This window comes from Coffea eugenioides, chromosome 10 (assembly GCF_003713205.1).
Source record: "Coffea eugenioides isolate CCC68of chromosome 10, Ceug_1.0, whole genome shotgun sequence".
NCBI classification, from domain to species: domain Eukaryota; kingdom Viridiplantae; phylum Streptophyta; class Magnoliopsida; order Gentianales; family Rubiaceae; genus Coffea; species Coffea eugenioides.
This window is the reverse complement of record NC_040044.1, coordinates 5,911,193-6,051,445: the sequence shown is the minus strand read 5'-3', so window position 1 is coordinate 6,051,445 and position 140,253 is coordinate 5,911,193. Positions and strand designations below refer to the sequence as shown.

Here is a 140,253-nt window from a genome sequence, read left to right as displayed (position 1 = left end):
GTCTTCGATCTTCTGACTTTGGTGGCAGATTGATGAACATGTGCAGCGGGAGATTATGAACCATAGATCATTGAAGCATCCCAATATAATCCGCTTCAAAGAGGTTCTTTTTTTTTTCTCTTTTGTTTGTAGGCAATATTTTCTAGTTCTGTTAGTTTGCAAAGGAATCTTTAATCAAGTTTCTTTAAATGGTCACTTCATTGGTTGTACCGTGTTTGTAGTTAGAGGTAGTGGTAGAATGAATTCAGATTGATTTTTTGATGACTTGAAGGATGGCAATCAAATTTAAGTGGAGCTTTTGTTCTTTACTCCTGGACTCTTTAGCGTGCAATGAATGGCAAAATCTGGCCATTCAGTTGTGAACTTGAGCTCATTACCTAGTGAATAAGCAGTTCTCCGGTAAATCATCTGAGATTTGAATAGTCAGCCTTTATGGTAGTCCCTCATGATATACAATTTGCAACAGATCAACAATATTTGATAAGTTAAAAGATCATAAATGAAAGCTGTTAAATGAGTCCTGAAGTTCATTAAGCAGTCTGATCAATGGGATTGCCAACTATTATATTGAAATTATATCAGTTTTTTGTTTGTTTCGATGTCACTAGTAGCTTTCATTTCCAATTCATTTCCCTGATTTATGTCCTTCGATTTGATTGTGAAATTGGTCCTACAATCTTGCAGGTCTTGCTGACTCCTACCCATCTAGCTATAGTAATGGAGTATGCGGCAGGAGGAGAACTCTTTGCGAGGATATGCAATGCTGGAAGGTTCAATGAAGATGAGGTAACCACACATATTGGTGGAAATATCTATATATATTTTGTGCACAACTATCAGAGGAGTTTGTGTTGGCCTTCTAATTAGTAATTACTAATGGTTGTGCATTTGGGTGTTTTCGTTTGTATGAAGTAGTGAAAATGGGAGACAAAATGTCGCCTTGAACTTTAGCATGGCAACCGGAGTAGGCATATCTGCTGAAGTTGGTTCAGTATTAGCATCCCTTCATGAGGGGTCCTCACAAATTTTAGATGTGCTATGTTGGATTATGTAGTGGTGTTAGTGCACAGACTGGTTGGAGTGGTAATGTGGTACTGGAATCTTTAATTTGTTCTTATGCATAGATCTTGTGAATAAAACTAGCTCACTGAATTTCTCACTGTTTCCATCCTTGCGAATTTGCTGGAAAATTAAAAGATGTTACCGATTATCATAAATCTTGTGTTTTGTGGCCCTTTCCTGTAGGTTGTCCTTAAACAACAAATTAATATACAGTGAGTAGTGAGTACCAGTCTCTCTCAGACTTTCTTTCAAGATTGTTTTCCTGACAACTTGTGCGTTAGAGCAGTTGAAGCTCTACTACAGAGGGTTCTCCAATTACATGTGATATAGAAATATGTTGCATGATTTCTCAGTTCTGGGTGTAACCTTTATGAATTTGACCTTGGAGGATAGAAGAGGGATGGAAATCATATAATCTGCAGCTTTGTTGCTGAAGCCTGCTTGACCTCCAGGCATTCTTGTGATGTTCCATGCTTGATTGTTAAAGATAGCCTGCCTGGTTTTAGGGAATTTGAGTTTCACCACAACTTCCTGCATTATGTCTTTTAGGAGATGAGATGCGTATCTAGAACATTTTGTTGTTTTTCTTGCCACAGTCAAGGTTTATTGCCAATAAGTTGCATGTAACAGAGTGTCTGTCATGGTCTTATAGGCACAGTTAGGTTCCCACTTGGTAACCACTCCTTTTAATTTAAACTACCTTTCCTAGTTTGGCAAATCTACTTATTGTTTTCTTGGTGTCTCCTATTGCTTTTGTAAATGCCCTTATTCATGGTAGACAGGGAACTTGCTCTTCAGAGCCCTAATTTAGTGATACTTGGTTCATAGGATCTTTATCACATGGACTAAAATAGTGGATCAAAGTTGATCTTATTTTGGCATGGGCTGAAGCATAATTTGTCAATCTGTTTGACACAGCTTTACAAATGTGGTGAATCTAAAGTTTGCATCAGTCTCCAAGATTCTTTTCTGAAAGTGTCTCTGTGTTTCCATACGATCAATTTCTGTTATTTTTGTGGTCATTTCATGAAAATTGCAAAAAATGCTCTTTGTGAGAAGTGAAACTCTAAAGCAAATCTGTATGTGATAGAGTAGCCATCACTTGCCTTAAAAAAAAAATAAATAAACAAATAATAAAAAGTAGTCACCACCAGTATTTGGTCTAGTAGTGTTCCTTATCCAACAGTAAAGCCAAAAAGTTTATCAAAATTGTTTGCGGTCTGAAGCCTATCTATCATAGCATTACTATGACAAAGCAATTATGCCCAAACACTCTGGCTACGACTATCAGAATTTTTAGCTTCCATCTGAGACAACTAGTGGAGTGGAAGTTATAAATTTTACTGGAAAAGTTTTAACTTCTACATTGTGAATATCCTTTTCTGATGCATCTTAATGTCTAATGGTACCGAGTGCCCAGTTTCATTGTTGCACATCCTCTAACTGAATCACTGATTCTTTGGTTGTTTCTTTCATTTATTCCAGGCAAGGTTTTTCTTTCAACAACTGATATCAGGTGTTAGCTACTGTCATTCAATGGTATCAACTACTGTCGTTTCTTGTTTGTTGTACTGCAACCAGAACTGTGTGACTCTCTAATATGAGAAAATCTTGTGCTTGTCTTGAAGCAAATATGTCATAGAGATCTTAAGCTGGAAAATACACTACTTGATGGAAGTTTAGCCCCACGGGTGAAGATATGTGACTTTGGGTACTCCAAGGTAAGTAAGAATCTATGGAATTGATAAGTTTTTTCCAATGGAAAGTATTGATGTATTTTTGTTTCTATTTCATTGGCTTGTTTGCAGTCAGCAGTGTTTCATTCTCAGCCAAAGTCAACTGTAGGAACACCAGCTTACATTGCACCTGAGGTGCTCTCTAAAAAAGAATATGATGGGAAGGTGCTATGCTAAATCACTTTTTGTCTCCATTACCATTGCATTATTTTGTTGTTTTGCTTTATGCTCTCCTCCTTCAGCTAATTAAGGGGCACTGTAGCTCGCAGATGTTTGGTCATGTGGAGTCACGTTATATGTGATGCTTGTTGGAGCTTATCCTTTTGAAGATCCCACTGATCCAAAAAATTTTAGGAAGACTATAATGGTGAGTAACTGCATTAAATCAGCCCTTCCCTGAGAGAAAATTAATCCAGTTATGTATACAATTGCACATTAGTTTCAGTATTCTGATGGATTCGTGATTTGCGAGCAGAGGATACTCACTGTCCATTACTCAATTCCTGACTATGTCCGTATTTCTGTTGAGTGTCGACATCTTTTATCTCGGATTTTTGTGGCAAACCCTGAAAAGGTAACATACCTTCCTTTTATCAAAATAACGACTCATTGATGATAAATGCTTTAAAATTTTGATAACCAACTGAAGAACAAGGCATCTAAGGATGCTGACAACGTTAAGTATTGGGTCTCCTGTCCACTAAGTATTGTCCTGTGGTGCAAAATTGAGTGACGAGACAGGGTCCATGATTGGACATAGATATTTCTATCTGATAATAGTTTCCTTTGAAAAGTTATGTCAGGAATAAGTGACAACTATAGATGGATCATGCAATTAATGTTTCTTCTAGAGGATATTCTTGGATTTATTTTCCTTTTCATTGTCTTGGTTCAGTATGATTCTGGATAGTCTATAACAAAACTCTTAAATGTAAATTCATGCATCTGTTGCAGAGAATAAACATTGCAGAAATAAAGAGACACCCTTGGTTCTTGCAAAACTTGCCTGTAGAAGTAATGGAAGCTGGAAGCTTGCAAAGCAATGATATAAATACCCCAGCGCAAAGCATTGAAGAAGTGTTGGCAATAACACAAGAGGCAAGAACACTTGAGGTAGCCAAGGCTGGCCTGCTATCTCTTGGCAGCATGGACCTTGATGACTTGGATGATGCTGACCTTGAAGAAGACACAGAAGCAAGCGGTGACTTTGTCTGCTCAATCTGAGGCGGTGTGAAAAAGCATGTTCTGTAATTAGATGTAAAATCCTCCTGTTGTTACTCTGTGTTTGTTGGGCATTGTATCCAAAGAAATGCAACGAGACTGCTCCGCTATGCTTTACTGAAGCTGTGATCGTTTTATCTGTGCTTTAAAGGCTGGAACCAGATTGAACAAAGTGTTATAAGCTTTTGGTTGGAACATATATAAGGGTCATTATTAACTGGTCACGAAATCAAGTTGTTGCAGTTGACTAATTTACAGGCCCCAATATCCTTCTCTTGTTATCCATTACAAGTATCAGCCATCTTAGATTGAATTTTTTTTTTCTTTTCTCATAACCATCTTAGTCAGACAAGAGCATGAGTAATGCTTTCATTTCCCTCAACTCTTGTCCGAAAAATATCATCCAGTAAACGGGACTCGCTTGAATATTTGTCACACATACAGTATTCCTCCTATAGTAGTATTAGTTTTTCCCGAAATCGGAGGACTAGGATAAGCTCCAAAAGTAAAGTGCATTAATCTCAAAATTTTCTATTGGGATGGAGTAGGGTTTGGCAGCTGGAGCTGCTTAGCCCTTAAAAATGTAGTGCTGGATGAATAGAAGCTTTTTGTGGACAATGGCAGAGATGGTGTGAAACCATACAAGCAAAATCAAGCAGGGCTTGAGAGAACTTTTGGAAAATATTGCAACACTTTGTTACATAAACTGTGGAACCCGATTAGCATTTTGCTTGGTTTTCAGTTGCCATGAAATGATGAGTTTACATGCAGAACCTGTCGTCGTACCTGTTTGGTGGGGATCCGCTTTACCTATTGTTGCATGTCTTGTTTCATCTCTGACATACCTGCCTTGAGTGATTTTCTGGCGTAGCTCTCACTAATGAAAGTATATTGTACGACATACCAATTCATATATAACCTTTTCGACCTGTAATGAATCCGTGGGAAACATCAACAGCCAAATGCACTGCTGAAGGCGTTGGTAACTCCGGAAACCACGCATTAACTTCTCACTCAGAAAGGATGCTATTATATGTATATATATAGACACACACACACACACTCAATAAGTCCAGATTGCTCCTTTAAGACTGGGAGAACATGAAAGCGTGGATGATACATATATATATATATATATATTGGGAGGGAGGGGTTAAATAACACTACTACTCTTGCCGGAAAGAGTCGGATGGTTGTCAAATACAATCATTCAAATGATTTATGGTCAGTATTTAGCCAACAGTGTAAATTTTCAAAATGTATAATATAAAACACGCCATTAAAGTAATTAACGTGCACAGATACACTATTTTAAAATAACATATGGTTTTTACAAAGTTATACAAATAGTATGTGAAGAATTATAATTTGTTTTAAAAAAATATTATGCTCTGAATGAATGGCTGTGTTGGGCAACCGTTTGTGCCCCTCTACTTTTTAAAAACGAAGAGAAGCAAACTTGTATTATTTGCATTTTGGCAGTCTTAGTAGAATTGGCAGCTGATGAAATTCAATTAAAATCGTATAGTTAATGCGGCCAATCAAATCAAGGCTGCTCCTCGATTCAAGTGTCAGACCAAATTTCTAGTTCAATAAACAACAGCTGAAGAGGATAAGAAGATTTCTGGACTCAAAATCAGCAGAAATGGACCTAGACTAACTCACTTATTTTTTGCAGATGACTCATTAATTTTCTGTAAAGCAGACACCAACCAAGCTGAGGAGCTGAAGAGGATACTGGTGACATATGAAACGAGCTCTGGACAGTCGATCAATATGGAGAAGTCCTCTATTTTCTTCAGCAAAAATATGGAGCAGGACAAAAAGCTGGAAATATGCTGCAAGCTGGGGAATATCCAGATGGTCAGCCAAGGCAAATACCTGGGGCTGCCTATGGTGATAACGAGGACTAAGGACCAAATCTTTGGATTCATCCGAGATAACATTCAAAAGAAGTTTGGAAGCTGGAAACAGAAATTGCTGAATCAAGCAGGGAAGGAGATCTTGTTAAAAGCAGTGACTCTAGCAATGCCAACCTATGCTATGTCATGCTTTAAACTACCTCTGAAACTGTGTAAAGAGATCAGTGCACTAATGGCAATTTTTTAACCGCAGTCAAGAACCTCGCCAACACGCTTGCTTGTCGTTTCTTGTGTACTTCAGTTTAACTGGAGTACAAAGCAACTCAAGAGTCTTGTCCGACTAATGAAAAGATATTCTCAAAAATTTCATCACCTCAGATCCTGAAACCTGCCCGCTTTTTGTTAGTGAAGTCAGGAGGTTGATAGGGGTACTATTGCATTGAGAGAAAAGTAAAAGTGGGTTCTTGGGATTTTGTGGAATTATGGAAAAGTATGAGATTGTTAAGGACATTGGATCGGGTAACTTTGGTGTAGCTAAGCTTGTGAGAGAGAGGTGGACTAAAGAACTCTTTGCTGTTAAGTTTATTGAAAGAGGCCAAAAGGTTTGTGCTTTGGGTGAATTCTGCTGGTTCTTTTTTCACTTGGGATTTTTCTTGGTTCGGTTCGACAAAAAAAATGAGTCTTCGATCTTCTGACTTTGGTGGCAGATTGATGAACATGTGCAGCGGGAGATTATGAACCATAGATCATTGAAGCATCCCAATATAATCCGCTTCAAAGAGGTTCTTTTTTTTTTCTCTTTTGTTTGTAGGCAATATTTTCTAGTTCTGTTAGTTTGCAAAGGAATCTTTAATCAAGTTTCTTTAAATGGTCACTTCATTGGTTGTACCGTGTTTGTAGTTAGAGGTAGTGGTAGAATGAATTCAGATTGATTTTTTGATGACTTGAAGGATGGCAATCAAATTTAAGTGGAGCTTTTGTTCTTTACTCCTGGACTCTTTAGCGTGCAATGAATGGCAAAATCTGGCCATTCAGTTGTGAACTTGAGCTCATTACCTAGTGAATAAGCAGTTCTCCGGTAAATCATCTGAGATTTGAATAGTCAGCCTTTATGGTAGTCCCTCATGATATACAATTTGCAACAGATCAACAATATTTGATAAGTTAAAAGATCATAAATGAAAGCTGTTAAATGAGTCCTGAAGTTCATTAAGCAGTCTGATCAATGGGATTGCCAACTATTATATTGAAATTATATCAGTTTTTTGTTTGTTTCGATGTCACTAGTAGCTTTCATTTCCAATTCATTTCCCTGATTTATGTCCTTCGATTTGATTGTGAAATTGGTCCTACAATCTTGCAGGTCTTGCTGACTCCTACCCATCTAGCTATAGTAATGGAGTATGCGGCAGGAGGAGAACTCTTTGCGAGGATATGCAATGCTGGAAGGTTCAATGAAGATGAGGTAACCACACATATTGGTGGAAATATCTATATATATTTTGTGCACAACTATCAGAGGAGTTTGTGTTGGCCTTCTAATTAGTAATTACTAATGGTTGTGCATTTGGGTGTTTTCGTTTGTATGAAGTAGTGAAAATGGGAGACAAAATGTCGCCTTGAACTTTAGCATGGCAACCGGAGTAGGCATATCTGCTGAAGTTGGTTCAGTATTAGCATCCCTTCATGAGGGGTCCTCACAAATTTTAGATGTGCTATGTTGGATTATGTAGTGGTGTTAGTGCACAGACTGGTTGGAGTGGTAATGTGGTACTGGAATCTTTAATTTGTTCTTATGCATAGATCTTGTGAATAAAACTAGCTCACTGAATTTCTCACTGTTTCCATCCTTGCGAATTTGCTGGAAAATTAAAAGATGTTACCGATTATCATAAATCTTGTGTTTTGTGGCCCTTTCCTGTAGGTTGTCCTTAAACAACAAATTAATATACAGTGAGTAGTGAGTACCAGTCTCTCTCAGACTTTCTTTCAAGATTGTTTTCCTGACAACTTGTGCGTTAGAGCAGTTGAAGCTCTACTACAGAGGGTTCTCCAATTACATGTGATATAGAAATATGTTGCATGATTTCTCAGTTCTGGGTGTAACCTTTATGAATTTGACCTTGGAGGATAGAAGAGGGATGGAAATCATATAATCTGCAGCTTTGTTGCTGAAGCCTGCTTGACCTCCAGGCATTCTTGTGATGTTCCATGCTTGATTGTTAAAGATAGCCTGCCTGGTTTTAGGGAATTTGAGTTTCACCACAACTTCCTGCATTATGTCTTTTAGGAGATGAGATGCGTATCTAGAACATTTTGTTGTTTTTCTTGCCACAGTCAAGGTTTATTGCCAATAAGTTGCATGTAACAGAGTGTCTGTCATGGTCTTATAGGCACAGTTAGGTTCCCACTTGGTAACCACTCCTTTTAATTTAAACTACCTTTCCTAGTTTGGCAAATCTACTTATTGTTTTCTTGGTGTCTCCTATTGCTTTTGTAAATGCCCTTATTCATGGTAGACAGGGAACTTGCTCTTCAGAGCCCTAATTTAGTGATACTTGGTTCATAGGATCTTTATCACATGGACTAAAATAGTGGATCAAAGTTGATCTTATTTTGGCATGGGCTGAAGCATAATTTGTCAATCTGTTTGACACAGCTTTACAAATGTGGTGAATCTAAAGTTTGCATCAGTCTCCAAGATTCTTTTCTGAAAGTGTCTCTGTGTTTCCATACGATCAATTTCTGTTATTTTTGTGGTCATTTCATGAAAATTGCAAAAAATGCTCTTTGTGAGAAGTGAAACTCTAAAGCAAATCTGTATGTGATAGAGTAGCCATCACTTGCCTTAAAAAAAAAATAAATAAACAAATAATAAAAAGTAGTCACCACCAGTATTTGGTCTAGTAGTGTTCCTTATCCAACAGTAAAGCCAAAAAGTTTATCAAAATTGTTTGCGGTCTGAAGCCTATCTATCATAGCATTACTATGACAAAGCAATTATGCCCAAACACTCTGGCTACGACTATCAGAATTTTTAGCTTCCATCTGAGACAACTAGTGGAGTGGAAGTTATAAATTTTACTGGAAAAGTTTTAACTTCTACATTGTGAATATCCTTTTCTGATGCATCTTAATGTCTAATGGTACCGAGTGCCCAGTTTCATTGTTGCACATCCTCTAACTGAATCACTGATTCTTTGGTTGTTTCTTTCATTTATTCCAGGCAAGGTTTTTCTTTCAACAACTGATATCAGGTGTTAGCTACTGTCATTCAATGGTATCAACTACTGTCGTTTCTTGTTTGTTGTACTGCAACCAGAACTGTGTGACTCTCTAATATGAGAAAATCTTGTGCTTGTCTTGAAGCAAATATGTCATAGAGATCTTAAGCTGGAAAATACACTACTTGATGGAAGTTTAGCCCCACGGGTGAAGATATGTGACTTTGGGTACTCCAAGGTAAGTAAGAATCTATGGAATTGATAAGTTTTTTCCAATGGAAAGTATTGATGTATTTTTGTTTCTATTTCATTGGCTTGTTTGCAGTCAGCAGTGTTTCATTCTCAGCCAAAGTCAACTGTAGGAACACCAGCTTACATTGCACCTGAGGTGCTCTCTAAAAAAGAATATGATGGGAAGGTGCTATGCTAAATCACTTTTTGTCTCCATTACCATTGCATTATTTTGTTGTTTTGCTTTATGCTCTCCTCCTTCAGCTAATTAAGGGGCACTGTAGCTCGCAGATGTTTGGTCATGTGGAGTCACGTTATATGTGATGCTTGTTGGAGCTTATCCTTTTGAAGATCCCACTGATCCAAAAAATTTTAGGAAGACTATAATGGTGAGTAACTGCATTAAATCAGCCCTTCCCTGAGAGAAAATTAATCCAGTTATGTATACAATTGCACATTAGTTTCAGTATTCTGATGGATTCGTGATTTGCGAGCAGAGGATACTCACTGTCCATTACTCAATTCCTGACTATGTCCGTATTTCTGTTGAGTGTCGACATCTTTTATCTCGGATTTTTGTGGCAAACCCTGAAAAGGTAACATACCTTCCTTTTATCAAAATAACGACTCATTGATGATAAATGCTTTAAAATTTTGATAACCAACTGAAGAACAAGGCATCTAAGGATGCTGACAACGTTAAGTATTGGGTCTCCTGTCCACTAAGTATTGTCCTGTGGTGCAAAATTGAGTGACGAGACAGGGTCCATGATTGGACATAGATATTTCTATCTGATAATAGTTTCCTTTGAAAAGTTATGTCAGGAATAAGTGACAACTATAGATGGATCATGCAATTAATGTTTCTTCTAGAGGATATTCTTGGATTTATTTTCCTTTTCATTGTCTTGGTTCAGTATGATTCTGGATAGTCTATAACAAAACTCTTAAATGTAAATTCATGCATCTGTTGCAGAGAATAAACATTGCAGAAATAAAGAGACACCCTTGGTTCTTGCAAAACTTGCCTGTAGAAGTAATGGAAGCTGGAAGCTTGCAAAGCAATGATATAAATACCCCAGCGCAAAGCATTGAAGAAGTGTTGGCAATAACACAAGAGGCAAGAACACTTGAGGTAGCCAAGGCTGGCCTGCTATCTCTTGGCAGCATGGACCTTGATGACTTGGATGATGCTGACCTTGAAGAAGACACAGAAGCAAGCGGTGACTTTGTCTGCTCAATCTGAGGCGGTGTGAAAAAGCATGTTCTGTAATTAGATGTAAAATCCTCCTGTTGTTACTCTGTGTTTGTTGGGCATTGTATCCAAAGAAATGCAACGAGACTGCTCCGCTATGCTTTACTGAAGCTGTGATCGTTTTATCTGTGCTTTAAAGGCTGGAACCAGATTGAACAAAGTGTTATAAGCTTTTGGTTGGAACATATATAAGGGTCATTATTAACTGGTCACGAAATCAAGTTGTTGCAGTTGACTAATTTACAGGCCCCAATATCCTTCTCTTGTTATCCATTACAAGTATCAGCCATCTTAGATTGAATTTTTTTTTTCTTTTCTCATAACCATCTTAGTCAGACAAGAGCATGAGTAATGCTTTCATTTCCCTCAACTCTTGTCCGAAAAATATCATCCAGTAAACGGGACTCGCTTGAATATTTGTCACACATACAGTATTCCTCCTATAGTAGTATTAGTTTTTCCCGAAATCGGAGGACTAGGATAAGCTCCAAAAGTAAAGTGCATTAATCTCAAAATTTTCTATTGGGATGGAGTAGGGTTTGGCAGCTGGAGCTGCTTAGCCCTTAAAAATGTAGTGCTGGATGAATAGAAGCTTTTTGTGGACAATGGCAGAGATGGTGTGAAACCATACAAGCAAAATCAAGCAGGGCTTGAGAGAACTTTTGGAAAATATTGCAACACTTTGTTACATAAACTGTGGAACCCGATTAGCATTTTGCTTGGTTTTCAGTTGCCATGAAATGATGAGTTTACATGCAGAACCTGTCGTCGTACCTGTTTGGTGGGGATCCGCTTTACCTATTGTTGCATGTCTTGTTTCATCTCTGACATACCTGCCTTGAGTGATTTTCTGGCGTAGCTCTCACTAATGAAAGTATATTGTACGACATACCAATTCATATATAACCTTTTCGACCTGTAATGAATCCGTGGGAAACATCAACAGCCAAATGCACTGCTGAAGGCGTTGGTAACTCCGGAAACCACGCATTAACTTCTCACTCAGAAAGGATGCTATTATATGTATATATATAGACACACACACACACACTCAATAAGTCCAGATTGCTCCTTTAAGACTGGGAGAACATGAAAGCGTGGATGATACATATATATATATATATATATTGGGAGGGAGGGGTTAAATAACACTACTACTCTTGCCGGAAAGAGTCGGATGGTTGTCAAATACAATCATTCAAATGATTTATGGTCAGTATTTAGCCAACAGTGTAAATTTTCAAAATGTATAATATAAAACACGCCATTAAAGTAATTAACGTGCACAGATACACTATTTTAAAATAACATATGGTTTTTACAAAGTTATACAAATAGTATGTGAAGAATTATAATTTGTTTTAAAAAAATATTATGCTCTGAATGAATGGCTGTGTTGGGCAACCGTTTGTGCCCCTCTACTTTTTAAAAACGAAGAGAAGCAAACTTGTATTATTTGCATTTTGGCAGTCTTAGTAGAATTGGCAGCTGATGAAATTCAATTAAAATCGTATAGTTAATGCGGCCAATCAAATCAAGGCTGCTCCTCGATTCAAGTGTCAGACCAAATTTCTAGTTCAATAAACAACAGCTGAAGAGGATAAGAAGATTTCTGGACTCAAAATCAGCAGAAATGGACCTAGACTAACTCACTTATTTTTTGCAGATGACTCATTAATTTTCTGTAAAGCAGACACCAACCAAGCTGAGGAGCTGAAGAGGATACTGGTGACATATGAAACGAGCTCTGGACAGTCGATCAATATGGAGAAGTCCTCTATTTTCTTCAGCAAAAATATGGAGCAGGACAAAAAGCTGGAAATATGCTGCAAGCTGGGGAATATCCAGATGGTCAGCCAAGGCAAATACCTGGGGCTGCCTATGGTGATAACGAGGACTAAGGACCAAATCTTTGGATTCATCCGAGATAACATTCAAAAGAAGTTTGGAAGCTGGAAACAGAAATTGCTGAATCAAGCAGGGAAGGAGATCTTGTTAAAAGCAGTGACTCTAGCAATGCCAACCTATGCTATGTCATGCTTTAAACTACCTCTGAAACTGTGTAAAGAGATCAGTGCACTAATGGCAAGCTACTGGTGGGGAGATTCTGATGGAAGGATAAGATGCATCTTTGCTCCTGGAAGAGAATGTCCCAAAACAAGAACCAGGGAGGACTTGGGTTCAAAGACCTGGTCAATTTTAACAGAGCATTACTTGGTAAGCAGATTTGGAGGTTGCTTGTAAATCCAAACTTGCTTATCTGAAAGGTTATGAAAGCAAAATACTACCCTACAGGATCCATCTTCAATTGCAAGTGCCCACAGAATGCTTCATGGATCTGGCAGAGCCTAATGGGAGCTAAACAGTTGGTGGAGGAGGGCACCTGGAGGAAAGTTGGAAATGGTTGCAGTACAGATATCTGGGAGGACAAGTGGATTGTTGGGAGCAAGAAAGGAAGGCCCTCAACACCCAAACCTCCAGAATGCAAAGTGCAGAGAGTTCAAGACTTAATCATTCAAAAGAGGTGGAATAGAGTGGAAGTGTTCAGAACTTTTAATAGTGAGGATGCTGAAAGAATCCTAAATATTCCTATAAGCTTAGCAGGAAAGGAGGACCGTAATTTCTGGATGCACTCTCCTACGGGACAGTACACAGTGAGCACAGGTTACAAGGTACTAATGAAAGAGAAGGTGACACAAGAAAGGATCGGATATAAGGGTGTGGGTTCTAGTACACAGAATGCAGCAAAACAGATGTGGTCCTGCCTATGGAAACTTAACATCAAACAGAAACTAAAGACCTTCATGTGGAAATGCATCAATAATGCACTCCCAGTCAAGGAAGTAATCTTTAGTAGGTCGAAGAAAGGAGATCCCATCTGTAAAGCATGTGGTGAAGGGGAAGAGACGGTGGAACATGTGCTGCTGAACTGCAGACAGGCTAAGCAGGTTTGGCAGATTGCTCCAATACAATGGGGGGGTGCGAAAGACAAACAAGGCTGTTTTAAGGCCTGGTGGACTGAAATTACAGGAGCTAAATCGAGACGGGATGGTGAAGAACACCTTGCTCTAACAGTTAACATCTTGTGGCAAGTATGGAAAAGCAGAAATGAATGGGAATTCAACAACAAACAAAGGCATGCAATGGCAACTATTCAGAAAGCTCAAGAGGAATGGATGGAGTTCAGCGAAGCCTACAAACAGCAGGAGCAAGAGAGCACAGCAGAAACAGCTACTTACCAAATGCAAAGGATAGAAGCAGAGAATGCAGAGGTGATCCAAGTCAAGGTTGCGGCACTGAGCGAATTAAACAGCAAAAAGGTTGGCATAGGTGTGACTGCTATGACTGAAGGAAATGTTATTGTTGCAGCTTGGGCGATTCATGAAAGAAGCTACAATTGTCCACAATTGGACGAGGCCGAGGCTATCAAGATAGCTATGTGTAAATTGGCTGTCAAAGGCTGGAGGAAAGTCAACATCCAGAGCTGCAACAAACACCTACATCAGCAAATTAGTGCAGGGAGTGCATCAAATATCAAGTTGCATACTCTAGTTGAGGATATTCTTAGTTTGAGGGTTTTGTTTCAAATGTGCTCCTTTGGTATCTTATCTAAAAATGATAATCATGTTAGTACTACAGTTGGGGAGTATGCCTTAGGCATCTTACATGATGAGGAATGGATCAATCCTCTGTGCTATTGAGCACTTTTGTATAGAATTAGGGGCCTTTGCTCCAAGTGTAAAGATTAATTGAAGTTTAATATATGATTAATATCGTTTCGGAAAAAAAAAAAAAAAAAAACAACAGCTGAAGTTCTACGTCTGCCCAAAAGAAAATCACAAAAGTTGTAAACTTGGACTGATAGGCAATTCAGCCTTAAGTTTACACTGATACTAGAAGATTCTCATATATATATGGCTTTCTATACAAGTACTTCAAGAAGATTAAACTACAAACTGAAAGACCTAACAAGTTACCAAATTTTGAAGCTCAGGATAAAGGTTATTTGTTCCAACAAAAATTTCCTTGAGTTCTGACATGCAATTTTTGCAGCTAAAGGCTTGAAGCCTCAAACTTTCTGTGATTTGAAGATGGGTGATGAGGGAGGACTGATGACTAAAATTGAACTTAATGCTGGGACAGGGAGGGAAGAAAAAGGGATAAAGGCATGACCCACTGAAGAACCACGCCTTCAGTTTTCTTGAACTTAATATTCTAGTCCTTGATAAATTTTGAGTTCTCTGCTTCCTGAAATCATCATTGTCAAATTATGCAATGTGGAAGGAAATTTCATAGGAATAGTTTCAAGACTAACTGGTTTTTGGATTTTTATTAATTTCACCTGGTTTGCCAATCATGTGATGGTCTGCTCCATTAACCCAAAAGCTATTTGTGTGTAAAACCCAAGTATATTCCATAGCAGATAAGGCTTGCTGAAGATTTGATGTGATAGTCTGCTCCAGTATCCCAAAAACTGATAGTTAAACTTGGTGGAAACCAATAACATGTATGTGAGAAAATCATCATGTTCCACCAAGAACATATATGTGAGAAAATCATGCACCAAAGACCATTCAGATAGCACTATGTTGTGTGCGCCCATTTTGTTATAAGAGCTTTTACCGTGAGATTCTTGGCAAACCAATGATATAATCCTTAGCCTGTTGATGAACTAAGCTATTGGATATTTGGGTCGCACTACTTCTGAGTTCTAAAGATAGAAACAATGGATCACACATGCAGAATAATTCCATCTCTTTACATTCATTACATGATTCAATTCTATTTGACTTTAGAGTTGAGTGGTTTCTGAGCAAACGATACGAAGGTGCTGCATATGACAAATAAAGTTTTCACATGTAATTTGCTAATCACGCCTAATTTGCATGTGGTGCACTCTGAAAGTGCAGGTCTTCAATATATAGTTTTTAGGAATTTCTCCGGTGTATTCTTACGAATCTGCGGCAAAAGAAAGTATTACTCCCAAATTGAGTTGACATATTGTTAGCTTTTGCATTGACGGTTGGCTCCATCGAGGCATCGACCTAAAATTTGATATAGTCTTTCGTGAAGACAACATGTCAAGAATCCTTCTTCGAGGGGGAGGGAAGCCGGATGAGATGCTTATGCAGAGTTGCAGACAAGACACGAAATGGTACTTGCATATCTTAAGAGAGCATTCGTTGGAGATTCTTGAGAATAGAAGATGGTGCCTATTGGCTAAACCAAGCCATTTGGTTGTACCACAATCAAATAAAAAAAATTTCCACTTCAGTTTGTCGTAATGGTGGCACTAATACTTCTAAATTCTAAAGATAGGTACAAAATTCAAGTGGCAGAACCTTTGCATCTATCCACATTGGCTGCCGATTCTAGTCTGAGAAACTTGAGTTTCTTCTGTTTTTTAATTATCTTTTGAGCCAAAAAAGTTTCATGAAGAATTCAAACTTCCTCATGCTCTGGCTCATGTTTAACGTCTGGCTGCTTCTGGTTTACTTTGTATTCTCCATAAAAGTAAGAGGCAAAACCCCAAAGGCACATCGCCAAGGCCATCCCTTTTTCGCCACTGAAGCTTTCCGCTAAGCAAAAAATAGCAAATATCTGTTGGACTGGTACTAAAAGAGAAGTCACAATTCCCCCAAAGAGGGATGAAGAGCTGAAAATAACCCCAGTGCTCCCTATCATCATACACTGCAATGCAATCCCAGCCATTACCAGTATCATGTAGTACTTCATTGGTCCAAGTTCAAATTCTGCAGCCTCTTGTGGAATTGCCTGCATCATCAGTAGAATGAGATCAGTTTAAGATGCTGAAAGAGTTAATTATAGCCAGTCAAATCACTCAAAAAAGAAACGTATTAATTTTTCTGTCTGAGTAGTACCTGAAAATCCTTGTTGATTATCATGGGGATGGTACAGAACAGGGTGGCAAACATCGACACAAGGAACTGAACTTGCAAGAAGAGGTCGAACGTGACGGTAACTTCAGCCTTCTTCTGTGCGTATTCGAATGCTGGCATTATAAATCCATGAAGAGCAGCAGCACCAAGGGTCATGAAAAATCCCAGCGTGTAATTGGCATGTGATTCGCCACTGGGACGATCCCCGTTCATGTGCAGTCCCAAAATAGCCGATCCAAAGGTCATTAGAACCACAGCATTGATTGAATAGTGAGTGAATTTGTGCTTAACTACAAAGTAGGCGAAAATTGCCGTGAAGGCAAGTTGGCTCGAGCCCAGAAGGGAAGAAACCGAAACGGGGAGGTAAGACATGCCAAAGGTGTACAAGTAGCTATCTATGCCCAGAAGAAATCCCAAGAAGGCACTAGCGGCGACAAGTCTAGGAGGGACCAAAAACTTTGGAGACGAAGCGTTGGATCGATTTTTAAAATATGAGATGCTAATTGGGAGGATAAGTAAGGGAAAACCAGCAGTGAGTAACCAAGCAGTGAGCCATTTTCTTTTCCCTCCATGCAAGAAGTAAATTCTCACAAGCAATGGACCACCAACTTGGCCAATGGTCAATAAGATGCAGTTGAAGAGAACCATCAGAGTCTTCATGGATATGCAAATCTTGAACTTATTAAGCATGTTGTGCTTTCCACCTTGAATTGCAGCCTCCATGTCCATGCTTCTGATAAATTTGTCTGGCCACAGCCCAGTAGTGAGCAAGTAGCAAACTAGCAGTATCTACAAATTAAATGCAAGAGTTCTCTGTTTGTTGGTTTCTTTGTAGCACGATATTATCAAAATGTCACAAAAAAAAAAAAGAAAAAGAAGAGGATAAAGCAAGATTTGGGAGTTTAGGCTAACTTTATACAAAGAAGGAACTGGCAAATAATATTGCAGATTGATGCTCGAAGCACCTAAGCAAAAGAATTGTTGAATATTGAATAATGGAAGTCCTACTAGGCTGGGCTTGTATGACTGATCTCGTGGTCTGCAATCTGACTCAAAGCCGCTGCATTTGGTCTCTATTTATAGTATGCTGGCTGCTTTCGAAATGAAAGGGGCGCACATTTGATGCGGCAGCAGCATGACGTTGTCGTTTGACTCGATTGCATGGCACGACACTCGTATCCGAAAACGTTAAACATGAGTCGCTCATAAATAGCACATTCTTTTTAGCCTCTTTCCGGGTAGTTCCTCTTCTCAAAATAAATACGCTATTTTCTGATAAGATTGCAAGAAACCAACCATAGGGTAGGGAAAATAATACATAAATACCTTGCACTGAGCAAACTAACTTACAGATGATGGAAACAGCAACTCAATCGCACTACAAATTGATGAGCAAGAAGAAACTGACATATAGTGAGATTTGAATCTCAGTTTCACCACAAAACAAATATTTTAAATTTGTTTTCTGGTCTGTGTTAAACGTTTTAACTATCCTGGAGTATTATTTGAAATAATTACTGTAGTATTTTTTATGATGCGATGTATGTGAGATAAAAATATGGGTTCGAAAATGTATTTATGATACAAGCAAAATATTATTTAAAAAAATGAGATATCCAAACGCACCCATATTATATAGTGACTTAACCATATGTTTGACACTTATTTATTAAACGAGTAAGTTTTTTTTTATACATTATTAGTGTATAATTTTTTTTATATTAACAGATTTAGATTATATCACATAATATAAATTTAAATTTGAAATTTAAATCATACATATTTGACATACATCTATAGCTGTTAGTGTAAATAAAAATACTACACTTTTCCTGTCAGTGCATAAAAGGTTAATTCTTATTAAATAGATCTGGGTTTTAAACTCTGCTAAATTAATCTCGTACCTTAGTGTCAAGTTATAATCTGTGATTGGGACCAAAAAGCGAGTTTATTTTATCTTCAAGGATACTTCCTAAATTCAACGTTGTACTTGTATTAATTACGTATGTACCGCGTGGACTAAATTTGGAATGTTCAAACAACTGCACACCACACACTAAACTGCACATGTTCATCGTTTTTTTAAATGAGAAAGTGTGTTTGTATTGTAAATTTATCTCAAATAATATTTCACTTGTATCATAAACACATTTTTCAATTCATCTTTTTATATTTTCAACTATTTTTTATCTCACACATATCACATCACAAAAAGTGCTACAGTAATTATTTCAAATAATACACTCTATCCAAACACACTCTTCTCAAGTAAACTGATAAGATACCATTTGAAATGTACTTTTTTTCCGAAACTTTTATAGAAAATGAACTATGACAATGTGAAGTATATGAAATAAAAAAATGTAATTAGAAAATATGTTACAAAAATATTCTATAAATTTTTCTACGAAAACTTACAACCCAAACTCAACTGCTAATTTCATAATGTTTTAAATTAACTAAGCTATGTGTTTAATCTCTCGATTCTAACCATTTTCTCCTTTCATCCTCCCTAGGGTTTAGTCTATGCACTCTCTTATTGTTTAGACACTTATCCAATCATTTAAAATCTCATGCATGAAATGATAAGATGAATTTATATAGTTGCATATAACTTTTGACATGTCAGAGTTGAATCTAAAATCTCAGAGGTAAAAAGAGTTGATTGGGCTTCGATTCTCCAAAATTATAATGGATAATTACGAGTACTTTATATTTATCCACTGCAATTGTTACTTATTAATTCTTGAAGTTCAGAAACTTGAGTTCATTTTATTTCAAATATCTGCCCATAAATTAACCAAAAAAACTCGTAAGAGGCTAATAATGCATATAAAAGGCGAAGATCTCTCTATATGATTTAGATGATCGGAGTACAACGTGCAATTAAAAAAAAAAAGTTCAGATAGATCTGCCAATTTCTTAATTTAAAAAATAAAGGTTTCTTCTTCTTCTTTTTTTTTTAAATGGTACCAAAAAATAGATGTGTGAAAAGTTCACAAATTAGAAAATGCCCAACAACCATTATCATTAAACAATGATGGGACTTGTTTTAGCTAAGGACAAATTAAACGAAAAACAACGTGGGAACAAGGCAGACCAATTTCAATTCTTTGGAAGAACAAATTTGACCATCATGTTAGCCTAAAAAACCAAAAAATAAAATAAAAAATGACCGCGTTCTATTATCATCCTAGAGCGTGATGGAAACTGCTTCTTCCTTTGCTTTGCACTCCCTCCGTCCCAATTTATTTGTCGTATTTCGGAAATTCAACTTTTTTTAAATAGTGATTTGATTGTAATATTTGTGTTTATCTTTCCATACTTACCTTCACAAATTCAAATTTTGATTTGAATAAAAATATATGTGTGATTAAATGAAAGGATTATATTGAAAAAAGAGATTAAAAGAAGTTCTGACTTTCATAAATATTTTGAGACATTCCAAAATAAAAAACGCGACCCTTTTGATGAGATTTTTTTGGCAAGCCACATGAATGGTCCCAGCCTCAATTTCCTTCCCCTTTCTTGCCAGGAGGCAGGATGTTATGCCGCCAAGATAGTCGACCCCAAGTTGCACTTCGGTAGACTTAACAACCCAAGTTTAATGTAAATTCGTTGGATTTAAGTACTGTGTCCACACTTTTCAAAAAAAAAAAAAAATGGATTTCTTGAATGAATACAGTTTCAAATAGACCTGTCAAGGAGGAGAAAAAAAAAAAAGACCTGTCAAGAAGTCGAGAGGATAGATGTGCAATTCCAATTTCCACCACAAGCTTGCTTGATAGGGAAGTGCATCCGCACCCAACCAAATAAAAAGGTCAAGTATTTTGGTACTAGGAAAAAAAAAAAAATTTTCTGCAACGCTACATCCCTGCGCATTATTGTTTCAATGACATAAACATCAATAATTTACATTTTTCTAACAATTTAATTTAACTATCAAAATTGCCTCAAGGCATAGTTAATGGGCATTTGGCATCATTCTATGGAAACATCTAAACTATTGAATATAAAGTCTAAATTTTTTTAAATAAAAAGCCCTTCAATATTGTTTAAAGATGTTAAACTCCATCCAAAGAATAGCGAACAAGCCCAAAAAACAATAGAGACAATTCTAAACAACAAAAGTAAGTACTTTACAAATGAAGGACAATTAAACAGCCCATACTCGTATGAGATTCATAAATTCACCACTATTTAAAAATTTACTCCACTATTAGTGGCTAGTACTAACAATTTAAGACTGATTAAAGAGTACGAAAAACTGAGCGAATTAAAGAGAGAAAGTATGAAAAAAAAAAAGTTACGGGTGGATACTTTTTTTTTTTTGTCAATTCAGGAAGTATCAGAGCTTTGCCAAACTAATCTCCCTGGACCTAGAGTATCCCGTCCCCCAAGAGCACCCAGGCGATATGTGAAGCCAGACTCGAACCGCGCCCCACGAGGAATACTCCCGAGGATTCACTGGCTGAGCTGACCCCGAGGGGCTAGTTACCGATGGATACATGGAGGGGTAATTTCAAAGATGTTTGGTCTGCACAAATCACGGATGCATGTTACAAATTTTTGATGGCCATTTTATGAATTTCGACGAGAATTTTGGTAGAATTTGTTTTATCTGTTTCGTGAGAAGTTAGACACGATGCCTTTTTGCTACTATGTGCTACGTAACTGTGTATGAGAGAGTCTTTCCCTTTTTTTTTTTTCTTTTTTCTTTTTTGAAACATAATAATAATGTATGAGAAAGTCTTTCAAGATGAGGGATTCAGATTCAGTAGTACTTTCTATGCTAGCTGACTGGATCAATTATTTTACTTTCCCATAGAAAGGAAAAAGCAAACAACAATTATGCCTTGTTTTGGTTAAAGAGTACCTTGACCTGCTTGATATCAAAAGTTAGGGAATTGGACGCGTCACAAAACCGGCAAAATCAAAGATGAGGCCCTTTTGCCTTTTAGCCCTTGTGTTTTATGAATCTTCATTTTACGTGTATAAGATTTGAATTGACATATCCATCATCCCTTCAACTTTTATAGACAAGCGTAGCGTAATATACTGTTAAAAGCTTCCTATGATCTTTCCTCATTTGTAATGAACATACATTTTGAACTATTTCTGCCGCTTTAACAAAAAAATAAATAAAAAATAGAAGAATAATCTCTGAAAAAACCTTAACATATGCTTATACCAAACATCCATCGAAGAGGCTTGTTTTTTCCTACTCACCACCACACACACACACACACACACACAGATGATGGCAATCGCAACATGGTATAGCATGGATCAGTTTTTTTTTTTTTTTTTGGGGTAGAAAGTGAAATTCATAAATGAATAAAGTAGCTGCCCAAGAAGCAGAGAGAGTATCTCCTAATTATTACGATCCAAAATAACGGTCCGAGGAAGGCAAATCCTCTGTTATCCTCATCAAATCAAAAGCAAAAGATTCCTTATATGGTGCAATAGCTTTCATTATTAAAGTTAAAGCAAGTTTCGATCCTAGAAGTAAAGTGGTGGACATAAAAGCTCCTGTATGTGCCTTGCAAAAAGCAATAATGTTAACTCTACCGATACCCAAAATATTGGCAAAATAAACATCACTTATAGGACTCTGTATATAGAGCTGAATGTTGCTTTGCGTAGCGCCCTAAAACTGGTATTCTATTTGTCTTCTACAGCATCACCAACAAGAGGTAACAGTCACTGCACTTTTCTCTTTTGAGTCACTAAACAACGTTGCTTTGTGAGACAAATTTTAAAGCAGCTATATTCACAGTACCTTACGTAAAGTAATGTTACAGATAATGGAAAGTTTGTTGAAGAATTATCTCTTTGTACTAAATAAGGTAGACCAGTGAATTATTGATGATATAAGAGGACCTTCAAATCTTTCTGGGACAACAGCAACGTGGATAAATCTCCTACGGTGCTACACCCATCAAACCCAAATTATTGACGTTGAAAACACTAATTCTCATCCATGGTCCATGCTTAACTACGGTCCAGTGCATTAAACATGGATAGGCTAGAAAGCTGTGAAAGATGAAAAAAAAAGCATCCACTAGCAAGGAGATCAAGAAACTAAAGCTCAAAGAAGGCATCCTGATATACGACTTGTGGTTTCTATTAATACAATAATTAATGTTTACAGCAGTTGCAAAGAAAGTAATGTTCTGCAGCCGACAGATACCATAATGGCGTTTATAATCATGAAAGAATTGATCAAATGAACAGGATACGTGAAATAAGCAGAAGTCTGTCAATGGCTTACTTTGAAGTTAGAGAAGTGCCGCTAAAGAGTTTATACAGGTTCTCCAAACCTGAGGATCAAAGAAGCATTAATCATCAAAGCCCGTGTAATTATTCAAATCTCCCCACACTTTCTCCTCAACTTCCTCCCAAGATTTTGCCTGCCTGAGTTCTTTCCATAAACTGAAAATAGCACCTACAACATTCTCATCATGCAGAATGCAGAGACACCTGTTTACAAGTCAAAAACATCCAATTATGCCTCAAGAGTAGTGATCAAATTGTGTTGTTTTTCTTTTTTTCAGACATTAAAGCAAATATGGAGAAATTAATTGTATTAACAATAAGCTGAATAAGAAGGATCCACAAGATTCTGTAAATGAAAATTCTTACCTACGATCAAAATGAAAAAGCAAATAAGTTGCATATCCAATGAAGCAAATTTTTTTAAAAAAAAAAAAAGAACAAAAGATGGTGAAAAAAAACTGTTTAGAAAGAAAACTGTGGAAAAAAAAAAGCATGTGAGCAGATATTAACTCACATTGTCAAATATGATGCCCGCCCAAACCTACTATTCTCTGCTGATTTTCTCCCAACTATTGGAAGTTTATAGCTTTCAAGGAATTGCTTCAAGAGACGGGAATCTCCTCTAAAGACATCTACATGTACTGGTATCAGATCACAAATTGGATGTCCTACAAAGAAAACAGAGTTAGTTTGAATACTTATAATGCACAGACTTACAGTCCGCAATCTTTCCGCTAAAAAGCTAAGCTTGCAATGACCAATTTTCTAATTTCATTGTCATCTTGTACAAGAACTCATTGCTTGTTGGTTAGACCAATGATTAAATACATTTCTACAGAAGGCGGCTTGAATCCTTTTTACAAATTTCATATATTTGCAATAGGCGCTTCTATTACTTGAATTTAGATATCTTAAGTGACCCACATCTTACATTATATTGATAAACATGAAAGCCTAGGAGCCAAGGAAGCAATACACGAAATATTACTCAATGTGACAATATGTCTACACAATAGAAAAAAAAAAGAAAAAGAAAGCAGAGCATAATTTGGCAGTTGAAATTGAGGAAGAGTCGCAGACACCCAAATCAGAGCACAATGCCCCCTACACGTTACTGAATGAGAAGATAATGATTGGAAGTTCGTTAAAGTGGACTTCATAAAATTTTCTTTGACCAAACCCAAGTGATTGTATACCATCCCTCCCCCTCCTTATCTGGGAGGGGGAGGGATGGTAAACCTTAAAGGAAAATCGGGCTGCAACCTCTGCGGTCTATTAAATCACCTAGAAAATAGTTGGTAGAGTTTTTGCAACATTCTTTTACTTCAACAGCAAGATTGTGAGAAATCTTTAGAGAGAGAGAGAGAGAGAGAGAGATGCTAACGGAGGGAAAGGGGAAACTATGCCAAGTACTTCAAAAACATGTACATGTACTCACCTAAAGAAAGATCACTGAAATCAATAATGTGGCAAGGACGCCAAGAATTGCTCTTGGTACTGCCATTATGGTCGTTCGCACATCCATTATTTACTGGACTAGGATCATGAGTACTTTCTCCCAAGCAAGAGGTCAAGTTACATGGTTTCATTTGGATATTGTCATCCATGACATCCGAGTGTATCCAGGTGTAAGGTTTAGCAACACTCTTGTCATCCTAGGAAAGCAAAAGTACAAAACAACCGAAGTAATTAATAACTAAATTAAAAAAAGGAACACAACAACAACAGAGAAGAAGATGAGTGACAGAATGAAAATATGCATTATCTCTCAGAGGAAATAGAAGGATATAATTGATCAACCTCAAACATATTGAAAAACTTTTCAAAGTCTTCCGGAATGTATTCACCAACTTTGTCAATCAGTGTTACAGGAATTGGGTCACCCCTGCATATCGAATAAAAATGAGTTTACTCATGAAACATTACATAGAATTATGTAAATGCAATGTATGGGGTCAAACTATCAAGAAAAAAGTAAAAAGTACAAGCGTGCCTTTGTCTATCAGTGAAGACAACAATAAGAAACTGCAAAGAGCAAAAGCATGCAACCAAAAAAAGTTTTATTGGAATTAAACCATGCATGGAGATGAAAGCAACTCCTTTCTCAATCATTTAAGAAATTTTGTCTCTCCAGAGATGAAAGTATGAGCTTCGCAGATATCTATCCAGAAGATCTTTTCTAGTCTCTATCTTCTTATATTATGATAATCGTGAAAGATACCCAAAAGAAGAAAAAGAACCCCAAAAGATGTAGACTTTGAAAGTGATTACAAGTACAAAATATGCCAAGCCATACATCAAAGTCCTTGGATGATGGAATCCTCAATTAACACTTCCAAAAGAATAAGTGTAACAAGGCCATTCATCTTTGTATTGATTCTGTGGTCACTGAATTACCTGAATCTAAGGACAATAAAAGGCATCATTCAACTACAAGACCATTTGGTAATGGCACTTATTGCACATGTTAAAGACCTGACTTTTAAATCAGAAAAAGCTCATTGCATGAAAATACATAAAGCAACATGCATATGCATTATAACTTATAAGCGGATGATGATCAACTTATGGCCACCCAAATAAATGATACTTGGATTAGTAATACTTAGAAAGCCTGTTAATGAATAAGATGGTGTACCACTTAGTCAAACGGCTAGATATATCCTCTTTCTTCTTGTTTAAAGTCTTTATATATGTACTCAGTTCTGGAGAAAAGCTAGTTTTTTCTGCAGTATCATCCAGAAAGCCATTGCCCAGAGGAAGCTCTGTTCTCTGTTCACTAACTAGCAAATTTGAAACATTAAAAGATGGATAAGGTAGAGTATGAAGGTTGCGCAGCTGTTCCCCCAGAAAGGTAGCCAAGTTTAGCATGTCATTCCATGAGAGGCTCTCTCTTCTGCAAGGAAAAGCCAAAATGATTCAGAACTAGAAACCAGACATTTCCATGACCGATACACCAAGCCACCCTCTGACTAACATTAATTTTAACTGGATAAACAATGTTAATTACTCACAGGTCGGCAAATATCTTCCCTCTGCATCTTTTTAACACTATAAAGGGCCACACAGTTGAGCATCCTTCAGGATTTCCTGATTCAAGCGATGACAGCCTGACTTTGTGATATTCAAATTGCTTTTTGTTCCAGATTCCAAAAGGATAATCAACTTCATTATGGTTTTCAGGAACCATATTAAAGTTTTCATTCAACTCAGGGACCCCTTTGCCATCCCAAGGGATAACTTGCCACGACCCATCTTTGAGAAAAAGAATCCCGCTAGCCAGAACAACAGGAATGTGATCCTTCAAGGGAGAGTTAACTTGATCTAGTAGATTATAAAACTGAAGCTGTTGAAAGCAAGAGAGAGAGTAAGAACGTAACCCCCCCCAAAAAAAAAGACAGAGTTTCTTGGCAAACAAAATCAAGGACACTAACATAATACCTCGGTGCCTAAAGCATAAAGAGAAGCTTCAAGCCCTCGTTCAACAAGTATTTTTATCACATTTTCAGCAACCAGATAAACCTATAAAAAAATAATAATGAGTTCCATATAATTGATGAAGTCATCGCATTTTCAAATGAACGGAGTCAATCACTTTTAAGGATAAAAAATATGGATTCATGTTTTTACACGCCTCTTTAACTCGAATATTTGAAGAAGCTATAATATACTGATCTACTTCTTTTCACGTGTCTGTGTGCTTACACATGCTTAATTAATAGCCAATACCAAATACTTCAAGTTGGATTTCAGAAAAGGAAAAGATAATAACATCAATTTCTGTGGACAAAAGTTATTTCTTTGCAATCAAATTGGGTACCCTTAAGTTTTAAAATTTCCAAACCTTCCCAATAAACCAATCTAGGTGGTTTAAAGATAACAAGGTCCTGTCAATGTAATGCGCAGAATCAAAGCACATAAAGAGATAATCTGTTGTAAGGATAACATGAAAAGAGTCATACATGATAATGAAACCTTCAGTTATTAACTGTACATTCCTTTGATCAAAAGAAATAAAATATTAATGAAAACAGCCTTTCGAATTAGATCATAGCAAACTTTCTTTTACTTACAGGATTGCTACCCGTCCCAACAGGAAGCTTCTCTTCATCTGTAGGTAAAGGAAAGTCATTAAAGGCACATATTTCCCTCAAGCGATCATGCCATCTGCCAGCATTTAATGCAAGACAGGCTCCCTAGACAATTTAAAAGAGAAGAAGGTTATTTAGCTCTCAAAATACAAATAAAAATTCAGAACACTTGATCTGACCATCTATCCAACCCATGTCATGCACAAATTTTGAAATTTATAGAGTCAGGCACTCAGATAAATAATCAAATGTCAATTTAATGGCCTGGAAACAAAGTTATTGTAAGCAGGTCACTTTAGTAGGACTATCAATGGTACTTTGGGCTATCTTTTATGATGGTAGCTTTCAATTTTCGGGCTAGGTCAGATATACTTGAGCCACAATGAACTCAAAAAGCATCTCCAGAAAATGTTCATTTAAGCAGTATAAGTTATTGAGTTTGCTTCATGCAATCAAACAAACAAAATTGTTCAGTCCCTAGACCTCTTCTAATCATGAAGAAGTTAACAACAAACCAATACCTTCCATATCAGGCCTCTAAGTTCTGGTCTCTTGACCCAAAGCTTCTGCAGCCATCCTCTCATGTTCCGTTGTCCAATGACGTTGCTTGAGCTCCATTCGGAGTTATAGTGGTCCCTCTCTTGATCCAAAAACCTCGATAAGAATTTAATGTCATAAACAAATTCCACATTTTCTAGGTTATCACTCTCTGGTGGCTGGTGCGTTTTCATTCTCTTTTCTTTCCTTATGAAGTCTGAGCACCTCACATGATTTTCCTCACATGAAGAGTCATTTTTAACATCCACTAAACTGCCTTCATCAAGAGCAAGAATTCCAGCACGACAGAGACCTTTATGTCTGTAACCAGGAGCCATATCTAGACATACAAACTCAAAGTTTTTGGAATTCACAAAATTCTGCGTGACAGCAACACTGGCTTCCAAGTTAAGCACACAATGCCACCATCCACTTGGGACAAATATTGTCTCACCAGGAAGCTGAGTGCACTCAATTGGCTTGTCTTCATCAGATAGAAGAGGATAAAAATCCAACCACCACTGAATAAAGTGAAAAAGAAAATGAAAAATGGTTATTTGAAACAGCATGGAAAAAGTAAACAATTTAGGGAAAGAAAGGGAAAAACACAGGCTTAGTTCATGAAGATTTTTATGTTTCTGCCTCAATTACCTGTAAGGATGATGGAGTATCTATGTTCACATCACCATCATCTTCGTTTACATGTACTGTCACTCCTAGAGGTACTTTTCCTGGAGGATACAAGGCCCACCTATTAAAAAAATGTAAGACATAAGCTTCTAAGAGCAAAACAATATTAATATAACGTGGCAGTAGTAACACAACCAGGACCAAAGTAACTGCATATCTTGGGGAGGAGACAGTTATGCAACACCACAAAGAATAAGCTGCTTTGTGGCTGAGAAAAACATCTTCCAGAACTTTCCATTTAAAATCTGGGCCAAATTTTGATGGACTAGGAGTTTATCTATTTTTCCAGAAAAGAGAAAAGAAGAAAAAATAAAAGATTTAAACGTCTTCAACCATAGGAATCTTGAGCTAGCTAGAGCCCAATTTGGTTAGGAACTTCAACCTTACCTAGCATGCATCTTGACTTTGAATGAGAGAGACAAATAAACCAACCCAAAGTATTCCAAAAGACATTTTATGTAAATATCATAGCGCCGCTGCTCCTAAGTACATCAATGTTAACTTGATTGATTTTCTTAATCTTGTTTCTACATTTTGGGAACTATGGGTCCACAAGCTAGCATTGCTCACAGAGATCATCTTTGTGAAGATTTTAAGCATAAACCTCAAGCTACTAGGAGCTTGATTGAGGTAAGAGAAAGGACATGATACTGCTCTTCATCACATTGAGGAAATAAAGACTCCTGAATCTTCAAGCTTTGACTCTTTAGTCCACTGACCATCCAATTTCCCCCTGCCTTCTTTGTTTTGGCATGGAAACGACTAAACTTTCCAAACTAGTAATTAATCCAAGTGCAGGCTATTATATCATTAAACAAAGATGAGCCAGAAAGGGCCATTCGTGATGAAAGAAATGCGTCTCATCTTATTGACTTCTTTCCTGACATAGTAATATAGGGCGGTCAGTCTTGAATTACCTTTTACGTCCGCATAGGAGAGTATTCCAAGCACTGGTAAGAGCTGGATCAACATGCCATGAGGCACCAGACCGCTCCGGCCCAATAATGAGCCATCTAAAGGGTGGTCGTTCATCTCTACCTAATACATCAAAGAAGTCTTCTTGGAACAGGTGCGGGACACTATAGTCCTTCAGCAACTTAGGTGCAACTTCTCCAAACTGCACGAACAGTAATCAGAGGTGACCAACAAAACCAAAAAGCATCTGCAATAAAACACATATATTGTAGGAACCTTGTCATCAAAAATGTAGAGAGGGTCCTCATCATGCTGAATCTGCGTGTATGACACATAATCCTTGAAGGTCATCATAACCTTCCGAGAACTCCTCTGAGATAATCGAAATGCTAGGTCTCCATAGTTCTGTAGTAGCTGTTCAAACGTCCAAGAATTTCTTGCTGGCCAAGTATCAGCCAAACCACTAATTAGCACCTGTGACAAAAGTATAAGATAGCAAGAGTGAACAGGTAACGAAGCCAAAATCTGGTCCCTTTTCTTCCTCTTTTAGCCCCAGTGTTGGAAGTTTGTCAACTTGATTCCCACAAACAGGGAGACAAACATAAAATACTCATTATTCATTTCTAGATACGTATGGTGAAATATCAACAAGTAATTCCTCATAAAACTTTTACAAATAACTCCATTCAGTGAACCATTTTGAAAAGTCAAATCCTTCGTGCATTAATGTCTCTACCCAACTATTTTCTGTCCCCCACAAGACCAAGATTCACTCTACAGAATCATAAAGGCCTTACCACTGAAACATAAAGACCAATTGTAGTTCAGGTAGATGCTCAAAGTAAGAGAATCATCACTCAGAAACACAGCTAACTATTTAAAAACCAAGGGAACAAAATACTAACTGACCAAGTGATGACTTACTGGTTTTTGCCCATCATAATCATCATAGAACTCTTGTAAAGAAAGGTCCTTTTTTCTATCCACATTTCCATTGTCGAAAGAGAATCCATCCAATGTGGTGTAGCACCGATATAACCTCCGATAAAGAAACAGAGAGTAAAACCCTAGAGGATAGGAAGAAACATCATGAGCAAATGCAGAACCATATCACTAATCAAAGAACAAACATCTATCAGGATCATTACCATTGAAATGCAGCTGCTTTGCTGGGGTTTTTTCATATTCAGTCAAAAGATCCATTCTGCCGAAAATAAGAGAACACATGGAAATTGTCAGATTCGTGCAACAACAGAAACAAGGTGAAACAAAATATACAAGTTCAACGGGAATAAACTCTGAAATCATACTGATGAAGAGTGGTTCTCTTCCAGGAGCCTTTATACTCAAGCTGACGATTCACATTTTTAAGGCAAAGAGTCATCCATAATGGCTCCTCATTGCAAAAAATATACATCACACTGCACATGAAAAATAATAATAATTCAGGCAAGTGCGATTAAAAAAAAAAAATGCAAGCCAACTGCACAGCAAAGAGCCAGCTGACCTTGGATTCAGAAAAGAGCAATAAAAACTGAACATGAGCATAACAAGATATAATCTCCTTATTTTTCGTGCATTTCCCTATTCAATCTATAGTGTTTACAAATACGAGTTTTTTTTTTTTTTTTTAAATTCAGCTGAACATCGAGGGAAAATAGTCAATTTTGAATAGGCGGGCAGCAAAACCAAACCGTTTGAGATGCATAATCAACATTTAACTGCTGCATATTAGCACTTTCATTTTGTCTAAAATGTTTAAACCAATCTTCCTCAGGAATTGTGGCCAAACAATTTCATTTCCACCTACGGTTTCAAATTACATTCAAACTCAACTTTTCATTTATTCAAAGAAGATAACATAATTACAAACGAATATAGCTCCAAGCTCGGAATACTTTAGGGAAAGCCAAAAACCACAATCCGATTGCAATGAAATGAAATATGACCCAACCCATTACACTTCCAGACAGAATCTAACGAATAAGCAACAATAATTGATGAAAAGGCGGACAACTTATGGAGAATTGAATAAACCTGCTGACACAGGAGAGGCGGCCGATGTCGTGAGGAGAAAGATAAGTTAAAATCGCGCAGAGAGTTTCGTCGGGAAGGAAACGGAGGTCTCCCAGCGCCTGAAACCTCCGATCCTCGGGCACCGCCGCCGCTGGAACTGAAGCTGCTGGTTGAAATTGCGACTCGCGAGCTTCGTCCATGTCCATCGGATTCATAGCCAGATAAGAAAAATTCCAACCGAATTGAAATGGTAGCAGAATTCAAATTACAAATGCCTCTGTGGAGTTTGGGAATCCTTCGGTCTGCGTAAATATGCAGAAAGTATTGCAACTGTTGTGGCGCGTTAAAAGTTAGTTGATGCCAATATAATTTATTTAATCGGATTTTTAAAATTTTTTTTTTCTAGAATTACATTTTACTACTGTAATATTTCAGGCTATATACTGTTCTTTATTTTTTTTAATAAAAAAAATTTGGGTTTCATCTTTAGTTCTTATTCGATATATGATCGCGTTGCATATTCGTTTCCGGAATCTTAAGCGAGTTGATAACGCGTGCATACGCGGAGGTAAATTGGGAAGTTGCATATCTGGTACATTGGAAATGTGACGCGTGGATTATTAAGATTTTGTTTTCACAACATTTTTATCATATTGGACATAAAAATAAAGTGCAGTTGAATTGCGCTCGGTTCTATTTGACTATGTAAATCTTACGAGGTTTGGTTACACTCACGTGCAATTTGTAATTCTGAAATTAATTTATGTATATAAACTTATGGAAAATACACTCCACACGGATTCAAGACTCTAAATGCAACTGTTGTAGTATAACAGTAAGGATTAGCTGTTTTTGGGAGTATTTTTTAAAAACTTTGTTGTAGCAGAGTTTTTAGAATGTATTTTGGAATATTTTTAGAAAATATTTTGGGATATTTAAGAGTAGAAGAGTTTCTAAAATATATTTTGAGATATTTTTTAAAATTTTAGAAAAATTTAAACTAATTTTTAGATTATCTTTTAAAATACTTTTTAAAAATTTTTATATTTGAAAAACTAGTTTTTGAAAAACACCCTAAAAATAAGGGATCCAAACAGAGCAGTATTACACGTTAGATAACTGTACATATAAATAACGAGTACGATAGTACTGTTAATGCTTTTCAAAATTATTAATACTTTTAGAGATAATGATAATGTTGAAACATGATACAATCATGATAAGATACTTCTTGTTAAATTAAGTGAAGCGAAGTTCATTTGCTCACACATGCCAAGTTTTAACATTCTTTATTTGTTTTCAACCAACACTTAAGGGGCAATAAAAAGAAAGAAAGAAAATATAAGAGAATTTCGAGGGGTGCAAATGTGGAACTAAATTATCATCATTTTTTGGAACTTTAATGCCAATTTTGCGAATTCTCCAAAGTTTTGGGGAGGAGGGCATTTGCTTGTACCTCAATCCCTACTCATATATAAGAGTGTCAATGAGTTTGGACAAGCCAAATATCTTTATTTTTATGTTTATTTGATTATTTTGACAAGTTTAAAATTTTGTTCAAATTTAATTTGTTTACTTCTTAAGCCGAACCCAAGTCAATATTAAATAATTTGAATTTTCTACAAGTAAAATTTAACTTTTATACTAATCGAACCGATCTTAAATCGAACTTGATAGTTTATCATATATAATGTATTGTTTAAGTTTGATTTGATTAGTTGATGAACGAAATTTGAACACGCTCTTAACGAGACAAATTCGATTCAAGTATCGAGTATCAAGTATCTTGATTTGTCTTTCAATCTGCTCATGCACTAAAATCTTGTTCAATTGAACATGCCAAGATTCCGGCTCTGGAAGAAAAAAAAAATTCTGCTACGCGTTCCTTGCTAGGTTCCAAACTCAAATTTAATTGTTAGCTTATTTGCTCCCACCTTTTGTAATTTGTAACATATATAGCTAAATGTGTGAATGCCATTCCCTCAAATTGAACTCAATTGCTGATGTGGCGCTCTCCCATTGGTCAATTGGTGGTAGTCCTCCAATTGATTCCAATTTGATGAGTTGTCGTCCTCTGATTCGTCGATTGGTGGTAGTCCTCCCAATTGCACATGAAAATGGTGATGTGGCGAGTTTTGATTGGATGGGAGGTGGTAGTTTTCTAATCTAATTGCATGCAGGATTGTGCTAAAATTTAGCGTTTTTTTCCCTTTCCCAACAATAAATTGTGTTAACAAAAAATTGGTATCCCAATTATTCACAATTATCAACGTTTTTTTTGGTTGCCAAATAAATCATTATTATTAATTATTATTTTTTATTTATTGTAATAATTGCTTATGTTATGCTCTAATTGTATTAATTATTATTATGTTATCTTTTTTTGTAATTGCCTTTGTTATGCTCCAATCGTGAAAAATTTACTCTTTATTTGATTTTTTTCCAACGAGAACCTAGCTAATCTCATTGAAAAAAATTGGTGCTCTTTATTTATTTATTTTTTTGGAATGAGAGGGGAAGACATTCAACTATTATTATCAAATTTCCACGATAATCTTTATTTAGTATTAATTCTACGTAAACAATCAACAATGTGGTGCCCTTCCATTAGTGTCATTTATTATTTGGTCACGCCACACACAGTGTTTAATTATAGATTCCCCACTATTATTTGTTATAATTATTTATTTATTTACTTTTTATTTGGGTTCCATTTTTCGGTTACCCAATAAATCACATTTAATTATCAAAATTTTACAATTCATTGTTAATAACTAATTAATAGTGTTATTTTTTTACCTAACAAATCACATTTAATTAATAACATTTTTGCAATTATTAACAAAAATTTTGGCTTCTTTTTTGTGTTTGCCCCAAAAAACACATTTAATTACAATTTTTTTTCAAATTTTATAAAAAATGTCCTCTTTATTTTGGGTTGCCCAACAAATCAAGTTTAATTATCAATTTTTTGAAATTAATTTTTAATTAATTAAGTAATAATTTCGCAATTTTATTGCCTGCCAAATCACATTTAATTATCAGCCTTTTATAATTATTAATATTGTTTTGGTTACCCAACAAATCACATTTAATTATCAATTATGTGTAGTTATTAGCCAAAATTTAGCCTTTTTTTTTGTTGCCAATCAAATCACATTTGGTTGTCCTTTTTAACAATTAATTGATAATTAATTAATTAATATTGTTACTTTTTTGTTGCCTAACAAATCACAATTAATTACCAATTTGTTGCAATTAATTGTTAGTTAATTAATCTACCTTGCTCCACCTTGACAAAAACGCTTCCCATTAGTCTCATTGTCCCATTTTTTTTTTTCACTTTTCTGAATAAACATGTGGTGGGTAGACTTCCTCTCTCTGTAACAGCTTTTTCTGGTGGGATTTGACGGGGGGTTGGGCTCAATGCATCAAAAGTCTCATCTTTCCCTCTTTGTTCATCGACCGTCACTCTCTAAACCTCTTAGAACAACTCTCTCTCTTCTTCTTCATCTTCCCGCCTCTCTCTGAGAACAACAACGAGCAAGATGGTTTTCTTCATCTTCCCGCCTCTCTCATCTTCTTAGAGAGGCTCTTTGTTTTAAAGTTCTTCCCTCCCTGCCAAAACTTATTTAGCCCTTTATTTTTTTAAATTTTTTATTTGTCTAATATACATAAATTTCTGATCTTGCAGGTGAAATATTACAAATTTCCTCCAACACTTTTATTAGATTTTGTAAGTTTTTGTTGATCCCTTATTAAAAACAGGTTCTATATGGTTAAATGTGCTTTGCTGCATCCTTCATTTTCTATTACTGACTTATTCTTGTTTTTCTTGCCATATGCATATCTCGATTTTTCCCATGGCTATGAAGCATCAAAACACATGTAAGAAATTTGAGAAATTTTTTCCCTAATGCCTTCTAATGTTATGGGTCGAAATAATAGAACTATGTCTGCAGTTTGTCTTGCCTATGCCTTATTCACATATCTTGCTCCAAGAAGATTGTCACCCTGCTTCATTGCTATTCTATAAATGGTTATATGTAGGTAAATCGCTACTCTATTTAAGATTGGAGAGGTCTTCTATTTAAGATTTTTTCCCATGAGTGCAAATGTGTAATCTTTGTCATGGTGCAGGGTTTTTACCATAATATTTTGATTGGTTTATTTGTTTAGACAAAAGAAAAAGTGTGAGGTTGAATATTATATAGGTGCAGTCTTCCGATGAGTTTTTCCCTTCAACCTTCTGTTTTATCAAAATACCAGATTTTGAACAAATGTCATGAATCAGAAATGTCTATGCTCAATTATAGACTGATATGTGAAAGTCGGCTCTAATAATTTGAAATTCACTCCTTTAATTCATTAGTGAACAGTTTGATAATAGTAGCCTTCCTACCGTTTATCATGCAACTTATTTTAGACGGGTTTTCCTTCTGGGTTTATATTGTGTATGGCATTTTTAGCAATTAAAGGATTATTATATGACTAATTAAGATGTTAACAGGTTAGACAAAATAAGTTAGAGCGAGACTAATTGGCAGTGGAGTGAGAGGAGTCTTAACATGGGAAAGAACAAGTATAGAAGACATGTTAAAGATTTGTCAATTGACAGAGCAACTTTGTATGAACTTCAACTAGATGCTGCCTAAGGTATATGTAATTTGGTGATAAAACACTGCATTCTGCTGAATTATTTTGGTGGTTCTTGATTCTCATTTTGCAGAATTTAACTAGTGAACTCTACCACAAATCCTTGGAAGATGCTGCTAAGATATAATTGCTCATTATCTTTCATTTGCTAATCACTGGATAACATTTTGTTCCATGTGTGTTTCTTGTATTAGGAACAAAAAGAGGTTTACTTGAAATATCACACCTAGATAATCAGTTATTACAAAAATGCCTGGTCTGTGTGTCTATCTGTTTTTTGCATATGATGTTTTGACTTGGACAAAAGATTGAAATGTTTAGTCCAGATTATTATAGACCAATGGTGAAGTATGTATATGTGTGTGTATAAAAGACTATTACATGTGGTGAGTTTATTCCTAGCATGTGTTTAGAGACCATTAACAGGTATAAGATTAGGAAATTATGGCTGCATATTTGCTCAATCCAGCAGTTTTGCTAGAGAAGTTTTGCTCAGTTATACTTGGCTTAGTGTCTTTAGATCTCGACATATTACTGTTGCTTGGGAAAATATTTTTGCTTTAGGAATCAGGGTTTTTTTATTGCCTTGAAGACTGCAAGGTGTAAAAAACATTTACTCATGTTGATATATTCACCAAGATTTATTATGGCTATAGCACAACGTATGGTAGCACAGGCGTGATGTGGATATGATTTGCTTCAAACAAGCAAATTTTTGTTTGGGAAAAAATCATATGATTTGCTTTAGTATTTCTATTTAACATGTATTTGCATTATATATGTTGACTTTTTTTTTGAGATTTTAATATTTTAGGTTCCAATCTTGGTCCTTTATGTTTTGCATTGCTGGTTAAGCAGAACCACCCAAAAGAAAGAAGAGGTTTGGCTGGTTGAAATTCATCATATGTGGAATTTGATAGTTTTCTTTGATGAAAAAATCTGGATTTGTTTTTTCTTTTCCTTTTTCCGGTTTTTTTAGTTGGCTTTTTCTTTAATTTTGGTTTCTTAATCAATTTGGATGTGAAACTTTGGAAATGCATTCAGATGTTTAGTGCTTAATGCCTATTTATGGTTTGGCAAACACAAGTTCTTTGCTTCCTGCTAATCCTCAGGCTTTTGTTGCTATTGTTTTGTTTCGTATTGTAGTTTCACACACCCTATGCTAGATTTGGTGGTCTAACATATTAATTATAATTATCTTTTATGCTCTAATATGTTCCAAATGTTTATTACAAGATATTAAGATATGCAACAAAGGATTGGAGAAATTCTTTTCTCAAAGTGCACATTATTTAGACTCTCTGTTTTTTCCCCTGGAAAAAAGTTAATCTAATTTGATTTTGTCTTTTCTTTTTCCTAATTAATTTGATTTTTTCTGCATTTGTTTGTTCTATATTATTTCTAGATAAAGGAACAAGGAAAAAGGAGGCTACTTTTCTCCATTCAACCATGAAGGTGTGTTTTAATGTTTTTGTGTTCTCTTCATTCCCCCCCTCTTCCTCCTTAGTAGTTTATTGTAATTTTTTTCTCGCTTTGCCCTATTTATTGGTCTTGAAAAAAGTGGAGGATGATTGTTTGGGAAGGTTATCCTATTTCCTCTAGATTTAAAGTTAGTAGATTACCTATTTCATTTTTTTTTTATGTTTTTCTCTCTCTCGTATTTTTTGCATCATATTGAAGCATTCCTTGAAACTGCAAAATGGATTGTAGGAATTAAAAGATTAACCTCCAAGTGAAACTTCATATATAGGGGAATATCTTACTATTTTGCTAGCAATACAGAATAAAAAACAATTGGTTGCGACCAGATTATCTTTGCATTTTATCCCTTGGTGAGTGTTTATTTGTAAAACAAGACATATTGTACTGATGTTGGAATCTTATTGATTTTGTGTAAGTATGACTAAATATAATGTATATTGATGATATCTTGGCGATGAATACTCTTTCTCAGCTCTTTTTGATGAATCTCCTCTTGTTCCCATCATGATTCTGTTGTTTGGTGATTTCTCAAATCATTTTCTTGGTTTTGTTCTTGCTCTAGCTTTTATTTGTTTAAGCTATCATGGGACATCCTTTTTGGTTTTAACCCTTTTGATCATTTTTTCCTCATGGTAGATGGCTACCAAAGCACATAGAAATAAGGTAATTTTTTCCTGACAAAGAAGAAAATGGTTATGACTTAAGATATGCATATTAATAATTGTACTTCTTGCTGCAATTTAATTTGTTTTATTGAAGCGTATATAAGGTTCCTAAGCAAGACACAGAGAGCATCATCCAGAAAGCTAATTCTTTTGACTTTTGAATCTTTGAATACCTGTGCATCATGGCTATGGTAAAAACTTGGTTCTAAATTTCTTTTTTGCTTTTCAAAATAGAAGTAAGAAAATTGTGCCCAAGATAAAGGTGCAACGGTTTATGTATACGCGGTCTACTATGAGAGATAGGTAGCCAGCTATTTCACACTTTTGGATAGCATTTTATAACTCAAGTAAGTGAAATTAAATTCTTGGCTTCTTGTTTTCTTAGTTTTGTATCAATAAGTTTGATTATGCCTACATAAGTTTGATTATGCCCACAATGTGCTGCTTGCTTTAGTAAGATGTTTGGTGTGCTATGTAAATAAGTTTCTTAATCATTGACTTTAAAAATTTGGCTACTAAGATAAGCACAAAAATTAGGACAAGAAAATTCCTATGGTAGATTTAATATAAATTGGGAACTTAAGTGGCGTGCCACTTTTGCTGTTTCATTGGAGCACAAGGACTTGACAATTTAGGAAGTTGTTTAACTAATTAAATGGCTGAAATGGTTTAAAAAATGTCTTTTTCAAAAAGGTGAAACATATTTAAATTGTAGCACTAAAGAAGTTGTCATTTTCTTTTTATTGATTTTTTTATACAGTATGTATTATACAAAATTTTTTTTTGTCTTTCTTCTTTTCTCGAATTCGATTAAGAACTTACATACAACTCATAAGTAATGACAAAAAGATGCAGAATATTGGCCGACTAATATCTTGTCCTTATTTGAGGGCACAAGTGGGAATGCAAAATTTGGTTTAAATCCATTTGACAAGTGTGCAGTTTCAAACCTTTAAACATGAGATGCACAATTTGTATACTTAGTCTAACTCAGCCAAATAAATAGTTGTGTATCTTCTTGGTGACTTTTAAGTGTAGAGATGTTTTATTACATTTGATGAAACAAGAGTATGAAGCCTTCTTGGTGAGTTCTTACTTTATGTTAGTTAAATAGTCAAAATTAGTTCAAAAAATATTATTGCAAGTTTTCTATTCTACAAGTTCCTACATTCTTTTCTTGATGTCTCTACCTTGTATGAATTCCAAAGAAATCGAACTTGTTTCGTCTTTTGGTGATTTTAATTCCAAAATTCAAAAACAGTTCTGAATAAGTTTCAATTGTTGTAGGAAAACAAGATTAAAGTGATAAAATTTGTTGGGTCGGTGGATGAATATTTTGGCCTCAAATGCCATTTTGAAAGGTATTAATACCTTTCTTTGCTGTTATCATGCGCCCAAAAATATTTCCATTATATATCTATTTCATTTGCTTTATCATATCTCATTTGCTATGTCAATAAGGTTCTAAACTTGAGATAATGACTTGTTTATCTTATCACAGACTGGAAGCATATGCAGCTCTCCACTCCCAATTGTGTTTGAGTCTTGTATCTCTTACTATTTACATTAAAAAAAGGAGTCTTCATGGGTGTTAGTAGTTGAGAGAAAAAGGGCATTTCATAGCTTTTTTGTATTTTTATAATTTATACCTTTTGGAACATTAAGAATATTGTACTGATACTGCTTTCTAATGGAAAAATCTGGTGGAGAAAGAAATCCAACAAGTCCTGTAACTTACAATTATACTATTCGTTTTCTTTCTAGATGAGAGTCATTTTCTTAAGTCTGCTAACATGGATGCACTTCACGGTTACAGTATCATCGGAAATTACTTTTGCTAATTGCTTTAGAAACTTTTGAATGGATAAATACGATACAGCTTTATTTAATTTTGAATGGATGAATACAATATTTATGATTTAGCTTAATATAATTTGCAACCATTATGTACTTTGTATAACTGGAAAAACCAAAATAATTGGGTAAACTTGAAATTTAATTATGTATGATGCATAACTGGGCAAACATGAAAATTTTCACCGCGCATCGCGCGGTGTTCTCCTCCTAGTCATATATAATGTATTGTTTAAGTTTGATTTGATTAGTTGATGAACGAAATTTGAACACGCTCTTAACGAGACAAATTCGATTCAAGTATCGAGTATCAAGTATCTTGATTTGTCTTTCAATCTGCTCATGCACTAAAATCTTGTTCAATTGAACATGCCAAGATTCCGGCTCTGGAAGAAAAAAAAAATTCTGCTACGCGTTCCTTGCTAGGTTCCAAACTCAAATTTAATTGTTAGCTTATTTGCTCCCACCTTTTGTAATTTGTAAGAGAAAAATCCCAAGCCAAAGTAGGAGCAAACGTATTACTTTATATAGATTCACCTCGCATTTTCACAATCCAATATGTAAAACACTCCCAATAGTTTGAAAAAAAAAAAAAAAAACGGTGAGCTCACTAAACAATTCTCAAATTTATATCCATGTGGCTACTAAACAATTCTGAAATTTTACGATTGTTTATTTTATTGCAGCCTTGATCATGCGGATCTTGCATGTCGTTTACTGTTTTGCAGTGAAATCTTCATCTTTTATTAACAAACAAAAAGAGAAAAAAGGGACAAAAAACTTCAATTTTGCCTATCCCAGGCCTTTCAACTCCTCCTTCAGTTGCTAAAAAGTTCAAAAAAGGCTATAAAGGTTTATAGCACATTTGCAAACAAAATTTTCAATCTGCAAATATGTCCATTTCTGTAGCTACTGAACCACACTCGTAGCTTTCAGAATGAAGTACATTGAGACAAAACATTTGTACATTTGAACACAAAAGGGTTTTGCCGAACTTTTTTCCCAAGTTCAGAAAATGGAATTGCACGGCCTGAAATCCAATTCTTCTCTAACCTAAATAACAGAAGCATTATCACCTCTCTAACACATCTCACCTCGTTATCAGTGCGAGATTTTGTAAAAGACACATGCAGCTTTGCACATCAAGGGAACATGTTAAAATCAAGAAATTATTGAGCACAGAATAAATTTTAGATAGTATTTATCCGTTTTATCAGATTGCAGTCTGGTGATTCTTGACTACTTGTGTTGCAGAATGACAGGAGAAAATGTCACAAGAGCAGATCTGCACTAATTTGTACCAGTGTATGAACGTACTGTCCATGGGGTCAGGCATGCATGTTCAAGCTGCAGGCCCTGTCCTCCTTGGGCAAAGTGGGCAAATACTATACGAAGACATGCATTCATACTATGATTGGCTATCCATCAAAGACTCAACTCAAGATAGACTACTTAGTTGGAGAATTATTTCAAATGAGAGTTGCACGTTCTCTAGAATTCACATGGAAGGCTATAGTCATCTGTTTTTTAATTGCTCTATGATTAATAGTAGTATTTGGAGTTTTTTCAAATCCATATGTGATGTTCAATGGCCTCAAACCAATTGAAGCAATTTGATTGATTGATTTGGAGTTAATTTGAAAGGCAAATATCTTGCTAAAATTAGGACTGCAAATGAATCGAACTCGCGAGCAGCTCGAGTCGAGTTCGAGTTGACTCGAGTTCGAACTCGAGTTAAAATTATTAAGCTCGTTAACTCGCGAGCTCGAGTATATATATATATATTTTAAGTATATATATATTTTTTTATTTTAAGTATATATATATTTTATTTTAAGTATATATATATTTTTAATTTTAATAGTAAAATTACATAAATATCCTTAATATTTTATTATTTATTAAGAAAAAAATATTATTTTATTTATTGTTTAAAAAATAAAATAATTATTTTTTATTTTTTTCGAGCTCGAGGTTGAAATTGTCAGCTCGTCGAGCTCGAGCTCGAGTTCGAGTTCAATAAAATTATGTCAAAGCTAGGCTCGATTATGCCAAAAGTCGACTCGACTCGACTCGTTTGCAGCCCTAGCTAAAACTCAAGGAATACTTTTGTTGGCAGCTGCTGTCTGCTGCATTTGGAAAGAAAGGAATGCAAGGCAATTCACGAATGAATGAAGGGATACAAAAGTTATTCAGCAAGAGATCTTAGAGGTTGTCATTGTTCTCCTTCAAGAAAGTCAGGAAGACGTATATTAATAGATGGGCTGCGAAGGATTTAATTGTTACCAGAGAGCATTTATTTGAATTGAAAATTCACAGTAGTGTTAGTTGCCACTAATTATTTCATTCATATTTGGTGTACAGAGTATCTCAAATTGGTGTGGGATTAGCATAATGTGTAATTTGTATAAGTTAGGGTTGTCAACTTGAGACCTATCTTGTATGTTGTTTTTGTTGTTAAATACTAATAAATTCTTACTTATCTAAAAAGAAAGACAAAAAAAAAATGCTTTCATAGACATTGAGGACAGGATCATGGGAGATGGGCATAAATTAGTTAGGCCGATGCCATCATGGGATTACCGGAACCATTTTTCCCACCAGATAGCCAAACCCAAACCAACACTTCCACCAAGCACTTGTTCCACCAGAAGTTGCAAGAAATGAGTTGTCTGATTAGTCCAATTAGGTACAAACAATACAGCATGGGTGGTAGGTTGAGTCAAATGTCATCTTCATCAACTATACCTTTCCCAGCTTCCTTTCATTTCCCTGTATGTATGTATGTACAACCTAGGTTGAGACGAATCAAGAAAAGGGAAACAAGCGATCCCTTTGGTAGTTTTATGGGGGACAAAAGAAAAAGAAGTGAAGGAATGTGATGGAGATGTTGAAACATCGTCTCATCTTTGGCATAAGAGTCGATCAAAGAATTCCACTTTATCTTTTCCTGTTCCAAAATTTCAAACCAAAACAAAAAGAAACGATGAAAAAAGTAAATGCTTATGGTACTTGATCAAGAAGAACACAAGTCAAGCTTTAACAAAATGAATTTTGTCGGCAGTATATTCCTGCGAGATACTTCAGTGTCGGTTCTGAATTTCTTTTACATGTTTCATTGAGCTTTCCAAAATCTTTTCCTTCAATATCTACCGTCAGTTTCTCTGCCATGTTTTATATTGCATCCGGGATCCGGCGTATTAGAGATAAAATGTTTCTGCATTGATCTCTAGGCTGGCAGATGATATCTAGAGACAACTGATTAAAATGGCAAGAAAAACAAGGAGAGAATCTACACCGCTTCGAGGAGTACCATGCTAAAGTCTCAACTCAGAATTCAGAGGTTGAATTCATTTATATTTTCCAAGATATGTACACTGATGTTAGCATTTATAGGCGAAAATAGTTTGGAATTAGTTAGGAATTACCACCAAGAAGAGGGGAGAAAAGTTTTTGCTTTATTTGTTGTCTCATCAAAATCTCAAACCATCAGTTTCTACCAGTATTGACAGAGTAATACATGATAATATAGTTATAAATACAGAAACAAACATGTTGAATAAATTGATACAGAGAAACATGTGATGCAGAACGGTGCAGACAGAATTGACGCCCTCAAAATCATTCTAGAACACCTAAAATGCTACCGACTTTTGGGATCCAAGCCGCCTCTTTCTCAGTCGCTCAGCGATGATAAATGCAAGTTCAAGTGATTGAGAAGCATTGAGCCTAGGATCACAGTGTGTGTGGTAGCGCGAGCTTAGATCATCAAAGGTCACAGTACGCGATCCACCAATGCATTCTGTCACATTTTGGCCAGTCATCTCCAGATGGACTCCTCCAGGGTGGCTGCCTTCTTGCTCATGCACATCAAAGAATGCTCTTACTTCCGCCTGTTGCAGACAAATAGAAGAATTTGGCTATCAACAACTTGTCAAATTCATGAAGCAGACAACACAAGTGTTTTACATTCAGATACAATGAACCAGATGATACTGTAGCATATCTAACTACTTCAAGTTTCCATCCAGATCATATGGTAAATTTAAATTATACTCTGAATTTTCTTCTCTTCTTCTGGTAGCATAGCACAAGTCATGAGAAAGGACATCACCTACCAACCAAAAATGGTCCCCAGGCCCCATACCTACTTTTTGACTAAGACACTTGCCACCCTACCTAACAAAAATTTCTACACCAAATCATGAGATCCATGATATACAAGAATTATTCTAACCTTTTCAACCAAAGATCAATTGCGGGTTAGTCTCACAAATGAATATACAAGCTGCCCACCTAAATAGACATTTACTGTCATACAGGCTGGCTGAACTGGCGGACACCAAAAAGATTTGTCAACACTCGATCATGAAGTTGAACATTACAGATTCAAGAAAAAGAACTGGTTTCTAGCCTAAGATTGACTCTTTTATATAGATAGAATGTTCCACTAAGAAAAGATTGGATCCATGACATAATTTACTGAAAACTGCTGAGTGACAGCATGAACAACATAATTGATAGTGGTTGTATTATCTCGTTTTTTCTCACATTTGTCTTCTTTATCAATGTTCCTAGCATAAGAAAGGTGGGGCAAAACCAGCAACTTACCCTGATAGAATCAAAAGGCCGAGTCTTTAGACCACAAGGAGCTTTGATGGTGTTTCCATGCATAGGATCACTAACCCAAGTTACAATTTGCCCTGCCCTTCGGACAGCTCTAATCAGATGAGGAAGCTTCACTCTCATGTTCTCTGCCCCCATTCTGGTGATGATGGTGATCCTTCCTGGCTTGTTCTGAGGATTCAAAATCTCAATGAGCTTGACTAGCTCATTTGGATCCATCTTGTCACTTACCTGTGATGAAAAAAATTACTTATTAGCCATCAAAGCTTATGATCCCCATCCATATTTAACACATAAAAATTAGACGAAAAAAGTCACTAGAGAGTCTGATATAAATGGCTGAAATAAAAAACCAATACCAAATCTCACCTTAATCCCAAGTGGATTAGCAACTCCTCTCAGGAACTCAACATGAGCACCATCCAACTGCCGGGTTCGCTCACCAGCCCAAAGGAAATGGGCTGAACAGTCATAGTACAAGCCAGATGTGGAATCCAATCTAGTAAGAGACTGTTCATATGGTAGGAGCAAGCACTCATGCGATGTCCAAAACTCAGTGGTCGTCATGATTGGATGGTCAATTGTAAGTCCAGCAGCAGCCATAAATCCAAGAGCCTCGTCTACACGGTGAGCTAGTTCACGGTATCTGCAGCCCACAGTAGTAAATAAATTTACAAATATGTATATATATATATATATATATTTATATGAAAGGCAATTCATATGCTTTAGGGAAAGTAACAATTGAAAAATCAGTGAATGGACTTTCAGAATGTCCAAAAAAGGCTACTGTGAGAGTAAATTTACAAAAAAAGATCCAAGAATGATCATGCAATTCAAAAGTAGCAATAAACCTACCACTCAAATTTTTTACAAGCAGAGCATATAAATGACATAGATGAAAGAGACATAATCCAACATTTCTACCTCCTTTATCCTAGAATAAGTATGTGATGAAGCCAAAACTAGATGGTATTGCAAGACAACCCCTATTTACTTGCTAACGTACCTATCACCTTGTTCGCTGTGCTCTGTGAAATCCAGGTTCCACTGTGTAACCCTCTGCATAGCTGCATATCCTCCAGTTGCAAACGCCCTCAACAGATTCAGAGTAGCTGCAGCTTGGCAATAAGCCCTGATCATCCTCTGAGGATCAGGAGCCCTCGACTTTGCATCGAAAGTATCTCCATTCACATTATCCCCCCTGTAACTTGGCAACTTTACACCATTCTTCTCCTCAAATGGCTCTGACCTGGGCTTTGCAAACTGACCAGCCATTCTTCCTACCTATATAGCCATTACCCAATTTCCAAATTCAGTTATCTAGCATAACTATCCAGGTTAAATTTTAAAATTATAACCAATGAGACTTAAAAAAAAAAAAGAAAATAGCGATTACTGAGAATTTTCATTTTGTGCATGTGACCAGAATCAAAATTATCATTCATTATGCATGCTGAACAAGAAATTGCAACAAAGGATCATATCCATTTTCCACAAAAACAGAAGCCAAGATTAACAAGATTTTAAAAAGACCCACTTTAAAGTTTAAAACATCATTACGCCTAATCCATTACAGATCCTGAAACCACTTCATTGTTTACGGGAGTGACAAGTAAATAATATTAAAAGTGCAAAATTTTATCAACATTTCAAAACGGAAAACTATAAAAACGAAAAATAAAACCCAAAAAAATGGAAAAAGGACAAAAATCTGACCTTTATAACAGGCAGTTGGCCGCCAAACATCAACACAGCACCCATTTGAAGAAGAATCCTGAAAGTGTCTCTAATATTGTTAGCATTGAATTCTTTGAAGCTCTCAGCACAATCTCCACCTTGGAGCAAAAATGCATTGCCCAGTGCAGCCTCACCAAGTTTTTCCTCAAGGCTCCGGGCCTCGCCGGCAAAGACAATCGGGGGGAAAGCGTCCAGAGTCCTGAGAACCGATTCTAGCTCCACTTGATCCGGGTATTCCGGGAGCTGAAGAGCTTTCTTGGTTTTCCAGCTTTCCGGGTTCCATTTTGTCGGAGAAGTTTCTTTCACTGCTGGCGTTGCAGCCGGAGCAGCGGTGGAGGATACAGTGGCTGACGGTGGGGTTGTCTTCGGGGACTTGTCGGCTGATTGGACGGCTGAGATGGGTTGGATGGATCTGATAGTGGGCTTGGATGATGGTTTGGTGATAAAAATGGGAGCTTTAGGTGAAGGCTGAGGATGGTGGACTAAGGCCTTGTTTGGCAGAAGGGAACTATGGGTGCTAGTCAGAGCCATTTTAGGAATGATGAAAAACAGAGAAAGTGCGTTTGGTGTGTGTAATGTGTGTTGTGTGTGTGTGTGTTTTCTTTAGGCGGTACCTTTGTTGCAGGGGAATGAATGGGTGGTACCTGAAGAGACTGGGGAGAGGTGAGAGGAGGTTTTATAAGGAGGTTTAGATGGGAGTTTGGGAGTTGGTTTTTGGGGGGCGGGGGGGCGTGTGTGGGGGTGCCGGAGGACTGGGTGGGGACAGACGGTGGACCTGGTGGTGGTAGTTGTGCTATGCCAAAAGAGGGGGGAAAAGTGAAAAATGATTAATTAAATTTAAAAAGAGTGGTTGTTGGGAGGGATACTTTTGTAAATTCACTTACGAATATTAGAATTAGTCAATTGTGTTTTAGACCCTCTTACCTACTCTGTTGGCAAATGGCAGTTCATTAGTTAGGTGCTGCTAATTGTGAGTTGTGACCCTTACGTGACAAAGGCAAACGCAAATAAGGACCCCTTATTAGGCTGAACTAGCATTGCTCTCCTCCCCGCACCTTGGTTTTCTTCTTCTGTTTTGGCTGGTTCAAGACTTTTAAGTACTGCTGGTATACAATATCGTATGTTTCTCAACCTTTTTGGAGGGTGTGGTAGTTCATTTGCAGCTAAAAGAACCACATCAAATTATGAAATAGGCATTATTTTGAAGTTATCCATTGGTATCTTGGAAAAGTTTGGTGAAGCGTGCATGGAATAGTATTCTAGTTGGGTCTATCTGAATTGGTTTCGAATAACATGAAGATTATGGAGTTTGAATAGTATATTATTTGAAATATTATTTGAAAATATAAAATAAAAAGGCATATTTTCCCCCTTGCACCGGAGATTGGTAAAATCAAGAATGTCTTTTTTATTCTGTAAGAAAAATGTTTGAGTGGATTCGACTTAGATTACTATTGTAGGTCAGTACATGCTCTCGAAATTATAAATTTTTATAAATCGCCCAATCCACTAACACAACTGTCACATCGATAACGAAATTTAAACACATGACTTTTACGATGAAATAATCCGTTCTTACATACGGAACCAATTTATGTTTTCAAAATCAAGAATATTCTCAAGCTATGGAAGTTTATTCTATCAAGAACATTCACAAAGCTATGTAAGCCTGTTTTATTTTCTTTCTTGTGGAAAAAGAAGAAAGTCCAGGCTTCAAAACCTAACAACGTTCCCACGTACCTAACACTAGCCAATACGTGAGATTGACGGTCGTCCTCCAGTTCATTCATGCATGTAGATTTCTTTGTAATTGTGAGTTGAAGTGCTGTATAATTCAGTAATGGGTATATATGTCAATATGTGTTTGCCTTGACCAAAGTTGGGAATAAAAATTGATTCCAGTTTCCAGTTCCACGTATCCTTCTTAAAGTCATCCCACCTGGCCTATGCTGTGCGCGAGCACAATGTCATTGCTTGTAGAATTAATTAATTAATTAATTGTTGCTGTCTCGTCCAGTTTTAATTCTAAGTGAAGGTGACCAGTTTTAGTTCTCCAGTACAAAATTTTTTTACCGCTTCATAAGAATATTCTAATAATCCTACAACTCATCTAAGAACTCTTCCGCACCCCATCAAGCATAATATATACTATCAACTTAGGAATAGCAGTAGTTTTTCACTCTAAAAAAGTTACCACTACATATTCACGAGGAAGACTGATTCCCAGTTTCGGGCTTGCAAGTTGCTGCTCTTTGTACAAGTATAAGAAGAAAGATAATCAATCCCCCGCTTAGATTTGTTTTTGGTGCTAAGTTTTTTAAAGATTTAGGCTAATTTTTCTATATATTGGTAAAAAAAAAAGTCGGACAATTATACAGTAAAATGATTTTTTTTTCAATATAACAACTGGCTACCAGCCTTATGGTAAAAAAAAAAAAATTTTAAATAAAAGGCTGCCATGCTGACTAGGGCTGCAAACGAGCCGAATCGAGTTTTGGTCTAATCGAGCCGAGTCTCGACATAATTTCATTGAACTCGAACTCTCGAGCTCGACGAGCTGACAATTTCAAGCTCGAACTCGAGCTTGACTTGATTCGAGCCGAGCTCGAAAAAAATAAAAAATAATTATTTTATTTTTTAAAAAATAAATAAAATAATATTTTTTCTTAATAAATAATAAAATATTAAGGATATATATGTAATTTTACTATTAAAATTAAAAAAATATAAAATATATATATACTTAAAATAAAAAAATAAAAAATATATATATATACTTAAAATAAAAAATATATATATATATACTCGAGCTCGCGAGCCAGCCCCGAGCTAACAAGCTTAATATTTTGAACTCGAGTTCGAGCTCGATTTCAACTCGAGCCAGCTCGAACTCGACTCCAGCTCGATATTGATCAAGCTCGAGTCGAGCTTGACTCGAGCGGCTCGATTCATTTGCAGCCCTAGTGCTGACCATGATATGTATACAGAAGTGGAGAGAAAGTGTAATGGATTAAGACTCCTAGTACTAGACTAGTGTTTTATTATTTGGACGAATTTATTTGGTAATGACACACTTATTTCCAACTATCCCGTTTGGCAAGTAAAATTTTTGAGTGTTTATTTAAAACTTTACTGTAGAAGTTGTAGAAAAAAAATTTTGATGTGTGTAAATTTTTTGATATTTTAAAATACATAGTTTAAAATTTTTGAAATTTTTTTTGAGATTATTGTAGTTAAAGTTGTTAAAAAATTGTAATAGATAAACTTGACCAAAAACTTGCTTGCCAAACAATACCTGTATACACAAACTCTGGAGCACTCCATTGTATTTTATCCACCTTTTATTCTTTGTCAAACACCAATTATAGACTTATGCAATTACAAATGTGGTTGCAGAGATCAATTGACGGTCTCGAGTCAATTGGACCATTTTTAAATTATTTTAAAAAATAAACTGTTTTTTTTTTTCTCTCAAAGAATTGATTGTCTAAATTTGGATTACATCATCTCAGATCAATATGAGCTGTCAATGTATGCCCATTGCCAAGTCCGATTAGGGGGCACCCATTGTCAGAAGGCTAGAAATGGAAAATATATCAAAACTAAGATCATTTGCCGAGTTGATACTAACTCATGTAAGGAGACATTAGAGCATCTCCAACCCAAGTGTAATGTCTGACATTACACCGGGGGTATTACACGGCCACCCATTACTGCATCATCCCATTACATGCATCATGCTGATGATGCGTATAATGGGTGGCCTCCACTACAAAATTTAAGAGCCGGACTCTAATTTTGGCCAGCAACATTTATTTTTCATTTGGCCAGGAAAGTTTATTTTGTTATTATTTGTATTTTATTTGATTTAAATTATGTAATATTATGTTATGGAGTTCAACTAATTATATTTCAAATTATTAATTAAGTATGGATTATTATGATATCTTCGCATTTGAGGTATCAAGTATTTTTTTTAATTTTCTGCATAATTATTTTTGAAAAAATAACAATATATTATTTTTGAGAGATAGAAAAAGATATATTATTCAAACTAAAAAATAAATAATATCATTTTTAGAAAATAAAAAATTCAAAAGGTAAAAAATTTAATGAAAGTTAGTACTTTATTTTTTAAAAATAACAAAATTATTCTTAAAAATTACTTTATTTATTTATGGGATATGCGTTATGCATTATTAAAATAAATATTTGATTTAATTGTGGACCCATACTATTACACCCTGTAAAGTGTAATCCATTGTGAGTGAAAGTGTAATAAAAGAGGAGAAAGTGGAACGTTGACGTAGCATATGGATTACACTTTTTAAAGTAAATAGTGTAAACAATTGTGGATGCCATTCTAATGATGAAGGACCGGCTACCTGAGTTGAGCACGTACCCAACCCCCTCCATTTCTTGAGGATCATTTATGCTTTTCACCTAAAATTTTAGCAGGCAATAAATGAAATGCAAATTCCTGTGGCTTCAGTCTGAACACGTGTTTAATTATTATTATGCAATAATGGTGGCATCACATCTATATATTACCTTGAATTCAAACATGGCATCGTGGTATATTCTCACTTTTCTCGTGCAAAATGGAGCAGGAGACGTCTCGCTCTCACTTGAGTTTGGTAATCTGGTAGCCGACTCGATGCAGAGAAAAGACTAACAAATAAGATATTCATCGGAAAATGAAATATGATAACTAAAGCTCAACTTCTTATAATGAAACTTTGGGATATTTTGAGCTTTGCCTCATAGGACGGTTGTTTTTACTTGCATGCAATTTGGATTGAAAACGAGAAATAGAGGAGTTGTTGTTAATAGACCAACACCCATATTTATTAAATTCGGCTCGAAACTCAACTTAAAGAGGTAATCGGATCACTGGATTATCGGTTTAATTGTGGATTGAACGGTTCAATCGCGAAATGCACAATAGTTATATTACATAATATAATAATATATTTTAAATTATAAAAATAGTAACATTTTTAAGTTAATGATTCAACCAACGATTCAATTTTTTAGATTCATTGATTGAACTGTCAAATCGTTGATTTTTTTTTGTCAAATGGTCAAATCATTGATTGGTCAACAAATTTGTTGTTTAACTGGTTTAATTAGTAACCCAACTCTGTCCTATAGTCGATGCACTGAGTTGATCAATTCGGTTGCTGGTTGGGCCGAGTTTTATAACTATGCCAACACCTCTTTGCAGACCTTCTTTTTTTTTTTTTTTTGTGAACTCATCAATTTCAATTTGGGAGTCTTGTTGCATGGTTTTGCCCTGTTGTCCAACTCTAGTGGACTTTTGCTAAGGCCTGGCTGAGAGAGGAAGTTTGAATTTCCTCTCCTCTCTTTGTGTTCCTCATTCCAGTTGGTCACCTTGTAAACAAATATTTTGCGTAGTTTAGGCTGGCATCATAGTGAAGTGTTTGCCGTTTGAGAAGATCAAAAGAAAAAAAGGATTGCATCACATTGTGTGGCGTCTAAGCAATTACAAGCATTGAGTTTATTATTATTATTTTTTATAGTTTTTACACGTTACGAAATGAACTTAAATGAGTTTCTGAAGTAATCAATGAACTACCAACCGATCAACCAAGATCGAGGATAAGATGATTAATATTGCAACACAAACACAAACGTGCAAAATTTACATCCATACACGTAAATATTGCTATGAAATGGATGTGTTTGGGGGATGAGATCCTCTCCATTATTTTTCTCTCCATTTATCTATTCATTTTTTAATTTAAATAACTAAAATTTTTCACAGTAATCTATTTGTGCCAATAATTTTAGATCCACAAGTAGATTGACATATTCAAAAATTAAGCTCATTTATGAATGTTTGGTCATTCAATTTGCACAAAACATTTTGACGTTGCAAATTAGGTCAGAGTTATGATCAAAGTTGTAGAGTTTGATCCAACGGTAAAACTTTAATGATTTAATTTTAATTTTTGTATATACTTTAAACAATTGAAGAAATATGATATGGATAGCTTTAATTTTCAAAAATAATATTATAATTATGTTTATTTAGGCGTAATGGCAAGAAGATCCTCTCCAACAACTAATGGAGAAGAGCCTAATCCATATTTGCGCACCGATATTTTTTAAAATATCATTTTACTTACATTATAAACACGTTTACTAATCAATCATCTTTTTATATCATATACATTACATCACATTATAAAAATGTTTCGTAATAATGATTTCAAATAACCTCCTATCCAAACACGAACAAACTCATACATGCATACATGCAAGCTTCTGGCCCATATGCAGTGTTGTATACAATAGTGTACACACATTTTTTTTTTTTTGGGGTAAGAAAAGGATTTAAAAAACGAGGGGTACAACAAGAAGTTTTTTCAGAGGTACTTATCTCGATTAGACTATATACTTTACCTAAGAATCGCAGTCTAATATGTACTGGAACTGTTGAATTGCTCAGTATTAGCCTATTGGACCACCACAAGATCCATCACCAAATTTTGGCACTTGGGGTCATGGTCCACATTGGATCGCATATTAACGATACTTTGGACATCCAACCTGGGGAAACACTGGAAATGAGCCTAGTCGCTATGCCTATGAAACTAGAGGACAAAGATACCGGGTCTGTATTCCTAATTCCCTAGACTTAACCTTCATGCTCTACATCACAGAGCAGAGCAATTAATGGTCTGTGCAGCAGCAATTCGTTAACCACCGCCAAAGAGGACAAGGGCTTTTTTTTTTTCCTTTTCGTTTTGAGAAGAGGACAAGAATTAATTATGTCGATCTAAATAAAACGAACATGACTGGGTTTTATAAAAGAAATATGTATTGTGTTTAAAATAAAAAAAATTATTGAAAAATGCGTTCCACAAGAAACGTACAAATTTTTTTTCGAAAAACTTCCATTATTCATTGGGCATATCCGCTTTTATGGAGAGATCATCTTACTATCATCGAACTGCACTCTTGATTAACTAGAAAGGAGAAGTGCGAAAACAAGGAAATCCATGCAATGGTTGAGAGGCACTCACCAAAATGGTGCTAATTGATTCTCTCCTCGTCTCCCTCTTCTGAAATAATTATTGGGGTTAAAAATAAAAAAGCCCCTTGTAGTATACCTAATACACAAAATTTTTTTTCGTGATTTCAAAACATACAAAATGACATCTCATGTTTTAAACTAAATTATAAACTAACAGAATTCGTTAAACTTAACGAAATTCGATAAATTTAACGGTAAATTTAACGAAATCCGATAAGTTTAACAACCAAAACCATCATTTTCGTTAAATTTAACGAATTCTGTTAATTTACAATTTAATTTCAAAACAATTTACAATTTAATTTCAAAACATGAGGTATCTTGTGTGTTTTGAAACCACGAGAGCTTTTCAGTGTATTAGATATACCAGCGCGGCTTTTTTGTTATTAACCCTAATTATTGCAATGATCAAGAATTAGAAGAGCGCATAAGCAGTACTGGACTTACTAGGAATGTATAGTTCACAAGACAAATATACCATCATACATCCAACAAGCAGACATCTTTATATTCCAACACATACTTTGAAGGGCAGATAACCAGCAAGCTAGTTTTTCTGTATGAGAGCTCAAGGAGATGGAGGCCATCCATAAACAGAGGCTTCATCATATCCTCCATAAAACCGCAGTTCTAGGCTTTCATCATCATCCCACATCCCATCTGAACTCTCATAATCATCATATAATGAATCTGAGTAGTCTGAGCAATCTTCCCAAGCATTTTTCTCATACTGGTCCACCACATGAGGCCCCAAAACGTTCAGCTTCGGGAACTTGTCTTTGAGATACTTCTCATCAAATTTCACATCCCAACATCCTCTCAAGTCCAGAAATTCGAGCTCGCGGCAGCTAGTGATTATCTCTAGAACACCTATCGTATCGACAACATGATATGCTATTTCAAGATGCTTGAGCTTTGGCATAGTGGTTGCAATGGCATAAGCCTCATTGTTCTGCAAAAGCTTACCCTCGACATCCAGTGGATGCATGTTTCGGCGCAGTCTTTCGAGAAATTTGCAGTTCTTTCCAATAGCCTCCAAAGCTCGCGGACCAATTTTACTGCAGTAGCTCACATCCAAGAAAGTTAGAATAGAAAGTCTCCCAGCAATCTTTTCCATTGTTGAATCACACATTTCGCTTCTGGGAAGTCTTAAGGTCTGCAGAGAACGAGCGCTAGCAAAACCAAAAATACATTGTCTGAATCAAATCTCTGCAAGGATAACATGTCAGTCTACTTAAGATGTTCGTAATCTTACACAAGGGCAAGTCGGTTAAGTCAATCAATGATATTTTAGATCAAAATACCCTTGCTATAGAGAGGAACAATCTAAAGGGTTTCTATCTGAAAACAAAAAAAAAAAATTAGTCAAAAATTGGAATAGAGAGGAACAATCACTTATCAAGTATGAAGTCATCTAATCCCTCTTTAGATGATCCATGTCCCGAGACAACCTAAAACGCATGCTAGTTCCTAATAACAACATAATCCATATTGAACAGACAATTCCACAGAAAATCTGCTTATGCACACATGATATTGGCGATGATAGAAAATTTAATGAAGTGCTGCAGTTCTTACTGTTCAGCAATGAAATCAAAGATATTCTCGTTCTGTAGTCCAGAAACACACAGCTTTCGCAGAGAACCGGAGCTCCTTGTAATCAACATTCGTAGCATTCGATCAACATCACCCGACTCAGATCGATTGCTCCACTCCTCAATGTCTATCTCTTGCCAGCAGTAAGGGCCCATCACTGCTTTGCTCCATGGTTTACATACTCTAGGTATCACAGTTAATTTCTCCTGGAGAGAGAGGTTGTGGAAGATTAGGCCAAGTGCATCTGGTAGAAGATCTTCCCAGTGCCGAGAATCAGTTCCTTCCATCGGAGTACTCTTCACAAAACAAATAGATTTCTTAATTACAGGTTTAACTCTTCTACATCACCACCGTGAATTTCAGAAATTCTGCTCAAGAACCTGAAGAGAAGATCTTATTTCCATATGCATGTTGGCACAGTAAATTGAAAAGAATGTGACATGCAATAGAATCTAGATTAAGTACAAGATCTCAACCGCTGTGAATAGTTCTTTGAGAAGATAAAAGACATTTTGGCATTCATAAGCCGTCACATAGTAGGAAAGAATTATTCAACAGGAAACAGGGCTTCAAGCAGAGGTTTATTTAAATTTTTATTTTTAATCCCCAAATAAGAAACCAAGAACACTACTGTTTTCAAATTAACATTCCCTTAAATTCCCTTTGTTGAGCATAAACCTACACTAAAGGAGAAAAAAAAAAGGCAAGAACAGGTCTTTTTTCACTTCAAAGTAGCAATCTTGATTCTCAGAAATGCCAGTAACAGAATCAGTTTCTTCTTCAATTCCACATGCGAGAGTAAGAGAGAAATTTGTGAAGAAACATTAATCAAATTCAAAGACATAAGACCCCCAAAATACTAAGTGAAAGATAATCAACTACAATGGGGTTCCCCCCACAACAACGTCACCTTCTCATTTATACAGTCGTTTATTTTGAAAGGGAAATGGACACATTTTGGCAGCCAGTTATATGGACTCCAAATGCTACCAACACTCAAATGCTAAGCATTCAGACGTAATCTTATAAGGGTTCCTAGCAATATACATAAAAATGTCATTTGAGTTACCAGAATCCAAAAGAAGCACCAAACCTCTGCAAAAACCTCAGACAGAAAAATCCCACAAAAGAGGCACCGATTTATCCGGCAGGAAAAAAGGGGGTAAAGGAAAAAGTAGGCATCAGAGGTTAAGAAGAAAAGAAAAGAATGCACCAATAAAAAAGAGAAAGCAAGAAATAACTAGGCCTACCTACCAGCTCAGAGAGGTAATGCACCCACCATCTGCAACGAAAAAGATAGAAAAGAAAGCAAAGATTCAAGAATAACAAGTAAAGACAAGACTAAAAGCCACAAATCTACTCTACTACAGTCCACAATGTGTGATTATTTGTATTGTATATTGCATCTCTTCTGTATACTATGATGTACTAGTGCAGTAGGAACATGTGTCTGGCAGTGAAAATAACTTTAAGCAAGATGACAATAGTAGTACATGTGGACGGTGGTTTCATTGTAATTAGGAAAAGTTTGGCTTACCAAGAGAGCCAGCAGTTATTGATGGTCAAATCACAAAAGTTTAGTTCTTTTTTCTTGAAAAGCATTTAACCGCATTGATTTCACTATTTTGATGAGGTTCAGGTGAAGATATTTTACTTGTATACCTAGTTTATAAATTATTCGTCTCGAAAAAACGTACAAATTGTGGCAGTAGTACAATTATCTTTTCTTTCTGGCGTCATTCTTGCCGGTGGTGATGGATGTCAAATTACCAAAATTAAAATTCTTACTCTAAAAACTTAAATGCTTGTGTAGCGGTGAGTAAGATTGTCTCCGTAAAAATTGAATAATTTATTTCCTTTCAAGCAAGAATTAAGTGGGAGTTTTGAAAAATTAAAATAAATAATCAACATAAATAAAAACAGTCAAACGGAAGAGAATTAAAATTAAATCAATAATAAGCAAACTTTAGCCAAGGAGGAAATTTTAAAAGTGGTTCACACAACTGTTCATTGGTTCAATAATTATTTCATCTATTCATTAACAAACAAATTATAATTGTCAAACAAACAATGAAAATCAATTTTTACTTACTATATCCATGTGTATCCATAGTTAAAATGCACCCGTTAATTACTTCTCTAACCAAGAAATAATTCTAAGTATGTTCATAGAATTTAATTTTTTGATTGCGTTAAAAAACTAGAGAAATTATGTTCTAATCGATAAGCACACTACCAGAGTTTATTTAAATTATATTATATATTTTCCTAACATGAATCCAATTACACTAACCGCTGCTAATATCAACTATCAAACAATTACGAATTTAATTGATTCCTTTTGCAACAAAAAAAAAATGAACCCAATCACGCTAATCGCCACTAATATCAACTAATCAAATAATTAGGGACTTAATTGATTAATATGGCAGTAGATTATTATATTAATTCCAATATCAGGTCCGTAATAATAAAATAACAAAATAATCATAAGAAGTTAAATCAGAAAACATATGAATATTAACGAATAACAAAATAATCATAACAAATTCAAATATTGGGTCCATGATATTGAAATAAAAAATAATCATAAAAAATTAAATCAGAAAATATACGAATATTAACGAATAAAAAACAAATAAAAATAATTCGATCTCACAGTTACTCATCATTAGAATAAGAAATTAGTTGCTCATCATTGAGTTATCCCTTAATTAGAATAAAAAATTAGTTGTTATCGTTGAGAATAACTTAGACAATTTCGTTGATGAAAGTCGCAAGAAAGTCCGATGACAAGAAAGAAAAGAAAAGGCGAAGAGAAAAGCTCGTCATTTTTTTGTTGGAGACCAATCAATCCATCTCCACAAACAAAGACGGATTCTTAAAGCCAACAACAAAAGCCCCTTTTTCCCACATCTCTTACTTTCCTAACCTACTAGCGCTTCCTAATTTACCTAAATAAAGGAGATTTCCTCCGATGCCAACAGATAATCTAGAGTTTGTTTCTTATTACAAATTGAAAACAAGGAAAATCAGAAGTCATCTTAGGTAAGGAAACAAGCTTCTAAGGTAGGGTTGGATTTAGGTGCGACCACGGCAAATTGATTCAGAGTCTTTTGAAAAATTATCTCTTTTAATCACTTTTTGCTTCACTTTTCTATAATTAATATACGTAATTAAATATGAGTAAAATCTATTAATTAATACAATATTTGACCAAAATTATAAGATAATATTCGCAAATTTGTTAACTAATATGCACCCAATCCTATCAGTGGGATAAGATTAAAATGTTCCCGTTACATTTGATTTTATCTATCGCAAATGACTTCAGCTGCTTGCACAATTGGGAATTGGCTTATTGACGGTGAAAAATGAAGGGTCACCTGTTTAGAAAAAAAAAAGATATATATATATATGCATAATTATATATGTGCATAATTATATATATGTGAAAAATGAAGGGCCACCTGTTTAGAAAAAAAAAAGATATATATATATATATATATATGTGCATAATTATATATATAATGATAATTATTAATTATACTACTAGTTATACATGTCTATTAATAAAAATTATTAATTATTTATACTAAATTTATTAATATATTTATATTAAATTCCTAACTACACTTAATATAATAACACTTTTTTCTAAAAAAATACAATAATAATTTAGTGATTGTATTTGTATCAAAAGTAAAAACTTGATTATTTTAATTATATTTGTTTTATAATATTATATTATATTCAAATAACTTTTGTTTAATTATTTTTATAAATTTTAATTGTGAAATTACAATGAATAATAATTTGGTGATATATTTTAATACTTGATTATTTGTTCAAATTTAATTATAATAAAATTATATAATAAAATTTTTTTAATCCCACAAGAAAAACGGGACGGAGCGGGGCAAGCGGGAGGCGGGGACGGGCTGGGGCTGGGGATGGGGGGATCCCCGCCCCACCGCTACAACTAGTTGCTGTTCTTGGGAATCATCAATTGCATTGACTGTAATGACTTTCTGTCGTCTAGGTGCAAATATTTTTTACAGACATCTTAATTTTAGTCCTCTCCAAAAGTAATTCGGCGACCTTCCGTTTCTGGCTGTCTTGTTGGAGACGATCAAATAGTACCAGAGTTGGTTTAAACTCTGGAACATGTGCAGAGGGTAATTAATTACACGCCTTTTCTTTTCCCCCTTTTTGTTTCGAGGGATTTGATGATTATTCTTGCTTCAGCTTGCGGCTAAACTGGGATTAAAGCTGTAAACTCATGTTTAGGAGAAACAGTTACAAAATCTTGTGTTTGTTTTTTTGGAGTTGCAGGCAATTTTGTGCTTATTGGAGCCTTGATTAGCCCTGTTGAACCATCATTTGGGGCCTCGACAAATTCTGGCAGGACTAAAAATAACCTGGTGAAGCTAAAAACAATAATGATAAGGGCAAATTATCCAATTGGCCCTTTAACTCTTTGTCTAGGTAAAATTAAGCCCCTCATCTATTTTTTGCTGACTTTAAGCCCTCGAACTTGTAAAATGGGAAATCCGTGGCCCTTTTAGCCAGTTTCTCCGATTTTGCAACCGGATGACCAATTCACACGAACGCCATGTGCTTCTTTCAAGGGCATTTTTGTCCTCATATTCTAAGCAAAAAGGGCACACATAATCCACCGAAGGAAGCTGGAAAAGTGCTCATTTTTAGTCAAAAGAGAGAGAAAATAAAAGGGGAAATTGCTGATCACCTACCCCCTTGCCCCATGCCGTAGAATATCAAACAAAAGAAAACGCAAAAAGATGGGAATTTTTAGATAAAAAATAATTTTCGAAAAAAAGGTGTTTCCTTTCTCACTTTTATTCCTCCTACTCTCCCCACCCCGCTGAAACAGAATGGCTGAGACGACGTTGCTTCAACTACTCAAACTCCACCAGGACGATGACGGCCTAGACGACGTCATTGAAGAAGTAGATTTTTCTCATCATCAAACCCATCCCCACCGCCATCATCTCGATCCCTACTGGTCTTCCGATTTCGATGCTATTGGTTGATCCCCCCAGCGACATCGTGTCGGAGCCCGAATCGGTTGTCACCAGCGCTGATCTTTTCGACCGCGAGAATCAGGTGAATTTCGTTATGGACCTCCTACACCAACGAGTTGAGCAGTCCCAATTGTCCTCCACAACCTGTGTGGTGATTGACTCGGAGATTTCCGATGCTGACCCGAATTTCGGGATTCATGAAGGAAACGACGGAATGGACCCATTTGGATCTTGATCTGAATCTAGGGTTTCTCGAAGAGCCCACTTCGGCAAATGTGGAAAATTCAGGGTTCGTAGCTGAAAATTTTGAGGGTGGGGACCATTTTGTAACCGGGTTGCGAGTCGTGGATATCGGGTCGAAATCGGATTCTGATATAAACCATGATGTTGAGATTGATTTTAGTGCTGACGATGATGATATAAGTGAGGGTGATGATGATCCAAGCCTTAGGCTCTGTTGGGATTCTTTTCAGATTGAGGATCATAGAGAAGTTAATGAGGATTTTGAGTGGGAGGAAGTGGATGAAGGAGTTGATGAGAGAAAGGTTCTGAGCATGTTTCTGGATGATGATGACATGCCGGTGATGGCCCGGGAGGAGAGTGCAGATGTATCTAGGAATTTGGACTGGGAGGTTTTGTTAGATGTGCAGAATTTGGAAGCAATCCCCGAGAATGTGACAGAGACGGCCATGGGATTGCGTGGGGGTTGCGCAGGGAAGAGTAAGGGAGGTGAGGGAAATCAAATAGAAAGGTGGACTATGTGTGCCCTTTTTGCTTAGAATATGAGGACAAAAATGTCCTCGAAAGAAGCACATGGCGTTCGTGTGAATTGGTCATCCGGTTGCAAAACCGGAGAAACTGGCTAAAAGGGCCATGGATTTCCCATTTTACAAGTTCGAGGGCTTAAAGTCAGCAAAAAATAGATGAGGGGCTTAATTTTACCTAGACAAAGAGTTAAAGGGCCAATTGGATAATTTGCCCTAATGAAAATGGTCACGGTTTTCCTTTCTTCCGTAACATCCTAGTATGAATAGGCGTGTACTATTGTCAACAATTTGGGCAACAAAGGACAGGCCAGTGACAAGGAAAGTATGAGGTCATTGAGAAAAAGGTGAGATCAATAATTCTACGACAGCCTCTAAAGTCAAGATATTTGGCCTTGTAGCATATCAATTTGTGGGTCCATTTTTGAAATTCTCCACCACCAGCAACAACTAGGTTAAACTTTAAAGATGATCAGGTGATATCTGAATTTTAATACAATTATTCAGTAGTATTTTACTTTATAGGTAATATACAGTAGTATATTTTTATATAATTTTATTATGCTTATGAATGTTTATTTATGCATTTGTAAACATATATGAATTTAACCTGTCCCAATTTTTCGTTTGGCAAGTGAGTTTTTTGAGTGTTTATCTAAAATTTTACTGTAGTTTACTGTAGAAGTTTTAAAAAAAAGTTTTGAAGTGTGTAAATTTTTGAATATTTTGAAATGCATAGTTTAAAAACTTTGAGAAATTTTTTGAAGTTACTGTAGTTAAAGTTTTTAAAAACTTGTAGCAGACAAACTTGACAAAAAAACTTACCTGCCAAACAAGGCCCAGCTTAATGTTGGTCTCTACTTGTATGTCTAATTGTCCATCCAGCCCTGTATTCCTTTGTCTATCAACGGGCTTTCATCCATTTCTTTTCAACTCGCCAGTGAAAACATTTCTTTATCACTTCTCCATTTTTTAGGCCATTTTGTTGTTAGTTTATTATTATTATTACGGTTTATCTAACTGGTGGCACTCGTTAAAATGTATTTCAGGTGATATATTTTTAAAAATAAAAAATAATTAAAATAAATAAATAAATACAACGGAAGGTAAGCAAGATTAAATAGAAAAAGTACATAAATACAAGAGAGAATAATAATTGTTAGTATATATGTATATATATATATATATATATATATATGAGGTAGGTTAGGTGAATACTAAATATATTAATGAGCTCATTGCAAAAATCTTTATTATTATCATACTACTGTAAGTAGGTATGTAATCAAGCTGAGTCGAACTCGAGTATTGCTATACTCGAGCTCGACTCGACCTATAAATAACTTGGCTCGAACTCGATAGAGTCGAAAAATCTTAAACTCGAGCTTGATTTGAGAAAATTTTTAAAAGCTCGAGACTCGACTCAATAAGGCTCGACCTTTAGTCAAGCTTTATCGAGTCAGTAATCAAGCTTTTTGACTCGATACCTTACTTGTAAATTCAGTATAAATTTTGCCCATAACGGTCATTTTATAATTATAATACATATATATTATTTAAATTCTGACTCGAACTCGACTCGAATGTGTACTCGAGTAGCTCAAAACTCGGCTCGAATTCGGTTTGACCGACCAAGCCATTAACCATGCTACTCGTGAGTAGCTCAGCTCGCTTACATCCTAACTGTAAGGTCGCAGACCATCTAAAAGTTTCATCCGACCGATTAAACTTCTAAAAATGCTGATACAAATTTCATGTGACGTGCTTTCCTATTTTGCAAGCAGATTTACATCTTTTCCCATAAAAACCCCTCTCACCAGTTGATTAACTCTTCCTTCAACCTAAATATGAAACGAGATTATTTGTCCCCAAGGTTTTCACAAGGTTCAGAGAAATTTACGTATTTTACCAGAGTTTCTTCATCGATTATATTTGGGAAGAAGTTAGTGATTATATTCGGAGAGAAGCCTTAGGAAACTCCAGAAACTTTGGAAGCAAATAATCCCACTTTGATGGAAGAGATAAATGATTTGTGTGAGAGGTTTTAGACAAAATGGCCCGGTTAAACCATTTTTAGAAATTCAGTGAGTTGGACAACACAGAGAAAAATATAGTGGCCTAGTTGGAACATTTTTAAAGTTCAGCACAGATTTTCTTCTTCCATTAGCCATAAATACACAGCTTTCTTTTGGAAATGCATATAGGTCTAAACTAGCATCTGTTACTTCTTCATTCTCAAATTTGATGCTACTTTCTCAGTTGGTTGCTTCCTAATTTTGAGGACTTGTCTTTTGCTTCAAAGTGAAAGCATCCTCTTCCGGCTGGTTCTTCTTCTATCTTTAGCCGGTGCTTTTGGCAACCTAATATTACATACGTGAGTTTATTCATAAAAATGGAGATATCTGTTGGTAGGAGGTAATAAGAAGTTATCGTATTCAATTTTAAGGAAAGAAGAAGATAATAAGGGAGAAATGGAATATTTGAAACTTAGATGAAAAAGGCAAGAACAAAATAACGAATAGGAGTTGCAATCCTCTGGTACGTGCAAGGTGCAAAACAGAGAATTTTCGCAACTGCAAAAAAGAGTTCGGTTTTGGCTACTTCCATGACGTCGTGGACGGGTCTAAATAAATGGCTTTCCATTTTGCATATTTTTTTTGGGGCCCAATTAAAACACTCCAATTTTGCACAAAAAAAAAAATAATAATACTACAGTAAAATCTCTATAAATTAATAATTGTAGAATCATACAAATTCTATTAAGTTAAGAAGGTATTAATTAATCGATAAATTAATAATTTATTAATTTATCGAATATACTTACAATTTAAAAAAATGCTCATTTAATCAACTAAAATTTCATTTTATTTTTTATATAAAAAATGTGAATTATTTTATTAATAAAACGAGGCTAAAAGTTTAAAGAATATAAACTAATCCATATGCACTTGATTTGCAATAACTCTTCATAAGTTCCTATTACAAGATGAGAATTCAAGTCCAAAATTTTTAGATGCGATAAGAAAAATTAGAGAGGCAGATTTAAATTTTAAGAGAAAAAGAATAGACTCATATATTTTTGGTATGTAATTTTAGTGAATAATTAATTTGTGACATGAATTGGATCAAAGGATTACATAAGATTTTCAAAAAAATTATTATCTTATTATTTTATCAAAATTATTTTTACCTTGTTAGCTCAAGTCAGGATAAAAAAAAAATTATTATTCAATAGATGCTATTGATTTATCGAGTATTAATTTATAGAAATTTTACTACATCTTGATGACCTATGGAATTAAAAAAGAAGAAGAAGAAAGAACATGAACAACTTTTTTAAAATTGTATCTTCTTTTTTTTTTCTTTTTTTTTAAAGAACAACTTGTAATGCTTGAAAGTTACAAGTGAAATTTTACAACATTGGACAGGATCAAAATACACAATGCACTGTCTGAGATCTAGTCAGATAAACGAAAATGAAAATCAACGGAAACATAAATTAATCAAACAGGTCTTCACGACTTCTGCAAAGAGTTTTACAAAGTACAAATTCTCTCAATTATAATCATTAATTTAAGTATTTCTTCCTTTTTAAATAACCCTATAGGAACACATTCAACTCAAAAATCAACAGCAGCAGGAAAATTATAAAAATTGAAATTGCTTGAGGTCAGTATATAATATATATATTATAGTATTTTATTTTGCTCAGGAGGTTTCGTCTCACGCGAGTGGCTTGCACGTCGACGTTTTGGGATCCCACATGGCTGGCAGCAGATATTCACGGCCATTCGCCCCGCGAGCATTGTAGCTCGCCCCGGTGGTCTTATCAACCAAAACCGTACCCGGAAATCCCGGATAGGCGCCCGATCCAAATATTCCAGTACAAGCAGAAACGGCCTCTAACGGCGCGGTGGGAGGGCCCTGAAAGTAACCCCCATCAAACGGATTCGTAACAGCCCCAGCCAAAACCGTTGCCAGATTAATCACCAATCCGTCAATCCCAACGTCTCCGTTAGGTGCCACTAACGGCGGCGTTTGCGGCCCGACGATTGGCCGGTGGAAAGGCCAAGCACACTCGCCGGGGCACTGACTGACGGCGTTACCCACCCAGGCATAGGCATACTTTTGCGCCTTCCTCCCCCGGGTCCACCCGTGGGTCCCACACGAGTTCATGCAGAAGTCTTCAACTGCCACGTCGGACGCCGTCAGGACCAGGTTAACGGTATTGACGTGACTAAATTTGGAGGTCAAGGCTTGAATTTGCGAATCGTTCAGCGCCTTTCCAAGAGGGTAATTCAATGAAACCTGTTTCCCGACGGCGATGGTGGATGGACTTCCAAGGTATTTCTGGGTGGTACTCCACCATGAAGCCACCGTCTGTGGCGGGGGGCCGCGGCGGCCTGTGGGGCTGAGGGATTTTAGAAAATCGACAACTATAGCACGTTGGCTAGGGGTGAACTTGCCGTACCACAAGAGATTCACTGTTGTATTGCCTTTCAAGAGCTCACCTTTGTGGTACTTGAGCACAATTGGTTCTGGCTTAACCAAAGCCAGTTTTCTTGGAATCGCCGAGAAGGAACCTGGCAATATTGCTAAGAGCACAAACAAAGAAAAAGTAATGGTAACGAAACGAACGTTAGCAACCATTTTTGGTTGTCTGAAATTTGAACACCGAAAGTTCTCAAGAAAGGTTGGTTTTTTGTTTTTTTATTTCCTTTCTACTGTACAATGTTTGATAGAACTTAAGGAATTTGCAGGCTGCAAATCGTAGGATGTTGGTTTGGTTGGAAAATGTACATGCACGTATATATAGGCCATTTTTTTGGGGGTGTTGTGAACTTGTTAAAAGTTAGTGATTGCCATGTCCCATAGAGTTGGAAAGGAATACGCGTTAGGAGTTAAGGTTTTGGAGTTGACTTCATAAGGCCATTAAAAGCGTTGTTGGTGGTTTTGGAATGGTTAGGAAGGTTATGTAATGGGATTACATAATTGTATAGCTAGAGGGAGGTCTTTTTCAGGGAACGTATCGAATAAGTTGTTTTACTTGCTTTTATTTTTTCTGCCAATTGGGGAGCTATTCTAATGATTCCTAATCTTGATAAGATTGTGGTTAGCATCATAGTAATCATTGTTGTTAGATTTAATACATTTCTTTCGTTTTCGCAATGTGAACCTTGATGCTTTATTGGTTGCATGCAGTCGCAATTTGCTAGAGAGGGAAGCAGCTAAGAGACAGCAGGGGCTGCGAAAGCTCTTGCAGCGGATAAGAATTGATGCGATTATGATATCCACCCAAATTACTCTGATTGTTTTAGGTTATTTAAAAAGCATTTGAAATATATTTTAAACACCTTGTTATAATAATTTGTGATTCATAAAATTCAAATACCTCTTAAATAATCTAAACAATAAGAAGAGTTCGAGAGAATTTCAAATCTTTTGTCAAATCGTTCAATCCAAACGCAACCTGTGATATAGTTCATTAACTTCCACGAAACACTGGATTAGTTTAAGAATGCTGTGTGGTCCTGCTCTCTAATTAATGTCGCATTACATCTTAACTTTATGTTTCTGATGTGAAGGAATTTATTGGACTTTTAACAAGTCAGTTATGCTTACATTTCTTTCTTCGTTTATCAGCAATCAAAGGAAGAAAGCCAAGCGTAAGAAGTTTAAGGTTATTACTAATAGTTAACAATCAAATAATCAAGAAAATAAGCAGTAATCCTTTTGGTGACATAAAATGAAAATTCACCATGACGAGCAAAAGCATATTTTATATCAAAGCTCAATTCTTCTCTTTTCTGGTAATTAAGGTTTCATTAGGGTTCGGTTGGATCAGCGTTTCTGGAAATCTGGAAGTCCACAATTGGAGAACAGTTTGCAGTTTGTACTACATTTTACTATCAAGTTTGCTTGAACATTTTGGTGCGTCAATCACGAGCTTGATTTACTCAACACTATTTCCGAGAATTTTTTCACTTCTGACCTTTCTAAGGGGGACCCTTTTTATGGTTATTCCAGTCTGAAACTGACATTTCTTGATAGAACTTCTCAATATCATTCAACTAAAATATCAGACTCCTTAAGGACGCTACTGGACGGGATCTACAAAACAATACAGCTATCTCTTGGGTGTACCATTGATTTTTTTTTTTTTTTTTTATTCTTCTGGAATTCCAAAATCAAAATGTGCATTATTTTAAATATCTTTTTTGGCAAGTAAAAATTGGTAAACTGTCCTTAGTGCCTGAGAAGTCATCACATCTTCTTCATACCATATCAGATTATGAGGTTTCTCAATTTTTCTGACGTTCTTGATGCCATAATGGGAATGGAACCCCCTTCTCTTTTCCGCGCGCCATTCTTGTATGCGTGTAGCCAAACCCAGCCTTTCTACACTAACAGCACTAGAAGAAAAGAAAGAAGAAATTCAAATAGAAAGGCATTGAAAAACATGCAAATTCACACAGCAAAAGTATATAGTATTTGTTTTCAGATCCGTTTGTCCTGGCTTCAATTGGCAATCAATCACAATAACCCCACATTTCCAAGATTGGACTAAAAGCTTTTAGTTGGCAAAATTTAAGTTGAACAGATGCAAGAAAAGCCGTAGTTGAGATCCACATGGTTGTATTGATGAACCACGATTATGATATTGTTGAGTGAGCCAATTCACTCACGTATATCAATCCAGTGTTAAATGCCTTTCCGTTGGTTTATTGTGTTAATGCAATATATTGTCTTGCCAACAAATTAAGCCCCATATTAGATTTGTCCTTTTGGCAAACACCAAGTCAATGAACGTTGGTTGTTACTTCCATTGAAATTAAGATAAAATTAGTGAAAGTGGAGCAACATGTTGGCAAGCATACAACACATTGCTACTTTGACGGTTTACTTGCTTATTTATTTCGCATTTGCCTTTTGTTGATGCAGTTGAAGATTTAATCTAATAACATGAAAACGATAATTGGTTTTGAAGGTAGGTACAAGCTAAATTAAAATCTTTATAGTAGGCATTTCCAAAAAAAGAAAAGATAAGAAAGTTGTTTAGTATATTTATTACAGTATAAATTGTTACATTATACTGGTTTAAAGTATATCTCACGATCTTGTGGCACCAAACTTAGAGATTCCAAGTTCAAGTCTTAGTGTTTCACTAGAGGTGAGTTTCTTCTTCTCATCATTATGAGTTTCTTGTAATTTCATCAAAAAAAGTATGTCTTAGGGCATTTCATTAGTATCTGATTATTGTTCAGCCCCAGTCGGAATTCAAACTCACATTTAATGATTGATTTTCTTTGATTCGGAGGAAATGCTTGATTTTCTCGTCCGGTTACATCCGCTTGCAAACATAAGAAGCCGTCTGAAGAAGCACGGAACTTCCCCGGACCGAGCTGACCTGATGAGCTCGGCTTGATGGCGGAAAGAGCGCGTCCTAAGCCTGAAAGAAAGACAAGAAGGTGAACTGGCAGGGGCCCTGAGGTTGTCCTCGAGGGCACTCCGACGGTCAAGTTAGTTTTCCGGTGAGTAAGGTTCACGGGAAGTAAACAGTCGAGAGTGGTTGTCCAGTAAACTAGTGAGCGTCCCGTGCACAGCCGTTGTGTGTTACTGTTTATACCTGCTGAGGAGTCCGACCTCCGTACGTTTCGGGACTTACCCTGGATAGCTCCCCATCCCGCGCTGAGGGGGATTCTCCCCGCCCTCTGCGGGGTAGCTCTTGGGAGCCCCCGCGCAGCCCTAGCCGTCGTGCGACCTGGGCTGGTCCCCCATGGGCCCGGAGTCCAAGCCCAACTCAGATCGCCCTGGGCTGCCACGTGTCCAGGTCAAAGACGGGGCCTCTGCACTAGCCCCCTAGATTAGGTCAGGCTCCCAGGCAGACTTGATCTACTCCCTTGCCACGTGGAAGCCCATCATCACACTGCTCTGCCGCGGTCACCTCCGGTGCAGTGCTGACATTGGGAAGTGGCGTCCGCGTCCTTTCAGTTGTCGCGTCCTCTCGGTCTCCGTACCGCTATTAAATGTGTTCACATGGGACGGTTCAAATTCAAGCAACCGTTTTCCCCCCATTTGGCCCCCTATAAATAGGCATTCCCAGACTTTCTCTAACTCTATTTGCTATTTTTCGCTCCCCTCGTGCATTTTCCAATTTCAGGCAACAAGACTCCCGGCTTTCGGCTTCCAGCGCCCAGATTCCGGCGACTTCTCCATCCCTTTCTTCACTCCGATCACCAGTAAGTCCTTTCCCCTCTTCCTTCACATCTCCTTTCTTCCTTTCGCCACCCCCTGCATTTTATATCGGGTCACTCCGACGTCACTTCCACCGCATCCCAGACTCCGGTCCGTCGTATAGCCACCAGAATCTTCATTTCCTCCTCGTCCTCGTCTTCATCTTCATCTTCATCTTCACCATCTCCCCCTCCTTCTCCTTCTTCATTCTCTGCTTCCAACCCCAACTTTCCCATTCCTGACTTGCTTGAACCCATTGACATCATGAGCTCTCCGTCTGCCCATTCTCCTTCTGCCCGACTCCTGGAGGAGGCGGCCGAGCTCGATGCCTTCATCGAGCACCAAGCCACTTCTGTCCCCTCCCCCAAGTCCCCACATAACTCCCCTGGCGGAGCCCAGGAGGGAGCGGGGGAGGACAGGGACTCCTCCGAGGGGACCCCTGCTGCCGAGCAGGGGGATGATCCTGAGTTCAACTACGGTCACCCCGACCGGGAGGAGACCACCATCTCGCCCGGGGCAGTGGCCGAGCTAGCCGCGTCATTCTCTATTCCTCCGGCATTCGAGCCGCGAGCTGCCGGGCCCACCGACCGGGCTTGCCGATCTCCCCCAGGCTTTGTAGCCGTCTACAAAGAGCAACTGGTCGCGGGGCTCCGACTCCCCATTCCTCCGGCCGTGGCCGAGATCCTGAGCTACTGGGGGCTCAGGATTACCCAAGTCCACCCTAACTCGATCAGGATCATCATCGGATTCCTGATCTACTGCCAGATCTGCTCCATCCCCTATTCTCTCTCTCTCTTCCGTACTACCTTCGCCCTCAAGGCTTCTCTCCCTGGGTGGTACTACTTCTGCCGCCGCTCCGCCAACAACCGCGGCGGGAAGAGCGCCCAGGATCTTCTCTACGGGGTCCCCTCTTCCGTGAAGAACTGGAAGGGGGACTTCTTTTTCGTTAAAACCACCCACTTTCCCCCCAACGCGTGGAAGGTTGGGGGGTCGGGGACGACCCCTATCCAGAGGACCTGGACCCTGAGGCCTTCGGCCAGCTGCTGGGCTCTGCGACGAAGCTGTACGCAGCCAAGTTCTCCACTGAGCAGATTTCCGCAGCCGGGCTGTTGGGGAAGCTGTCCGGGTCCCCCGGTGGGGTGCAGTTCTCCCCCGCCGACCGAGATACCTGTAATACTGCTCCTGTTCCCTTGTTATCTGCTGCCTTTTCCCCTATGTTTCTCTGACTTGTAGCACTAATCCGGTGGTGTTCTCTGCAGTGAAGAGGCTCTCCAGGCTGCTGGGCGCGTCAACCGAGGAGGTCGCCTCCACCACACAGCCGGAGGCGGCGAAGAAGGCCCCTGAGGCCTCGGCGACTCCTGGGGGCAGCTCGGCCCCCCAGAAGGAGGCCTCTCAAGCTCAGTCCCCCTCCAAGCAGGCCCCCAGCAAAAAGAAGTCCACGGGGCAGAAGAGCCTTCCCAGCCTGGGAAGAAACCTGCGCAGGGCCCAGCACAGTGCCCTCTCCAGCTGACGTCTGGGGGCCCTGTCCACCTGGCGGTAGGCTCCGCGGAGGAGCACGCCCAGGAGAGCGCCCCCCGAGCTTGTGGCACTTCCGCCACGTGGCCCCCACGAAACCGGGGCAGGCCCCCACAATGCACGATCCTCGGCGCTTCTGCCCGTCCTGGGAGCTCTCCATCAATGACCGAACCCAGTTCCCCGAGGTGGCTCGCGAGCTGGTCACGGGCTCAGTCCTTCCACGCGACAAGAAGGGGATGGAGCTGGCCAGCCCGTCCGAGCTCCAGGACATGTACTACACCGCCCAGGCCCAAGTAAGCCCTCTCCCTTTTAGGCCCCTTGGGCCCCTGCTCTTTCTCTGAATGGGGTTAGTAGTGTGCTAACTCTTACTTTCATTTCTTCAGGCCAACGCCGCTTCTCCGAGTTGTCTCCCGACTTGGAGAAGATGCGAAAGAAGAATCGGGAGGCAGAGCAGAAGCTGGCCAAGGCCCTTAAGGAGGTAGACTCCCTTAAGGCCAAGCTGGGCCAGGCTGAAAAGGGGCTGGAGGACTCCCAGGTCCAGCTCGCCTCCACCCGGTCCGAGCTGGACTAAGAGAAGAAGGGCGTGGCGAAGCTGAAGGAGGAGCACGCCATTGAGCTCTCCGGCACCGTCAGCCAGGAGGGCAAGAAGGCTGTCCGGGACTTCATCTCCTCCGATCAGTTCGTCGAGGACGTGGCCTGTCTCAACCAGCCCATCTTCCAGATCGGAGCCACGCGGACCCTGGACAAGGTGAAGGGCCTCAACCCACCCGGCTTCAACTTGGCGGATTTCAAGGATTACAATCCTGCGGCCGAGGAGAAGCTGGATTGGCTCTTCGATGGGTACCGCAAGGGGCATGCCCTGAAGGATCTGGTGGGAAGGAGCGATGTGGGGGCCGAGCTGGCGGAACTCCCCCTGGAGGAGGAGGAGACTCCTGGACGGGCTTCCGAGAAGGAGCCTGTGGCCTAAGGCAGCGGCCACTCCAGAAACCCTTTCCGTCCCCTTATAAGGATGTGACCATGCTCCAGTTGAAAATACTCTTGAAGGTCCGTCTGAAACGGAAAGGCCCCCCAGATCCTTTTTAACTGCCTTCTCAACCCGGCGCACCTTCAGCTCCTACCTCTCTACATGCTTAAGGTGTACCTTCAACTCCCACCTCCAAGCAGGTCGCCAGCAAGAAGAAGGCGTAGCTAGGTCCCCCTTTCCTTGTGTAGCTCGGTAGGCTTTGTAATAGATAGGCTGGAAGTTTTCTAATAGATAGGCTTTGAATGCATATACGAAATTCGAAGGAGATTTCTTTGCAATTTCTTCCTGCACCCCCCTGCAACAACCAAAACCAGGTGCCGACCTCCTGGGTCGAGCACCCAACGCATATCCCCGTTAATCTAACGACTAAATCATTAGAAGGAACCAGGTTGTCGAAACCCTGTGCCGACCTCCCGGGTCGAGCACCATGCCGTCCTACCAGGGCAACGTGCCAGCCTCTTGGGGCTGAGCACCAAATCTTTAAGGGTTTTTCCCGCCGACCTCCTGGGTCGAGCGTCGAACCTCCTGGGGTTCGTGCCGACCTCTTGGGTCGAGCGTCGAACCTTGAATCCCATCAGACCAAAAATAGTCCGCTCCATACCGACCTCTCATGGTCGAGCGTCGTGCTCTCAAACTCCCCAGCTTTAACCCTTGCCGACCTCTTGGGGTCGAGCATTCACCTGAAAGTTTTAATCAGTGCCGACCTCTCGGGGTCGAGCGTTGAATTTTCAGAATCCTTTAAAGCTTTTCAGTCGTGCCGACCCCCTGGGGTCGAACGCTCCCGCATCCATTTTCGCGAGTTTGCAGTACCCAGCTTGGCTTGCCTCTAAGACCTTGTACGGCCCTTCCCAATTTGGATCAAGCTTGTTGGAGCCATGTGCCCGACTGACCGAGTTCTTCCTTAGGACAAGGTCCCCTGGCTGGTACTGTATGGTCCTCACTTTGGCGTTATGATAGCGGGCGAGCTGACTTTTGTACTTAGCCATTCGTACCGCCGCTTCCTCACGCTTAGCCTCCAGCGTGTCCAAGTTGTACCTCAGCTCTTCCTCGTTGGTTGTCGCAACGAAATTCTGTGTCCGGGGAGAGAGGAGACCAATCTCCGCGGGTACCACCGCCTCTACTCCGTAAGTCAGAGAGAACGGGGTCTCGTGGGTTACCGTCCTGGGCGTAGTGCGGTAAGCCCAGAGGACACTAGGAAGTTCATCCAGCCAGTTAGACTGGGCTAGCTCCAGTCTAGTCTTTAGCCCCAGCAGGATGGTTCGGTTAACATTTTTCACCTGACCGTTGGCCTGGGGGTGTCCAACCGAGGTGAAGTGCTGGTTAATCCCTAGCTCGGCGCACCAGCTTTTGAAGGGATTTTCAGCAAACTGTCGCCCGTTGTCGGATATCAAGACATGCGGGATTCCAAAGGGGCAGGCTATGTTTTTCCAGAAGAACTTCTGTATTACTTTCCCGGAGATAGTGGCCAGGGGTTCAGCCTCCATCCACCTCGTGAAATAGTCGATGACTACCACGATGTGTTCGTACCTGCCCGGAGCTCGGGGGAAGGGACCCAGGAGGTCTATCCCCCACTGGGCGAAAGGCCAAGGACTGTGGATGGGGACCATCTCCCGGGTGGACTGGTGGCGCAGCGGGACGTGCACCTGGCAAGCTCGACATTTCTGAACCAGTTCTGCGGCATCTCGGAAGACGGAGGACCAATAGTAGCCCAAGAGAAGGCACTTTTTGGCCAATACCCGGGACCCCACATGTGCCGCACATATCCCTTCGTGGATTTCGCGAAGGACGTAATCACCCTCCTCGGGAGTCACGCACTTTAGCCAGGGAGATAAGTATGATCTCCTGTAGAGGGTTCCCCCGGCGTAGGCGTACTTGGCAGCTCTGAGCTGGATCCGGCTGGCCTCGATTTTGTTCTCGCGGAGGGCACCCGAGCTGAGGAAGTTTCCGAGAGGGGTCATCCAGGTGGCCGAGCTGTCTATAGCCAGGACCTGGACCTGGTCTATACTTTTCTGCTTTACAACCTCCACCAGAACTTCCTTGTTCAGGTGCGCAAACGAGGAGGATGCCAGCTTTGACAGGGCGTCTGCACGCTTGTTTTGCGATCTCGGCACCCGCTCGATTTCAAATGTATCAAACAGGGCTGTCGCCTCCTGCACCTTGGCCAGATACTTCTTCATGACCTCCTCCTTGTCCTCGTATTCCCCGCGAACTTGGAGGACAACGAGCTGAGAGTCGCTCCGGACTTTGATCGCAGTAATACCCATCTGGTGGGCTATCCGCAACCCTGTCAAGAGGGCCTCATACTCAGCCTCATTGTTAGACGCGCGGAAGTCAAACCGGAGAGCATAAGTCAGCTCTTCCCCTGTTGGCGAGATGAGCAGCAGACCTGCCCCGCTTCCCTCCTTGCTCGAAGCCCCGTCCACGAATAGTACCCAAGACTCTTCTGGCTCGGCCTCCTCGGGCAGAGAGCTAGGCTCAGTTGTGGACAGGCTGGCTCCTTCAGCGAGGAAGTCCGCCAGGGCCTGAGCCTTGATAGTTGTTCGAGGCTGGTAGCCGATGTCATGCTCGGCCAGCTCGACGGCCCACTTGGTCATCCTGCCCGAGACTTCGGGTTTGGTGAGTATCTGCCGTAGGGGCTGGCCGGTCATGACGACGATGCTGTGGGTTTGGAAATAAGGTCGGAGTTTTCGGGTAGCATGCACCAGGGTGAGGACCAGTTTCTCGGCCGGCGTGTACCGCGTTTCTGGAACTTGCAAAGCGCGGCTAACGTAATATATTGGCCTCTGAGCCCCCCTGTTTTCCCGCACCAAAATCGCGCTAACGGCCTCATTGCAGACGAACAAGTACAGGAACAAGGTTTCTCCCTGTTCCTGGGCGGTCAGGGTGGGTAGCTCGGCCAAATACGCCTTTAGGTCGGTAAAGGCTTTCTCGCATTCCTCGGTCCACTGGAAGTCCTTAGGCGCCTTCAGGACTCGGAAGAAGGGGAGCCCCCTCACCGCGGACCGTGAGAGGAACCTATTCAGGGCGGCCATCCTTCCCGTGAGTCGCTGGACCTCCTTCACATTCCGTGGAGGGGCCATGTCCATGATGGTTTGGAGTTTTTCGGGGTTGGCCCGGATCCCTTCTCGGGAGACCAAGAAACCGAGGAACCGGCCCGACCTAACTCCGAATGTGCACTTCTTCGGGTTCAACCGCATCCGGCTTTCCCAGAGGATGTTCAAGATCTCCCTCAGGTCGGGGACGAGTTGCGGTCCTGCTCGACTCTTGACGATCATGTCGTCCACGTAAACCTCCATGTTCCTGCCGATCTGGTTCTGGAACAATTTATTGACCAAACGCTGGTAAGTAGCTCCAGCGTTCTTCAGCCCGAACGGCATCGTCCGGTAGCAGTAGGTCCCTTCCTCGGTGATGAACGAGGTTTTCTCCCGATTCTGCTCAGCCATCTCTATCTGGTGGTATCTCTTGAAAGCATCCAGGAAACACAAAACGTCAAAACCAACAGTAGCATCTACTAACCTGTCGATCCTTGGTAGGGGGAAGCAGTCCTTCGGGCAGGCTTTATTGAGATCTGTAAAGTCCACGGACATCCTCCAGGACTGGTCCTCCTTCTTTACCAGGACGGGGTTGGCTAGCCAGGTCGGGTAGTAGACTTCCATGATGATTTTGGACTCCAGCAGCTTACCGACCTCATTCCTGATCACCTCATTTCTCTCTGGGGCGAAATTCCTCTTCTTCTGCTTCACCGGGTTAAAGCGGGGGTCTATGTTGAGGTGGTGGACGGCCAGGTCAGTTGGAATCCCGGGTATGTCCTCTACTGTCCAACCGAAAATTTGGGCGTACTCCCTTAGGAGGGCTTTCAAGTCATCCTTCTCTCTGGGCGGTAGCGACGCACCGATGCGGATTATCCGGTCAGGCCTGTCCTCTCTCAATGGGAACTCCTCGATCTCGTTTTGAGTGCCCAGCTGCCGATCCTCCTCCCCTGGGATATACGGCTCCAAACTGGTCGCCTGAGCGATCACCTTCTCGTGTCCCCGGAGCATGGCGAGGTAACAAGCTCGGGCCACCTCCGGATCTCCATGTACCTCGGCCACTCCCCCCGGGGTGGGGAATTTGACGCTGAGGTGGAGCGTTGAGGGAATCGCCCGGAGGGCATTCAAAGCGGGCCGACCTAGAAATATGTTGTAAGGGGATGGTTGTTTGACCACCACGAAATTGACAGGGATGGTCCGGCATCTGGGTGCCTGGCCTACCGTGACCATCAGGGTAATCATCCCCTCCGGATTGATGGGCGGTGCGGTAAAGCCGACCAGAGGTGTCCGAACAGGGGTTAGCTGTCCGTCCTCCAGGCCGAGCTCCTTGAACACCCTGTAGAACATGATGTCCACTGCACTTCCCTGATCGACGTACACTTTCATCACCCGGTAATTATTGGTGACGACGTCTATTACGATAGCCTCATGATTCCCGGCTGCCAGGGGAACCGCATCCCTCGGTCTGAAGGTGATCTCCTCGTCCATGCGCAGACGCTTCAGCGAGTCATCTCCGTCTGGGGGGGGTCGCCTGTTCTTCCGTGCTGTATGGCTGTCTCCTCCCGTGGGACCCCCGGCTATAGTGTTTATAACCCCTGCCAGGTTCTGGGTGCCCTGGTCGGGGGAGTCATCTCGAGCCGCGTAACGCTTCTCAGGTTGGTCGCGGCGGTAGCCTTCACCCCTCTCTCCGCGGTAGGTACGTCCGGTCTCCTGGCCCGGCCGTCCTGATTGCACAAACCGCCCCAAGAAATCGCGCTGGATCAGGTCTTCAATCTTCTTCCGCAGGGCCCAGCATCCCTCCGTATCATGCCCTACATCACGGTGGAAGGCACAGTACTGGTCCTGGTTCCTTTTATTCCGGGGCGTCCCTATCTTGGGCGGCCGTCCTCCGAGACCCTCCGCCTCCATCACAGCCAGGATCTGTGTCCTTGGCCGAGTCAGGGGGGTATACACTTTTTCCGGGAGCGGCGGTTGAGCGGGGGCTTTATTCTTAGAGAGGCGATCGAAGACGTTTTTCCTGGCTTGGCCGTCCTTGGTTTCAGGGGGGTTTCCCCGTCCTCTCCGGTCTCCAAGTTCCCGATCTGACTCTCGTTTCAGGCGGCCGGCCTCCTCCGCGTTGGCGGCGGCGTGAGCCCGGGTCAATAGCTCTCCCAGATTCTTGGGGGGCTGTTCGACAAGCTTGTAGTAGAGCTCCTCTACCCTTAGCCCGTTCATGAAGGCAGCCATGACCACCTTTTCATCCTTGTCCCTGATCTGCAGGCTTTCTGTGTTGAAGCGCGTCATGAAATTCTTCAGGGACTCGTCCGGCTTCTGCTTGATGGCCATCAGGTGAGTCACGTTTTTCGAGTAAGTCTTAGAGGAGAGGAACTGGACGGCGAACTGTCTGGCCAGCTCGGTGAAACTCCGGATAGACCCCGGTGCTAGGCCCTGGAACCAGAGCCGGGCCTTACCCTTCAGAAACATGGGGAAGGTCTTGCAGCGAAGTGCATCCGCGGCGGTTTGTAGGCGCATGTGCGTCAGGAAGACCGAGAGGTGGTCTTCCGGGTCAGTCGAACCATCGTACAGCTCGATGTTCGGGATTTTGAACCTCCGAGGTAACGGGTAGTCCTCCACCTCTCGGGTGAAGGGCGAGGCTGCGTAATTGTCCTCGTACAGTTGTGGTCGCAGGATCTGCTCGAGCTCGTCCCGGACGGGCTGCCATTGGGGAGGGTCCCGCGGCCGACTCTTGATAGACCGGGCGGGGGAGCGCTCCGGCTCGTTCCGCGCAAGCTTCCACGATGAGGGATTCCTCAGTCGGCCCCCAGCGGACCGGTCGCGAGAATATCTCTCACTGTCCCCGACCACTGAGGCCCGCGGCCTGGGAGGAGTCCGCGGTCGCTTCCTCCTAGGGGGCTGGTCCCGGGACTCGTCCTCCGAGGGAATAGGGAGCGACTCCCTCTCCTTCCCCTTCGCCTTGGAGGTCTGCGCACCCCCGGCCTCACCCCCCTCCTTCGCCTGCCGGATTATGTCTTTCAGCATGGGGAGGTTCTCGGTTACAAACTGGTAGATTTGTTGTCTTCGTTCCCCCGAAAGGGCCGAGCCCCCGGCGCCTCGGGCCGCCTCGGTCTCCAACCGCCGGGACCCCTCACCGACTCCGGGATCAGTGTTATCCACGGTTCGCTTGGAACGCGTCTTCGCCATCAACGCAAATACTCGTACCCTCGTTCCCACAGACGGCGCCAACTGAAGAAGCACAGAACTTCCCCGGACCGAGCTGACCTGATGAGCTCGGCTTGATGGCGGAAAGAGCGCATCCTAAGCCTGAAAGAAAGACAAGAAGGTGAACTGGCAGGGGCCCTGAGGTTGTCCTCGAGGGCACTCCGACGGTCAAGTTAGTTTTCCGGTGAGTAAGGTTCACGGGAAGTAAACAGTCGAGAGTGGTTGTCCAGTAAACTAGTGAGCGTCCCGTGCACAGCCGTTGTGTGTTACTGTTTATACCTGCTGAGGAGTCCGACCTCCGTACGTTTCGGGACTTACCCTGGATAGCTCCCCATCCCGCGCTGAGGGGGATTCTCCCCGCCCTCTGCGGGGTAGCTCTTGGGAGCCCCCGCGGAGCCCTAGCCGTCGTGCGACCTGGGCTGGTCCCCCATGGGCCCGGAGTCCAAGCCCAACTCAGATCGCCCTGGGCTGCCACGTGTCCAGGCCCAGGACGGGGCCTCTGCACCGTCCTGCCCAAAAAAGGGACCAGCAGATGGCGAATGTTTTGATCTTTCGCTTGAAGACTAGAAAACTTCTACGCTGGACTTAAAGACCCTTCAAAAGAAGGTTTCTTTATTCTCCTTGAGGATAAATGGACCCCTTCCCCAACACTCTTCTTTTCCCGTTCTACAAGGATGTTCGCAAAACAATTGCAATTTGCAAAATAGATGTGTAAATGTCATATCGCCAGTTCAATATTTTATAAGTTGGGATCTGTCATTCATTTGAGGCAGATAATATAAAATATTGAACTGGCTAAACATTGGCATTTGGTTAATGCATTTCAAGGTTTATTCTTGAAATTTTACAAAACGAGTAAGTACGCTAAATATTTTTTTTTCCTGTTAATCAATTGATTGATTTTACCAACCAAATGGTACACTTTGCTAATGCTCAGGTGATAGAATTTGTTTTTCTTTTTTTTTTTGGATAAAAAAGAGAATAATATTATTATTAGTAAACTAGATGGAAACCGTCCAACATTATTTACTTGACAAAAAACGTAGCACTAATGGCAAAAAATATATAGAACATGTCACGAATATATCTGATACGAAAAATCATCATTAGATTTAATAGAATTATAATAAGATAAGAAAGATTACACTGCAAATCACAATCTATTAGATCTAACCAATTGCACGAGTTGCTCTATAAATATTTGTGCATGTTTGTTCTGTTAGATTTGTTACCAAATTGGTTCAAGTTTAAAATTAATGTTGAGATCCGATGAGAAGACCCCAAAAAAATTCCAAATCTAACATATAAATCTGAAAAAATTCTTAAATCTAAGAAAAATAATAAAAAAAAATTAAACAAAACTCTTACTAGAATAGCCTAAAAGAGAAGAAAACTTTTACTAGTAAACATTAGGAGAGAGAAAAGAAGGGAGACCTTGGTTTGAAACTAAAATCTCCCTCCTATGAAGGAAGAACAGTGAAGAGAAGGTTGTTCGGATTGGTTGATTTGGGAAGGATGAATGATAGAATTCGTCAACAAGGCTTACATTTTGCGAATAAGCTTATAACTCTTCATATTAAATTTGTAAAGATATTCACCTTTTTTTTTTTAAAAAAAAAAAGCGTCTTTATTAAAAAAATGTACAACTTTATTATCAAAATGTACTGATTTATACTACTAGTTAGTCTAATCGATAATATTAGAAGAATAATGCATCATAGTATACCACTTTATTTTGAAACAAATGCACTACTTTATTAAAAAAATGTACCACTTTATGGTACAAAAGGTTTGTCGTTTCATCATAAAAACAAAAAAAAAATTATTGAAAAAACCTACCTCCTTATTCTGAAAATGTCCCACTATAGAGTTACCACTTGAAAAACTCACCACTTATTACTACACTTTTAGCAACAGAATCTGTCCATTTATTAGAAACATTTAACAATTCCTTTTTTTTTTTAAATTTATAATTTTCTATGAGTGGTAAATTCTCGGTGGCAAGCTGGTATATTTGCTTAACCTGGTTGTAAACTTCGCTAATTAAGTGGGACAATCCCTGATAAAATAATATGTTTATTTCTAATCAAGAAATATATTTATGTGCTATAGTTATTTTTCTCATTTCAAACTTGAATTACCTAGTAACATTACTCACGGCACCATGAATTAATCTACTCGTTCATATTTGAAGAATTTCTACGCACTAGTGCATGAAATTACTTTCCTTCTTAGTTGATCTTGATCCTCGGGAATGGTTCCAAAGAAGCCTGCGTTAGCAACAATATCTTGCACTACTTTATTATTAGAAAAATGTACCACTCATATTATTTGTTTCTTTTTTTTTGGTACTAATTATTTGTTCCAATAAACATTTCTTAGGATTGAACATAGCCAATTAGTAAAGCACCTTCGTTCCTCATTTTAAGCGACGATCTCGTTTTGCCTGTATCCTTCTTCCAGCCTTCTCTCTCCTTCTAAGAGAAACTACCAGCAAAGAAAAACGCTACTTTTTTTTTTGACAGACAAGGAGGACACCTTTTCAGTTGATACTAGTGAATCACTTTTTTTTTTCACAAAAAATCATATACTCAAATTTTGCTATCAATCTTAAAATTGTGGCCCTCACAGGGTGATCCAGCGGTAAGCGGCTCTTAAGATTTTGGGTTCGAATCTTACCTGGATTTAAACCCACGTGACTCGTCCGGACTCGCTGCATGAGACCGTAGTTTCAAGTTACCAAAAAAAAAATCTAAAAGTTATGTTGACGAGTGATTTGTAAGAATTGGTGTTCTATAATCCCGAAAACATGCCCAGTGACACTAGTTACAAAAACCGCACCCATCATTGTTGTAAAATAAATATAAGCAAGTTAGAGAGCGTGTCAGGAATGATAAAGAAGTCGCTTGATCTGTAAACCAAATTAGTACGATATATAATACAAGGAAATAGAGGGTATAAAAATATAAATTGTGTTTTAATATTCGATCTCAAAAAAGAATCAAAGAATTTGTGACATGACTACATCTCCATCTCCTAGACTTGTGTACGATTACATTTAGTGTTTCAGACCAATGTAGAACATGAGGATGTTGAAGGATCAACGAAGGCTGGAAGAAGGTATTTCTTGCCATTTGTACCATGTGCATTATAGCTTGCACCAGTTGTAGGGTCGACCAAGAGCTTCCCAGGATATCCTGGGTAAGCCCCACGCCCATAAACCCCAGTACAAGCCGAGGCAGCCTCAAGTGGTGCATTTGCAGGTCCTTGGAAGTAGCCATTTCCGAAGGGGTTGGTCACTGTCCCAGCCAAAAGGGTAGCAACATTGATGACCATTCCGTCCAAACCCACATTGTTGTTGGGTGCAACCAGTGGTGGAGTCTGAGGTCCGTACATGGGTTGGTAGAATGGCCACGCACATTGACCAGGGCATTGGGTCGCTGAGTTTCCAACCCAGATGTAAGCAAACTTGTAAATCTTTCCCTTAGCAGAGGCAATCTTGGAACTTAACAGTGAACCATGGGTCCCGCAGGTGCTTGAGCAGAACCCATCAACTGCAACATCTGAAGCTGTTAGTACAACGTTGATGGCATTCTTTTGTTCACCCTTGGCTGCCAGTTCTTCAATTTGATTCCTAGTAAGAGATTTACCCAAAGAACAGCTCTCGTCGATAACTTGGGTACCCAGTGAGAGGATCAGGGGAGAGGCTTTCTTGGATTTGAGCAAATGGTAGTATTTCTCAGTGGCCTTCCACCACGTGGCGACAGATGGTTCGTTGGTTGTGGGGTTTGAAGAGGAGGTGGACAATGAGGTAACGAAATCTGCAATTATAGCTCTTTCTGAAGGGTTGAATTTGCCATACCAGATTAAGTTAATTGAGATTTTGCCACTAAGAAGAGGGCCATTGTGGTATTGAAAGACCATCGTGTTTTGGTCATCTTGGGTGGTGGGCTTGGGGACTTGCCTGCCAGCCATTGTGAAATGGACTAATGAAACGATTATGGCGAGTTGGAAAAATAGATGGCTGTGAAAGAAAGCCATTTTGATGAGTAGTTCTTGAAATTTTCGAAGAAGAGGAATGAAAGGACAATTGGGTTTTGGTTATTGGCTTGAGTTCTAGAGGAACGTGAAGCAGTCTTGGAGTGAAGAAGAAGTCGTCGTTGGTTTGATATATATAGTGCTGAAAAGTTGCTTGGAATGACGAATCTCCACCAGGGAGAAGGCAGGGGGAAGGTGCACGAAAGCAAAGTAAGATACAGCTGCATGATAACGTGTTGTGTTGGGACACGGGAACTTGGGAGCTGGGGTAGGCTCCCCCTTGCCAAAGAATCTACACTCGGATCACAGCGTTATTACAGCTAATGCCGTAGGGCACTTGCGGGACAGAAATGTGCCAGCGTACTAGAAAAGCAAAGGATTTAGGGGATGTTTTATTCGGTCAGTCAAGACTTGAGGGAGGATTCTAAATGGTGACAAAAGTCCATTCTTCAGTGCAAGGTAGACATGAACTCATTTTCATAATTGAAGTTCTTGTCCTTGTTCTCTTTTTCTCTCTTTCTTCAGTGCTAGCTAGACATGAACTGATTTTTCTAAAACGAAGAAGTTCTGGCTCTTGTTCTCTTTCTTCTCTCCTTCTTATATTTTATGTTTAGTTTTTTTTTTTTTTTAGCTTTTTAAAATGGGTCATGCCAGGGCATATTGCTTAGGATACTTTAATCCAGTTGAATGGCTCACATGGCTGCAGTCAAGAACATCGTGCTTCCTTTGCCTAAAGATCTGAGTCACTTTCTTTATTTTAATTGTTCTGGTTAATTCTTTATATTCGCTTCACAAATTCATCCCCTCTAACCTAAACAAAGGGCAAAAAGAGAATCATTCCTTCCGAATTTCTAGGACTTTGAGTAAATAGCACAAATCTTACACCAGACCTTTCCAGGTAATTGGACGTATAAGGTGCATCTATGAGCAAAAATAAAAATGGTTTTGTTGCTCTCCACTACAATTGCTGTTTCGATGAGTACCTGATCAATCATAAAGCCCATTGAAGAAAATAAAAACTTGTATTTCAGCAATATGTAATTTTTTTTTTGGTATATGGAAGGTCTCAAATCCGAAAGATCTCGTTTACGTTTTCATCCCTCGTAACACTCAATTCATCTCTCCCCCGATAATTTATAGGTTACTAGATAGTTTCTGAATTTTTTTATTACTTTTCTAAGGCATAATGGTAGAAAATGCATTCAATGTGTGAGGCAAGGCAATCTCATTTTGTTGACCTATTGAATCTAAAACAAGAATTTTCTACCATTAAACCTTAGTTTTGGTAAGGCAAAGATGACAAAATAAAGACAAAGTACAAAGAAAAACGTGAAAATTTGATTTTATATCATTTTAGTTACTATCACTGTGAAGTGTTCAAAAGTGTGATTGAAACTTTTTCAATTTGTATGATAGTTAAAAGATATATTTTTTGTTTTCTTTGTCTTTAATTTCCCATGTAAAATGTATAATGTTACCTTAGTTGCTACTTTAAAGTTATAGTAATAAAAAAAACTAAGAGTTGGTTTGTTATAAGAAATTTAATTAAAAGAAAATTAATGTTTTTATACTATTTGTTATTTAAGTACTACTAATTATATGATAATGTAGACACTAATAGTATGCTCTATAAGAAAACTAATTGTAAGTTAGGTACAGGACACTTTATCAGAAGAAATTAAACAAAATAACAAAAAGAACTATCGATAACTATTATTGCAAGCTCTCTTCTTTTCGTTCCATGCCCCTTTTCTTTCGTTCTATCCTTCCCTTCTTTGTTTCCCTTTCTAAACCCACCTCACAACTGTGTCCCTCCACAATTTCTTCAATTATATTAGCTTTCCTAGAAAGAATTGCCAGTTGATTGATTGATTGCAGTTTTTCCTCAGGTGAGTCTCTCAATACTTGGCCTCTCAATTGTGGTTTTGGTGCTTCTGTTAAGGTCTATTGCTTTTCAGGAAATTTGGGAATTGGGTTTCTTTTCTTGAATTTTTGTATTGATCTGGGTTGAAATGTTTAATTAGCATTGGTCTGGCGTAATTAGTGTTGTTATTGTGTTGTAATGTGTTTGCTTTGTAAATGATCTTCTTTGTGTCTTTGTGTTTCTGATGATTTTGATTTGATTTAAATGGTTTGCATGCTGAAATTTAATCGTTTTAATTTGTTACGAGTCTTGTTTGATCTGTGGATTTTGTAATGGGGATATGAAAAAAGAGAGGGTCTTTGTATTCTGAGCCCAAGCTTTATCCTTTTTTCTGATCAAATTCGTGGGTATCTGAAGGTGGGTTCTCGAGGTTTATCAATTTCTTGGAGGTTTTTATTCTAATCTGTTGAAGTTGGGTGCTTTGATCAGTGTTCCACGATACTCTCGTTAGGAAATGATTCCGATCTTAGTTGATTGGTTAATTGAAGTGGTGGAAGTCAATAAGGAAAATAGGAGAAGAAGGTGATTCGTGGGAGTAGTTCTTGTTAAAGCTGAAAGGTATCTTCAGAGGAAGACTGCCATTCAAGCTGCTGAGGTACAAGTTTTACACTTATTCTTCTTCTGTTCTTTAGATGATGCAAACTCTTACTCCTTTCTCGCACTTTCAGGAGTTTGTCGTTAGCCAAAATAGACCGAAGTCAGCCAGTATAACACGGCTAATTCAAGGTTATGAGACGCATTCATTTAAGTCCAACTTTGATTCTTGGCCATCAGGATCAGCACCTGTTGCCGAGGAGGGAAGAGGAAAAGTAGCAGGTAAGTTGGTTTCATTTGAAAAAAACAAACTTGACCTTTGGTTGGGTGCGTTTCTTTAATTCTGGAACTCTCTCATACTTGACAGCTTTGCTGAAACAATGAAGTGGAGTTCTAGCTAGCTATATGCAGTAGACACTTGTTTAGAATTTTCGTAATTGAAGTATCACTAAGGTGAAGGATCTTTCTCTGACAGTTAAAATGAAGCATATTCTGAAGATTCTGGCATTGCTAGTGGGTATTTCTGCCTTTTGGATTGGCCTTTTACAAGCGTCAGTAATTCCAGAGAGCTATACGTGGTTGGTGAGCTTCTTCTTCTTATCTTGGTTATTTCTTCACATATCTTCATTCTCTTTCTCATATTATGGGATTTAGCTGACAAATTGTCTTTGGTACCCAAGTTGCCGCTCTATTTCATTGTCTCTCTAGGATGCTATGGAGTCTTAATGGTTGGAGTTGGCCTGATGCAATTTCCAACTTGTCCTCAAGAGGCACTTCTCTTACATCAGGTATTTTTACATTATTGTTTATGTTCACTAGACAAGTTGCGGATCATGCTGCTCTTGTGTGGATTATAATTGGCAACTGGTGGAAATCGCCAGTCTATCTCCCCAGCATGCCTCTTTCCATTCAGGAAACCTAAATGAGAAATAAAATATTACACATCTGCTTGTTTTCTTTTGGTTGAAGAAGCGTGGTTCTGGGGGGCGACAAAACAAGCAAATTTAGAGTCAGATGTGTAAATCAATGAAATCGTCTTTTCTTTTTCTTTTCAGATTTATGTTATACAATTTTTCCTCGTGTAGGATATCCTTGAAGCCAGGGACTTCCTGAAGAACAAAGGGGTAGATGTTGGTTCCAATTGATTATCATGCTGGAGTTTTAATGTCAGATAATTATGAGAAGTTTTAACTCAAAGGAGTAAGCAGAGGCATATCAATTGAAGAAAGGAGCAGAGATTTTCGAGTTTCGCTGAATCAAGATCTAATATTTGACTTGTCCTAAATGCATAGGTCTATGATAGATCTTGGCAGCGCATTATTTGGTTGAGCATTTTGTATGATCCGCCTGATCATTTTCAGATGCCCATATGGATCATTTGGCTCCCCTGCCTCTTACTTGAAGCTTTTCTTGCTACTTCTCTATGTTAGACTTTTTTTTTTTTTTTTTTTTAAAGTAACAATGATTTTTGCTCTGTATTGTATGCTAATTTCAGTTGATCATGAACTATCCTTCTCATAAAATGCTTACTCCTTGCCGATGTTTTGTTTGGCAGAGTACTGTGTATTATGAATGCCAATAACAGAAACAATTGACTCAAAATTTTTATACTTATCAAGCCAGTACCAGAGCTAATTGTATGGTACTTCATCTGCTAATAATTGAAAAGCTCATAATAGCTCATGGTTTCATCAAAATTCAATAGGAAATTGTGCATGTCCTTGTGATATAGGTTGACTTGTAAACTGTTAACACAAAATATGAAAATTGTGAGTGTAGCCTTTTTTTTTTTTTTTTTTTTGCAACCATGATGGTTCACTTTCAAACTGATAATTTGGGTCAAGTTCTAAGCTACAAACATAATCACATTACACAACAAAATAGAATTCATGCATATGTGTGTGCATAAATACTAATACACATATCAGTTGAATTTCAAAAGAAGAGTATTTCTACTTCATATGTGCTTATATGTATATTAATCAAACTTTAAAAGAACTATTCTATTTCTCTAATTTTGAAGTTGGGTCAAATTTTATACCCCTGAAACATTACATCAATGAAACCAAAACATTCTTTGGAATCACATATTCTAAAAAATCTTATTGTAAAATTCATTTTATTATAATTATCATCAACTAATTCCCTAACTTGATTTATTAAAATTTTCCAAAAAGTCAATGTATTACAACAAGAAGTATAATAATGTTCTTTCAAACACAACTATTCTTTGTTTGTGGTAAATTCTTGGATGGACCCAGTCTTTCACCTGGATATAGACCAAGTGGAATTAAACAGCTACGCTGCTCCTAATTTTATTTCATTTTATTTGTTTATTTTGATTTTGGAGATCTTTACAGGTGCATCTATCTTACACCAAATCTTACACCAGACCTAGGCCTGTCAACGGGTCGGGTCTAGACCCGGATCCGGACCGGATCCGTGAAATTTTTGCGGGTATGGGTAGAGATTTAATTCCGTTTCCCGGATCCGGATCCGGATCCGTTTTGTCAAACAAAAACGGGTCGGATACGGAATATAGTATTCCGATCCGTTTTAGACCCGGATCCGGATATAAATGAATTAATAATTTAAAAAATATATATTTATCAATATAATTTGATTAGGGTGATGTATTTTAATAAAGTTAATTTGATTTCTTTTCTTATTTGATTTTTTCTTTGCATTAGTTAGAAATTAGTTTACAAATATATTTTTTTCTCATTTTTATTAGAAATTATAAATTTTGGTAAATTTGTTCGGGTAGACCCGGATCCGGATCCGGAACATAGAATAAAAGACCCGTCGGGTAAACGGGTCAGATCCGGATCCGGCATAGTAATTCGGGTCCGGGTCCGGAATAATGAATTCCGGCCCGGACCCGGCCCGTTGACAGCCCTAACCAGACCTTTCCAGGTAATTGGACGTATAAGGTGCATCTATGAGCAAAATAAAAATGGTTTTGTTGCTCTCCACTACAATTGCTGTTTCGATGAGTACCTGATCAATTATAAAGCCCATTGAAGAAAATAAAAACTTGTATTCCAGCAATTTGTAGTTTTTTTTTTGGTATATGGAAGGTCTCAAATCCGGAAACTCTCGTTTACGTTTTCATCCCTCGTAATACTCAATTCATCTCTCCCCAGTAATTTGTAGGTTACTAGATAGTTTCTGAATTTTTTATTACTTGTTTGAGGCATAATGGTAGAAAATGCATTCAATGTGTGAGGCAAGGCAATCTCATTGTTGCCCTTTTGAATCTTAAACACCTAATTATGGTTTGGTAGGAAATTAAATTAGCAGGATCAGGTAATAAATTTTTAGGGGACAAAATCAAGAATTAAACCTTATTTTTGGTAAGGCAAAGATGACAAAATAAAGACAAAGTACAACGAAAAATGTGAAAATTTGATTTTATATCATTTTATTTGCTATCACTGTGAGGTGTTCAAAAGTGTGATTGAAACTTTTTCGATTTGTATGATAGTTAAAAGATAATATTTTTTGTTTTCTTTGTCTTTAATTTCCTATGTAAAATGTACAATGTTACCTTAGTTGCTATCTTAAAGTTATAGTAATAAAAAAAAAACTAAGAAATACATTTGTTTTTATACTATTTGTTATTTAAAAATAGTACTAATCATATGATAATGTAGACACTATTAGTATACTTTACAAGAAAACTAATTGTTAGTTAGGTAAAGGACACTTTATCAGAATAAATTAAACAAAATAACAGAAAGAATTATTGATAACTATATTTCAAAAGACAAAAACATTTTCACTTAAAAGACAATTAATGAATTCTGTACCTTCACTATTAGATTACAATAGATTGCAGTTGACCCCTTGTATTTTCTTTCAAGCCGAAACCAGTAATAAATAAATTTTATGAAAATTCAAGCCATTTCCTTCCTTACTTGTCAATTTTATCCATTAAAAGTGAAGTTACAAAAAATTTTGAAAATTTGATTCCCTTCTGTTCCCAATTTTCGTATCCATTTCTCACTTATCATCCAAATTGTATACTCAATCCATTATTCAATGGTGGAATTGCAAGAAGCAAAGCGTCAAGCTTTTAAATGCTTTTAAAGTTCAAGGCTTTCACCAAACTAACGAACAACATTATTGAATGTAACAACGCGGACGGTAATACATCAAAGATGGTGCTAAATTGTAAAATCTGGAACCATTTGACTTGAAAAAAATATAACTGAAGTTGTATTAACTGCATAACCAAATCAACGAATGAATTAATATATTCTTTAACCTATGAACTACAAGTGATTTTTTTTTGGCCATCCTCACATATCATAATTTCTATGTACAAGCCACACCTATAATTAAGAAGTTCAAACCAAAGTGGAACACGAATTTGAGGTGGGATCAAAAAGAGCAGGAAGCAAGTACTTCCTTCCGTTGACGCCATTGCAGTTGTAGCTAGCACCAGTTGCAGAGTCCACAAGCAAGTTCCCGGCATAGCCCGGATAAGCCCCTTTAGCATAAATTCCGGGACATGCCGATGCAGCCTCAAGTGGTGCAGTTGCTGGTCCCTGATAGTAGCCATTCCCAAAAGGGTTGGTGACAGTCCCGGCCAAAAGGCTAGCCAGATTGATCACCATTCCATCCATACCCACATCATTGTTTGGTGCAACCAACGGTGGGCTCTGTGGTCCGTAGAGGGGCTGGTGGAATGGCCAGGCACATTGACCCGGGCACTGAGTTTCTGAATTTCCAACCCAAATATAAGTAAACTTTTGAGCATTACTTTTGTTCTTCTGAACGATTGTAGTTTGTTTGGAAGGGAGAGAACCATGAGTCCCGCATTTGCTAGAGCAGAACCCTTCAACAGCTACGTCGGACGAAGTCAGGACTACATTGATGGCATTGACTTGGCCATTCTTGGCAGCCAGCTGTTCAATTTGCTGCATTTTCAGGGGTTTGCCTAAAGAATATTTCTCGTCCAGAATTTGGGTGCCAAGTGCGAGCTCGACTGGATTCTTGGACTTGATCAGGCTGTAGTATTTATCAGTGGACTTGATCCAAGCTGCAACTGAGGGCTGGACTTGCGATTGGGGCGATGAGAGGGAGGTAATGAAATCAGATATAACAGCTCTTTGGGATGGCTTGAATTGTCCATACCAAATGAGATTAATTGAGACTTTCCCTGTAAGGAGAGGGCCCTTGTGGTATTGAAAAAGCATATTTTCTTGGAGGAGGACTCTTCCAGCGAAAACAACATTGAAAACCAATGCAAGCATCAGCAGTTGCATTGTGATCTGAGAGAAAATCTTAGAGGCCATGTTTTAAACTTGGAGGAGACTAACAAAAAAAAACTTTGATGCTGAACGAGGATTTGTATTAATGAAAGATCGGGGTTAGAGGTACTAGTGAAAGTAGGTGTTTGTTGTTGCGAAGTTGTGGGATTGGGAGGCGTTTATATAGCAGCAGCAGCTAGCAGTGGAGTATGAAAAAAGCCAGAAGGAAGGGTCGAAGAAACTGAGGCAAGTGAATTGTTGTGGACTGTCAAGCACCTGAAATTGTGAGAAAAGATCCAACCTTCCTTTGACGCGTTACATTTTAACGATATCCTGTTGGCAAGTTTTCAATGGTCTCTCCAACCGACCAGCGGCTGGGCGTTGATCATGGCCATTTGACCACAAAAAAAGGTGCTCAAGTGGTTTCTGATTTCCTCTACTCTACTCTACTGGCCAGTTGAGATGTGAGGATGGGTGATCCAATTCCAGGGAATGACGTTTTGGATTAAGGAAAAAGTGCACTCATCAAAGTCAAAATTCAATTTCTTTAATAATCTGAGTATTAGATAATACACAACCATACGTGGGTTCATGGAAATTCCTTTTCCAGCTTCCAAGTTCCTCGGTTCAATGTTGTTTCTTGTTTCTTTCCAAAAAAAAAATAAAATTGTTGTTGTTCCTTTCAAAATTATTTCGGGCTAACATCGTAACAAAATCATTGACAAAAGAAAATATCCAAAATTTTGTGCAAAGAAATACTGAAGAAAAATATCATATTTTGCTCGTAATATTAAGGTATTAATTTTTAGATTTTTTAAAGTTTGATAGTGTAACTTACAAAAAAAAAAGGTGTGATAATATGGCCTATTTTATTATTGCTAATAGGGAGTACAAAAATATGGGTGGTATTGGCAAGCATAATATTTGCGACCACAGGAAAACCAAGTGAAATTGTCAGAGAGATCTCTCAGATTATCCCTAATTTCTATATACAAGCTAAACCTTACAAATTACAATAAGGTTCAAACCAAAGTGGAACAAGAATTAGAAACTGTGGAGTGTGGAAGAAAAGCAAGAGAGAAGGGTCGGGGAAACTGAGGAAAGTGAATAGCTGTGGACACCACACCTGAAATTGTGAGAAAAGATCCACCTGTTTTCTTTTCTCGACGTGTTACTTTTTAATGGTTTCTTGTTGGCAAGAAACCGACCAGCGGCTGAATGCTGATGAGTGCTGAGCTGATCATGGCTATGATTTTGACACCAAAATAAAAGAGCTCAAGAAGTGTTTTCTGATTTCTCCATCTCCACTCCACTGGCATGTGAATATGTGATGTTGGCTAATCCAGTTTGGGAAAAAAAAAAAAAGACGTACTATTTGATTTGGGGGAAAGTCAAGTTATTAAAGTCAAAATCCTTTTTCTTTTATTATTTAAAAAATCTTCCAAGCTCGTAGGTTCAACTTTGTTCCTTGTTTTGTAGTATTCTCGTTTTCTTTAATAATTAGATGACCCTCGGATGTCAACCAGAAATTTGTTTTAGAATACAAATCATCATATATATGCAGGATGTCTTAATAGTAGTATATGATCCAGACAGGGCTAATGATCGTTTGCTATTGATTAACTTACCTAAACCAACTACGTATACATATCTTACATCTCGTTGTCCCTCCCATGATCTGTGCCAAACTAGAGACGGGCTTCTGCAATGTGCAGTGGATGAAGATGATTTTTCAGAATTTGCAATATCTATTCTTCCTAGAACACTAGCACCATATGATGAAGTGGCTAGGCCAGAAGAGTGGATTCTTACGTACCATGCGGATCTAAATATGCTGTATTTGACGATGGGACAGTCAGAGTGTAGCCTCTTGGACCATTATTTGCACAAAGTTCGCTAGGCTTTCCTCTGAATCCACTACTTATTGCTTGTACTTGTTATTTTGGAGCATTGGAAGCTCTACTTTTGTTTTCTTCTTTCCCTTGCTGATGCATTCAATAATATTGTGGTAAAATCATCTTTTACTTGTTAATCAAATGATACATATTCTAAGTAAGAACGCTTTGGATGTTTCAATTTTCTGAGTTTGTTGCCTGTTTCAAGAATTTATTAAAATTCATTCAGGTAATGAGAGCCAAATTTTAACGACGTCTGCAAAGGCATTGCTGGGATTCAAGAATAGAAGTAGCAATCACTGTCGTTGCCATAAGTTTTACACGGAATGGAAACACTACAGCGGTGTGTCTTCATTGCTTTGGGTCCCTCTTTTCATTCCTTCATACCCTTTTTTAATTTTTAGTTCATCATTATGTTAGTTTAGGCCTTGATAATGTCGCTTAAAATCAGTAAAATCAAGTGCTATACACACGGCACGCATATGCATTTACATCCTCTCGATAAGACCATTGATCTGATTGATGTGCAGTATTAAATTTATTTTGGAGATGCTGTTATCTGCTTTTGTTGTTAATCATACATGATGGTTTTGTTCTTCATTTGCTGAAAAGGTTACTGGTAATCAATTAATGTCCAGCTTTGAAGAGTTCACAATTATTTGCATTTTCAAACGCCATAGACTGATCACATTAAAAATGTATACGCAACATTTGACTATGAAAATCTGTCATCAAAATTCTCGCACAGGTTTATGTGCTGAGGCCTAGATGACTGAAAATATGCAAACGAAACTCTCATAATAGTATAATTATTAACTGCATAATCTCAAATCAATGAATGAAATACCATCATATACGCATGTACATTCCATTTTCTGTCCTCACTAGCCAAATTGTATATACTTACGAGATTACTGAACTACCACGAATTCTTAAACCAAAGTGGAACACGAATTGCTAGTAGGATCATAAAGGGCAGGAAGCAGGTATTTCCTGCTATTTACACCATTTGCGTTGTAGCTGGCACCAGTTGCAGAATCCACGAGCAAGTTCCCAGCATAGCCCGGATAGGCCCCTTTAGCATAAATTCCAGGACAGGCTGATGCAGCCTCAAGAGGTGCAGTTGCTGGTCCTTGATAGTAGCCATTTCCAAAAGGGTTGGTGACCGTCCCGGCCAAAAGGCTAGCCAGGTTGATCACCATTCCATCCATACCCACGTCATTGTTTGGTGCAACCAATGGTGGGCTTTGTGGTCCATAGAGGGGCTGGTGGAATGGCCAGGCACATTGACCCGGGCACTGAGTTTCTGAGTTCCCAACCCAAATATAAGCAAACTTTTGATTGTTGCTGCCCTTTGCAACAGTGCTTTTTGAATGTAGAGAACCATGAGTCCCACATTTGCTTGTACAAAACCCTTCAACTGCTACATCTGATGAAGTCAAGACAACATTGATGGCGTTCAATTGATCACCCTTTGCTGCCAGTTGTTCGATCTGCTGCATTTTGAGGGATTTGCCTAGAGAGTATTGTTCATCCAGAATTTGGCTGCCAGCTACGAGCTTGACTGAATTCGTGGCCTTGATCAGGTTGTAGTATTTCTGCGTGGAACTAAACCAGGTTGCCACTGAGGGCTGGACTTGAGACCGTGGAGATGACAGCGCGGTAATGAAATCAGATACAATAGCTCTTTGGGATGGCCTGAAATTTCCATACCAAATTAGATTAATGGTAATCTTTCCCATGAGTAGAGGACCTTTGTGATACTGAAAAAGCATAGTTTCTTGTTCCTGGAGAACTCTTCCCGCAAAAACAAGATTGAGAGACATTGCTAGGAGAAGGAATTGCAGGGTGATTTTGGAGGGAACACTAACACTGGCCATAATATATGATTGAAATTGGATATTAGCAAGTGAGATGTTGAACAAAAGTTTTTGAAGTATTCTGGAAGAGGAGATGAGGAATTGGTTTTGTGGTTTGGTGTGAAGAACTTAAGGGATGGGGTGATGTTTATATACCAAGAGTTTGCTGGGAGCTGAGAAGGGTCCAGGAAAGGGTGAAAATGTTGAAGCACATCCTCAAGTTGCGAGAAAACACTAACGAGCCAGCTTTTGCAACACGGTTTTCATAAAGGGCAGCTGTGACTATAAGAGACGCTCAAAGGCTCCAGTCGACCCCAGCTGAGATGGCCTTTGACTAAGAGAAAGAAACATTTTAAGGGGATGGGCTTTTAGGCAATACTTATAATATTCTTCACTTGGGCTATAGCATGTTTCTCTACACTTGATTGACTAAAAGAAGCCCTTCAACTTTCACTTAGAAAGCTCAAATAAAAAAAATTAATGCCCTAAAAACAACTGTTGTACGAGCAACTAAGCAAGTTGTAATCCACCCATAGCCTAGAATTTGGCTGTGACTGAATTAACAGTTTTCATTCCCCAAAATCCACTGGCCTTGATGGTTCCTGAGAACACCTGGAGCTTAGTAGAAGACTGACATATTTGTCGACAGACTACCACCTACCACCTACCAACTTCCAACACAAAACAAAAAGAAAAAGAAAAGGTCAAAAGGGCACTTCATATAATATTATACAGTATGGGCCTGCCTCCAATCTAATGATTGAGCGCTGTTAGACTTCAATGTTTGTCGACATGTGGAATCTTCAAATGCTAGTTCTCCAAGGTCGGTTTTATGGACTGTAGTCGGCTCCCATCTCTATTGACAAATTCACAGGCATTAAGCAAAAAGACTCCAACTTTATACAGGGAAGCAAATTTCAGCATTACTTTTCCTGTAATGCCAATACAGCAGAAGTACAAATTAATGCCTTGGTAAATACTTGTCAATTTAATTTTCGTGTACATGGGAGGCAAAAGAAGCAACGGTAAAGGCTGCCAGCAACAGCCAAGACAACTTGCCTGATGATTGATTATCTCAATTCTATTCCTATGCCCTCTAAAATTTGTTGTCAGATTCAAGTGCATCTCCAAAACATGGGGTCGCATCCTCCCGGGGATCTTTGTTTTGCCGGGCTTACATCTCCTGGCAAAAGAAATCAGGGGTTCCATTTTCCCTTCCTGCGCGTGACATTGTCCCAAGGAGATCCTGTCGATTTCGTTTGGGATATTGCGTTTCTGCCCACCAATAGTATCCAGAAAAGAGATGATCTCTTTGTAACTAGACTTGATTTTTGCCAGGATATTCCGTCGGCTTCGATGTCCGTCAAATGGTCCTGTTCTTTGAGGGAACTATCTAGATTTCCACGTCTTTAATCCCATCTTGAGGCAATCGTTTTCACTTCGAACACCCTGCTTCTTAAACTCGTATGGCGAAAATGGAAGTGCTCAATATTATTTTGCAGTATCAGCTTCTCCTGGATTTCTTCCTCCCAGCCAATATCCTGAGAATGTTTCCTTGCTCCCTAAACCCTGTTTCGGTATTGGCTACCCATCAAGCTGCTAGAGAAGTATACTAGAATTTCAGACGCATCTCCTGGATTACTTTCCAGCGAATTTTGATAATGATTTCAAGGTGGTTGTGCCCATTGCACAAACAAAAATTCGTTCTGACAATTGTAATTTTGAATTCTTCAAATACGGGACTTTGGGAAGGATTGAAACTTTTTGCAATTGACAACTTTTGAATTGAACCTCATATGCTCTCCCCTAAATTTTATAAAATTTTCTTTTACTCTCGTATTTCCTCCCTAAAAATATAAAATTTATTCACTATCCTATTTGAAAAGTGAAAAAAAAAACCACTTGAACGGATAAGAATGTGAAGGCTTTTGAAACTAAGCACAAATGAGATAAGAATAACCTGTCTAATTTTTCTTCTGTATAACAAGAATTAAAACTGAAGTCATATACGTTAGTTCAATTTTCTTCTTTATACGCATGTTTATTATTCACAGCCATTGGTTGCAGTTGAGAGCAGGAAATGATAGCTAACCAAATAAAACAATTAAACCATCAATCTTTCGTCATTTTCTATCAAGAGCTACTTGAAAATGGAAGTTGCGGAATCCCGAACTATTGTAAATATGCTATACGAAGAAATTATTATTAAAGTAATGAACCAAGCTATTTCTCTACATAGTTTACAATACCATATACATTTTTTTTAATATAAAACAATACCATGAATATTCTATCAATACTAGAATATATCATCAAACTAAGAAAGCACAGGCACAGCCCACTTCCCTAAAGGCCTAAACTAAAGTTGAACAGGTAGAAGTGGAAGGATCATATAATGCAGGAAGGAGATACTTTCTTCCATTGGTACCATGTGCATTGTAGCTTGCACCACTGGTAAGGTCTACCAACAAATCCCCAGCATAACCTGGGTAAGCCCCCTTGCCATAAATCCCAGTACAAGCTGAGGCAGCTTCAAGTGGTGCATCAGCTGGTCCCTGATAATAACCATTTCCAAAAGGATTGGCTATAGTCCCGGCCAAGAGACTAGCTAAGTTGATCACCATTCCATCCAATCCTACATCATTGTTGGGTGCCACTAAAGGTGGGTTCTGTGGTCCATAAATTGGCTGATGGAATGGCCAGGCACATTGACCTGGGCATTGAGTCTCTGAGTTTCCAACCCAAATGTAAGCGAACCTTGGGCTCTTGCCTTTGACAGTGGAGGTCTTCGAACGGAGAGAACCATGTGTCCCACATTTGCTAGAGCAAAATCCTTCAACTGCCACGTCCATTGAAGTCAAGACAACATTGATGGCATTCATTTGATCACCCTTTGCTGCTAACTGTTCAATTTGCTGCACTTTGAGGGATTTTCCCAAAGGGTAGTCTTGAAAAGAGATTTGGTGACCCAAAAAGAGTTGGAATGAAGAAGATTTCTTGGATTTGATTGCTGTGTAATACTTGTCAATGTTCTTGAACCACATTGCTACAGAAGGCTGGACTTGAGGTTGTGGTAATGAAATTAGAGAGGTGATGAAATCGGCTATGATGGCGTTTTGGGATGACTTGAATTGGCCATACCAAATAAGATTGATGGAGATTTTTCCATGAAGGAGAGGACCATTATGGTATTGGAAAAGCACAATATCTTGTTCCTTACCATTCAGTACCCTCCCTGCTGAAGCTACACTGAGAAAGGCCAGTGCCAACAATACTTGCATTAGCACTCTGGTTTGGATGTTTGTATAGGCCATAAGTAATTTCTGCAATTCAAACTCTGCTAGACCAATATGGAAACCTTATAGGAGTTGAAAGAGATAAAATTTGTGCAATTTGCTTTCTGAGGTAGAAGTTGATATGAATTGGGATGTGGCCATTAGGCCCTTATATAGTTGATTGATTTGAGTTTCTAGAGCTTTCAACCTTAGTGAAGTGCCAGCATTAGAACGCGTTGTTAGTTTAATGACACCTGTTAAGCCTGGTTGTATCTTTGCTATAGTTGACTGCTACAATGGGAAAACAACATGAATTTGCCTTTTGCCAGTGCAAATTGAGGAGGGCCAGGGGCGGACTTGAAGGCTTTAATTGTTGTGTTATCAGCTTCATCCTTTATCCTTTCCTCTTGAATTTGAGTAAGAGAAACAGCGGGCTTGTGGAATCCAAGGGGACCGCATGCACCTGGATTCATCCGGGCAATTTCTTTCGGGCTGCTAAGTGCTTTGAATTTATTTTCTTGTTTTTAATTTTGTGCATGTTCCCTTGCTGTCCACTTTTGACTTGATTATGAGATTTATCTACATGAATAATTTAGGGGCAATTTAGAAAAGTCAAATAGTATTAAAATGTAATCAATGGCTTTAATGAAGTTGGTTGATACAAGTATGTCGATTATTTCTCCGGTCAATCAATTTTTAATAAGAAGTGAAAGTACCAATTCCAAGTTTTGTTTTGTCTTCAGAAAATTATCTATTCCGGCGGTCCGGCCATGCAAGGGTGCAAAGAGAGATTATAGTAAGCTATTATAAAATAAGAGTCAAAAAAAAAAAAAAACCTAAACTTTACATACAAAACAGAAGCTGATGAAGTTAAAAGATTGGTCATAATGGAAAAAAAGAAGAAGGGAAAATGACAGGTCTCAGTTGATTCTTGATTCACAATAACTAACGTAAGTTTTTTTTCCCCCTTCTTTTTCGCCTTTTGTTTAGTCAAAATTTTGGTCTAGAATTAACTCGAATTTATTTGAACCAGTTTTGGGACTTGATGATGAGTAGCTCTAAGGACAGAAAGAGAGACTTCCTTTTATTCATAAAAAAAAAAAAAAATTAAGATAGAGAGAAACTTGATGATAAATAATTAAGGCTGACAATATTGCCAGAGCAAAAATTTTCGAACTTTTTCTGGACAATTATCAGTTTAAAAGTCTGCCGTTTCATAGTTAGATGTAACCCCATAAAATACACGTAAATTTCCCCAGCTTCCATTCGGTTGAGTTGATTTTCATTTATTTCTTTTGCTTTTCTTCTTTCACTTTTCTTTTTTTTTTCAATCATCCTTGAGTTGATTTCTTTTTATTGCTAATTAAGTACCAAAAAAGTTTGGAACATTACAGCATAGGGAAGGCCATCTCCATATTTAAAAAGAAAAAAAAAAAAGAAACGGACGATCTCATTTCCTTCATTTTCTTAATTTGATCCCCCCCTTAAATTGTCTTTGTAATACAAGGTCCTTTTAGACACTTGATCTACAGCAACATCAAATACGGAAACCGTTTAAAAAGTATTTCAATCTCATTTAATCATGTTTTACTCCAAAAATTAAATGTAGCGCTGAATGAGCTTGGCAATTTCCAGCCATCAGACCATATTTTTACCAGTATTCCGCAATAGTTATTTGCATTCCTAGCCAAGCCATGTCGAAGTTATCTAGGAGCTTGGTTGACCAAGATCAATTTATTCTTTCTGTATCATTTTTTTGGTTGATTTTGAAAGCCATGATCATGCACCAAAATTGAAAAAATCTGTGGCAGAGTAGTTTCGCTTGTAATATTTTGATATTAAAGAATGAATGAATCAATTCTACAGCACCTATATATCAATGTCTCTATAGTTCAGTACAATAACTTTGTTTTTTTTGTTTTTTTTTCCCTCACACCAAAGTGGAACAAGTAGAAGTTGAAGGATCATATAGCGCAGGAAGCAAATACTTTCTCCCATTGCTGCCATGTGCATTATAGCTAGCACCAGTTGTAGCATCAACCAGCAAATCTCCTGCATAGCCCGGGTAAGCTCCTTTGCCATATATTCCAGGACAAGCAGCAGCAGCCTCGAGCGGTGCAACAGCTGGTCCCTGAAAATACCCATTTCCAAAAGGATTGGTAACTGCCCCAGCCAAGAGACTAGCCAAATTGATAATCATCCCATCAACACCCACGTCATTGTTTGGTGCAATCAATGGTGGGCTCTGTGGTCCATAAACAGGCTGGTGGAATGGCCAGGCACATTGACCTGGGCACTGAGTCTCAGAATTTCCAACCCAAATGTAAGCAAATCTTGGGTACTTGCCCTTGATTGCGGCCCTCGAACGGAGAGAGCTATGGGTGCCACATTTGCTAGAGCAAAACCCATCGACCACGACATCGGATGAAGTCAAGACTACGTTGATGGCATTCATTTGATCGCCCTTTGCTGCCAATTGTTCAATCTGTTGCATCTTCAGGGATTTGCCCAGAGAGTAATTTTCATCCAAATTTTGGTTGCCCAGAAAGAGATGGAGTGAGGAGGATTTCTTGGATTTGATTTTGGTGTAATACTTCTCGATGTTTTTCCACCACGTGGCAACTGATGGTTGGACTTGGGAGGACAGGGAAGGGGAGGACAGTGAGGTGATGAAATCAGTTACGATGGCCTTTTGGGAGGGATTGAATCTTCCATACCAAATAAGGTTGATTGAGATCTTTCCTGTGAGAAGAGGGCCATTGTGGTATTTGAAGACCATAGGATCTTGTTCTTGGCCTTGGCCTGTCTTACTAAGCACCCTCCCCGCAGAAGCAAAATTGAGCAATAATGAAAGAAGTAAGATACAGATGGAGATCTTGATTGGGGTAGCATACCCTGTATAGGCCATTGGTTTAGATTTTGGTAATAATACTAACTGGAAGAAATCCCTAGTATGAAAATCGTAAGGTGAAATTCTAGAGAAGAATTGAAGCGGAGGTTAATTTATATGTTAGTATATGATCAGATAGCTTTGGATTTGAGCGAGGACATCAGCATTGGGAATGTCTTTTTATACTTGGCCGAGTGAGAACGAGACAAGAAGGTTCCTGGCTAAGAAGATGAAGAATTCATGGGTAATATGCCAGCTTGATAACGCGACGTTAAATTAATGGATGGGTGTGGTGCTTTCATTATTTGGGTGCTTCTTAACTGGCCTGGTCCCCAAAGTGGACATTGACCTTTAGTATGGAATTTATGGCAATTGAGGTGGTTTCCAGTCTGTGCAGAATTGAGTAGTAATGCTGGATGGGCAGCCTAAAGTCAAGAAAGTTCCAAATATCCAGCTTTGTTTAGTTTGAGTACGTCAAGTCTTTGCCCACTGCAAATGGAACTTCTCAAAGTCTTTGCCATTCTCTCTTTTGGAGACCTTATTACATTTTGTGAATGAATTTGAAGTTTAAACAGTTATTGCTTAGTCTAAGTGGCATGGATCACAATTGGATCAAGACTGTATTCTGTACACAAGCTAGATACATAGTGCATTGTAATGTTCTTTTCTGTTGTTCAACTTGTCATTATTTTTCTATTCCTGAGTAAACCATCTGTGTTTACTTTTCCTCTCAAGCAGGTGTTAAGCATTACAAAGTCGTCATATTTTACCAAACTGAAAAAAAAAATGCACTTTTAGTTCTCAAGATTTAAAAGTTAAAATAAATTACTATTTCTAGTTCTCAACCTTAAAAAAAAAGGGTACCTACCTACCTAAAATATACAATTTCGACTAAATTAATTTTTAATGTCGCGATTGAAACAAACGTAGTCCTAAATTATATTATTGAGACCAAACTAGTTGCTAATGCTTTGTAAAATCTAGGAAAATTTATTAGTATAATATAAAAATACACGAAAATTTTGTTAAACTATACAAAGAAATCTCAAAGAGGAGAGACTCTTCCCTTACCATGACCAACCACCGTTCAATCGGGTCTGGATCACCATCAGGTTTTTATGCCTACGTTAGCAGCACCTGTTCAATGCATTAATTCCAATGGTCTTATTCTTTACATCAACTCTTCCAATTTTCGTGTCCTTAATCCAGTTACGCGGCAGTGCATCTCATTCCCGAAAGCCTGCCTTGGTCCATTAATTGGTGGTGAATTGGGACCTCCTGGATTTCCTTCCAGCGAATTCGACATCGATTTCATGGTGGTCCTGCCATATTGTGTTGAACCTGGAAAATCCAATTGGAAATCCCAGATGGTTAAGACTTACACTTCAAAACAAGGATTCTGGAAAGAATTCAATCTTGATATGCTCTTGATATAATCTTGTTTCTGGCTTAGTTCTGATCCTAGCTTAATGAGGAGTTGCTTGATTGCCGATAATCCAGACAGGGATCAGTCTCACATCCAGTTGATTTGGTTACCTTCATTTGGGAGAACAAATCATTTTCCCAGTTTGTCTCAATTGAGTATGGGAATTCTGCAATGTGCTGTGGATGATGATAGAATTCCAGGCTTTGGTGTATGCGCACTTGGTAGAAAGCTGGAAAGCTGGGGGGACATGATGAAGTGATTTTCGCTAAAAAAAAAGAAAAAGAAAAAGAAAAAAGGATTCAGCTTGACCTGCCGGATGCAATATGGGCTATTCCTGTCTAGCATTATCTCCATGATCCACAACCTGATAAGTACGTGGTTCGAATGGGGTTCCATCCCTTCAATCCACTAGTTTCGTATTTTAGAATGGGAGAGAAAATCTTCTGCTGTCATGCTGAAGAAAAGAAACACGAGGCTAATTGCCTACGAGGCTGTGAACGCTTTGTTTGTAGGGAGGACTTATTGCTACTGGCCTTTGCTTTACCACATTGGCTTCCTCCCCCTCTGGCAAATAAGATGGATTTTGGGGGGAGGTGAAAGATGAACAGAATTATTTGGCATCTAGTTTGTTGTCAACGTACAGGAACCTGCTTCAGATTAGCTAGTCAAATACTCCGTAAATATCAGTGAAATCTTATATGCAAGGAGCTCAAACTTTAGAAGTTTTGGATCTTTAGAAGTTGTATTCATTGTTTGGTTCGTAATTTGCTTACTTTCCAAACACAAATTTCAATATATTTTTTTTATCTTTTCAATTATTTTTTTTATTTCACATATATCACATTATAAAAAATGCTATAGTAATTATTTCAAATAATCTCCTATCCAAACAGTAGCACTACTATTTACCAAAAGAAACTAATTGAAGAACTGATTCAATACTTTAGTAATTGCCCAGAAAATAGAGGATCTTGTTAGTGATTTTCTACATGTGGATGGCCTTTATATATTTATATACTCTAGAGGTATACATAGCATGGTTCCTAGAAGAAGAAAATTGACCCGAGGCACTTGATTTTGATGATGAGTAATGCAGGATGCCAGCATTTGGTCCAAAATGTCCCAAACGCAAATATCCAGCTTTTGTTTATTTTGAGTATGTTACCTTTTTTTTTTTTTTTTTTTTTTTAAGTTGTCCAACACTCCAACTAGAGACTTCAAATCTTATACGCCCTCCCCCCATTTCAAAATTTTAGTGTTACTTTCTATTTTAAAATATCCCAAAATATTTGATCTGTTTAAAATCGCTCTGTTTGAATTGATCATTTTTTTAAAAATAAATTTTTCGAATATAATATTACAGTAATACACAAAAATTTAAAAAACATCTCATCCATATAATATATTAAATATTTCAAAAAAAATTTATATTAAATTTTTTTTATATATACTATTATACTAAAATTTTTTAAAAACATCCCAAAAACAACTAATTCAAACAACTAATTCAAACGAAAATATAATGTCCCAATTTTTAATTAAATACACATTATATTCAAATTTAAAATTTTAATTTTGAGAGGTAAGATTGAAAAAAAAAGTCCACATATCACAATTAAAATATTATTGATAAAAAATTAAAATTTCAAAATATGACTAAAATTTGGGGACGAAGGAAGTAAGAAGGAAGGAAGAAAGGGGAAAAGTTTTGAGAGTCAAAACTAAGAAAATCATGGTCACTTAACTAAAAGTAATATAAAGTTTAGTCTCACTAATATGTTTATTTTCAAGGCTCATGCTTCAAAATCTGACTGCTTTGCTCTTTTATATTGGGTATAGGCTCATAAATAAAATGTAGACTGCTTATACATCGAATTAGCAAACCAAAGAAATTTGCCGTTCTGATTAGTGGATGTATCGAATAAATAAATGAATCAATGAATTACAATAATTTTACTGATTCTCCTAAGATGACAGCTTCATCTTGTACATCCTAAACTCTCAGACCAGAGTCGAGCATGTGGTAGTTGATGGATCATACAGTGCAGGTAGCACATATTTCCTGCCATTGGTACCATGTGCATTGTAGCTTGCACCAGTCGTGCGATCCACCAACAAGTTCCCAGGATAGCCCGGATAAGCCCCCTTAGCATAAACCCCAGGACAGGCTGAGGCAGCCTCCAATGGTGCTTCAGCTGGACCCTGAAAGTATCCATTGCCAAAAGGATTTGTTGCAGTACCGGCCATGAGACTACCCAAATTGATCACCATTCCATCCATGCCCACATCATTATTCGGTGCAACCAATGGTGGATTTTGTGGCCCGTACGTGGGTTGATGGAACGGCCAAGCGCAGTATCCTGGGCACTGAGTTTCTGAATTCCCAACCCAGATGTATGCAAATTTGTAATTTTTCCCCTGAATTGCAGCCCCCTTGGACGATCCGTGCGACCCGCAAGTACTCTGGCAAAACCCATCCACGATAACGTCAGCTGCAGTCAAAACAACGTTGATGGCATTTCTCTGTTCACCCTTGGATGCCAACTCCACGATTTGTTTCCTGGTGAGTGATTTCCCCAGGGAGTAATTCTCGTCCAAGATTTGTTTGCCTAAATAGAGGGATAGCGAAGAGGGCTTTTTGGAATTCGCGAGCTGGTAGTATTTTTCAGTGGTTTTCCACCAGGATGCCACGGACGGCTGGGTTTGAGCCGGGGCGGAGGATGAAGAAAGTGAGGTTATGAAATCAGCTATGATAGCCCTTTGGGATGGCTTGAATTTGCCATACCATATTAAGTTGACAGAAATCCTTCCACTGAGAAGTGCACCTTTGTGGTAGTGCAGTAGCTGGAATTGATTGTCTTGGCCCAATGTTCTGCCAATGATTCTTGAACCAAAACATGAACTGAAGAGAGAAATCAGAAGAAAGAGCTTTAGGATGCAGTGGGATGGAGCAAAAGAGGCCATTTTTCTGGCTTAATTTGAGTAGATGTCAGCACTTACTTCTACTAGGAAGGAAAGAATAATGAGAACTGAGAAGAGGAGAAGAGCTGTTTGGATGGATGGATGGATGAATTGTTGTGGACTTGAGAAGTGGGTATTTATAGTAAGGGAAAGGCAGTTCCATTTGGACCAGCATTAAAGAAATCCAAAAATTTCAAACATGCAATTATACGATATTGTGAATGGTCATGTTCAAACGTAGTTATTAGGTTTTAATAAATATTTTGCGTGTTTGTGAGGAGAATCTGTAATAGTAGAAAAGGGCATTTGGTTCAGGAAAAAGGGGAAAGAAGAGAGAGGTCCAACGGCTACCTCAAACGCGTTCAGGACTTTCATTGCTTTTGATTTCCAATTTTAAGCTACAGTCTACAGAACAGAACAAAGGGGATTACAGCTTTGGTACAGTCCAGACTTACAAAAGTTGGACTACTAAATCAATTGTGGGGTGGGGGTTGTAAATTTACTAAAAAGACCATAGGATAGGACAGGCGGGAAATGATGAATTGAATGGGATGGATCCTGAATGGTAGGAATTTTTTTGGAAAGGTAGGGGTGTTTTTGGAAAATGGAGCGGAGTTTACAGGCTGGATAGGGGAAATGGCCAGCGGAGTGGTGTTTTGGGGAAGCGTAAGAGGGACAGTACAGTTGGCGGGTCAGCGACGGTGGGAGGTGGCAGTATTGAGATGTGTGAGGCGGAAGGTATCCTAGGACCGTGAAGGGGACGCCCCAACGTGGATATTACTCATCGCCCAAATTACTCGTGAATTTAAGATTCACCAGCTGGATCAAGCTCTCACGTGACAACTGTCTCGCGCTTCTCTCCGCGCCCGGGCAATCAATCTATTCTGGACCTGGGGCTGGAACGGTTGTCAGTGTAACCGTCCTGAAAGCTTGTATGTATTTTGTACATTGTGTAACATTATTTGTACACGATATAACACTAAAACAATAGCGAAAAACACTAGAACAACATTTTATGGGTTACACACATGTTAAAATCTGGACCTTACAAATTTTGTTGGCCAAATCTTGGCCGGTAACCGTCCCTACCCCTTCTCCATCTATTCTAAGGACGGGTATAAACTATAAACCAATTCGGAGAGTAGGTATAAATAAAGCAAAGTTAAGGGGTATACAAAGTACTAAAGTAATAGTAATATAATAGAACTCAAGTGCTACAGGCCTTTGGTGGTCACCACCAACTTGGTGGTATAGAAGGTCAAAGGTTCAATCAAAACTCGGTGCCTTCCACTAAAATTTGTCATAATATGTGACGGTTTTAATTGGTCTTTTTCAATGGAGTTGATGAGTTTTAGAAAATTTTTGAAGTAGATCCTTTAACAATAAATATTTGCTCCCAAGATTTTCTAAACTTAAAAGAGACCTCCCTGCTAAATTGCTGATGGGGTGTTATGAGCAAGAGGTCAATATAACAAACTCACACTTTTTCACTTTACTCCACAGATAATTGAACATTTGTCGTCCAATTGTTTGAGATGGTTTCACATATTTCTGTGATTCCATGAATGATGCATCTCAGAAAAATTATTCTTCAACCAATTATAATAGAAGATCCTAGCTCCAATTTTTATTGAAATCTCAAAGAAACAATAAGAAAAATTTTCCAGGGAGCTGCAAGAGGTGAGGTCATCATGGCATTGGAGAGGCAAATTAACGAGCCCAAGTGTCTCCTTTCCTACAAATATCCAAATCGAGCCATGCATGCACCATGAGGCAAGCATTATTAACTCATAATTTTAATGAAGCCTTTGGATTGGCAAAATACTAACAATGAATATTTTTGGATTAGCTTAGTAGTTTGTGCAAGCTAATGCTACATCCAATAAATTAATGTTGGGTAATACGTCCCCCTGCAATGCTCAAAAACCCCGATAGATGTGCATGAATAATTTAGCGGGTCTGCTGGGTAGTTTTAGCACTGGATATAGTTGCTGCGTCAGGCCTTGCTTCATTATTCGCAAACACAAGAGATAATCGATGAAATTTTCTATTCCTCTGTGCGTTTTGCGAATTGCGAGACGAGGCCTATCGAATCTAGGCTTTGCATGCTTTAATGGAGTACTTAATTTTGGTTCCCCAACATGAGCTGTTTCTTTATTTCAATGGTGTCGGACACCTTCAAATTACAGCTGTGTTTCAATGATTCCGAACCTCTTCCCTCTCCTAGCAGTGTCTTTGAAGGCTTGATGAGGTAACAACCATTGCTAACAAATATGGAGTATGTCTAGACGGCGGCGTATTATTTGAAATATTATTTAAAATAATTAATATAGCACGTTTGGTTACATGATATATCTGATATAAAAATGATTATTCAAAATATAAAAGAATGGGTTAGCAAACGTATTCATGGTAAGTAAAATGATATTTGAAATAATTTTGTATCTAAACACACCTAGTCTGGTATGCTGCTGGCCCATACTCATTCATCCAATCCTTTTTCAAATAGAGCTGCCTAAGTGTTGCCTACTTACCTACAATAAATTGCACCTTCCTAATCTAGATTTACAACCAGTTACGATCCTTTTGTTTCGGCTGTAAAATAACTCATTGTTGTTGGTTTGTTTCCAAAAGAACATGGACCATTTATGTACTTAACTAAGTGGAAGGAAACTAGTAGGTTTCTTGGAACTGTATCATAGGTTTCAATCTTGTACTCCAAATAACGACGTGCATTTCTTTAAGTTTTGATGCCGGAAATGGAGAAAAAGGTCACCGTTGAATAAGGTTATCTCTCCATATATAATTGTACATGCACGATATCCCGAAAATGAAGATGTAATAACAGATAATGCATGCAAACTCTAGTAGAGACCAAGGGAATATTGTTGATCTGTCTGAGTTTTTCTCTCCCTTTTTTCAACTTAGCTGCCTTCATCTTAAAACTTAATCCATCCTTCAATTATTTTGTGACATAAAATGCATGCTTGGAATTAAGCAAAGTCCTTTGGATGTCTTTTTTGTTTTCTTCGAAGAATTTTGGTCGTGGAGATGGTTCAATTCAAAAGGAATATTAACTCTTTTGAAACGATAAACTATTTAATTTTTTACTTATTTTTCTAGTTTTGGAAGTGAACCTTGTGAAGTTTCTACGTACAATAATGTAATAATTAACAACTTCTGTTTGAATTATTTGAGCAGGTTTCATATATCAAGAAAATCAAACTGAACATATTACTCCATCCGACTTAACAATTTTAATATCTTACGCATCACCTAGGGTATGAAATCATAAACTAATGCCACAAATTAAGAACAAAATGGTTTTAGAAATATCACGGCAGCAATGAAATAAATTTCTTCAGAAAAAAAAACCTTTAAGATGCCTTGCTCAAGTTGTTTGTAATGTTATACTAGAAAATCTGTTTGAATTTTCGCTTTCCAAACTAGCTTAGAGTACTACCACTGTTTATTCGTAGAAGTTAATCCAATTTAGATAACGTAAGTGTAAATTTCAGCAGAAACTTGGCAAACATAGCAGTAAATTTCATTTCTTCCTTCTTTCAGAAAGACAGCCTAAAAACAAAAACAAAACATAACAAAACAAAAAGGTTTGACGTTGTAGCTCCCATACAGGAAGGTTCCTTCTCAAGACGACCATCCTCGGGTCGACTTGTCACTTGCAGAAAAACTGATATCTACCTAAAGTTTGACAAAAATGCCTTGTGCCAGTTAATAATTGAGTCATTATTTAAAATCTTCCCTTGACTATTTTGAGATAATACTGCATAAAGGCACAAATAAGTTACCAGCTAGTCAGCACAAATCACAATGGGTCTCAAATCTGTAAGCGATCTCGAAGGTTCACGTGCAATTAAACCAGACCGAGAGCTATCTTATAGCTTTTGAAAATTTGACAATTACATAAAGACTAGATTTCAGGGGGCCTACTTTTGTTAATTACAATTTAATTAGTCCATAGTTATATGAATATATTGTAGTGGTTACACGCTACTGTCTCACATAATTACCTAATTATGCATCTTCTTGCATGGCCTGAAGCAGTCTAACTGCGGCGTGTCTGATGGGTCCTTTTTTTCTTCTTCTCGTTTTAATTTTCATATGAATAAAGCTGTCCTTTTGACCAAGTTACAAACCAAGCTGTCTTGTTTCCTTGCTTGCATACATTAGGTAAGCAACCAATAAGTATGTATTAAGACTGCAGACTGCAGATCATTGTTGTTGCACGTACTAGGCCTTGTAATTTCTGACCAGCGGGTTGCCTGCTTGCTTGCATTACTCTGTATTTTAGTAAGAATTAAATTCTTCTTCTTACCAACCAGAAGCAAAAGATACTGGTACTATGAATCTTGCTCTGGAACTTTGACTTTGTTAAGTTCCCTAGCTAGTATGGCTTGTTTTTTCTGCGATTATGATGTGTAAGTAGCTAGGTGGTGTTGTCATCAATAATTGGGAGCATCTCTATGCTGACCATTCTTGATGCCAATTGTAGATTGCAAGTAAAGGAGCCCCCTTCAGGTTTGTGAAAACATTTTGGATCTCAGTAAACAGGGGCAAAATTGAACATTTTTGCTATTGCAAATTTACATGGCCCTTGAGAGTTGGTGGAGCATTTTGGAGCCCAAAAACTAAAATTTTATAACTTCTTATGCCAAATTAAATTCAGGATTCCAAAATGTAAAATCAGGTTTAGTTGGAAGCTAGTCAGTTTTTTAAGAGTTCTCAACTACCCCTCTTGGTTTTTAGAAACTCCATGTGAAGAAAGTTATGGCTGAATCAGATCACAAACTTCTTGAAGGATCAAATTGTATTCCATACTCCAATTATTTAATGAAATAACCCATTAATTTCTCCCCCAATAAACAAAGAACTCTTAACCCGAAATGTATTTGGTCAACTCGTAACATGTTCAGTCCTGCCACATTCCTACCATGCATCCAGTACTTTGGACACAAAATCAACCAAATAGGCCCTTTCTACAACCCCACAAAAAAAAGAAAAGAAAAGAAGAACCGCTTAGGCTCTTGAACCTTGATGTAGAAAGGGCATGGGTGATGACCCCATACAAGCATGGAAAGCTTCATCAAGTCCCTTTTATCCTCCATTGGACATGCAGTGATGCAGGTGAAAGGGAAACCCAAGAATTTGGGTGCCCAAATGATGATTGCTCTAGTGCCCAAGTTCAGTGCACAAACTGGCGTAGCAGAAGTTGAAATAATGACCAAGTTAGTCCCACTGCAGGCATTTAGTCTGTACCATTGCCAAGTTCCATAAACACAGGTCAGCAAGTCACCATCCCCAGAAAATGCCCCCCCATACCCTCTTATTCCTTCATTATTTCACTTAGTAAATTATAAAACTTCTCCTACATACGGCTTTGACTCATGCAACATCAAAATTAGTTCGCCTCATTAAGCAACAAGGTGTCTATCATATTTGAAGCAGCTTGTTTAGGATAATCTTGATTATTACGACCAAAAATATTGATGCACCAGCGACTTCCACTACTAATTAGCTATGCATTAAAATGTATCAACAGTTCCTTACCAACAATTAATTGTAGCTACTAAACTGCCTTGGAAAAAGCTCTCGACACATGCACGAAACAGCATACACAGTGCCCACCCCCTTCCATTGCAATATTTTTGGAGTTTTGAGATTTGCATTAGAGATATTTTTACTGTGCACAGGTGTATTATTGTAATAATGATGAGCAAATAAATTTGGAGAAATAAAGACAAGGTAATTGATTGATGGCAGCATCTGCGAAGTACTGTATCCTATTCTCCTAAACCCATCTGCCAGAAAAACCCTTGTCCCAATGTCCAATCTTTTATCTTTTCTTTCCTTCATTCTCGTGATCTATGTACACGTACTATTCATATATTTATTTATTTGTAAAATTCTACCACTGAAGCTGCTCAGGAAAGCGGCACCCCAACCTTCCGGATCTAATCTTCAATTCATGCACCTAGCCACCTATATATACTCCCTCTCAACACACTCAACTCCCGCAATCCTATCCAAATTCCCATCTTTCCATACTCTATTCTTTGGTTATTTGTTTAATTTGTCAATTTTCACAAATTTTCTCTGCATGGATTCCCTGAAAATTTCTAAAACTACTTCTATACTTCTTGTTCTTGTGCTTCTGAGCTTTGCCAATACAAGTTACGGGGCAAGAAAGCTATTTTCGCTGTACAAACCACCTCCTATGGCCCTTAAATATCATAAGGGCGCATTGCTACAGGGCAATATTAATGTCTCAATAGTCTGGTATGGAACATTCACTCCAGCCCAAAAATCCATTGTTGTTGACTTTCTTTATTCTTTAAATCCCAGTGTGAAAAATGCAATTTCTTCTGCTAACGAGCCATCAGTTTCAAATTGGTGGCAAAAAATTGGAACCTACATGAAAAAAGCAGGTAAAAAGCCCACCAATGTAGTATTGTCAACTCAAATTACTGATGAAAGATGTTCACTGGGCAAAAGCCTAAAGAATTCCCACATCGCCAGGTTGGCTCGCCGAGTGAACCCGAAACCCGGTGAGTTGACACTGGTTCTTACGAGTCAAGACGTTGCTGTGGAAGGCTTTTGCATGAGTAATTGTGGGAAACATGGATCGGTGAGAAGATTGAATTCGTGGTCGGTTTATATCTGGGCCGGTAACTCGGTGACTCAATGCCCGGGTCAATGTGCGTGGCCATTTTACAAACCGATTTACGGTCCACAAACGGAGCCATTGGGTGCACCCAATGGTGACGTGGGTGTGGATGGCATGGTTGTAAATATAGCCAGTCTTATGGCTGGAGCTGTAACGAATCCTTTCGGGAACGGCTACTTTCAAGGCCCAGCTGGCGCGCCGCTTGAAGCGGCTTCGGCCTGTCCCGGAGTTTATGGGAAGGGAGCTTATCCTGGCTATGCTGGGGAGCTGTTGGTGGATAAAACCACTGGTGCAAGCTACAATGCAGTGGGTACAAATGGAAGAAAGTATCTTTTGCCTGCCCTTGTTGACCCTAACACTTCAGAGTGCTCCACCATTGTGTGAAAAAAAATACACATTGTACATTTTACATTTTTTGTTCATGTAAATATTAATATTAAGTAATTTTCATTTTCAATTTTCAAAAGCTGCTGCTTCCTTTTTTTTTTTTTTTTTCTTTTTCCTAACATTTTCCTTACGAAGCTCAAGTTTAATCTTCCATAAGAGAGAAAAGTAGATGTACAATCCCTATGTGACCAATTTTTTATGCCTTCATTTAGATTTCATATTTCTTTTGGTTTGTTTAATTAAGTGATCTTAATTACAAGTTAGTACTCAAGATGCAAGGGCTCTAAGTTGAGCTGACCTTTGGTTCAAATTTTTTAATTACTTTTTTATCTCGTATATATCAAATCATTATAGTATATTTTTCTATAAAAATTTCAAAAAATAGTAATCCAAATGCAACTGATTTCATATTTCTTTTAGTTTGTTTAATTGAGTGAGTTAAGTTACAAGTTAGAACTCAACATGCATGGGCTCTAAGTTGAGTCGGCCCAAAATAGGGTGGAGTGGCTTGGATTTGGCCCTGTTCATATTGAAGTTTTTCAAAGAATTTTTTTTAAAACATTTTTCATGTTCACATTTTCTAATCACCTTTTTACCATGTATACATCAAATTATTACAGTATATACATATATATATATATATATATTATCAAAATCCTATCAATCCAAATGCAACCTAATGTATCATGCTTCCTACGTCCCGGCCGAAAGGTGCAAACCTTTGAGCTTAGATGAATATCGCGCCTTAATGGACTCAAGGGAAAGGCGTGAAGTTTCGGACAATGCTCGTAACGCGCCCTAATGTACTCAAGGCAAAGGTCTTTGTAGGACGCACACATATAATCCTGGGTAACATCCTACAATGTCCTTTAGTCTCACGATGGTTAGTAGTTTCGGTTTGGATGATGCATTTTAGAATGGACAAACTCTTATTTCAATTTCACTTAATGATCAAAGTAAATTCTTACGAACAAACTACGTTTAGGGCATAAGTGCAAAAGTACATTAATCAAGACCAGTTATAACACATGATTGAAATATTAGAGCAAACAACCTTTAAGTAAGAAAGAAACATGAAACAAAGAAGTGAAGAAACATTTATTAGTTTCAAAAACAAACCATGCACGTATGAGTACTTGAAAAAGAAAATTTCTAACCATGTCCGAACTTCAATGAGCCGAAGCACAATAATCTTAGATCTATAATAATCTCTAACCATTGGAAAAGTTTGGTTTAATTATGACGCTACATTAAATACAAGCCGAGAAACAAGGCTTCCAAGTTGTGCTGGGCCATAATACGATGATAGGGAGGCATGGAAATGGTAGTAAACCATGCCTTTTGGATCCCAGCCTAAAGGCCCAAACATCTGAGCTTAGAGGATTTATGCACTCAAGGTACAGGCGTGAAGTTTCTGACAACGTTCGTAACTTGCCTTAATGTACTCAAGGTAATTTTTTTTTTTTTTTTTAAGGTGAAGGGTTCCTTTGATAGGACTGTCAATAGGGTCGGATTGGAGTTAGTTGGGCCCACTCAACCTAAAAAAAATCGATGAATCTAATCTTTCATTGAGTTAGCTGGAATTTAACTTAAATATGAAGCCCGAACTAAATGCAAGTCGAACTTGAACTTTATTAGCCTCAAACCAGATACATGCTTGACTCGTTAATCTATACCTATATGTATAATTATCTATATAATAGGTGTATATAATTATATCCAAATAAATATATAATTACTAAATCTTGCCTTTGTATGTAGTCTAAATCACCTCTAATATTAGGAATGTCATTAATGATGTTATAACTATGTCGTCTTTCTATTCTAAAGTTGTACTAGATAAAGTTGGCAGGGACCAAGTCCTCCTTGCCCATGAGTTAGCGGTGCAAGCTCACTGTTATGTTATTGCTACCTGTCATTAATATTAATTTCAAGTTTGTGTTTTTTTTAAAAGTTTTAATGTTGTGGTCATATGAATATTAAATTAATTTTAAAACTTAATAGTTCTAATAATTATATTGGATTAAACCCAAATTAGGCTTACATCAGAATATTTTGTGAGTCAAGTATGAGTTTTACGTTTATCAACCCAAAACTCATAACTCAAGATCCAAAAGTAATATTAACTATATGGGTTGAATTTGGACTTATTAAAATCCGACTCAAATGGCCTGATTGATAGACCTAGTTTTTTGGAATCAGATTGACAAGTCTAGTTTTTTAGGACGCAATAAATAGAAGATCATCTGCATATCGGCTTATGTTCCACGTTGCGCACACTTCCTTATACTATATAAAAATGAGTTGTAATCAAAAAGAGGTTTTGAATTTCAACCGCATAGATAGGGGTATTTTCGAAATGTGGAATGATGTATAGTTTATTTTTAGCTTTGGATACAAGTGATGGTAGCATGTGTTTTGGTATATGTACAGAAATCTCCTCATGTTTGTACATTTAAAACGTATATTTTTGGAGACATTTGGATATCTTTGGAATGTGAGATTGTTTTATAATCGTTTTTGTATCGAGTTTATATATTGGTGTAATTACTTAAATGGTGTTACAGACACATTTACTTGAAGTGTAGTATTTATTTTGCAATTGAAATGAGGACACATTACTGTAACCTTATCGCATGAGGATATTCAATTGCCTGAAACATATTCAATTGTTTTTGCCATTTACATCTCAATTAAACTGAAGAAAACGTGGGTGTGTTAATGAATTAATGCCTCAGTATCGGTTTTTCGGTGGTTTAGCTTGAGGTGAGTTTTGTTCCTTAATTTTATTGTTTATGTGGGTGAGTTTGGTGGTGTGTAGCGTCGGTGACTGCTTTCATCGCAAAATTTGAAAATCTAATTGCGTAATTTAACTGTAATATTATGATTTTTTCACAAATTTGATTGGTCTATGTAATTTGAATGGTGCGGTTATGATGTAATAAGTTTGGAGCAACTGCAAGAAAAAGTTTTCTAAGGGGTATCTAGAACAAGGTAAGCCAAAAAAGTACTTTAATTAATTACTTCAATTATGGTGTGTTTTCTGCTGCATGTAGTAAGTGATTCATATATGAAATTCATTTTGATAGTAATTTGATATTGAAACATTGTGAATTGGTAAGTTACATGGTATACTGCTGATTTGAGTTTGAATTATTTAGTCACTGATGAATTAATAAAATAAACACCTACTAAGCCATTCATATTGGTAGTATTTTACATATACCTTCTAATTAAGCAGAGGTAATAGAAATGGTTTGATTTCCTTAGGCAGTGATGAATTTGTAAAAATTCCTTCAAGCAAACAACTTCAATGAGTGCTTTCTTATATTATAGAATAATGAATGATTTCTTATACAAATAAACAAAACTAAAATTGCTGCAAAAAGCTAAAAAGATGAATCAAAAAGATGCGAAACAAAACCTCACACTATACAAGATGAGTGTGTCTTTGAATTTTAACCCCAAAAACAAACACATAACTAATGAAATTACTTCTAATTCATGAAATGTAAATTGAATAATAATCTGAAGAGAGGGAAACTTAAATAGCTTTTTTACAGATGCTATAGTCCTTCTTGATCAACGGGTTGATTAACATTTTAGCCTCAAGAGCAGACATATAGCTAATGAAATTACCCATAATCTGTGAAATGCAAGTTGAATAATAATTTAAAGAGAGGGAGACTTAAATGGCCTTTGCAGACAATCTATTATTGAAACATATGCTATGAAGTATTATCGTTTAGTATGATATCTCACTCTTATCTTCATTCATTTATTCTCCTACGAATTTAAATACATTCGAAACTCCACGAAATAACAACACAACCACCAATAAACAACTATTTAAAAAACCTTTTTAATCACAGGTACCAAATACCCGTGCAATGTGCGGGCACTCCCTCCCTAATGCTTTCAAATAATATCATCTGTTAATAGGAGCCCAAAAGTGTTAATTAGTGCACCAAAATAGGACGAATTGCATATATTAACAGAATTTACTTTCTATACATTGATAATATAATGATTTTTTATACAAACAATCATAAATGTATGTTACGTGTATGATTTGAATTTATATTATGTAATGTGATCTAACCTGTTAGTATAAAAAAATTATCTACTAATAATGTATAAAAAAATTTACCCATGTTAATATTAATATTAATTAGAAGCACTTCTCAAAAGAATTCTTTGTTTCGATGGACTTTTCTAGCAAGTGCATAGGGTCACTTGTTAGACAAATTCAAATTTCATATGTTCCAACATCCGATGAAGGAGAAATTCTTACGTAAAATTGCACAACCAGCCATCTTTAGACCAAATTAAATTGTAGTACAACATTTTATCAACTTAAATCATAATCGTTCTTTCATGCTATTCCGTAGTTTCGTTTAGGATTTGTTTTATCTTTAAATACATTTAGCGGTCAAAGTAAATTCTTAAACACATTTCAAATTGCGTTTGCACCTTCGAACTCGGGTCAATGCGATGGGGCCATTTTCTCTAAGAAGTCATAAATCGACCTTTTTGTTAGTAACTGGAGCTCAAGTCATGTATGTAAATTTGTCCAATCTACGTTTATGAATGCCAAAGTACATTAATCAATCAGTTACACATATGATTGAAATATTGCAGCAAACAACGGATCAGTAATTAAAAAGAAAATCTCTAAACAAATCTCAAATTCAATGAGCCCAACAACAACTCTATAAATTCACGGTTCTTGATGTATCAAATACTTGGATTGAGAAGCACTTGATGAATCAAATTCTCAAGATTCAAGTTAGAATCTGTCACGGCCGTTTCTGCCAATTTTTTCCAGTCCATGGCCTTTTTCTTCATTTCCTTACCTTTCTCTCCAGCCATTAACTCGCTAACAAGGCCTTCAACTTCATCCCTCTTGACATTATTGTCTATCTCCATTCCAATACCCCATTTAGTGCAGCAAAACCAGCAATTAGTTTGTTGGTCAGCAAAAAATGGCCAGCAGATCATAGGCACCCCATAACTAATACTTTCGATTGTGGAATTCCACCCACTATGAGTTAAGAATCCTCCAACAGCAGGATGGCTGAGAACTTTCTCTTGAGGGCACCAGCCTGCAAACATGCTTCTTTCTTTGGTTTCTTCAAGAAACTCACTTGGCAGAATAGCAGAACTGCCTGAGACAAGATCTGGCCTTAAAATCCACAAAAAGTTTTGTTTGCTATTAGCAAGTCCCCAAGCAAATTCGACTAGTTGCTCAGGTGTCATAACAGCAATGCTTCCAAAGTTGACATAAACCACAGAGTTTGGATCTTTGGAATCGAGCCATTCAAGACATTCTGGCTCTTCCTTCCAGAGATTTGATTGAATATCTGTTAAAGACTTATCATGCACATGATTATCAAGGAAATGTAGTGGTCCAATGGTGTAAATTGGTGGAAGAAAAGATGAAAGTGCATCTAATACACCATGTTCGAGTTGTTGATAGGTATTTATAATGATGGCAGAAGCCTTTCTAGCTCTCTGAGTTTCTTGCAGGACGAATTTCACCATAAAATCATCGGGATTCGTGGTTCGTAAGAAGCTTGGAAGATCCTTCAAGCGTATACCCTCTAATTCTGGAATCCAGTCTAGAACAGTATCTAGATATCCATTTGTCAAATAACTGGCATCTGCAAGGCATAAGATGTACGACACCAAGTATCATCAGAATCATTCAAAGGGCATGGGGGCAGTGCAAAATTTGATGCTTTTTACAAAGTCATATTCTTGAAAAACAAATATTTTCCAACTTAGTTAAAAGAAAAAAAAATCTTACACTTTCTTATTCATTAAATTAAATTTTGACTACAAAGTCAATGTTATGCGTCCGCCAATGACTATATGAAGTAAACCACAAAAAAAAATGGTGAGAATAGTACTGACAGTGCTTGAAGAAGCAATATTATTTTATGGTGACACTGACAAAAATGGTCCGCAAAAAAATGGTGACACTGACAAAAAATTATTTTATTAAGAATTAGTACCTTTGAGTGGTATGATACCCTTTTCCATAAGCTTGGCATACTGGAAGAACCCCAAGTAGGAACATGCACTGGCGGTCCAAAAATGAACTTCAGGGATGCTTAGTTCTTCGGCAGCTGCAAGAGTGAAGGACGTTATTGCATCAGAAACTATGCAAGAAACTGGGGGTACTTTCGAGGAAGATGTATCGTTGAGTTCAGCAAGTAGCTCCCTGAAGGGACCTAAGCAAGTTCTATCGACAGATTCAAAAAGGGTTGGAATATCTTGGGTAGCATCGACATCTGAAGGCGGAAGTCCATCAGGAATGGCTTTAAATTGGAAATCAGGCAATCCGTTGAGGGCATCAGGACCTCTGGATTTAAGCCAGCGCCTGTGGTTGAATTCTGTGTTGACAAAGGTGATATGGAAACCATTGTGATGGAGGAGCTTGGCTAGCTTCAGCATGGGGTTTATGTGGCCTTGAGCTGCCGCTGGTACGCAGACTGCATGAGGCTTCTTCTCTAATAGCGCAATGGAACCCATTCAGTTCTTCTTGCGGGGGAATTTGAACAGATTAAATGGATACTGTTAATGGGATTTATGAGGCTTTGGGATTGGAACGATTGCAAAGTTGGTGAAAAGGTCGCTTCATTTATATAGAGAGAGTCGATCAGTGGCAAAGTACTGCTGCAGTAATATTTTTCGGGCTGGGTCTGCGGTCTACCGGAGAATATTCTTCCACAGTGGCTTTCAAAATAATGAGGCTGTCAATCTCATACAGTGAAAAGTTAACCTCTGTTAATAGTAATTAGTCTATGCTAGGAACACTTCTTTCTTCGTCCAAGGATTAAAATAATTGCTTGGAGTTCTTCATTTTTTTCATCTACGTACTCAAGAAACTTCTGAGTAAGCTGGAACAAAACAAAATGGTGAATACAATATATATAATAAAGAAAAAAATGACACTTGTGATCTACGTGCTTGCGTTTTTATTATGGGAAAAAAGTGGCCGCTGCTGGAGTCATCACCAACACTAGAGGGTTACCTCCAATTCAAGAAATCAAAGTTAGATTTCTTTATCGTCCCAAAAAGGGGTTCAATAATAAAATAGTAGAAAAAAAGCCGGGAGTTCTCTATCATTAGACAATTTTGGCATTTGAAAACGCCACGCTTCTGATTTTCTTGAATTAAATTAAGCGGAGGGCTGGATTATGGGAGAGTCAAACCCATTCCTTAGAGTTTAGCCAGGATGACCTTTTCTAATCCCCTACCAATTGATTTAGTCCACTATAGTTTTTATTTTTTTTAAATCCATTTGATTTTCCATCATGTCTATTCATTTTTCTCCTCTTGGATTAGTCCGTGGCAATTTGAGGTTTAGATACATGCACTCCTTTATTTTTTGTATGTACAACTTGTGAGGGGAATGACGTGAACCCTTCACGATTACTCAGAGGCCATAGCTGATAATTTGGTAGGACCGCGGTGCGGCCCTCCACCGTTGAGGAGGCATATTCAGCTACCATTAGTTTGCCCACGTCGGCGAGTTAATTGATAGACGAAGAAATACTCTTTATTCTGGGCAACAGCGAAGACACAATTTTACCGCAACGGATCTTCTGCCCCGCCCTCCACCGTTGAGGAGGCATATTCAGCTACCATTAGTTTGCCCACGTCGGCGAGTTAATTGATAGATGAAGAAATACTCTTTATTCTGGGCAACGGCGAAGACACAATTTTATCGCAACGGATCTTCTGTCCCACATCTTGTGCCACTTTCTGTCCCACTTTTTATTATATAACTGTTTCTCCTACATAAAAATCATGTTTTAGTTCTTTTTTGTTTCCTAAAAATTCAATAACTATTAATTGAGTAATATACAAAATTTAACAAATTCAAAATATCAAAATGCATAAAAAATGAGATTTTTTTATGAATTTTCTGCTGTATTTTTAAATTTTCTATTATATATTGCTTTTTGAAGGTGTTGTATTTATTTTTTACTTAATCAATAGTTATTGGATCTTTAGGAAACAAAAAGGAACTAAAACATGATATTTATGTTGGAGAAATAGCAATATAATAAAAAGTGGGACAGAGAGTGGCACAGAGTGTGGGACAGAAGATCCGTTGTGCAATTCTAGTATCTTGACAGGTGAGGATTATTTTGACAAAAAAAAAAAAAAAAGACCGGTGAGGATTAAACTATTTCAACTTTTGGTTTCGCCGGCTTAGGCAAATAGTTAAATCCAACAGTCACGTTAGAAATCCTAACAAAAGAAGAGATCAGAAAGAAAGCATGCCAAGTCCACCAATATGCAACAAGTGGTCTACGTAAATTTCTCATCAATTGATTAATTACGAGAAAAGTACTCCAATTCTTGTAGTTTTGTATAGTTGTTGCAAGTGAAATTTTTTTTTTTTTTTGGCGGGATAACTAAGAAAGTGATTAATTCCAACTTCAAAGAGGTTACTTATGTTAACAATAGTTTACGACTTGACGAAGGAATATGCAATTTATGAAAATACAGGGTTCCAGATTCAGCATGTAAGATGCATTTGATAATAAAAAATAGCACATCTGAATAAATGACACTGAATCTCTTAAGCAAACTTGCTCCAAAAGTGAGAAGTTATTCACTTCCCATTTAATGTGATATACAATCAAATATATCATATTAATATTTAATAATTTAGTAATATAATATATTCAAATTTCAAATTTTAGTTTGCAAATTTCAGTTTTATCAAACGTGTTCTCAATCGAATTATTGTGCAATTCAAAGCACAAGAAACCACCAAGAAGATTTTCATCAAATTAAACTCTTTCTAAATGTTCGTACTACCTCCTGCTTCTCTATATGTTCAAAACATGTGGACTGAATTATTTAATTAAATTAAATTAGACAAATTTTCAATTCAATAACTCCATGAGAGTCTTATGTTTGCCCTTTTTTTTTTATTTTTTGTTTCAATTTTTTAAGGTTGAGCCTTATTCTATTACAGCATAAGCATAAAAAAAGTTTACAAAGAGAAATATCTAACCAACTTAGCTAACTTAATTGGCCATTAGAGTCCCCTACTAGAGGACCATTATTTAAAAAGAAAAAAAGAAAGGGAAAATGACCTGTTTCATCCCTTACATTTCACAAAAATATTCTTTTCGTCCCTCACTTTTAAAACGAAGCAATTTGGTCCCTGACATTTAAAAATTAAACCTATTACATCCCTGAATCTAATTATCAATCTAAATCAAACCATCCAATAACCCAGTGATAAATTTCGGAGATAGAATTGATAGATCATTCCGTCAACTCCATCATATTCATATGACATTTATTGAACCAAAAAAAATAAAAAGTATAAGATCATAAAAGGTCATTCTTTGTTTTGAAATAATAGAGTTTTTTTTTTTTGGTAAATCTTTTCATGTACCGTTAGTATATACGCTTGCGAGTCTAGATGTATATCACAAATACAAAATGTGGCGTTTAAATTTAAATTGAAATGATGTGGCAGGTACATAAACCCATCAGTGTATACAATGACATTGTAAGAAATATTAATTCTTCTTTTAGATGTTATAATTTTTTATTTTTTATTTTTGGGTTCATTAAACTTCACGTGAATATCAAGTTGAGTTAGTCAAGTGATCTACAAATTATACCCCTCAAAATTTGTAATTAAATTGATAGATGGTTTGATTCAGATTGATAATTGGGTTCAAGGATGTAATAGGTTTAATTTTTAAATGTCAGGAACCAAATTGCTTCGTTTTAAAAGTGAGGGACGAAAAGAATATTTTTGTGAAATGTAAGGGATGAAACCGGTCATTTTCCCAAAAAGAAATATCTCAAAGCAGTGAAAAAAGGAGGAATATCTCAATACAATGCACAAGCCTGTTCGAGCAACTCAAAGCTGCAATCAGAACTCAACACTCAAAAGAGGAAAGAAAACGGCTAAATAATACACAGACCAAAAAAACCTATACAGAGGAAAAAGCCGATTAAAATCCCATGCAGTACGATATCAAACCAATTAGCCTTCGTTCTGCTAATTCCTCTCCTTAAAGCAATAGAAGATTTAAAATGAATTTGCACATTTTTAACTCCAAGTAAACTGACATAGGCCGTCGTTTCACAAAAATTTACCTTGTAAAGAATTGGAGTTCGATTCAATTACATTTTCAACCAAACTACCAACAAAGAAATAAATGCAAAAAGGACCGAAGAAACGTTACAGCGATGCGCGCAATACAAGGCCAACAATATCTGTATCCAAGTCTCAAATTCAATAAGCTAAGCATGAGAATAATTTGGATACATTCACTTTAACGTGTCTAGTGTCTTGGATTGAGAAGCACTTGATTGATCACATTCTCAAGATTGAAGTAAACCTTTTGCGTAGCTGCTTCCACCAATCTTTTCCACTTCAAGGCCTTTCTCTTCATCTTCTTGCCTTTTTCTCCTACCATTAACTCTGTAACAAGCCTTTCAACATCATCCCTCTTAACATTATTGTCTATCTCCAATCCAATGCCCCATTTTGTGCAGCAAAATCAGCAATAAGTTTGTTGGTCAGCGAAAAACGGCCAACAGATCATAGGCAGCCCATAGCTAATGTTTTCAATCGTGGAATTCCATCCACTATGAGTTAAGAATCCTCCGACAAAAGGGTGCTTAAGAACTTTCTCTTGAGAGCACCAACTTGCAAACATGTTGGGATTCAAGTGCGGAACAAATAACTATTGAAATATCAAGACACAATAATTTAATGACAAATGAACCACAAATATGAAAGATAACGACATAAAATATTTAACATAATCGACTCCATCGTTGAACCTACGTCCACAGAGAGAACACCTATTCTTTATTATGAGAGGAAAACTCTATACAAGAATATAATTTGAACCCAATCTCAACCCTTATGTACTATCTCTTATCTCCCAATAACCCTCTCTCATCCCACTTCAGATCCTCGGTGACATGAATTCAATGCCAATTCAATGCCACCTCTAATTAAATCGTGTTTCAGGACGAGGGGCTCTTACATTGAGATCTCTTTTATCCTTTCCTCGTTTTCCTTCAGCACTACAACAAAATACCCTATCCATGAGCTTACCATTACTATCTTTGTGGAAGCTACTTCTTTTGATTCCAAAACCAACTTCCTTTGCATATGCTAAGTAAAAATTATAAGCATCTTCTTCACTCTCAAATTCCATGCCCATCTTCGGAATTAGTTCAAAAGGAATCAATGTATGAATTTTATTTATATCCTTTATCACATTTAAAACTGGTGGAGTGGAAACCTCATCATTGGTAATTTGATCTATCTTGTCAAAATCCAACCTGCGACAGAATGATACCTCAGTTTCCATAGAAGCCTTAGCATCCATATCCTGCAACCTTTTAAGAGTCGTGACACAAGCAAGACTTGCTCTAACGCTTGACCCACTGGAAGCTCTTTCTTGTTTTTGCTTTTCCGGGCTTTTTCCTTTCAACAACCCTGGAATCCCGTGTCAACAAAAATCACCTAAAAATGACAACTAAACCACCTATAAATGACAACTAAGGTCAAAAGCTCCAAATTTGACATATAACGAAACGTGAAATGCAAGAAGGCAATGTTCCAGGTCGCAATAGAACACACATTTGACGTACAACTATACAAACAAAATAATAGATTACTTTTGATTTAATCATCATGTTTTCAAGATCAGTACATGCATGTTTTAAGAATTTCATGCAAGTTAATTGCAGTTCAATAAGGAAAAAATGTAAGCAAATTTTTTCCCTCAATAATTTATTAAAATAGTTGAATTTCCAATTCTACTTGTTCACTACTACTACTTGCAACTAGTCAGAAAAGCTATTTGTTACTTCTTGTATCTTTTTTTTAATTTGGTACATTAGTAAAATTTATAACAATTCTTGAAATAATGAATAATTTTTTAATCCCACAAAGTAACTTATTTTCCAGGTATATTACAATTAGTGTGTAAGTAGTCAATTTGACCACTCAATTAATATTTAATCTTTCCAAACTCACAATTCAATGTAAATTTCACTTTAATGGAAATTGAAAATGAAGATATAAAATTGCATAACATAAGGTAGGGTGATATTGCTTATGAGTTGTTAAAATACTTACGAGTTGTTGTCTATTTCCTAACTTTCTTAATATTAAAAAAATTGAAATTCGAAATCAAGATCATGGAGCAAATAGTGATATTGATTTAATAAATCAAAGCTGAAAAACTCAAGACTTAAACCGGATGCAAGGTTGGATAATTACCTGAATAATGTGAAACGTTTTGGTTTGTTCTTTGCTGGAGAAAGCTAGGGATGGTTGGACTTTAATTTGAGTACTTCCTGAATCTTTGTAGTCAATTTGCTTCAATAGTCGGCCGCTGCAGTTTTAGCTTATTAGGCTACGGTTGATTGTTCTAAGCAATCAACGATAAAAAGGCTTGGACTTTGGAAGCAATTGTTTAGGGTTATTTTTTTCTTTTTCCTAAAGGAACCGATCTTGAGTGGTTGCTGTACAAAAATATTGGTAATGGAATTAGACCGGTTGGTTAATTTGGTTCAAAGTTTTAGAGGATAGAGAAAATTTGTGTTAAACCAAACCAAGTTGAATTATTAAAAAATTAAAGTGCAAATAATAATAGGCCAAGTGGCACAATACTATAGGTGGCATTGGATTCATGTCACCGAGGATCCCAAGTGCTCTCATCCTATGTTTAAGGCTACATGTCATCCTTGTGTGCCCATTGTGCATCAATATGTAATATGTTAACCCATCTATTTATAAAAAATATTATTTAGCCAAAAATCAAATAATAACAGAAAATCAATACTAATTCCTAAATTTGTACAAAATAGAAAATAACTTCTAAATCCTAAACAAAATAGAAAATTTCTTGACTACTACTTTAAGTAACTAAAATCAATTAGAAAACTAGTTACTTTAACATAAATTAAGAAACTTACCAAAAAAAATTAAATCAATTTCCTACAAATCTCCACTTCGTACGATATTTCTTTTAAGAACCATTTGCCTTCAATTATCAAACACACATCCGAATCAATATAGTCCTGACATTCAATTGATTCAATGGACAAATGAATAAGTGTAGTTACTCTAAACCCAACATCCTGTTGACTCGTGAGAAGGTGTCTCAATTTACCATCTCTCTTCATAGAATTTTTTCTCCCCACCACTTGCAATTCGAAATCCCATTCTGTGAGTTATATTTCTAACCGTTGAGACAATCAAACGGTAAAATCACCATACTTCTTCCTATTCTTAGAACTGTCTTGCCAAGTGTGGTTTTCAATACTCCACCTATTACATAAAACTCGTAGCCATCAGAGTCTTCTTGTGTTTGAAAATTAGATCCCTTCGTTTCTTTAGAACACATGTCACGCCACTTAAAGAACATAATCCAAATAAGAAAAAATCATTTGGGATGACATATCAACCGTTAGAATTGCGAGAACATCTCCACCGGCTCATGTCAAAAATTAATATTGGACTTCACATTTTTCTTGACTCTTGAATCACCTGACTAAATTCACCATCAAGTGTTTTCATGTTTTTCGACTTTTCATTTTTCACCCCCAATGCTTTTTGTCAAACCCTTGAAACAAGGATATCATTCATTAAATTCTTCAATTGGCAACCGACACTAATATATTTGATCTCAATAATCAACCAGGATCCAACCATAAACCCCGCTTTGATACCAATTTGTTAAGATTCAAGTGTTTGTGAGCAACCCAATCTCACAATCAAACTCTGATACCACTTGTTGGGATCCAAACGCGGAACAAACAACAATTGAGATATCAAATATACAACAATTTAGTGATAAATAAGTCATAAGTATGAAAGATAAACGGCATGCAATATCTAACGTGGTTCGATTCATCATTAAACCTATATTCACAGAGAGAATATCCATTCTTTATTATGAGAGAAAAACCCTATATAAGAATACAATTTAAATCCAAATCCAACCCTTATATACTATTTCTCGTCTTCCAAGAATCTTTTCTCATCCTATGTATAAGGTTACATGTCGTCATTATATGTTCATTATGTGTCACTTTACAGTATGCTAACTCACCTATTAATAGCGAATATTATTTAGCCAAAAACCAAATAATAACAGGAAACCAATGCTAATTCTTAAACTTGTACAGAATAGGAAATAACTTCTAAATTCTAAACAAACTAGGAATTTCCTTGCCTACTGCTTACTGCTTTAAGTAATTAAAACTAGTTAGAAAATTAATTACTTCCATACAAATTAAGAAACCTATCTAGAACAAATTAAACCAATTTCCTAACAAAAAAACATGCATCTTTCCTTGGTTTCTTCAAGAAACTAACTCGGAAGAATAGCTAAATCGCCTGAAACAAGATCAGGCCTTGAAATCCATAAAAAGTCTTGTTTACTATTAGCAAGTCCCCATGCAAATTCGACTATTTGCTCAGGTGTCATAATAGCAATGCTTCCAAAGTTGACATAAACCATCGAGTTTGGATCTTTCGAATCAGACATTCAGGTTCTTCTTTCCAAAGATTTGATCCAATTTCTTTCAAATTCTTATCTTAACTTGATTATCGAGGATGTTTAGCGGCCTAATGGGATAAATCGGAGGAAGATAAGATGAAAGTGCATGTAATACATGCTGTTCCAGTTGTTGAAAGGTATTTATAATGATGGCACAAGCCTCTCGAGCTCTCCCAGTTTCTTGCATGATGTATTTTAGCATAAATTCATCTGGATTTGTGGCTCTTAAGAAACTTAGAAGATCCTTCAAACTTGTACCTTCTCATCTTGGAATCCAATCTAGAACAATGTCTAGATATCCATTTGTCAAGTAACTAGCATCTGCAAGCCACAAATGTTTTACAACCAAAATATCCGGATCATAGAACTTGCAAGGAGAAAGGGGTTGGACCCACTCAAAGTTAAAATGTAAAAAAAAAAAAAAAATCATCTCGCACTCTATTATTTACATGAAATGAAATTTTTTGCCCACAAAAGTCAATGTTTTGCTTCCACCAATGAGTAGAATGCAGTGAACCACGCAAGAATATTGTTGTCAAATGAGTCCAGAGTACTTTAGAAAGAAGCAGTAACTGTTCAAGCTATTTCTTTCCTTTTTTTTTTTAATTCCAGAAATACATGGAAGAAGAAAATAAATGACCTCGAAAAATTTTGAACTAACATTTTTTTATCAAAAATTAGTCGTACCTTTGAGTGGTATGATACCCTTTTCGATAAACTTGGCAAACTGGAAATACGCCAAGTAGGAAGATGCGCTGGCGGTCCAAAGAAGAACTTCAGGGATGCAAGAAACTATTCAAGAAACTATTCAGCAGCTGCTAGAGTGAATGTCATTGCTCCATCGGAAACTATGCAAGAAACCGGGGGCACTCTGGGGAAGAGGTATAATTGAGTGTGGCGAGTAGCTCCCTAAATGAACCTAAGCAATTTCTATTAATAGATTCACAAAAGGTTGGAATATCTTGGGTAGCATCGACATCAGAAGGAGGAAGTCCGTCAGGAATGGCTTTAAATTGGAAATCAGGCAATCCATTGAGGGCATCAGGACCTGTAGATTTTAGTAAGCGCCTGCGGTTGAATTCTGTGTTGACAAAGGTGATATGAAAACCCTTTTGGTGGAGGAGCTTGGCTAGCTTTGCATGGGTTTAATGTGGCCCTGAGCTGGAGCTGTTATGCAGGCGGGGCTTCTTCTCCAAAAGAGCAATGGAAACCATTCTTCTTGCCGGGGGATTTGAGTGGACAAATTGTAAGTTATTACAGAGCAGCCACGAGTTGGGAATTGGGTTGATGGCAAAGGAAAAGACACGTTATTACAGAGCAGTCACAAGTTAGGAATTGGGGTGATGGCAAAGAAAAAACCAAAGAAGAGGCTATGCAAATATATTGAAAGGGCCGATCTATTCCTCAACTTGTAACATAATGTTTCACCAAGTGGTCCTCAAATATAATCTTCAGCGCATGGCAGGTTCTGTCAATTTTTTAAAGCAAATTGACAGATTTTAACCATCGATGCTGTGATTTCTTCTCAATTATCTGTCCAAAATTAAAGTATAAAACGCTGGAAGTTCTTCATTTCTTCGTCCACTGGACAAATCTTTCATGAAGGCGGTAACAAAAAGGTGTAATAGATATGTAGCAGAAGTTGAGGTGGCATTTGTAAGAGGGTTATCGAATGGAGAATTGGAATAAACCCCATAATTAATTGTTATTTGGATTACTCCTATGGAAATCGAAATTTTGGAATCATATCTAAAAATTTAGAATTTCTCAATTCGCTAATAACTTGGAGGGTTTTGGATAAACCCCAAGTCTGATTCCCATTTAAAAATGGAGCCTGTCTCGCCACCCATTAAAAAATTAATATATAATTATGTACATACATATATAATTATGTATATAATATATATTATAATTATATATTTTGTTATAATATTAGTATAATTATATAATATATTTATAATTATTATATACACATATATTATATATTACAAAAATATATATTATAATTATTTAATTAAATATAATTATATTTATATAATAATATTATAAATTTGTTAATATTATATAATAATATACTTATATTATTTATATATATTTATAAATGTATTTATATGTGCATATAATTATACTATATATGTGTATATAATAATATATTATATAATTATAATTATATTTATTATTATAAATATAATAATATATACAAAAATTTATAATTAATATATAATATACTTTATAATTATATATTAATATAATTAATATTTACATATATTTTATAATCATAATTATATATTTTATTATAAAATTAGTTAATTATATAATGTTTTATATAAATATATATTATAATTATTTAATTAAACATAATTATATTGATACAATATGTTATAAATTTATTAATATTGTATAATAATATATTTATATTATATATGTATATTTATAAATATATATTATATGTGCATATAATTAAAATATATATGTGTATATAATATTAATAAATTATATATTTATATATATATTTATTATTATGAATATAATAATATATAATAAACATTATAATTATATAAAATATTATTATAATTAATATTTATATGTATTATATAATTATAATTATATATTTATCTTATAACATTTGTATAATTATATTTAATTATATATATAATATTTTATTTAATTAGTAAAAATTTCTTATATCCCATTTACAAAGAGCCAGCGAATCAAACATCAACTATAGTAATAATATACATTCCTCGTACCGAATTAAATAGATGTATTGGAATGATTGACTCCATTTCAAATCCAAGATGAATGATTCTAAATCCGAATCCGATTCCAACATACGAACCAAATGCCACCTGAATTTTTTTGAGCTAAATGCTTGCGTATTTATTGTGGGAAAAAGAGAGCTCATTCCTCAAGTTGTTTGATCAAATTCCACATGGAATAGGGGAGCTCATTGCTCGAGTCGTTACCAACGCCAGAGCTTGCCCCAAATTCCAGAATTAATGCTAAAATGATACTTTGTCCAAAAAAAATAAATAAATAAAATACTGGAAATTCTCTACCACAAGCCATTTCTGGCCTTAGGAAGCTATATATGTCTGATTTTTTTAAAATCAAATTAAGAGGAGGGACCAGTAGGTTGAGCAGAATTAAACTCGTTCATTTCTAGAGTTAAGACACAATATGCTTTTCTAACCAATAGTTAATGAATTTTTCTAATGAATATCCAATTGATACTCATTAGTACACTTAGATCATACCCAACTTATCATATGAATTCAAACTAACAATTATTATTCTATTTTATATTTATATATTTTTCTTAATTAACATTATTTTTTCAAAATGTGAACACCTTCCTAGATAGACCCGTGATTAATTATTTGGTTCTCCACCATGCCTCCTCATTCTTCTCTTCTTGGATAGCAAATTGGCACCATACCCCTCAAAACCAGTCTTTTTTTGTTTGTTGGGTTGGTTGTGCTTTTTGTGTGAATAGGATGGACATAGACGGTTGTGGCCCAAACGACATATGGCCGTCCCTTGGCCAGCAATGCAAAATCTGTAAATGTTAGGTTTAGACAATAAGTCAAAACTCAAGAAATGTGAGTGTAATTTTTAAAATTTGAACAAAAGTCAGTGAAATAGTCAAAACCTCTTAAGAGGTTTCTAAAATCATCTCAATTAATTTTTTATAACGGGGAAACACCAATTCCCAGTGCGACCAATTTTGGGAGCCCATGAAAACCGTAGTAAATCATGCTTGGAGGATTTGTGCACTCAAGGTAAAGGCGTGAAGTTTCTGACAATGTTCGTAATGCACCTTAATGTACTCAAGGTAAAGGGTTTTGTAGAACGCACATAATAAATAGAAGCATTTCTTAAAATATATTTTAAAAACTCTGCTACTCTTAAATATCTCAAAATATATTCTAAAAAAATACTCTAAAAATTCTGCTACAGTAAAATTTTTCAAAATCACTCCAAAAACAGCTAATTCGAACAGAGGCATAGAAAGGGCCTATCTATTCCACAACGTGTAACATAATGTTTCACATGGCAGCTCCTGTCAATTATTTAAAGCAAATTTTACATATTATGTTTCACCAAATGGTCTCAAGAATAATCTTCCGTACATTGTAGGTTCTGTCAAATTTTTAAGGGATAATTTTGTGGTTTCTGACTATGTCACTAGCTTTCCTCCAAATTTCAAAAATTATATTAACTTCCCTTGAGGTTAATTATCTTATAACATTTAGGTCAAACTAATAATTAAAAAGTGATATTAGGAGAGAGAAGATAACATAGTTCAATCAATGTCGTTCATCTATTACATTATTTAATTAATTTAATATCAACTCACACATTAAAAAAAATTACTCAAATTTGCTGTTTATCATTAGGAATCAAATTATATATACCATCAAAAAATAGTATATCATTTTATATTTTTCACTCGATACAAGGACTAAATTACTTTTTTAATTACATATCCATTGTCAAATGTGATCAACAAAAAATAATAAAAAAATTGCAAATTAAAATATTATAGAGAACAAATTTTAACATCATAAATATTCTTGTCAGCATATTAAGATTAGTTATTGAGATTTTATTGTGTTAAAGTTCATTCCTTATAATATTTTAGTTGCAAATTTTTTTGATTATTTGTTATTGATCATGCTTGACAGTGGATTCGTAATTAAAAAGAGTAATTTGAATCTTACATTAAGTGATATATAAAATGATATACTATTTTGATACCATATATGATTTTAAATCCTGATGATAAACAGCAAATCTAGTGTTTTCTTTAATATTTGGGTTGGTATCAGATTAATTAAACAATTTAGTAGACGAGAGACGATGGTGAAATCATATTAATATCTTCTCTCTCCTAATATTATTTTTTAATTGTTGATTGGATCTAAATATTGCAAAATAATAAATCTAAAGTAAGAGGTTTTTGAAATTGTCCCCAATATTAACCCACCATTCACACGACTTCCATCCCTACAGAGGTGGTTATCGAGCGGTGGTGGGGGCTAATGGATATACAGATCCAACTAGACAAAAAGAGTGTTATGGCACAACTCTTAAATTTTTTTCGCTGCAGGTGAGGGGTCCAAGGAGGGACTTGGCCACTGAGCCATTGGCTAATAATTTTGCTCTTTCTTCAAATCAATTTTATGCACTTTATGATTTCATTATCTAACTTGGCCCCACAAGTTTAGACTTCTCAGCTGCTACAAATGTTTTCCGGATTGAATTGATGTGACGTTAGACTGAATACCTGGGGTTTCCCCTGGGGAAACCTTTATGGTGGGAAGGGCATTGACCGTTCCTACCATAGGTAGAGGAGCAGAGTATGACACGTATATTTGAAAATAAAGGTGCTAACGGACCGGTTATGTTGTAGTCCTAAAGCGCGTGGAGAAGGTCAGCCATATAGAAACATTGTATGTGATTTGGTATATTTTAATACTCTACCATTTTCAAAAACATTGATCAAACATGATCCGTTCAATTTCTTTCATTTTCTCCAAAAACTCTCGTTTTTTCTTCTTGTATCTTTTTCATTTTCAATACATCAGTTTGGACCAAAAAAATAAAATAAAATTGAAAATATGTAAAAGATTCATAAATTAACTCAAAAACACTTTATAGGCTACCTAAAATATTATCTTTGTAACTTGCAAAAACTTCAAATAAACATTCAAATACTAACTATTGGTATTTAAAAAATGCACTATATTTTATCGAATCAGAATAAATCCTTATACTTTTTTATTTTTATTTGTTTTTAATATACTCAAGTTTTGGTAATAAAAAGTAAGACAACGAAAGGGTAAATTTGGAATTACATTTTTTAATATACTCGAAATGAATTCTTTAATATTATATTTTAAAATGAGTTGTAAATAAACAAATAGTTTAAAGTAAGGGAGGCAAGTGAGTTTCATACCCAAAAAAAAAAAAAAAAAAGAGGCAAGTGAGATTTTTCAATATTTGTGAGTGTCAAGTAAAATTGTTAGAAACCTCCGGGGAGGTTTATGAAATTATCCCAAACAAAAATTTAGAATGAATAAGTTACTTTTTATAACGGTTCTAAATGTTGCTTGAAACTTTATAAATTAGGTGTCTTGAGTTTGCAAAAACAATTTCTTGCATATCTATAGCTAGTGGAAACGGAGTTTAAACTTGCTATAGGTTAGTTTCTTGTTTTCCATTATATCCTAGAGGGTAATTTGCCATTCAACCTAATTTTATTCTAATTTTATCCAACTAATAAATTAGCTTATGGAAAAATGGGTAAATGGATAATTTATGGAGGAAAGCCATAAAGAGCTGGTGTTTTATTGGAAAACCGGTTTATTTTTAATTTATCCGATAAATAAATTTGTTTATGAGAAAACGGGTACTCTGTTCTTACAATGGAGGAAAGTCATAAAGAACTGGTGTTTTATTGGAAAATAGATTTATTTTTATTTTATCCGATAAATAAATTTGTTTATGGAAAAATGGGTACTCTGTTCTTATAATGGAGGAAAGCCATAAAGAGCTGGTATTTTATTGAAAAACTAGTTTATTTTTATTTTATCTGATAAATAAATTTGTTTATGGGAACATGGGTACTCTGCTCTTATAATGGAGGAAAGCCATAAAGAACTCGTATTTGATGGAAAAATGATACTTTAGAATACCAATGGATAACAGTTAAAACACATTCACAGATTTGATATTTTAAATAATGAGATTGTTTTTAGGGGAGTTTTTATGGTTGTATTTTGGGATATTTTTAGAATTTAAGAATTATTTGAGATATTTTATAAAAATTTCAACCACCCACCACCACCCACTGGGACCACGGGCAGGAACGCTTGCAGCGGTTTTGTGCATTTTGCACACACGTAACTTTGTTTTCACACTACGTAATTTTGTTTTCATAACGCGTAACTTTAGAACAAATTTTTGTGGGTTCCACACACGTTGTTAAAAATGAGGTACAAGAAGTGATCTGAACCGTACAAATTTTTTTGGCCCAAATCTTGGCCGTGAACAGCTCAGGAGCAGTCCATCTGATGACCGCTCCTGCCCCTCATCCCACCCACTGCCACCCCCCTTCTCCTCTCTCTCTCTCTCTTCTCCTTCTCCTTCCTCCATTTTCTTCTCCCTTCCACCACCGCCCCCGCTACCACCCACCACACACTGCCACTCCCACTCCCACCCCAATTGGCCCCCTCTCCCCCTCACGTTACGTATTTTTATTAATGAAAATTTTTTCCGTAAATGACCTACTCTTTATGGTTTTCCTTTATTATATAATCAAAGTACCAGATTTTAACGAGTATTTTACATTTATTTATTTAGTACTTTAAACAATGATATTCAGCAGTTTCTTTCCCTTTTAGACCAACTCTTTTGACTTGTGAACTTTTGTGCTCTCGGAAAAAATTCTCGATTAATTTTTTATAGAAATGCAAAAGAAAAAAATTAATTATGTATAAATTCCAAAAATACTAATTTATTCACAGGATAAAATCAGAGTAAAATTTCTAGTGAATAAATGGGTTTAATATGTAATACCCGTGTTCCCATTAATTATTATTTATTCTTGGCTTTCCTCCATAAAGTGCTCATTTTGCCCTTTTTCATGAATTACTAGCTCTTTATATCACTCCTCCATGAATTATTTATTTAATTCATGTTGCATGCATAACCCACCAGTCTCCATTTCATAAGTCTAGGGTACCGAAGGATTAATAATTTATTTATCAGATATAGTCAGAGTATATGGCGAATATGTGGGTTTAACATGTTATACCCATTTTCCCATAAATTTTTTATTAATTATGCAGGGTACTGTAGGATTAATAATTTATTTATCAGATAAAATCAGAGCAAATGGCCAATTATACCCGTTTCTATTTATTCTTTATAGAAATGCTACCAATTTACAGCTTTGCTGCATGAAGTGCCCATTTTCCCATAACATACCAGCTCTTTATGGCACTTTTCCAACATATGAACATAGCACCCGCTCTTTATGAGTCGTTTACTTTTACACATTTAATTGATGTTAAATGTATAATCTACTAGTTTACCTTTCATAAATGTAGGATACTAATGGATAACAGTTAAAACACATTCACAAGATTTGGTATTTTAAATAATGGCAGCTCTTTATGGCAGTCCTCCAACATATGAGCAAAGTGCCAATAATTAAACTAGTAATTTTTTCGATTTATACATAATTAAATTTTTTTTTGGCATTTCCACAAAAAATTAATGAAAAATTTTTATCAGAAAGCACAAAAGTCAAAAGGATTGGTCTAAAAGAGAAAGAATAGCAGATATATACAGTACTTGTATTTCACGTTCGAAATGTTACAGTGCTGTTTTTGAAAAACACCCCAAAAAATATCTAATCTAAACGGAGATAGTATTTTTCCACTGTTTCATCCTTAGAAGAGTGATATAAATACAGACTTATAAACACAGACATACATGTGTTGTGTGTGTATTTGAAGACAACTTCTGCATCCAAAGCTAGCTATTCAGCTTTTGTGTCTTCATTATTTTTTCTTAAGTATTATAAATTTTTGGAAATTAACGAAATGTCATTATTAGTTCTGTGTATGGATTCAATCCAAAAATATGGTTGTATTAGTTAAGTTTAGTTCGTAAAGTTAAAGTCTTCCAAACATACCATAGGAAGAAGTAGCAAGCATTGGCAATGATTTTGCAATATAATATCAATTTGAATAACTGACAAAAATTAAAATATCATCATGTTTGATATTGGTTAAGTTTACAAAAATAATAATGAACAATTAAATGGCAGAACCTACTATTAACGAAACCTTCCCTAATTGCTTTAGACTTCGTATTAGACGGCAAACAAATTGATTTTGAAGTATTTATTTCCTATAAAACAAAGTTATGGAAAGATCATTTTTTTAATTGTAATTGTATTCAATTTAAAAAATGAACACATTAATAGTGTGAACATGAAACTAAGAAAATTGTAAATAATATGATTTCGGGGAAAAAAATTATGCTATCGACTTTTTTGTATTTATCACGAATTCACATATTGTGGCTATAAATTAAAAAATTTTCGAGATCATCTTTTCATTAATTAGTCTTGTTTTTTTTTCCGTACTATCGTTAGTTTGAATGGAAAGTTTAGTTGCACGTTGTTTGTGAGTAACTTCTAAAGTAACTATCCTAATAATTTTTATGATTGCTTAGTATATTTATGTCATGGGTATATATTGTTGGTATGTTGTTATTAATTTTAATAAATTTTTTGGTATACTAGGTGCAGAAAATAGTAGTTTCAGAATTTTTTGAATGTAAAAAAGCAATGGGGGAAACAATGAAATAATTGCTGCGAGGGAAACACATGCACAGTGAACGGAGGAAAACATACACAGTAATTGGAGGGGAAAAAAGGCACAGCGAATGGCGAGAAACCTTTTAGTGGAGTTGGCCACCACCTTTGGTGTGGGGTGGGAGGTCCACTTAATGTGGCTTTGTTTAAGATCCATGTGGGTGCTGTGCACCTGTATGGTCCGATAGTGGTTTAGTCCCTATCAGTTCCCCGTGACCTTATTGGGTCACTCCCTTAGTATAGGCTAGATTAGAACTAGGAATAGGTATAGATGTAGACTTTGACAAGTGACAAAAAAAAAGAAAGAATGGCGAGAAACCCAGCACTAATGCGTAGGGCCCACTGCATATATGACAACAGCGTACGGTATTCATTGGTTGGTTGCATCCGGACATGTTCGTTTGGTTTATCTCCACGCGCATTAGCACTACAACATAACCGGTCCGTTAGCACCTTTATTTCTAAATATACGTGTCATGCTCTGCTCCTCTAATAAAACACCAGCTCTTTATGGCTTTCATCCATAAATTATCCATTTACCCATTTTCCATAAGCTAATTTATTAGTTGGATAAAATCAGAATAAAATTAGGTTGAATGGCAAATTACCCTTTAGGATACAATGGAAAACAAGAAACTAACCTATAGCAAGTTTAAACTCCGTTTCCACTAGCTATAGATATGCAAGAAATTGTTTTTGCAAACTCAAGATGCCTAATTTATAAAGTTTCAAGCAACCTTTAGAACCGTTATAAAGAGCAACTTATTCATTTTAAATTTTTGTTTGGGAAAATTTCATAAACCTTCCTGGAGGTTTCTAACAATTTTACTTGGCACTCACAAATATTGAAAAATCTCACTTGCCTTTTTTTTTTTTTTGGGTTGTGAAACTCACTTGCCTCCCTCACTTTAAACTATTTGTTTATTTACAGCTCATTTTAAAATATAATATTAAACAATTCATTTTGAGTATATTAAAAAATGTAATTCCAAATTTACCCTTTCGTTGTCTTACTTTTTATTTCCAAAACTTGAGTATATTAAAAACAAATAAAAATAAAAAGGTATAAGGATTTATTCTGATTCGATAAAATATAGTGCATTTTTAAAATACCAATAGTTAGTATTTGAATGTTTATTTGAAGTTTTTGCAAGTTACAAAGATAATGTTTTGGGTATTCTATAAAGTGTTTTTGAGTTAATTTATGAATCTTTTACATATTTTCAATTTTATTTTATTTTTTTGGTCCAAATTGGTGTATTGAAAACGAAAAAGATACAAGAAGAAAAAAGGAGAGTTTTTGGAGAAAATGAAAGAAATTGAACTGATCATGTTTGATCAATGTCTTGAAAGTGGTAGAGTATTAAAATATACCAAATCACATACAATGCTTCTATATGGCTGACCTTCTCCACGCGCGTTAGGACTACAACATAACCTGTCCGTTAGCACCTTTATTTCCAAATATACGTGTCATGCTGTGCTACTCTACCTATGATAGGAACGGTCAATGCCCTTCCCACCATAAAGGTTTCCCCTGAGGATACAATGGGTCAGTCTAATACCCAATGAAATGGAGCCATTTGAAGAAGCTCCGACGTTGCACCAAGTGGTCCTCAACAATAATCTTCCGTACATGGTAAATTCAATCAAATTTTTAAATCAAATTTTACATATTTTAACCGTTGATGATGCTGTGATTTCTTCACAATAATAATCTTTCGTACATGGTAAATTCAGTCAAAGATACAGTTTAAAAAAAGAAAAAAGTGCTGGAAGTTCTTCATTTCTTCGTCTACTGGAGAAATCTTTCATGAAGGCTGTAGCAAAAGGGTGTAATGAACACGTAGCAGAAGCTGAATTTTTATTTTGAACTGAATGCTTGCGTATTTATCATGTATTTAAATCAGCTACTTATACATTATCAATGTAAATAAGATTAATCCATAAATATTATATTTTTGTTCCAAAGATATAATTTGTATTAAATTATAATAGTTGCCCATTGAGCCTCCACTCTCCTGAGTAGGTATATACAAATTTTACATTCTCTAGAGTAGGTAATTTACTTCCTGTAAGGAGGATTTGTGCACTCAAGGCAAAGGCGTGAAGTTTCTGACAACGTTCGTAACGCGCCTTAAAAGCTCATCTGCAAATGGGCGTATGTTCCCCATTTATTCAAGTATAAAACTACACGCGTGTTTCTAATAATATCAAATCTGGTTAAACTCTGGTTAATAGTAAATTCTTAAATACATTTAGTGGTCAAAGTAAATTCTTGAATATATATTATGAACACATATCAAATTTCCTTTGCACCTTCGAACTCTGGTCAATGAGATGCCAAAGCACATTCATCAATCAGTTACAAATATGATAGAAATATTGCAGCAAACAACGGATCAGCAATGTGTTGAAACTTTTACTTATGTTATTGTTTAACTTGTTTTTCAAATGGAGTCAATCATTTAGTGGCCTAGAGTTTAGGAATTTGCTGTATACGTTGGAGTCTTTCAGTTATGATTTAGTCAGCAGATTTAATGGCTTAATGGTCTAGTCTTTAGGAGTAGTAGGGTTATGGAGAAGGTGCCAGATATGGGACCTAATCTTTAGGGATTTCAGTTGTGCATTTTGCCTATTTAAAGGCTCCAAAAGGTTATGATTAAATATGACTTTCGGCCACAGTAGTATTGTTATCTTTTTTGTCTCTTATCAGTGGCATCAGAGCTACAAGATTCCTGAGACCCGAGAGTGAAACACCTGAAATTATCTACTCCTCCCCACTACCCTATCCAAATGGCCAATGATTCAAATTTTGTGCAAGCCGCCATCCCTCGCTTTGATGGTCACTATGACCACCGGAGCATGCTCATGGAAAATTTTTTACGATCCAAAGAATATTGGTCAGTGGTTGAATCCTGAATTCAAGAACCACTAGTAGGTGCAACTGTGACAGATGCTCAACAAATAGACATTGAAGCTAGAAAGCTCAAAGACTTGAAAGCGAAGAACTATCTCTTCCAAGCTATTGATCATCCCATCTTGGAGACTATTCTTTGCAAAGATACATCCAAGGATAGTTGGGATTCAATGAAAAAAAAATATCAAGGCTCTTCCAGAGTGAAGCACGCACAGCTTTAAGCCTTGAGGAGGGATTTTGAAGTTTTGCAGATGAAGGATGGGGAATCTGTTACAAGCTTTATTGGAAGGACGATGGAAATTGCAAATAAAATGAGATGCTATGGAGAAGAGATTAAAGATGTTAACATAGTAGAAAAAATTCTGCGTTCTATGACGCGAGAATTTAACTATGTTGTATGCTCAATTGAAGAGTCAAATGACATAGATGACCTCTCTCTTGATAAATTGCAGAGGTCTTTGTTAGTCCATGAACAGAAGATGAATCGAGGCTAGACAGCAGAGGAACAAGCTTTAAAAGGTTCTACCAACACTCGCTCTAACAGCTCAAAAGGAAGAGGTAGAGGCCGAGGAAGAGGAAGGGGAGATCGAGATCATGACAAATCTAAGGTAGAGTGCTTTAGATGTCACAAATATGGTCACTATGCTTCTGAATGTGTCACTGAGCTGCCAAATTATAAAGAAAGAGAGGAGAACTCAAATTTTGCCGAAGAAACGAATGAACCAGAAACTTTGTTGATGGCTGTCCATGAAGGAAAAAAGATTGAGTCGAATATTTGGTATGTCGATACAGGCTGCAGCAATCACATGAGTGGAAGTAAGTCTTCTTTTTCGAATCTAAATGAAAGTTTTCACTCTACTGTCAGTTTTGGTGATTTCTCTACTGTGAAAGTGATGGGAAAAGGTGATGTTAAGATACATACTAAGAATGGCCTTGTGAAAACTATTTCTAATTGTTGTATGTTCTTGATTTGAAAAGTAATTTGTTGAGTGCTGGTCAATTGCAAGAAAAGGGGTATGTCATTACAATTAAGAATGGCACTTGTGAAATTTATGATCCTGATAGAAGAAGTCCTATTGCGACTGTCCAAATGAGTTCTAATAGATTATTTCCAATGAAAATTGAAAGCATTCAATCTTGTTTGATGGGTGAAGTAAAGGACCCCTCATGGTTGTGGCATTTTCGTTATGGCCACTTAAGTTTTGGGGGACTGAGGGCTCTACAACAGAAAACCATGATGACAGGGCCTTCGGAAATTACTGTTCCCTCCCTAATTTGTGAAGACTGTGTTGTCAGCAAACAACATCGTTCTCAGTTTCCCAAAGGAAAGTCTTGGAGAGCAAAGGATCTGTTAGAGCTAGTGCATTCAGATATTTGTGGCCCAATAAACCCATCCTTTAATAGAGGTAAAAGATACTTAATTACCTTTATTGATGATTTTTCAAGGAAAACGTGGGTTTATTTTTTGAGTTAATCTTTCCTACACTGACGGTGTATACACTATCAACGTTAGATTCATGACATGTGTGCAAAAGTTGAATTTCAAATTCAAATTTGCATAGTTGTCATTCATCCAACGCTGATAGTGTAAACACTGTCAGTGTAGGAAAGATTAATCCTTATTTTTTACAAGAAAAATCAGAAGCTCTTACTATATTTAAAAGGTTCAAAGCTCTTGTGGAAAATGAAGCAGGCAAGGCTATTAAGTCTCTTCGAACAGATCGAGGTGGCGAGTATTGCTCAGAATTTGAAGCTTTTTGCATGTAACATGGCATTTGAAGAGAACTTACAGCTACACATACACCACAACAAAATGGTGTATCGGAGCGAAATAACAGAACAATTCTTAATATGGTGAGAACTCTATTAACAAGAGAAAGAGTTCCAAAGACCTTTTGGCCGGAGGCTGTAAACTGGAGTATTCATGTTTTAAACAAAAGTCCAACTTTTGCTGTTCAAAACAAGACTCTTGAAGAGGCCTGGAGTGGAAGAAGACCAGTTGTAGATCACTTTAGAATCTTTGGTTGCCTCGCTTATGCCCACATCCCGGATGCGAAAAGGAAAAAGCTTGATGACAAAGCTGAGAAATGCATCTTTCTTGGTGTAAGTGAATCATCCAAAGCCTATAAATTATTCAACCCACTAACGAAGAAGATTGTGACCAGCAGGGATGTTGTTTTTGAAGAAGAAAGCACCTGGGATTAGGATGGGCGGCAGCCTAAACAAGCCCTTTATGATGATGATGCTAAACAGGAGCAAGTTCCAGCACTTGTCATGCCACAAAACTCTTCAGATACAACTCAAACAGTCACTGAAATTTCACAACCAGTTGCTAAAGTAAATGAAGAAGGAGCCCGGTCAGTTGGTCGAGTTAGAAGAAGGCCTGCTTGGATGGAAGATTATGAGGTAACTGGGTTAAGTAATCCAATTACTCATTTTGCTTTGTTCGCAGATTGTGATCCTACAACTTTTGAGAGTGCCGTCAAAGAAGAAAAATGGCAAAAGGCAATGGATGATGAAATCAATTCAATTGAGAAGAATGACACTTGGGAGTTGTGTGATCTTCCTAAGGGACATAAAACCATCGGTGTCAAATGGGTCTTCAAGACAAAGCTAAACAAAAATGGCGGTGTTGACAAGTACAAAACACGCCTGGTGGCAAAAGGATATAAGCAGTAGTACGGGGTTGATTATACAGAAGTATTTTCTCCAGT

The 140,253-nt window shown here is 37.2% G+C and overlaps 18 protein-coding genes, 2 long non-coding RNA genes and 1 pseudogene across 33 annotated transcripts in view; 8 read left to right on the top strand and 13 right to left on the bottom strand.

The window, feature by feature from the left end:
• Positions 1-4,270, top strand: part of LOC113749860 (serine/threonine-protein kinase SAPK1) — a 4,821-nt gene extending 551 nt beyond the window's left edge. Inside the window, exons 2-9 of the mRNA XM_027293727.1 lie at positions 29-103; positions 685-786; positions 2,548-2,601; positions 2,691-2,783; positions 2,871-2,963; positions 3,061-3,165; positions 3,274-3,372; positions 3,753-4,270. Of these exons, the coding sequence (XP_027149528.1) occupies positions 29-103; positions 685-786; positions 2,548-2,601; positions 2,691-2,783; positions 2,871-2,963; positions 3,061-3,165; positions 3,274-3,372; positions 3,753-4,022 (891 nt within the window). The 3' untranslated portion in view covers positions 4,023-4,270. The remainder of the gene's footprint in view (positions 1-28; positions 104-684; positions 787-2,547; positions 2,602-2,690; positions 2,784-2,870; positions 2,964-3,060; positions 3,166-3,273; positions 3,373-3,752) is intronic.
• Positions 4,271-4,952: 682 nt separating this feature from the next.
• Positions 4,953-6,128, top strand: LOC113750284. The gene is made up of 2 exons (XM_027294280.1): positions 4,953-5,001; positions 5,725-6,128. Exons 1-2 carry the CDS (start codon positions 4,953-4,955, stop codon positions 6,126-6,128), a joined length of 453 nt encoding a protein of 150 aa, XP_027150081.1.
• A 9-nt stretch (positions 6,129-6,137) lies between these two features.
• On the top strand, positions 6,138-10,830 carry LOC113749907 (serine/threonine-protein kinase SAPK1-like). The gene is made up of 9 exons (XM_027293781.1): positions 6,138-6,483; positions 6,589-6,663; positions 7,245-7,346; positions 9,108-9,161; positions 9,251-9,343; positions 9,431-9,523; positions 9,621-9,725; positions 9,834-9,932; positions 10,313-10,830. The coding sequence occupies exons 1-9, from the start codon at positions 6,364-6,366 to the stop codon at positions 10,580-10,582; spliced, it is 1,011 nt and encodes a 336-aa protein (XP_027149582.1). The 5' UTR covers positions 6,138-6,363; the 3' UTR covers positions 10,583-10,830.
• A 4,932-nt stretch (positions 10,831-15,762) lies between these two features.
• LOC113749814 (purine permease 1-like) lies at positions 15,763-17,521 on the bottom strand. The gene is made up of 2 exons (XM_027293679.1): positions 16,474-17,521; positions 15,763-16,366 (listed from the first exon to the last, which is right to left on the bottom strand). The coding sequence occupies exons 1-2, from the start codon at positions 17,218-17,220 to the stop codon at positions 16,034-16,036; spliced, it is 1,080 nt and encodes a 359-aa protein (XP_027149480.1). The 5' UTR covers positions 17,221-17,521; the 3' UTR covers positions 15,763-16,033.
• A 5,061-nt stretch (positions 17,522-22,582) lies between these two features.
• Positions 22,583-31,341, bottom strand: LOC113749974 (F-box protein At1g78280). Its single transcript, XM_027293870.1, has 16 exons — positions 31,041-31,341; positions 30,314-30,424; positions 30,152-30,207; positions 29,928-30,070; positions 29,280-29,477; positions 29,006-29,205; positions 28,050-28,149; positions 27,383-27,919; positions 26,844-26,966; positions 26,212-26,292; positions 25,785-26,116; positions 25,409-25,666; positions 24,571-24,655; positions 24,209-24,425; positions 23,285-23,438; positions 22,583-22,974 (listed from the first exon to the last, which is right to left on the bottom strand). Exons 1-16 carry the CDS (start codon positions 31,232-31,234, stop codon positions 22,833-22,835), a joined length of 2,931 nt encoding a protein of 976 aa, XP_027149671.1. The 5' UTR covers positions 31,235-31,341; the 3' UTR covers positions 22,583-22,832.
• A 3,104-nt stretch (positions 31,342-34,445) lies between these two features.
• LOC113749922 lies at positions 34,446-35,799 on the top strand. Of its 2 annotated transcripts, XR_003464600.1 has the most exons (5): positions 34,446-34,755; positions 34,895-34,907; positions 34,982-35,069; positions 35,530-35,646; positions 35,749-35,799. It is a non-coding gene; the product is annotated as an uncharacterized LOC113749922 (long non-coding RNA). The 2 variants fall into 2 exon arrangements; XR_003464601.1 differs by lacking the exon at positions 35,530-35,646.
• Positions 35,800-37,078: 1,279 nt separating this feature from the next.
• On the top strand, positions 37,079-39,565 carry LOC113749921. The gene is made up of 4 exons (XR_003464599.1): positions 37,079-37,130; positions 38,057-38,169; positions 39,110-39,183; positions 39,324-39,565. It is a non-coding gene; the product is annotated as an uncharacterized LOC113749921 (long non-coding RNA).
• A 3,549-nt stretch (positions 39,566-43,114) lies between these two features.
• Positions 43,115-46,696, bottom strand: LOC113749720 (phospho-2-dehydro-3-deoxyheptonate aldolase 1, chloroplastic-like). Its single transcript, XM_027293547.1, has 5 exons — positions 46,022-46,696; positions 45,312-45,589; positions 44,672-44,948; positions 44,288-44,533; positions 43,115-43,569 (listed from the first exon to the last, which is right to left on the bottom strand). The coding sequence occupies exons 1-5, from the start codon at positions 46,571-46,573 to the stop codon at positions 43,312-43,314; spliced, it is 1,611 nt and encodes a 536-aa protein (XP_027149348.1). The 5' UTR covers positions 46,574-46,696; the 3' UTR covers positions 43,115-43,311.
• Positions 46,697-53,518: 6,822 nt separating this feature from the next.
• On the bottom strand, positions 53,519-56,108 carry LOC113749385 (F-box protein FBW2). Of its 9 annotated transcripts, XM_027293104.1 has the most exons (4): positions 55,771-55,931; positions 54,684-55,081; positions 54,072-54,277; positions 53,519-53,975 (listed from the first exon to the last, which is right to left on the bottom strand). In XM_027293104.1, exons 2-4 carry the CDS (start codon positions 54,986-54,988, stop codon positions 53,674-53,676), a joined length of 813 nt encoding a protein of 270 aa, XP_027148905.1. In that variant the 5' UTR covers positions 54,989-55,081; positions 55,771-55,931; the 3' UTR covers positions 53,519-53,673. The 9 variants fall into 9 exon arrangements, with proteins under 9 accessions (XP_027148905.1, XP_027148898.1, XP_027148904.1 ...); XM_027293097.1 differs by lacking the exon at positions 55,771-55,931 and adding an exon at positions 55,952-56,108 and having other exon boundaries at positions 53,519-54,277; XM_027293103.1 differs by lacking the exon at positions 55,771-55,931 and adding an exon at positions 55,952-56,108 and having other exon boundaries at positions 53,519-54,277; positions 54,684-54,997.
• Positions 56,109-59,596: 3,488 nt separating this feature from the next.
• On the top strand, positions 59,597-60,525 carry LOC113750283. Its single transcript, XM_027294279.1, has 2 exons — positions 59,597-59,750; positions 59,993-60,525. Exons 1-2 carry the CDS (start codon positions 59,597-59,599, stop codon positions 60,523-60,525), a joined length of 687 nt encoding a protein of 228 aa, XP_027150080.1.
• A 3,399-nt stretch (positions 60,526-63,924) lies between these two features.
• Positions 63,925-65,357, bottom strand: LOC113748688 (protein EXORDIUM-like 2). The gene has a single exon (XM_027292212.1). The coding sequence runs from the start codon at positions 65,158-65,160 to the stop codon at positions 64,234-64,236; it is 927 nt and encodes a 308-aa protein (XP_027148013.1). The 5' UTR covers positions 65,161-65,357; the 3' UTR covers positions 63,925-64,233.
• A 15,103-nt stretch (positions 65,358-80,460) lies between these two features.
• Positions 80,461-81,715, bottom strand: LOC113749544 (protein EXORDIUM-like). Its single transcript, XM_027293318.1, has one exon. The coding sequence runs from the start codon at positions 81,550-81,552 to the stop codon at positions 80,578-80,580; it is 975 nt and encodes a 324-aa protein (XP_027149119.1). The 5' UTR covers positions 81,553-81,715; the 3' UTR covers positions 80,461-80,577.
• A 1,565-nt stretch (positions 81,716-83,280) lies between these two features.
• Positions 83,281-85,602, top strand: LOC113749606 (dolichol-phosphate mannose synthase subunit 3). 4 transcript variants are annotated; one of them, XM_027293402.1, is made up of 6 exons: positions 83,281-83,438; positions 83,962-84,068; positions 84,142-84,289; positions 84,483-84,589; positions 84,688-84,795; positions 85,093-85,602. In XM_027293402.1, exons 4-6 carry the CDS (start codon positions 84,488-84,490, stop codon positions 85,150-85,152), a joined length of 270 nt encoding a protein of 89 aa, XP_027149203.1. In that variant the 5' UTR covers positions 83,281-83,438; positions 83,962-84,068; positions 84,142-84,289; positions 84,483-84,487; the 3' UTR covers positions 85,153-85,602. The 4 variants fall into 4 exon arrangements, with proteins under 4 accessions (XP_027149203.1, XP_027149202.1, XP_027149200.1 ...); XM_027293401.1 differs by having other exon boundaries at positions 83,925-84,068; XM_027293399.1 differs by having other exon boundaries at positions 83,903-84,068.
• A 2,692-nt stretch (positions 85,603-88,294) lies between these two features.
• Positions 88,295-89,402, bottom strand: LOC113749751 (protein EXORDIUM-like). The gene has a single exon (XM_027293582.1). The coding sequence runs from the start codon at positions 89,308-89,310 to the stop codon at positions 88,360-88,362; it is 951 nt and encodes a 316-aa protein (XP_027149383.1). The 5' UTR covers positions 89,311-89,402; the 3' UTR covers positions 88,295-88,359.
• Positions 89,403-91,939: 2,537 nt separating this feature from the next.
• LOC113749611 (protein EXORDIUM-like) lies at positions 91,940-93,171 on the bottom strand. Its single transcript, XM_027293409.1, has one exon. It carries the CDS (start codon positions 93,038-93,040, stop codon positions 92,093-92,095), a length of 948 nt encoding a protein of 315 aa, XP_027149210.1. The 5' UTR covers positions 93,041-93,171; the 3' UTR covers positions 91,940-92,092.
• Positions 93,172-95,217: 2,046 nt separating this feature from the next.
• On the bottom strand, positions 95,218-96,416 carry LOC113749855 (protein EXORDIUM-like). The gene has a single exon (XM_027293722.1). The coding sequence runs from the start codon at positions 96,331-96,333 to the stop codon at positions 95,374-95,376; it is 960 nt and encodes a 319-aa protein (XP_027149523.1). The 5' UTR covers positions 96,334-96,416; the 3' UTR covers positions 95,218-95,373.
• Positions 96,417-98,110: 1,694 nt separating this feature from the next.
• On the bottom strand, positions 98,111-99,488 carry LOC113749617 (protein EXORDIUM-like). The gene has a single exon (XM_027293418.1). It carries the CDS (start codon positions 99,200-99,202, stop codon positions 98,225-98,227), a length of 978 nt encoding a protein of 325 aa, XP_027149219.1. The 5' UTR covers positions 99,203-99,488; the 3' UTR covers positions 98,111-98,224.
• Positions 99,489-102,476: 2,988 nt separating this feature from the next.
• On the bottom strand, positions 102,477-103,661 carry LOC113749372 (protein EXORDIUM-like). The gene has a single exon (XM_027293077.1). The coding sequence runs from the start codon at positions 103,572-103,574 to the stop codon at positions 102,612-102,614; it is 963 nt and encodes a 320-aa protein (XP_027148878.1). The 5' UTR covers positions 103,575-103,661; the 3' UTR covers positions 102,477-102,611.
• A 6,008-nt stretch (positions 103,662-109,669) lies between these two features.
• On the top strand, positions 109,670-110,640 carry LOC113750171 (protein EXORDIUM-like 2). Its single transcript, XM_027294123.1, has one exon. The coding sequence runs from the start codon at positions 109,690-109,692 to the stop codon at positions 110,638-110,640; it is 951 nt and encodes a 316-aa protein (XP_027149924.1). The 5' UTR covers positions 109,670-109,689.
• Positions 110,641-115,338: 4,698 nt separating this feature from the next.
• LOC113749660 (7-deoxyloganetin glucosyltransferase-like) lies at positions 115,339-117,180 on the bottom strand. Of its 2 annotated transcripts, XM_027293484.1 has the most exons (3): positions 116,661-117,180; positions 115,555-116,306; positions 115,339-115,518 (listed from the first exon to the last, which is right to left on the bottom strand). In XM_027293484.1, exons 1-3 carry the CDS (start codon positions 117,178-117,180, stop codon positions 115,381-115,383), a joined length of 1,410 nt encoding a protein of 469 aa, XP_027149285.1. In that variant the 3' UTR covers positions 115,339-115,380. The 2 variants fall into 2 exon arrangements, with proteins under 2 accessions (XP_027149285.1, XP_027149284.1); XM_027293483.1 differs by having other exon boundaries at positions 115,339-116,306.
• Positions 117,181-120,740: 3,560 nt separating this feature from the next.
• On the bottom strand, positions 120,741-130,573 carry LOC113750282 (annotated as a pseudogene).
• Positions 130,574-140,253: the final 9,680 nt, after the last annotated feature.

Coding starts and splice junctions, on each gene's coding strand:
- LOC113750284 (XM_027294280.1), top strand. CDS start 4,953: ATGAATCCGTGGGAAACATCAACAGCCAAATGCACTGCTGAAGGCGTT. Junction 5,002..5,724: donor ATGCACTGCTGAAGGCGTTG/GTAACTCCGGAA, acceptor TCTGTAAAGCAG/ACACCAACCAAGCTGAGGAG.
- LOC113749907 (XM_027293781.1), top strand. CDS start 6,364: ATGGAAAAGTATGAGATTGTTAAGGACATTGGATCGGGTAACTTTGGT. Junction 7,347..9,107: donor GAAGGTTCAATGAAGATGAG/GTAACCACACAT, acceptor CATTTATTCCAG/GCAAGGTTTTTCTTTCAACA. Junction 9,162..9,250: donor TTAGCTACTGTCATTCAATG/GTATCAACTACT, acceptor CTTGTCTTGAAG/CAAATATGTCATAGAGATCT.
- LOC113749814 (XM_027293679.1), bottom strand. CDS start 17,220: ATGGACATGGAGGCTGCAATTCAAGGTGGAAAGCACAACATGCTTAAT. Junction 16,367..16,473: donor TAATCAACAAGGATTTTCAG/GTACTACTCAGA, acceptor CTGATGATGCAG/GCAATTCCACAAGAGGCTGC.
- LOC113749974 (XM_027293870.1), bottom strand. CDS start 31,234: ATGAATCCGATGGACATGGACGAAGCTCGCGAGTCGCAATTTCAACCA. Junction 29,478..29,927: donor ATTATGATGGGCAAAAACCA/GTAAGTCATCAC, acceptor CTTTTGTCACAG/GTGCTAATTAGTGGTTTGGC. Junction 26,293..26,843: donor TTGGGACGGGTAGCAATCCT/GTAAGTAAAAGA, acceptor ATTTTTTTATAG/GTTTATCTGGTTGCTGAAAA.
- LOC113749720 (XM_027293547.1), bottom strand. CDS start 46,573: ATGGCTCTGACTAGCACCCATAGTTCCCTTCTGCCAAACAAGGCCTTA. Junction 44,534..44,671: donor CTAATCCACTTGGGATTAAG/GTGAGATTTGGT, acceptor TTTTCATCACAG/GTAAGTGACAAGATGGATCC. Junction 43,570..44,287: donor GGCCTTTTGATTCTATCAGG/GTAAGTTGCTGG, acceptor TGTCTGCAACAG/GCGGAAGTAAGAGCATTCTT.
- LOC113749385 (XM_027293097.1), bottom strand. CDS start 54,988: ATGGAAGGAACTGATTCTCGGCACTGGGAAGATCTTCTACCAGATGCA. Junction 54,278..54,683: donor TTTGATTTCATTGCTGAACA/GTAAGAACTGCA, acceptor TGGTTTTGCTAG/CGCTCGTTCTCTGCAGACCT.
- LOC113750283 (XM_027294279.1), top strand. CDS start 59,597: ATGGCTGAGACGACGTTGCTTCAACTACTCAAACTCCACCAGGACGAT. Junction 59,751..59,992: donor TTCCGATTTCGATGCTATTG/GTTGATCCCCCC, acceptor ATCTGAATCTAG/GGTTTCTCGAAGAGCCCACT.
- LOC113748688 (XM_027292212.1), bottom strand. CDS start 65,160: ATGGTTGCTAACGTTCGTTTCGTTACCATTACTTTTTCTTTGTTTGTG.
- LOC113749544 (XM_027293318.1), bottom strand. CDS start 81,552: ATGGCTTTCTTTCACAGCCATCTATTTTTCCAACTCGCCATAATCGTT.
- LOC113749606 (XM_027293402.1), top strand. CDS start 84,488: ATGAAGCATATTCTGAAGATTCTGGCATTGCTAGTGGGTATTTCTGCC. Junction 84,590..84,687: donor CAGAGAGCTATACGTGGTTG/GTGAGCTTCTTC, acceptor TTGGTACCCAAG/TTGCCGCTCTATTTCATTGT. Junction 84,796..85,092: donor AGGCACTTCTCTTACATCAG/GTATTTTTACAT, acceptor TTCCTCGTGTAG/GATATCCTTGAAGCCAGGGA.
- LOC113749751 (XM_027293582.1), bottom strand. CDS start 89,310: ATGGCCTCTAAGATTTTCTCTCAGATCACAATGCAACTGCTGATGCTT.
- LOC113749611 (XM_027293409.1), bottom strand. CDS start 93,040: ATGGCCAGTGTTAGTGTTCCCTCCAAAATCACCCTGCAATTCCTTCTC.
- LOC113749855 (XM_027293722.1), bottom strand. CDS start 96,333: ATGGCCTATACAAACATCCAAACCAGAGTGCTAATGCAAGTATTGTTG.
- LOC113749617 (XM_027293418.1), bottom strand. CDS start 99,202: ATGGCCTATACAGGGTATGCTACCCCAATCAAGATCTCCATCTGTATC.
- LOC113749372 (XM_027293077.1), bottom strand. CDS start 103,574: ATGGCCTCTTTTGCTCCATCCCACTGCATCCTAAAGCTCTTTCTTCTG.
- LOC113750171 (XM_027294123.1), top strand. CDS start 109,690: ATGGATTCCCTGAAAATTTCTAAAACTACTTCTATACTTCTTGTTCTT.
- LOC113749660 (XM_027293483.1), bottom strand. CDS start 117,180: ATGGGTTCCATTGCGCTATTAGAGAAGAAGCCTCATGCAGTCTGCGTA. Junction 116,307..116,660: donor GGGTATCATACCACTCAAAG/GTACTAATTCTT, acceptor TATGCCTTGCAG/ATGCCAGTTATTTGACAAAT.